General features: G+C 36.2%; 5 protein-coding genes and 2 pseudogenes across 5 annotated transcripts in view; 3 read left to right on the top strand and 4 right to left on the bottom strand.

Moving 5' to 3' along the window:
* Window positions 1-737, top strand: part of LOC132565394 (uncharacterized) — a 1,354-nt pseudogene extending 617 nt beyond the window's left edge.
* A 25,037-nt stretch (window positions 738-25,774) lies between these two features.
* On the top strand, window positions 25,775-35,513 carry LOC132565414 (uncharacterized; annotated as a pseudogene).
* Window positions 35,514-41,795: 6,282 nt separating this feature from the next.
* LOC132565391 (D-3-phosphoglycerate dehydrogenase-like) lies at window positions 41,796-51,065 on the bottom strand. The gene is made up of 11 exons (XM_060230031.1): window positions 50,870-51,065; window positions 49,164-49,315; window positions 48,566-48,631; window positions 48,032-48,188; window positions 47,457-47,589; window positions 47,119-47,267; window positions 46,399-46,551; window positions 46,107-46,236; window positions 45,842-45,990; window positions 43,851-44,067; window positions 41,796-43,539 (listed from the first exon to the last, which is right to left on the bottom strand). Exons 1-11 carry the CDS (start codon window positions 51,002-51,004, stop codon window positions 43,379-43,381), a joined length of 1,602 nt encoding a protein of 533 aa, XP_060086014.1. The 5' UTR covers window positions 51,005-51,065; the 3' UTR covers window positions 41,796-43,378.
* A 290-nt stretch (window positions 51,066-51,355) lies between these two features.
* Window positions 51,356-63,006, top strand: LOC132565392 (glyoxal reductase-like). Its single transcript, XM_060230032.1, has 9 exons — window positions 51,356-51,473; window positions 52,928-53,066; window positions 53,323-53,403; window positions 55,345-55,452; window positions 55,541-55,729; window positions 56,233-56,324; window positions 58,732-58,842; window positions 61,054-61,147; window positions 61,905-63,006. Exons 2-9 carry the CDS (start codon window positions 53,021-53,023, stop codon window positions 62,048-62,050), a joined length of 867 nt encoding a protein of 288 aa, XP_060086015.1. The 5' UTR covers window positions 51,356-51,473; window positions 52,928-53,020; the 3' UTR covers window positions 62,051-63,006.
* LOC132565419 (ovarian abundant message protein-like) lies at window positions 62,335-62,766 on the bottom strand. The gene has a single exon (XM_060230059.1). The coding sequence runs from the start codon at window positions 62,764-62,766 to the stop codon at window positions 62,335-62,337; it is 432 nt and encodes a 143-aa protein (XP_060086042.1).
* An 8,436-nt stretch (window positions 63,007-71,442) lies between the features above and the next one.
* Window positions 71,443-127,657, bottom strand: LOC132565409 (formin-like protein). The gene is made up of 29 exons (XM_060230050.1): window positions 127,493-127,657; window positions 112,810-112,893; window positions 110,856-110,942; window positions 109,467-109,478; window positions 96,547-96,626; window positions 95,872-95,955; window positions 91,102-91,297; window positions 90,700-90,776; window positions 90,038-90,131; window positions 89,485-89,562; window positions 87,873-87,983; window positions 86,680-86,829; window positions 85,820-85,868; window positions 85,166-85,360; window positions 84,708-84,890; window positions 84,384-84,508; window positions 83,668-83,815; window positions 83,244-83,301; window positions 82,882-82,951; window positions 80,163-80,240; window positions 79,610-79,696; window positions 79,084-79,152; window positions 78,834-78,914; window positions 77,564-77,693; window positions 76,571-76,746; window positions 75,711-75,812; window positions 73,917-74,018; window positions 72,372-72,477; window positions 71,443-72,159 (listed from the first exon to the last, which is right to left on the bottom strand). Exons 1-29 carry the CDS (start codon window positions 127,655-127,657, stop codon window positions 72,053-72,055), a joined length of 3,084 nt encoding a protein of 1,027 aa, XP_060086033.1. The 3' UTR covers window positions 71,443-72,052.
* Window positions 127,658-132,054: 4,397 nt separating this feature from the next.
* LOC132565401 (COMM domain-containing protein 3-like) overlaps window positions 132,055-144,179 on the bottom strand; it is a 14,402-nt gene continuing 2,277 nt past the window's right edge. Inside the window, exons 2-8 of the mRNA XM_060230039.1 lie at window positions 142,458-142,569; window positions 137,041-137,104; window positions 136,656-136,690; window positions 136,111-136,171; window positions 135,534-135,590; window positions 135,005-135,064; window positions 132,055-134,448 (exon numbers count right to left, since the gene is read on the bottom strand). Coding sequence (XP_060086022.1) covers window positions 134,386-134,448; window positions 135,005-135,064; window positions 135,534-135,590; window positions 136,111-136,171; window positions 136,656-136,690; window positions 137,041-137,104; window positions 142,458-142,569 — 452 coding nt within the window. The 3' untranslated portion in view covers window positions 132,055-134,385. The remainder of the gene's footprint in view (window positions 134,449-135,004; window positions 135,065-135,533; window positions 135,591-136,110; window positions 136,172-136,655; window positions 136,691-137,040; window positions 137,105-142,457; window positions 142,570-144,179) is intronic.

The raw sequence follows: 144,179 nt of genomic DNA, 5'->3' as shown, positions 1-144,179 counted from the left end.
ACGAAAAACTTGCTAGCCTGATCACCGATATGATAAGCAAGAGCATGTCGGAGGAAAAAGTGAAGGCAAAAATGGCCGATTACCCTCGCCCAGCGAATTTAAAGTTGCTTGTGGCACCGAGGTGCAATAACACCATTTATCGGAGCTTAAATCAACATGTGAGAAAACGTGACGTCACATTCCAACAGACTCAGAAACGCTTTGTGTCGGGGTTAACTCCCCTTGCGCGAGCCCTTGAATTATTGACTGAGATGAGGAAGAAAGACAGCAACACTCGTGCTGATATAGACGAGTTGTTAAAACTCACGCTGGATGGTTTCTTGCTTGTCGGGAATGCTTCCCAGTTATTTAGCCAACGGCGACGGGAACTGATTAAACCTGACCTGAACAAGCACTTCGCAAACTTGTGTTCTGTGAACAATCCCGTGACAACTGAATTGTTTGGCGACGAACTGTCTCAAGCAGTCCGGGATATTAGCGAGACTAATAAACTGTCCCATAGTGTGTCGAAGTATGCTTATGGAAACATCAAGGGTGCTTCCCGATTCTCCAACAAAGGGAAAGTTGACTGGTCGAGGCCGTATCACAACAAACCCTATGACAGACCGCACAATTCTTACGGCGGCCCAGGTGGTGGCAACTATCGCCAACAGAGCTATGGCCAGTATGGGGGACAACCCAACCACCCCAACATGGGAAAGCCAAAAAACTACAAGAAAGGGCAGGAGCGGAAGTAGTTATGGCCTCGACCACTCCTGTCCTTACCACGGTAAGTGATCATGATAGCCTTTGGCATTCATTTTTATCAGAAACGGTTCCAAAGTTGTCTCAACAGGTGAAGCAATTTGTAGCAGGTAACATTAAGAATAAGATCCGGTTTTGGGAAAGTCTGACATCTGATTTTGTCCTGCTTGACGCTATTAGGGGCGTGAAAATTGAATTTTTCGATGAACCATCCAACAGTGGGAGTTATGGGTATTTACAATATAAATTCAGTGATAATGAAAAGGTAATTATTTCAAAGGAAATTACAAAACTGTTACGACAGTATCTAACACAATGGATTCTATAAGCAGATCAAGTTCATCTCTGCGTCTTACCGGTAAATTGGTTCTGGAGTAGGCGATCAGTCCTCCTCCACGTGATGTCCTGTCTTTCCTGAAAGATTTGTAACCTGTCACATAGAGGCTGTTCTGGTTATACGTTTGCTTTCTGCAGTGAATATAATGTCAGCTAATTTATCACAAAGAAAAAGAGATTTCACAGAATTTAGATTTCATACTGAAGATTTCACAAACTGAAGTATTTCAAAATACAGCCAAACCACAATTTTCTAAGTCAAATTGTTCACATCAGTCGAAACAGCAGCACCTTTATATATCAATTGTCCAAACAGACACTCAGAAAATAGCAAATCAGCAGGTCTCACATAGTTACATAGCCAGTTTATGCTTTTTCATGTTTTGTTAATATCGCTGTACATATTTTCTGAAAAATTGTTTCCTCATTCTCCTTGCTTCCCCATTACATCCATAATCCTTTTTTTTTTTTTTTTTCTTTTTACACTCTCTCTCTCTCTCATCTCTTCTCTCTCTCTCTCTCTCTCTCTCTCTCTCTCTCTCTCTCTCTCTCTCTCTCTCTCTCTCTCTCTCTCTCTCTCTCTGTCACTCTTAGTTCTGTCTTTCCCTCTCTCCCCTCCTTCTTTCTCACTCCCTCTTAATCTTTCCTTTCCTGTCTCGCGTCTTTTCTCCTTTCTCTTTCCTCTATCCCTTTTCTCTCATCCCCCTCTCTCTTATTCACTCTCCCTCTCTCACTCTCACTTCTCTCTATCTCCCCCCTTCTCTATCTCTCCCTCCCTCTCTCTCTACTTCTCTCTCCTCTCTCTCCCCCCTCCCTGTCTTTCCTTTTCCCTCTCTCTCTATCTCTCAATCACCCTCTCTCAGTTTCTTTCTCTTAACTACACAAATCGAAGATCAAAGATAACACATTTGTTAACATAGTATGGACGTTATAAAAAAGAAATATATAAAAAAAGAAATGAATTATTTTGGTTCACTTTAAGATATATTTTAAATCACCAATTTATTGTTTTTGTGTAGAGAACGATGTCGCTGTCACCATGCTTGCTGAAATTCTTTTGGCTTCATTTTCATCACAGTGTGTTCCTTTTTTTTTTTTAATAGCATTGTAACTACGTGAACGATTATTCAAAGTGATTCGTCACGTTTGCTGTAATCATTTTTACAAACATAATTTCAAGTAAGTCATCTTTTGGTAATACTTTAAACATAATTTTCTGTTCAATTCATACTTAAATAGTTTTACTATGTCCACGTACTTTGTCCTTGAATCACTTTGGTGATACCATTTATATATAACAAACCCAACCAGTGATAACAAACTATTAATCCAGTCATACGCAGAATAGGTTATTTTATATCCAATAACTATATATTTCAAACATTTTATATTTATGGTGTAGCCTATTCTACGAAGAGATTCTTTTACGTGATCCCAGAGTGGAGTTATACAAATACACTCAATAAAATAGTGAATATAGTCATCTTTAACTTTACATACTTCGCAATTCTCGTGTGACTTAATATTCCATCTTTTTAATAAAACGCCATTGGGAATAATATTACTGAATAATTTCCAACGAAAAACTTTTTCGTCGTTCTCCCTTACAACCTTAAATACAAATTCAAAAAAGTTGGTAAACACGCCTCTACTGTTTTCCTTGATATTAAGTTTTTCTTTCCAAACTTGGAAGCTATGTGTAGTATGGGATTTTTTACCCCTTAGAATATCATACATTTCCTTGTTACACATATTTTGCAATGACTTTGTTTTGTATGTTGTTGTATTAAACACACAAACATCCTTCCATAATATCTGAACGACCGATTTAGATTTTTCACTATGTAATTCTTCTATCCAACATCGTGGTATTGCTTGTTTTACAGATAAAATTTCAACTAACCAGTTACTTTTACAATGCAGTTTATCATATATAAGATTATCATCTATTTTTCCATAAATTCCCACAATATCGTTTATGTAAATCAAACCAGAATCTATCCATGTTTTAAACCATAGAGCCTTTCCACCCAATGTTATATGTTTGTTGCCCCATATCACCTGTTGTTTTATTTCCCTGTAACTTTTTATATTACGATTTTCCTCCTGCAGTGTAAACCACGAACTAAGTAAGTCAAAATAAAATTTCGGTAATTCCTGATATTTTGGCAGGAGTATAGTTGAACATGTATTCATTTTAAAAATTAAATTATTTGCTCCAAATTTATCATAATAATAGCGTGGCAAAATTTTCCAATTGGCTTCAGTGTGGTTAAGTAATCGCTTAATCCAAGAAATACGTAAGACATTAATATGACATTGGATGTCTCTTATTTTTAGCCCGCCATTATCAAAATCACAGATCATAGTATTTCGTTTTACTCTATCAGGCTTCCCATCCCAAATAAAAGCGTAAATCATCTTTTCTAAAACCTTAATCGTGTCATTATCGATTCCAATTGCACTAACGAGAAAAGTAATCATTGGAATAACTAGACTTTGTATTATTATCGATTTTCCAAGCAAGGTTAACTTCCTTTTTTTCCAATTTTTCATTAATTGGTCTATAGATACAATTTTGTCTTTCCAACAAAGATTGGAGCATACTTTACTGTTCATACCAAAGTGAACACCCAGTGATTTTGCCGTTTTCACCCATTTGATACCTGCATGACAATTGTCTTTATTTTTATTTGATCCAACAAAAATACCCTCTGTCTTATCCTTATTCAATTTTAATCCTGACATTTTTCCGAATTCCTCAACTAATTTCAATGCCCTTTTAACCTCACTATACCTCATGAACAATGTAGTATCATCTGCTAACTGGGATATCTTTACATATTTATTATTTAACTTTACACCTTTAATATTTGTATCAGAACGTAGTTTGCATGCCAAAATTTCTGCCGCTATGACAAATAGTAAACAAGAAAGAGGACAACCTTGCCTTATTCCACGTGATATTTTGTAGCTTCCGGTTAACCAGTTATTGTTCTTTACACAGCCTTTGATATCAGTATACAAAGTCTTAACCCACTTAATAAATGAGTTCCCCAAACCGAATTTTTCTAAACAAGTAAACATAAAATCCCACTCAATTGTATCGAAAGCCTTTGAAAAATCTAGAAAAATTATACATGAATCAATGTTGAACTTTTCCGAATAATCAATAATATCTTGAATAAGCCTGATGTTATACCCAATAAATCTATTGCGTATATACCCGTTCTGATCAGTATTTATGATTTTTGACATTACTGGTTTTATCCGATTAGCCAGAGAATAAGCAGCAATTTTGTAATCAGTATTGAGTAAAGAAATAGGCCTCCAATTTCGTAGATTGAGAGCATCATTTTTCTTATAAATTAGAGAGACGATTCCTTTTTTTTGAGAAGTACTCAATTCCCCCCTCCTGTATGAATCATTTAAAGCTTCAACTACTGTTTTACCTATCTTATTCCAAAATGTTTTATAGAATTCAGCCGTCAGCCCATCACTCCCTGGACTTTTATTTAATTTCATGTTTTGAACCGCGTCTTCGCACTCTTTCAAAGTTAACTCTCCTTCGCAACGGTTTTTCTCCTGCTCATTAATTACATAATCTATCTTGCAGTTTTTAATATACTCTTTTATACCAGTCTTGTCAGGATTACATGATTTGTAAAGTTTTGAATAAAAATGTTCAATCTCTTTTAAAATTTTTTCATGATCCTTTTCTATTTCCCCATTCTCCATTCGAAGTTTCGTAATTGTATTTTTGACTTGTCTTTGTTTTTCGAGCCCTAAAAAATATTTGGTATTCTTTTCCCCATTTTCTACCCAGTTGACCCTTGCTCTTATTTGAGCTCCCTTTGCTTTCTTTTGATATAACTCATGTAACTGATTTTCTAGAACATTTATTATTTCCCGCGTTTCATTGCTAGGACATTCGTCGTATTTTGCGTTCTGTATAGTGACTGATTTTTCCAACAAAGTTATGCTACTTTCATTTATTTTATTTTTAAACTTACAGTATTCAATAGTTTTATGCTTAATCATTATTTTACAGTAATCCCACAATTCCGCTTTATTCAAAAAAGGGGAGTTACTCAAGACATCATCAATTACATTTTCTATTAGGGTTTTGTATTCATTATTTTCTAAAATACTATTATTCAATTTCCAAATTCCATTGCCTTTATTTATCGATCTATTGATTCCAATTTTTAATGACACTGCCATATGATCTGTAAATTTTATCAGTGCAGGTCTTATATCACAGCTTTTTATATCAGATATACTATTTTCAACTAAAAAATAGTCCAGTCTACTTGAATCCCCAGAAGTTTTCCTCCTCCATGTAAACTGTCTTTTGTGTAAATTACTTTCTCTCCATATATCTATCAAATGGTTATTATTTGCAAACTGTTTTAGTCCATAAGTGTTTTTAAAGAGTCTGTTTGGGTTTCTAGAAATTCTATCTGCATTTTCCATGACCTCATTAAAGTCACCTCCTTGCTTGAATTCGTTTAACTTACTATTAATAGCCTTAAAAAACACATTTCTTTTTTTCTCATCATTAGGTGCGTATAAATTTACTAAAGTATAACAGCTTTCCTCCACCTCAATATTGATCATGATGTATCTACCTTCTTTATCTGACTCTGTATCAATTACTGAAACAGGTATTTTTTGTTAATAAGGACACTCACACCCCTACTGTTTGTTTTACCAAAACTATTATAAGCATAAGCAAAATCATATATCTCTCTGTTAATTTTATCACTTAACTCGTCATTGAAATGTGTTTCTTGTAGAAACACTATTCCAAATGATTGAGTTTTAATCCTATATCTTTTTTCCTTGTCTCGTAATCCTTGTACATTAAGCGTTAATATGTGTAGGAAATCCATGTCTTACGTGTTACATGTTCTAAGTTTTTTCATCTTTTTTCCTTGCTTTTTTGTTGTTGTGTTCCTCCGCCGGCGTAGGTGGTGATCTCTGTTTTGATAAACTTCTGTCTCTTGTCGCCCTGTTTGGTGTTTGGTTCTTGTGTTGATTTACTGTCGTGAGGAAACGATCCATTGTTCCTTTTCCCGATTTCTTCTCTGGTGTACGACTACCTTTATCCTTGTTTTTAGCTTGTTTAGATTCTTTTTTCTTTAGTTCCGTTCTCTGTCCTTTGTCTTCCTCTCCATTGTTGTCCTTCTCATCTTCTTCTGTGTTGTCTGCCGAGTCGTCAGCTGCAATCCCATTCCGCTCGCACTCATTCTGTTTGTGTCCAACTTCATTACAGTAGTTACAGACCCAACCCTTTGTACACTCATACGCCGAATGACCCTCTTCCTTGCATTTTACACAGGTAATTGTTCTATCATTGCTCTGTACCGACACTTCCTTTGGTTGGCCGTAGTACCAAAGTCCAGCATTGTACTTTCCAACTCTAAGAAGTCTGGGGAGATGATTGGATAGTTTTTCAACTATGACTATACGATCCCCAGTATCGCAATTAGTTAACTTATTGCTCACCCTTAACTTTTCACGATACAGGTCAACGATTTTACAGTCTTTAAGTGTCAGAGCCCGACGTATTTGCCCGTCATCTGCGGACAAAGGTACGCTAGAAACCCATAATCCTTTCTATGCAATTTTAATTATTCTATTAATAGCGGGTGACATTCACCCTAACCCTATGCCTAGTTCCAATAGTAGTATCACTGCCCTTAGTATATTTAAGACTATTAAAGCTTGCGTCCCTCAAGGTTCTGTTCTTGGGCCTCTCTTCTTCTTAAGATATATATAAACGATATTTCACATAATCTCTCCGCTTTATCCAGACTGTTTGATCGAAAGAATGACTAATGTCTTTCAACCCCAAAAAACTGAAGCATTGATTATCTCTAATCGGCCACTTCCTTTCATCCAATCCCTTACCTTTGATAACACTCCAATCCAAATTACTGATCAACTTAAACACCTAGATGTTATTCTTTCCAATGATGGTAAATTGTATGTACATATTGAGTATATTTTAATTAAAGTAACCAAGTATATACCAACTCTCCGGAAACTCCAACTTATTTTATATAGGAGAAATCTGGAAAAGTTATGTCTTACTTATATTCGTCCCTTACTCGAGTATTCATGTGAGCTATGGGACAACTGTGGTGTAACAAATTCATTAATTCTAGTGGGAAATCCAACCTGAAGCTGCAAGGATAGTCACAGGACTGCCCATATACACAAAAATAGAATTCTTATATCAAGAAACTGGTTTGGTTCCACTTTCCAAAAGACGAGAAGCTCGAAAACTTGCTCTGTTTCACACTATAGTCAATAACACAGCACCGAATACTTATAAATACTAACCTCTGTAAAACCTTTGTAAGTTATGGTCCTAGGAAATATTCTCCTTTGTCGACTTAGAAATCGATCGAGCTATCTTAATTACGATCCTTTTAGTACCAATCTCCTAGATAACGCTGAGTGTCGATGTGGGCATCCCTGTGAAGATTCCTATCACTTTTTCCTTATCTGTCCTATTTATACAAATCTACGGCGAACTCTGATAACAAAACTAGCATGGTACGAAGAAATATTACTGTTGACATGTTATGTAAAGGTGATCCAAATATATCAGCAAATGACAATGTAAAAATTGTCTGCACAGCATTTCCTTAACAGGTCGGATAGGTTCTCTTATATCAATGTAATAAGTGGTTATGTAATCCGTTTTTTGTCTCTTAGTTTAATATGAGGTTTTTTCATGTAAATCCAATTTTCATGGGGTAATACTTACCATAACTTTAGTATACAAATACAGTACCTACACCCATCTTTGTATCCCAACATTAAACGATTCAAATAATCCCGCCCTCCCTACGATCCCTGAGCCATCACGACAGGAACATAGAGTGATCTCCCTTCCTCTTCCCTTTATGGCTGCCGACGAGTGCGGAGGTGTCTGAGCTGAGTGTTTTCTTTACTGCTTCTCTTCGTACTGCTATTGTTGTCTGAGTATATTGTTACTCCCTTAGTAGTCTGTAAACCCATCTCCCAACTTATTTTTGAAATGAAGTATTGGCATATGATTATTGTGACCGTTTTTCCGGCCGTGTTTTCCTCCACGTGTTCGAGTGCGTGACCACGTGTCTCGTTCTTCGGATTTTCGTGAAGTTGAAATTTGTTTTCTTGCTGCATCGTCGACCGTTTGTACGACCGTTTCATTTTGCAGTGCAGTCTTGGTGCGCGCGGTAGGCTTTGTACTCTCGTTCGTAGTTTTTTTTTTTTTTTATTGTTAAAAAACTCCGTTGCCTTGTTTTTCCATTGACAGATCACAAACGCCGAGTTGCAGTCCAGCAAACCTAGGAGCACGGGTAGAGGAAGAATTCTTCTCCATAACCCGAGACCGGGCAGTGGCCAGAGCTGAAGACACGATAGTGCCTTCTGGCAGAGACCGATCTGACCGACCGGATGCCCGAGGGGCCACCAGAGAACCTAAAAGGTTGGTCGACGAAGCCGAATGTGGTGGCGAACCTCCGCCCCAAGAATGCGGGCGACATCGGCCCGGAGGGCCCGCATCCCGGACAGAGCATGCTGAGCATCAGCTTCAGCAACCTCGGGAGAGTCAATATCCGAGCACCCAGGAAAAAGATGAATAACATCGTCTACCTGTGCCATGCCCGCGCCCCCAAAATACATCTCCTCGATAGGGACAGAAGTCTCTGTGGGAGGAACAGGGACCACCGGAGGAGCAAACTCCAGAGTGAGGCTTTTCCATACGGCGTTTAGACACAGAGCGTCTAAGACCCGAACCCGACCCCTGGGGCTTGGAGACCAACGGGTCCACGCGGGAGGCAAAAGTCCTTTAGGTGCAGCAAACCTTCTTAGGACCGGCCGACAAGGCCCCCGAAGTAGCAGAACGTTGGGGGGGGATTTCGAACTGCTTAACCGTCTCCTAGAGGGAGAGACCAACCCCCAGGGATTCCACGAGGGAAAACCCATATGGTTAAACCCAAACCCCTGAGCTGGAGTGACTCCAGAACTTGCCAACATGGCCCGCCTGAATCTGAGGCTGGTTGTAACATAGGACAAGCGTCAGATTAAGATGTTTCGGCAAGAAAGCAAGAACTCAAAATATTGTATAGAAAACAATCACAATTTATTACATACAAGTATATTATCACACTAAAGCACATCCACACTCACTCTCACTTCCTCTAACAAGCACACAAAGTTCCAAAAAGACGTCCAACACAGCACGGCACAACACGGTCACAGAATACATCTAAGTCCTTTACACAACAAGAAACAAGGTAGCAGCTGAACCGCAGCCCAGCTGAGGCTCCCGTGAACAAGAGTTCCACACGGGTGTCTATCAGGGGGACTTCCAAGCCTTCCCCACCACATACAACACCAGAGACGTAGTGTATGCTCTACCATCTAGATAGTGTGCTCCAAACTATCCCCGACAGTTGAGGACATGTCTCCCTACGACGGAGATTCTCTACGGCGATGAAAATGCCATCGGTGCCTTGACCCGACTGTACCGACCAACAATCTTCTTGTGGCTGACCTGGGTCTATGACCGGCTCCGTTGCCGAAGCTGTGGTTCCTCAGGTCCAGATAGGCGAATTTGTAGACTCTCACTCCGGCATGGAAAGCTTAAACAACAAACAATACACACAAACATTCACTCCGATAACCATCACAAAAATGACAACATATCGTCCATACAAAGTACACTACATACGTTAAATACCTAATTATTCATTTCATATGGGAATAAATACACAATATTTGCTTTAATTCTCAAGCAAAGTCGTGCGGTGGTCCATACTTACGCTATAATTTTGACAAACAAAGTAACGCATATGGCGACTAAAGGCTTCCATACTTTTTTAAAACCAGCTCAGTGGACTATCGTTCACCTGTACAGGGACATTAATACAAAAGTTATCATTTAAGCCCTACTATATACTACAAATGACATATGATAAACATAATATTATTAAGACTTCAGCGATCAAAACATGGAAATATTAATATATCAACAAAACATACACGCTTACAACTTTAATCAATTGCTACGCACGCTAAGATATATATATATTAGAAATACATTTTTCCCGGAAAATAAGACACTCTAATAGACAATTAGTAAAGAGAAAGAGATGTAACAATATTGGTTACTCACCACTGTCTGTATTCCGTGCCTGTATCCATGAGAATCGAAAAATGGACTACAGGTAAACACTACACAGCCATTAATATCGGCATATCTTACCTGTAGTGACGCTCGCCAAATTCCGCACGTGCACTTCCGTTTTAGCCGTACTTACACTCGTGCCATACGGACTTATGTATAAGAACAAACGAATCATAGACAAAATCTATACAAATAATTACATGCGAACGTGACACTGGTCACCCTGTCCGAAAGACACGGATGGACCGCCACTCCCATCAGGTGGACACCCAGACATGTACGGGGGCAAGACCCGTAATTGCTGGAACACTGCTGGTACCCAGAACCATCCGCAAGCTGGCCTGGGCGGCCCAGGGTTGAAAGTCCGCAGGCACCCGTATAACCAGATCCCGGTGAAAAGGTGACCGGAAACCGGACGCCTGGCCTTAAAACCCAACCCCTTGGGGGAAACCCCCTGGGTACCCCTGCACAGGGAACTCTGGACTAGACCGGTACTGACCAGAACCAGTAACCTGTGAGGGCGGGGAGACAGGCCCCGCAGTGAAGCAAGAATAAGTGAAATGCGCGTCACTAATCCCCGTAGCCACAGACAACCCTGACAAGAAATCTGTGGCCTCGGAACCTGCACTCAAAAGTACAGGTCCGGAGTTAAGGCGGCCCCACCAACAACAACACCTGGCGCACCGGGATCACTGAACGAATCAGTGACCGGCGGTCGGAAGTCTCTACCCGACAGTAACACCGTCGGCAAACGGAAGCTACTCTCGAGGGTGGAGCTCGACGGGACGAGAGCACCCCTGGCAGGAACGCCTACAACACCCACCGGTTCAGAACCGGAGGCGCAGGACTTGGAAAGCTTACTTCCCCTTCCAGAAGAAGAGGACGAATCCCTCTTCCGGCGGGAAATTCACACGGCGAAATCTGGCTGCAAGGTCGGCTAAGATGATAGGCATCATGGGGGTCCTGTTCTCTATAGAAATGGGAACACCCGTGTGCTGACCCCCGACGTAACCCGGCACTATCCATCATCGAAAAAATCGTAACAATGGAAAAACAAGGCAACGGAGTTTTTTAACAATAAAAAAACTACGAACGAATTACAAAGCCTTCCGCGCGCACCAAGACTGCACTGCAAAAAGAGACGGTCGTACAAAACAGTCGACGAAGCAGCAAGAAAACAAACTTCAACTTCACGAAAATCCGAAGAACGAGACACGTGGTCACGCACTCGACCACGTGGAGGAAAACACGGCCGGAGAGACGGTCACAATAAACATATGCCAATACTTCATTTCAAAAATAAGTTGGGAAATGGGTTTACAGACTACTAAGGGAGTAACAATATACTCAGCAGTACGAAGAGAAGGAGTAAAGAAAACACTCAGCTCAGACATCTCCGCACTCGTCGGCAGCCATAAAGGTAAGAGGAAGGGAGATCACTCTATGCTCCTGTCGTGATGCCTCGTAGGGAGGGCGGGATTATTTGAATCTTTTGATGTTGGGATACAAAGATGGGTGTAGGTACTGTATTTGCATACTAAAGTTATGGTAAGTATTACTGAAATGAAAACTATAGCTGCCAACATGTGACTATCGTTGTTATACTATATTGTATATATATATTGATGGGAGAAGACGATCATTAGTTGGTAAAACTTACAGACCAACCCCTTTGACATTTTATTTTGTCAATAAAATATGTTTAAACCAAACTTCATTGCAGGAGATGAAATATAAAAAATATAGGAAGCATCACAGCATGTATCTAACTGACGAGAAGTATGACTTTTATAACGCATGGACCTTCTTCTACAGTAAAATAAATGTTTTTTTTCTTCTCTCTTTTCCTTTTCTTTTTATTCACAATAGAACAAGCATACTTGATTTGCGATTGAAAAATCAGATTGAAAATATTTAACTTACAATTGAAAATATACTTACAATTAAGATTTACAATCTTTTTATTTCATTTCAGTTCAATAGTTACAATGGACAAGAAAAAAAGAATGTTTAATTTACAGTTGAAAATATACTTACAATATTCTTTTATTTCAGCTAAAAAAGTTGCAATGTGCAAAATAAATTGAATATACTTACAGTGAATATTTATAAAACATGATTTTTTTTAAAAAATCTAATAACCAACAGTAAATACATAGCTTTCCACTTCAGAAACTAAAACTTCTCTGTATTATCACTGTTTGTGCTTTGGTTAGAAGGTGATACTGTAACAATGACAGAAGTTGAAGATATACTTAATATCTTTGTTTACTGTTCTTTCCTGGTGCGTTTATATCCTTACTATGGATATAACGATTACTTTCTGGAAGTGAAGGGGTAAGTTTGACAAAAAACTAAAACACAAAATTTAAATCCTCACTCAACGTTTATAAACGGGAAAAGTTAAAAATGCATTCCATTTTAACTCATGATTTCGAGTAGTAGGTTTGGCTATGTATACAAACGACCGTTTTGATTTCAAACAAATCGACATCTGTTGATTGTAATAATGCGTCTAAATAGTAATTTTGTAACTCCTTGGAAAATTTGTACCCGTACTTTTTTGTGTAAAAGGTTTTGCATATATGTTTGACCTTTTCACACTTTTATATTGTTGGTGCACAATAACAGAGGTTTGTCCTTACCGTTAACTCGCCCTGAGATGTATAACCTGTAACGAGACGAAATTTTCAGAGTTGATGACCGTAGGAATACGTAAACATGGTGGCATTATCTATCACTCGTTTACAATTATGTACTGTTTCACTCTCGTTAAGTTAAAAACTGCATATTTTTCTCGTAGAATTTTATTGTCTATAGTTTCACTCCCATGGTCTGCGAGCACCATCTCTTTTACAACAAAGAAATATACCCTTCTGCTCGTTTGTACATTCATTGAAAACCCCTTAACTGTAAATAATGTGTTTCCTTTGTTTGTAATATACGCGTAGTTCTTAGGAACTCCCGAAACGAATTCAGTCATGTGTTCCCTCTCCGCGAGTTTGTCGGTTAATTAACCGAGGTAGTCTTCTAGTACGAGAGTGTCTTCTCCTGGCGCGTGTATGTAGATGACATTGTATGTAGATGACACTGTATGTAGATGACACTGTCTGTAGATGACATTGTATGTAGATGACATTGTATGTAGATGACACTGTATGTGGATGATACTGTTTGTAGATGACATTGTACGTATATGACATTGTACGTAGATGACATTGTACGTATATGACATTGTACGTAGATGACATTGTATGTAGATGACACTGTATGTAGATGACATGGTATGTAGATGATACTGTATGTAGATGACATGGTATGTAGATGACATTGTATGTAGATGACACTGTTTGTAGATGACATGGTATGTAGATGACACTGTTTGTAGATGACATGGTATGTAGATGACATGGTATGTAGATGATACTGTATGTAGATGACATGGTATGTAGATGACATTGTATGTAGATGACACTGTTTGTAGATGACATGGTATGTAGATGACACTGTTTGTAGATGACACTGTTTGTAGATGACACTGTAAGTAGATGACACTGTATGTAGATGACATTGTATGTAGATGACATTGTACGTAGATGACACTGTTTGTAGATGACATGGTATGTAGATGACACTGTATGTATATGACATTGTATGTAGATGACATTGTATGTAGATGACACTGTTTGTAGATGACATTGTACGTAGATGACACTGTATGTATATGACATTGTATGTAGATGACATTGTATGTAGATGACACTGTTTGTAGATAATACTGTTTGTAGATGACATTGTATGTAGATGACACTGTATGTAGATGACACTGTTTGTAGATGACATGGTATGTAGATGACACTGTATGTAGATGACACTGCTTGTAGATGACATGGTATGTATATGACACTGTTTGTAGATGACATGATATGTTGATGACATTGTACGTAGATGACACTGCTTGTAGATGACATGGTATGTATATGACACTGTTTGTAGATGCCACTGTATGTAGATGACATTGTACGTAGATGACACTGTTTGTAGATGACACTGTTTTTAGATGACACTCTTTATCGTGGTGGAGTACCCTCTTGTTCAATTTCTCCATTACCTCGTATTGTTTCAGTCGCGTGCAGCAGGTGGTAAACGCTGCTATGAATATGTTGTTGTTGTCACTAGATTTGCACTTTAAAATCTACAGCTTGTCGTTCACTATGTGAAAGTCTACGAGTATGGAAGCGAGGTCTGTAAAGTAAATAGAGATAGGACAGTTCATTCACCGTGAAATACAGTTACTCTCTTCTCTGTGCGAACTTTCCCCATAAATTGTTCAACTGTTGTTAGTAACTGAACCTATTCCTCCTATGTCATGCGTGATACGGTCGGGGTTTAGATGTCTGCCCTCGTTTCGATTATACTAATCTACGTACTGTACTTGGTTATTTCAGTGTCACACCAACACGGCGAATCGCTACTCAGGAGGCTCCTGTTTTTGCGGAAATTGTCGATGTGTTCCTTGAACAACTGGTATCTTGAGTGTGGTACACCTCGTGTACCTTGAATACAACAGCTTTCAACACTGTGATAACCATGTGCCCAAACCGCATCGTCTTTCGTCTGTGCAGGTATATGGTTCTTGATTTTCGCTGATTACACACGTGTAACACAACGAGAGTTTGAGTTTTACGTTACATTTAACAAGTAGTACAGATATGTACAGGTCGCGCGGCGGCAACACTTTCACTTTTACCAAACCGAAGTATTGGGTCAGTGGTTCGAAAACGGAGGTGTTTATCTGAGAATGACCGGTAAGGTATTCAAAATATTTGTCTACGCTAGGGTAGAGGCTAGTAAATTCGACGTAATGTATCTCTTCGTCACCCTGTACCATGTGATGTAACTTTAATACATTTGTCCTTCCACAGAACAAAGATTTCCTTGGATCGAATCTCTCTGTCACATCAGAGACGTGTTATATATGTCTCTGGTCACATCCAGTGTAGAAACGATATTGAATAGTTCCGGAGTCTCCCTCTTGTCCTGTTGAAATTGGCAGTTCCACTTTACTGGTGCATTCTGTGTTTGACTTTCATGTCGCGGTGACTCTTTGAGTTCGGAGACGGAATGATTCGACAGTTATTTTGTTCTGGTATTGGAGAGAACCTCTCGCAGCCGTGATATTCACACGAGTTATATTCAATTGTTGTAGCACACGATTCGCTGAATCACACTACGTAAAATCTTCCTATCTTCTCCTTCTCCGTTTAAAGCATGCTGCATGTATGTCTCCCTCAGTTCCCATTCTAACCAACACACAGATCCCTTGGAAAACTTGTGTTGTGTAACCGTCCGGAGGAACCTTTGCAAGTTCTGGAAAAAGATTTTTTATTTGAAAAATATATCTTCTTTCCTTATCAGTTTGTTTTTCTTTTTGGCAGATGACGTAGGTAGCATCTCACGCATCTACACTCTAGGTTACTGTCAGGACAGACTAGCATTGATGTGTCTTCAGTATACTTTTGTTCGATACAAACCGTGAAGTGATTTTTACAAGAATGTTCACCGTTTGAATAAGCTGGAGTTAAAAAATGCTTTTGTACTTCTAATACAATCGAAGTGTGTTCATAAGACGCAGGTAAATTGTATCTTTGGCCATCTTGTCTATTCCCTTTACTAATCTGCTTTGTTCTGTAACTGCAATTACTGCGTGCGCATGCGCGTGCTTGTCACGCTGAACATTTGTAACAAGTATTCCCCGTTACCTTTCGGCAACTTAGTACTTACTAAAACTATCGCAAACGGTCCACCTACGTCTAAATCTTGTTTACTTGTTAATGTTTTTTCTACATGTTGAAGTACACTATTTGTACTCAAAGTGTCGGAAGGGGTATACATATTGGTTTCTCAAGTTCTTTATGAAAATGGTACTTTTCATTTTGTAGAATGTGGTGCTTTCCTCAAGATTTTGTCGATAGCCGTTTGCACATGTAGCAGGTCAGCAACTTCTGAAATTTGTTTGTTTGTTCGGGGATTTTTTTTATTGAAAAAAAAATAATACTTAGTGTGCATTTCAGGTAATTAACAATACCTCGAAAACGGAACTATCTACGACGATCGCACTTTCTCAGTACACTTTAAAGTAAAACTTGATATAGGAATATATTTTCCACGTTCCACATAGTCATTCATAAGTTGTGGACAACACATTTCAAAAAAGCATTTGGTTCAATTATTTTTATCGCAGCTCGCCATCTGGTCGCAATGATCTGAGCAAGTGCCAATGAATTAGAAACACTTTATTTTGTGTAACATTTACAACACATACAACATTCACATCAATCACAGTTTTAAAAAAATTCGTTTGTGTCCTCAGTAATTATGGTACTTCGATTTTTATCGTTATAAACACGTTTCTTTTCAATCCTCAGTTTATCTACTCAAGACAAATCATATTAACCGAGAATATGTCGGGTCGATAAATCCAGTGATCGACATCAACTAAACACCGTAATTGTATTATACTTCAGTATATAGCGAATTTGTGATTGGTCAACGCTTTGTTTTCCACCTAGATAGCGGATTTGTGATTGGTTAACGGTTTGTTTTCCACGTAGATAGCGGATTTGTGATTGGTTAACGGTTTGTTTTCACGTAGATAGCGGATTTGTGATTGGTTAACGGTTTGTTTTCACGTAGATAGCGGATTTGTGATTGGTTAACGGTTTGTTTTCCACGTAGATAGCGGATTTGTGATTGGTTAACGGCTTGTTTTCCACGTAGATAGCGGATTTGTGATTGGTTAACGGTTTGTTTTCACGTAGATAGCGGATTTGTGATTGGTTAACGGTTTGTTTTCCACGTAGATAGCGGATTTGTGATTGGTTAACGGCTTGTTTTCCACGTAGATAGCGGATTTGTGATTGGTTAACGGTTTGTTTTCACGTAGATAGCGGATTTGTGATTGGTTAACAGTTTGTTTTCTTAACTTCGTGGCGTAATAATAATTATGATAAATCAAAGCATTGAAACTTCACCAATGAAAGACATGCGGAGATTAAGATTTAACATCGGTCAAATAAAGCCATATTTTCACGAATAAAAGTATCCAATTTATTTGGAATTCGTCTTAACATATCCTGGTCCACAGTACCAAACCTGCCTTACGGGAGTACAGTAATCGTTAGAAATAGTAATTCATTGATCTCAGTACACAGCTTTAACAGAATTTTTTTTAATGAGATTAATTAATATCTTTAAAGTAATACAATATGACCTTCCAGAAGTGTTCTGTGTTTTAGTATATCTGAGGTGATTGTGTTGGTTTGAAGACATTTGTTTGTTGCTCAGATGGGAAACTGAGATAGGCGTGGCGTCTTATTTAATCTTGCGGTGATTCGTTATCAGCCTACATGGTGTCATTCAAATGTGGGGGGAAAAGGCGGAGACACGTCTGGACTAAGTCACACAAACAAGTGACTTTTTACAAAGGAAAAAAACGAACATGAAATGTAAAAAAGTGAGCCTTAGCACCACATGAAAACACAAGAGCCGAATTACTTACTCAAATATATCAAACTATACAAGAAAAATATAGTTTTATTGTATAACTGGTCCTTTTCGTCATGTCATAGGACCTTTTCATCAATATCCCAAGACACATGTGTAATGATACTATCATTGTGACGTCATAAATAAGCATGTCTTGATGACGTTTCAGGGTTGGCTAGGTGAAAAAAACGAGTCCATCATATAGGAAAATTGATTTGAGAGTGTTCGCTTAATTTTCAGAAATGCGGGTTAGAATAGGAATCAGGTAGTGGCTGAAAAGAGAAAAACTGACATGCCACAAAGACATTCTCGGTGAAAGTATCAAGAAAATAAAACACCAATGAATTTTGATTAACTGCGCTAGCTGATTAGTGCTTCAAGAAATTAAGAAAATTTGGTGTGCTACAACGAATGACTGCGCAATATTCGACGTTTTGCGTGCTGGTATATATACTCAAGGGATAAAGAAACGCAACGTGACATTATTTGCAATATTTTGCGAATGCGTTAATCAAAAACAATGAAATTCTGTCAAGCAAATCTCTAGGTTACATTGCACGTGGTTCTGTATCGAATGTTGCTTTATTGTATTGTGTGACAATATCTTCCTGGAAAAGCACGAAACGGGAGAATCTCGTGCTCAACAGTGTTTTGACATTGAGTTACACTGCTCGTCATACCATTAGGTAGTCTTCATAGAGACACATCATTTTCCGATATTTTGATAAGTTTTTGATCGCATTAAACAATGGCACGCCTGACGGAAGTTTAGAGGGGTCAGGTCATTGCGACGATTATACAAGGCCAGACGCAAATACAGGTTATCAGACATTTCGATGTCCATATTTGCACTGCAGAACGTCTTGTTAGATGTCTAAAGGAAATTGGGCGGGTTGCTGGATGGCGGCACATGCCACCAGAATATTCCAATTGAGGCAGTGGAGGCGAGTCTTGTTTACTGATGATTCCAGGTTCACCCTGTTTTGAGCAGACGGTCGACGTCGTGTATACCGACGCCGTGGAGAACGTTTCGCCGACTGTTGCGTAGGAAAGACGGATAATTTTGGGGATGGATTGGTTATGGTGTGGGGAGGAATTTCACATGGAGTTAAATCACCACTGGTTGTAGTAGTGGATAATTAACTGCCATTCGTCGTAGAGATGAGATTCTCCGACCCCGTGTTGCCCCATTATTGCAGCAAACAACCTCACATCCCAGCAGGATAATGCTCGGCCCATGTAGCGAGAATCTGTTGCGACTTTCTCTCTAACAACAATATACATCCACTGGACTGTCTGATATATAGCCCCGACCTATCCCCTATTGGGCACTTGTGGGACCAGCTGGATAGATAGGTTTGACGATGCCAGCTAGGGTAAACTAAGTTAATTCGTGTCATTTGCATTTTTGTTAAATTATTTCCCTTTTTTAAAATCTAAATATAGTATTTTTCATTAACCATAGTTACGGGTTTATTGAAGAGGAACTATGTTCCGTGCCTTTCAACTCTGGAAGATTTTTTCCTCGCTTGGATCAGTCAATGCTGACGACATGTTTCACAAATGTCACTGTATACATTCACTGTCCCTTTCGGCTGTCAGGCGTATCGCTTTACCCTCTGTGCTGGGTACCTCACCGACGGTTGCTTAGGAAGTTAGACTTCTATGGTATCAGAGGACCGACACATTCCTGGATAAGGAGCTTCTTGGAAGGACGAACCCATCAGGTCATGGTAGAGGGCAAGTTGTCGGAGGGAGCCCCAGTTGTCAGCGGTGTCCCTCAGGGGACTTGTCTCGGACCTCTACTCTTCCTACTGTTCATCAATGACCTCCCCAACAACATAGTGTCCCAGGTCAGACTTTTCGCAGATGACTGCATAGTCTACAGAACAGTGAGAGGAGAAGATGTTGACATACTGAAAACAGATCTTTCAGAGCTGGCAAAGTGGGAAAAACTGTGGGGTATGGAGTTCCACCCAGACAAGTGTAGTGTTCTGAGGGTCACTAAGAACAGGAAGACCATCCAAGCCCGGTTCCATCTTAAAGGACACCTACTTGAGGAGACTATTTCCAGCAAGTATCTCGGGGTGGATCTCTCAGCAGACTTAACTTGGAACCATCACATAGATAGAGTATGCAAGAAAGCAAACAGCACTCTTGGCTTCCTCAGAAGAAACCTGAAGATCTCCAATGAGGATATAAAGGCACGTGCATACTATACACTTGTTCGCCCAACCTTAGAGTACTGCTCATCAGTGTGGAGCCCACACACCAGGAAACAAATTATCCAACTTGAGATGATCCAAAGGAGAGTGGCGCGGTACACCACCAACAGATTTCGCAATACTAGCAGCGTATCTGACATGATGCAGACTCTACAATGGGAGACACTGAAATCAAGACCAGCTCACCATCATGTACAAGATTGCCCACAAGTTAGAGGATATCACAATAGAAACCTACTTAACACCATCCACAACTTGCACTCGTAGGAACCACTGACTAAAGTTCTCTCATCTCCCCTCATCCAAAAACACTTTCAGGTACAGTTTCTTTCCATCTACTATCCCACTTATGAACTCTCTCCCAGCCACTGTAGCTGAGGCCCCTGACTTGGTATCCTTCAAGCAGGGGCTATCAACTCTTTCTTTTTAATACACTCTCCTGACTATCTCCTCTGAAACTGGTAGTGAGAGCTGTGCCCGTTGCTGTTTATCTCCTGAGGCCGCTACGGTAGCCGGATTGGTCAAACTAGCAGTGGGATGAGGAATTAGTTACAGGACACACACTACATAATACACACATTCAGTACAAATATATATCTCTTCTTAGATATTATCTTATCATACTTGTTTTTATAATTTATCAGATGAAACGCCGCGCACACTGTATAATGGTCAGCCAAATGACAGAACAGTGGATGATGTAGATGTAGATGGAAGTGAAATGAAGGGCGGTAACTCTGTGAGATATGTATGTCGGTATTCCATATCACAATGACACTCGTGTAAGATCCGTATTGCATATTGTGATGAAATGTATCACACGGGATTCATAAAAACGCCTCGTACAAATCACAGCAAAGCGACCCTCTTTTTATCTGTATCAGTTTTGTTCGACAAACATAGCACAGCTTTTAGCAAAAGACAGCACAACTACACATATATGTACACAGTTTTATAGTGGGCACTGATCAGGTGACGATTTTCATATTACAGTCAAGAAAACATCCTAGGAACGAATACCTGCAACTGCGTTTCGCGTGGGGAAAAATCGCGAATAGCATGTTAATACAAATTTAGAATGAGATACAACAGAGCCAGATTATGAATTGAACAACATCATGCAGCTGTTTTGTACTTCTAGGAGTTATAAGTGATGCTAATTAGAGCCTAAATTTTTGAAACCGTGTAGGGAAGCTGAAGAAAACCAAAAGTGATCGAGAGAAATGTCAAGATGTCTAATGGTACAAGGGAGGTAATTCAAATAATTGAGCTCCATGTGAAGCAGGGAAATGATTGACTTCCCAAATGAGGTAATCCTGATTTTGAGAAAACCTCTTGAAGCCATGTACGGTGGGTTTTATTAAGGTGTTAACGGGGACAAGCACCAGACTAATAGATAAACTTACAACATGTAACATTGTAGAATTAGGAAGTAAAGGTGATGCAGATAGTGTTATGTTATATCTCGGGTCATTTTGAAGCCTTGCAGCGGAAGTGTAGAACGCCCATCCAAAACTTCACAATATTGTTGTTTTATAAACAAAATTTATACATTTTGACAAGAGTTTTTTCTTCTCAACATGCATTTGAGTTTACGGAGGGTACTCATGTAAGAGAGATAATTATTTAATTTCCAATGCTGCCGCTAGGATTCGATCCCGGGACCTTTGGTAAGTTATAATTTAATGTCTCAGCAATAGGGCCTCGGGGTTGGGATGTCTGAGACTCCTCACAGTGCAAACAAGAATAAAAGAGACATTCAAAGAATTAAAAAAAAATCACAGTTCCGTTAGGCATTTGTATATATGTCTTGACAGATGAAAAAACATATTTATTAACTATTATATCTCAACTTTTACATTTACATCTTCTACAAAAATATGTTTATTATCAATTGCAAAGTATCTTTAAATAGTTTAATGTTATTTTGATTTGACTAATAAGTAAAAGCATACCGTATGAAGTGTAAATTTGAAAAAAGTGATATCGGAACGTTCCCTAGTCACAAAGTGTCATCATGTGCTGCCGTTTGAAGACACAAAATCTTGCCACATTCTGAATGAAAGTTACAAAAAAATGCATTTACATATTTCTTTTCTCACTTTAACCCAAGACAACAAGACTCATAATTAAGTGAAACTAGCCTGACGCTCAACCGATCGAGCTAAAGAGCATTTTTTCCTAGACAAACGGTGTGTATACTTCTCCAGGAAAGAACTAATTCACGAGTTTACTGGGGGTGCTGTTTGCCTATTGTTGGAAGGCTGTGTTTATTCCCATTTTTGAATTATGATGTAAGTAGAACTTATTTCCACTGTGACGGGAAGAATTAAAAACTATGAATATGACATAGATTCTGTGGTATTTTTTTTGACATAATGTGACTAATTGTATCAGTGCCTTCCGCTTTATTAGCATGTAATAATGATCAATAATGTGGTCAGATTGAAATCGTATGTCTGTTAAAGAAGCGTTCGTCCTTACTCGTGCTCACGAACGCAAAAGCTTAGCAATATTGGAAACCACACAGATGAAAAGAAAATTATTTCTTAAGCTGTCTGTAGTGAATACATTGCCAAAGTTCCAATAAAAATTCATTCAAATTATTCATTGTTTTCTTATATTCCTTCAATTAACTTTAAAACAAACCTAGTATTAGACACACTGTCAGATGTCCCTGATAGTGAATGTCCGTCACGATGTCACATCCTTGTATTAGACACACTGTCAGATGTCCCTGATAGTGAATGTCCGTCACGATGTCACATCCTTGTATTAGACACACTGTCAGATGTCCCTGATAGTGAATGTCCGTCACGATGTCACATCCTTGTATTAGACACACTGTCAGATGTCCCTGATAGTGAATGTCCGTCACGATGTCACATCCTAGTATTAGACACACTGTAATGTGTTCCTGATAGTGAATGTCCATCACGATGTCACATCCTAGTATTAGACACACTGTAATGTGTTCCTGGTGGTGAATGTCAGTCACGATGTCACATCTTAGTATTAGACACACTGTCAGATGTCCCTGAGAGTGAATGTCCGTCACGATGTCACATCCTTGTATTAGACACACTGTCAGATGTCCCTGAGAGTGAATGTCCGTCACGATGTCACATCCTAGTATTAGACACACTGTCAGATGTCCCTGATAGTGAATGTGAGTTCACGATGTCACATCCTAGTATTAGACATGCTGTAATGTGTTCCTGGTGGTGAATGTCCTTCAAAACGTCACATCCTTGTATTAAACACACTTTAATGTGTTCCTGCTAGTGAAAGTCCGTCACGATGTCACATCCTTGTATTAGACACACTGTCAGATGTCCCTGAGAGTGAATGTCCGTCACGATGTCACATCCTAGTATTAGACACACTGTCAGATGTCCCTGATAGTGAATGTCCGTCACGATGTCACATCCTAGAATTAGACATGCTGTAATGTGTTCCTGGTGGTGAATGTCCTTCAAAACGTCACATCCTTGTATTAAACACACTTTAATGTGTTCCTGCTAGTGAAAGTCCGTCACGATGTCACATCCTTGTATTAGACACACTGTCAGATGTCCCTGAGAGTGAATGTCCGTCACGATGTCACATCCTAGTATTAGACACACTGTCAGATGTCCCTGATAGTGAATGTCCGTCACGATGTCACATCCTAGTATTAGACATGCTGTAATGTGTTCCTGGTGGTGAATGTCCTTCAAAACGTCACATCCTTGTATTAAACACACTTTAATGTGTTCCTGCTAGTGAAAGTCCGTCACGATGTCACATCCTTGTATTAGACACACTGTCAGATGTCCCTGAGAGTGAATGTCCGTCACGATGTCACATCCTAGTATTAGACACGCTCTAATGTGTCCCTGATAGTGAATGTCCGTCACGATGTCACATCCTAGTATTAGACAAGCTGTAATGTGTTCCTGGTGGTGAATGTCCTTCAAAACGTCACATCCTTGTATTAAACACACTTTAATGTGTTCCTGCTAGTGAAAGTCCGTCACGATGTCACATCCTTGTATTAGGCACACTGTCAGATGTCCCTGAGAGTGAATGTCCGTCACGATGTCACATCCTTGTATTAGACACACTGTCAGATGTCCCTGATAGTGAATGTCCGTCACGATGTCACATCCTAGTATAAGACACACTGTCAGATGTCCCTGATAGTGAATGTCCATCACAATGTCACATCCTTGTATAAGACACACTGTCAGATGTCCCTGATAGTGAAAGTCCGTCACGATGTCACATCCTAGTATTAGACACACTGTCAGATGTCCCTGATAGTGAATGTCCGTCACGATGTCACATCCTAGTATTAGACACACTCTAATGTGTCCCTGATGGTGAAAGTCAGTCACAATGTCACATCCTAGTATTATATTCACCGTAAGATGTCCCCTATGGAGATCTGCTTGTCACAATGTTCCCCCTGAGTAATCCAGTTTCCTTGAGCACCTTGGTTCGGGCCAAGTATTATACTTAAAAGTGCTGAAAATAATATGACAATTATATTACATAATGATGTTTGTGTTTATTTTGGATGTCAGTGGTGGCTATGTTGCCGATTATCATCATATGGATTGGGAAAACATTAGATAAAATGAAACGATAGGGAATATTTTAAAAAATATTACATACTGTAATTTTTTCACATTATCACATTTTTTAAAAAAAGAGGTCGTGATGGTTTGCTCAAGAATATGAGAAACAATTATCCCAAATCAATTGTTTATCATTAATGACATGAAACTGAGTAAAATAATCCTTCACCAGTGACCATGGGTTGAACCAGCCACCAACCAGACCAACCGGTCAAATAAATTTTCTACCTGGTAACACTACCATTAACTTGGTTCCGGGACTTTGTAGCTACAAGTTAGTCCTATAACCGGAGTTGCTGGGTTACACGTGCACATGAACATATAGGTTCTGTTCGGTAGGTATATCCACCACACCCTCGTTCCGGTTTCTGGGTGGTGGTCTGACTTCCCCAATGGTGGTCACTGGTTACTTCAACTGTCAGTGAATACCATGGTGTGCGCCTGTGTCATTAGAGATGGTAAAAAAACAAGTGTTGTGCCTTTGCAGTCCTCTTTCAGTCTGCCCTCTCAGGTATGATGATGATGGTTTCTTGTCTTCGTGACTCTGCCCTCTCAGGTAGCATGCCAGCTGGTTTATACACCACTGGAGAGTGTCAAACGTCAGGCCTACTCATGCACTATAAACACACATTGACATGTGCTCTATGCACCGGGGTACGGATACACAGGCAATACTAGGTGCTCAGTATTTCTACCACTTAAGACAGGCAAGGTGATATATTTCCAAATAAGATGTATCAATTTACAATCATAGATATACAAGTACAAATGATTAATTCCAATTATGTCATTAATCAACGTTCATCACAACATCGATGGTTATGTTTATTTTGGGTGCCAATGTTTATGTTGATGATAATCATTTTCATCATATTGATTGGCAAAATCATATAAACACTAGACGTACTGAAACGATAGCGAACATTTTCGAAAATAAAAGAGAAATGAGAGAGGGGGAATATATATATATATATATACACACACATACATATATTCTCGCTGTGCGTCGAACTGCTCTATCTGGTTCACACCGGAACCGGATATCACCTGATATGGCAAGATGTTACGTCAGGTTATTTAGGTTATTTTCAGGTCAAAGGTTTACCAATATGGCGACGAAAACACTTTTGTTTGCAATAAGCAACGTAATATTTTTCGTGAAAACAGTAAGTATCTGTTGATTTTATCTTTACATATTAGCTACTGACTGGCCAAGTTCTGTCGGAAATGCCTGTTAAAAAGTGTATTCGTCTGTAACAAATTTAACCTGGCTCAATGATCAACTCAATTATTTGCCTTTGTGTTTACATTTTATCAAACGTGTCGATAAGAGCTTTTGTTTCATTTCAATGTTTAATCGTTTCGTTGAATATGTTAAGGTTGAAATTATAGTAAGCTTTGGCATTAAGTTTTAATGTTGTAACTGAGGGACCTTTTTTGAGAACAGTTTCGTCTAATGGATCAGGGACAACGACACTAATTCGATAAACATAAGTGTTCGCGTCTAAACTACATGAAGCCGTTTGTTGTGGTATTCATGTACATGCATGACATAATTCACAATTGATTTTCACTGAACCTGAGACAACTAGGCAACATTTAAGATGTAGTATTGTATTAGTAATTGCTACTGTACTTCAAACTCTACTAATTATGTAATCAACAAAATTTAGAGATATCTTCTTATTAAGATGAGACCTTTCATTATTTTTTCAGGAAAATATAGATTTGACATCTTTTTTTTATACATGCTTTGTAATGGTAACACTCCTAATTTAGCTTCGATTCAAAAATACTGTTGATATACCTGCAGCAATATATATATAGTTTTTCAAGTTGTTGGATGAAAATATTCTGATATAGACTTTTCATAATCAGTCTGGAGTCAAGTAAATCCAGACAGATATAAAAAAGTTGATAGAATATCAATATAATACAGACTTCTCAGCATTATAATCTGATAGTTAATATGTAAATATCATCCATTTGAAAATTATTCTTGTTTGCATATGTATATGAAGTATCATGGATGGTTTACTAGTCTTACGTTAAAGAGAAGATCTCTCCAGCCAAGCGTAGTATCGCAGGAAGTATTAGCCATGGTTACATGACAAACATATATAAGTGTGATTATTGATTGTTTTTTTCGTTTTCAGGTATCTGCTTATTACTGTAACAATGACAGGTAAGAATATTAATGACTGATTTTTGGACATAGAAGAAATTTTTCACTGGACAGTGGTCAGTCTTGTAATGATCAACACAATCTCTCTGAGGCATTTAGCTCATATACCGGTATTACATGTTGTTAATACATTATGAGTCTTGCTGACCTACCATTCTGAATTTCTGCTTGTCTGATCTCTATATTTATTTGCTATCACTGCTCTACAATAAAAGAAGAAACTCGCACTAAAAGTAGGACTTTTAAACAAACTTATTTTGGTAAAATCAAATTTAAGCCAATATTTACTTTCAACAAATAGGTGCAATGATGAATTTGTGAATGTGCAAGAATTGTTATATGAACAACATACAGAAACTGAAATTAGTACAATCATATTTTAGAGCAATATTTTGAGTGTGAAAAGTGCTGGAATCAAATTACTGCTAAAATGTGTACAGTACAGCAACATAACAAATATTAATCAGAAACAATGATTTATATAAAGTAAAAGATACTGATGACATGGAACTGTTAAGGGTCTTGATCAAGGCACTTGATTTAAGAGTATGCACTAGTCCATATATGGTAATGGTAAACCAAGTGGAATCTGTGTGACCATGATAATTCTATGTTCTCTTACAGGTGTAAAGAGACTGAATACTGCTGTGGTAACAACATCTGTTGTGTGTCCTACACTGTATGGCAGCTCTGGTACTTTTGGTAGGTATTACTGTGTTATATCCATTATACATTCAGGGTTTTCCATAAAAGCCAGTCGCCGGCCAATTTGACCGTCTGCTTTGATCATTTGGCCACCTACACCAATCCAGTTCCGTAATAATGTTCCGTACACGACTACACATACACAGCAGGCCAGCCTCCTACTTTCACTACACAGCCTACTACTAACAAAATTATGGAAAACCCTGTACATTAAATCACATTTTATATTAATTATGCTGGTAGACAGTTGATTATGAAGACATGAAATCTCGCACCACAGTCAATGTGTGATTTCTGTCTGTCTTGTATATTTACACAACCTTTATTGGGAGCCATGATAGTTCAGTCACTGAAGTGTTGGCCTATATAACCTGTGGTGAAGATCTCAGGTGTTTGGCTCTGTGCTTCCTAAAAGAAGTGCTTTGTGGAAGCTGTGAAATTAATCAGTCTGCTGCCGTGGTTGTTCTTGGGCAGGTAATTTTATTCCAATTACCAATGGCTGTCATGTGATGGGCCTCCTGCATGTTTTACATAGAGGTAGCCACCAGCTGCTACAAGATGGCCCCCTACTGTTCAAAGGGTGATAAACAAAGTAAACAGAAGAAACATAATTATAATGAGCACATATCCAGTTGAAATATAAATTGTTACATTGGTTTGGATTTTCAGGTTTGGTATTGTGCTGTTCCTGGTGATGCTGTTCATGTGTATCTGCCTGTGGAAATACAGATATAGGGACCGTCTTCTTATCAATGCTTACAGACACATGTCCAACCTCAAAACAGACAAGGTAGGTATCTCAAATAATTCTATACAGAGATGTCTGACACAGAGACAGTCAAGGTAGATTACTAGATATAAACATGTCCTACATATAGACAGACAAAGATGGTTACTAGATACAGACATGTCCTACATACAGACATGGTAGGTTACTAGATACAGACATGTCCTACATACAGACAGACAAGGTAGGTTACTAGATACAGACATGTCCTACATATAGACAGACAAGGTAGGTTACTAGATACAGACATGTCCTACATACAGACAGACAAGGTAGGTTACTAGATACAGACATGTCCTACATACAGACAGACAAGGTAGGTTACTAGATACAGACATGTCCTACATACAGACAAACAAGGTAGATTACTAGATATAAACATGTCCTACATATAGACAGACAAAGTAGGTTACTAGATACAGACTTGTCCTACATACAGACAGACAAGGTAGGTTACTAGATACAGACATGTCCTACATACAGACAGACAAGGTAGGTTACTAGATACAGACATGTCCTACATACAGACAGACAAGGTAGGTTACTAGATACAGACATGTCCTACATACAGACAGACAAGGTAGATTACTAGATACAGACATGTCCTGCATACAGACATAGTTACTAGATACAGACATGTCCTACATACATACAGACAAAGTAGGTTACTAGATACAGACATGTCCTACATACAGACAGACAAGGTAGGTTACTAGATACAGACATGTCCTACATACAGACAGACAAGGTAGGTTACTAGATACAGACATGTCCTACATACAGACAGACAAGGTAGGTTACTAGATACAGACATGTCCTACATATAGACAGACAAAGTAGGTTACTAGATACAGACATGTCCTACATACAGACAGACAAGGTAGATTACTAGATACAGACATGTCCTGCATACAGACAGACAACGTAGGTTACTAGATACAGACATGTCCTACATACATACAGACAAAGTAGGTTACTAGATACAGACATGTCCTACATACAGACAGACAAAGTAGGTTACTAGATACAGACATGTCCTACATATAGACAGACAAAGTAGGTTACTAGATACAGACATGTCCTACATACAGACAGACAAGGTAGGTTACTAGATACAGACATGTCCTACATACAGACAGACAAGGTAGGTTACTAGATACAGACATGTTTTACATACAGACAAGGTAGGTTACTAGATACAGACATGTCCTACATACAGACAGACAAGGTAGGTTACTAGATACAGACATGTCCTACATACAGACAAGGTAGATTACTAGATAGACAGACAAAGATGGTTACTAGATACAGACATGTCCTACATACAGACAGACAAGGTAGGTTACTAGATACAGACATGTCCTACATACAGACAAAGTAGGTTACTAGATACAGACATGTCCTACATACAGACAGACAAGGTAGGTTACTAGATACAGACATGTCCTACATACAGACAGACAAGGTAGGTTACTAGATACAGACATGTCCTACATACAGACAGACAAGGTAGGTTACTAGATACAGACATGTCCTACATACAGACAGACAAGGTAGGTTACTAGATATACAGACATGTCCTACATACAGACAGACAAAGTAGGTTACTAGATACAGACATGTCCTACATACAGACAGACAAGGTAGGTTACTAGATACAGACATGTCCTACATACAGACAGACAAGGTAGGTTACTAGATACAGACATGTCCTACATACAGACAGACAAGGTAGGTTACTAGATACAGACATGTCCTACATAGGTTACAGATACAGACATGTCCTACATACAGACAGACAAGGTAGATTACTAGATATAAACATGTCCTACATACAGACAGACAAAGTAGGTTACTAGATACATACATGTCCTGCATACAGACAGACAAAGTAGGTTACTAGATACAGACATGTCCTACATACATACAGACAAAGTAGGTTACTAGATACAGACATGTCCTACATACAGACAGACAAGGTAGGTTACTAGAGACATGTCCTACATACAGACAGATACAGACATGTCCTACATACAGACAAGGTAGGTTACTAGATACAGACATGTCCTACATACAGACAGACAAGGTAGGTTACTAGATACAGACATGTCCTACATACATACAGACAAAGTAGGTTACTAGATACAGACATGTCCTGCATACAGACAGACAAAGTAGGTTACTAGATACAGACATGTCCTACATACATACAGACAAAGTAGGTTACTAGATACAGACATGTCCTACATACAGACAGACAAGGTAGGTTACTAGATACAGACATGTCCTACATACAGACAAGGTTACTAGATACAGACATGTCCTACATACAGACAGACAAGGTAGGTTACTAGATACAGACATGTCCTACATATAGACAGACAAAGTAGGTTACTAGATACAGACATGTCCTACATACAGACAGACAAGGTAGGTTACTAGATACAGACATGTCCTACATACAGACAGACAAGGTAGGTTACTAGATACAGACATGTCCTACATACAGACAGACAAGGTAGGTTACTAGATACAGACATGTCCTACATACAGACAGACAAGGTAGGTTACTAGATACAGACATGTCCTACATATAGACAGACAAGGTAGGTTACTAGATACAGACATGTCCTACATACAGACAAGGTAGGTTACTAGATACAGACATGTCCTACATACATACAGACAAGGTAGGTTACTAGATACAGACATGTCCTACATACAGACAGACAAGGTAGGTTACTAGATACAGACATGTCCTACATATAGACAGACAAGGTAGGTTACTAGATACAGACATGTCCTACATACAGACAGACAAGGTAGGTTACTAGATACAGACATGTCCTACATACAGACAGACAAGGTAGGTTACTAGATACAGACATGTCCTACATACAGACAGACAAGGTAGGTTACTAGATACAGACATGTCCTACATACATACAGACAATGTAGGTTACTAGATACAGACATGTCCTACATACAGACAGACAAGGTAGGTTACTAGATACAGACATGTCCTACATACAGACAGACAAAGTAGGTTACTAGATACAGACATGTCCTACATACAGACAGACAAAGTAGGTTACTACAGACAGGTCCTACATACAGACAGACAAGGTAGGTTACTAGATACAGACATGTCCTACATACAGACAGACAAAGTAGGTTACTAGATACAGACATGTCCTACATACAGACAGACAAAGTAGGTTACTAGATACAGACATGTCCTACATACAGTAGGTTACTAGATACAGACATGTCCTACATACAGACAGACAAGGTAGGTTACTAGATACAGACATGTCCTACATACAGACAGACAAGGTAGGTTACTAGATACAGACATGTCCTACATACAGACAAGAGGTAGGTTACTAGATACAGACATGTCCTACATACAGACAGACAAGGTAGGTTACTACATTAATTCATTTACTTCATATAGACTTACAAGGTTTGTTACTAGATACAGACATGTCCTACATACAGACAGACAAAGTAGGTTACTAGATACAGACATGTCCTACATACAGACAGACAAAGTAGGTTACTACATGATACAGACATGTCCTACATACAGACAGACAAGGTAGGTTACTAGATACAGACATGTCCTACATACAGACAGACAAGGTAGGTTACTAGATACAGACATGTCCTACATACAGACAGACAAGGTAGGTTACTAGATACAGACATGTCCTACATACAGACAGACAAGGTAGATAACTAAATATAAACATGACCTACATACAGACAGACAAAGTAGGTTACTAGATACAGACATGTCCTACATACAGACAGACAAGGTAGGTTACTAGATACAGACATGTCCTACATACAGACAGACAAGGTAGGTTACTAGATACAGACATGTCCTACATACAGACAGACAAGGTAGGTTACTAGATACAGACATGTCCTACATACAGACAGACAAGGTAGGTTACTAGATACAGACATGTCCTACATACAGACAGACAAGGTAGATTACTAGATATAAACATGTCCTACATACATACAGACAAGGTAGGTTACTAGATACAGACATGTCCTACATATAGACAGACAAAGTAGGTTACTAGATACAGACATGTCCTACATATAGACAGACAAAGTAGGTTACTAGATACAGACATGTCCTACATACAGACAGACAAGGTAGGTTACTAGATACAGACATGTCCTACATACAGACAGACAAAGTAGGTTACTAGATACAGACATGTCCTACATACAGACAGACAAGGTAGGTTACTAGATACAGACATGTCCTACATACAGACAGACAAGGTAGGTTACTAGATACAGACATGTCCTACATACAGACAGACAAGGTAGGTTACTAGATACAGACATGTCCTACATATAGACAGACAAGGTAGGTTACTAGATACAGACATGTCCTACATACAGACAGACAAGGTAGATTACTAGATACAGACATGTCCTGCATACAGACAGACAACGTAGGTTACTAGATACAGACATGTCCTACATACATACAGACAAAGTAGGTTACTAGATACAGACATGTCCTACATACAGACAGACAAATTAGGTTACTAGATACAGACATGTCCTACATACAGACAGACAAAGTAGGTTACTAGATACAGACATGTCCTACATACAGACAGACAAGGTAGGTTACTAGATACAGACATGTCCTACATACAGACAGACAAGGTAGGTTACTAGATACAGACATGTCCTACATACAGACAGACAAGGTAGGTTACTAGATACAGACATGTCCTACATACAGACAAGGTAGGTTACTAGATACAGACATGTCCTACATACAGACAGACAAGGTAGGTTACTAGATACAGACATGTCCTACATACAGACAAGGTAGATTACTAGATATAAACATGTCCTACATACAGACAGACAAAGTAGGTTACTAGATACAGACATGTCCTACATACATACAGACAAAGTAGGTTACTAGATACAGACATGTCCTACATACAGACAGACAAGGTAGGTTACTAGATACAGACATATCCTACATACAGACAGACAAGGTAGGTTACTAGATACAGACATGTCCTACATACATACAGACAAAGTAGGTTACTAGATACAGACATGTCCTACATACAGACAGACAAATTAGGTTACTAGATACAGACATGTCCTACATATAGACAGACAAAGTAGGTTACTAGATACAGACATGTCCTACATACAGACAGACAAGGTAGATTACTAGATATAAACATGTCCTACATACAGACAGACAAGGTAGGTTACTAGATACAGACATGTCCTACATACAGACAGATAAGGTAGAAAACTGTAACATACAGACATGTCCTACATACAGACAGACAAGGTAGAAAACTGTAACATACAGACATGTCCTACATACAGACAGATAAGGTAGAAAACTGTAACATACAGACATGTCCTACATACAGACAGATAAGGTAGAAAACTGTAACATACAGACATGTCCTACATACAGACAGATAAGGTAGAAAACTGTAACATACAGACATGTCCTACATACAGACAGATAAGGTAGAAAACTGTAACATACAGACATGTCTGATAGTGAAATACATTATTTGATATTCAGAATTTGACCCAGAATCAGAAGGTTGATTCATTTTGAGATGTTTAGAGGGAAGTTGTTTTTGAAGCAATGTTTGAAGAAAAAGACATTTGAATTATTTCTTAATTGTTTGATCTAATGTTGCAAACGATAGATAAGATATGTTAACTGCATAAGAAAATAATATTTTTGTTTTGTTTCAGTCGGACCCCTTTAACTTTGTCAAGTCAGATACCACAATCCCTACCCAGTCACAAGGGAAGTACCACCCAATTCAGCAGAATGTACCAGCCACTTACAATGAGACCACAGAGCAAAACTACACAAAGTCCTATGGTGGTCAGCACTAGCAACACCTTAAAGTGCATCTCTCATACACACATTTGTTCAATTGCAATTATCATCATGTAAAACTCATTTGTTGACAGTCATATCAATTTTAGTTGGTATGTAATATTAGCTCACCTGGCACAAAGTGCCTGTGATCTAATGCGATGGTGCAACATCCATTTGTCGTCAACATTTTCTTTCCTTTCTAGAATTTGAAACATGTTACAAGCTTCTAGTAAATGTAATGAATATGGTGGATATTTCATCATGAAACATATACGTTCCATTACAATTACATAACAGGTGAGCAATACAGGCGTATTGTGCATTTTGTTATAAATCTTGTCAAGACAGTGATCCCCAGTGAGACTTTATTGACTCTGATGGAGCTCGTCACGCGGTTGGTAACTCTACAAGCTTGCTGGTGCTCAGCTAACGACTCTGTACTATTCACACATCTATAATTCAAACCTAATGATACCTTTGAATAATTTGTAAATTTGGTTGTCTTAAAAAGGCAAACCAGTGGTGACAATTTTTGTTACATTTTGGACAAAGAATACAGTGAGAAAAAATGTTGATCAAGACTAGTAATATTGACAGAAATATGTGTTGAATCTGACAAGCTTTATATACTTTGGTGTGGATTACAGATATTGATATCTTCTGCAGTGTTGTTGGATGGTTAGGGACCACATGAATTATGACTGACAATTAGTAGGATCACTTTTCAGCTGTTACAGATTACATTTGTCCTTACAAATTGTACTTTTCACATGGAACATAATCTACTTACCTGTAGAGAACTTACCTGTGTGTTTATACATGGTTCTTCTTGTTTTCATAGAGAACGTACCTGTGTGTTTATACATGGTTCTTAATGGTTTCATAGAGTACTTACCTGTTTTCACGAAGTACTTACCTGTGTATTCACAAAGTACTCACCTGTGTTTTCACCAAGTAATTACCTGTGTTTGTACAAAGTACTTACCTGTGTTTTCACAAAGTGTGTACCTGTGTTTTCACAAAGTACTTACTTTTGTATTCACAACGTACTTACCTGTGTTTTAACAAAGTACTTACCTGTGTATTCACAAAGTAATTACCTGTGTTTTCACAAAGTACTTACTTGTGTATTCACAAAGTACTTACCTGTGTATTCACAATGTACTTACCTGTGTTTTCACCAAGTAATTACCTGTGTTTTTACAAAGTACTTACCTGTGTTTTCACAAAGTGTGTACCTGTGTATTCACAAAGTACTTACCTGTGTTTTTACAAAGTACTTACTTGTGTTTTCACAAAGTGTGTACCTGTGTTTTCACAAAGTACTTACTTTTGTATTCACAACGTACTTACCTGTGCTTTTACAAAGTACTTACTTGTGTTTTCACAAAGTGTGTACCTGTGTTTTCACAAAGTACTTACCTGTGTATTCACAAAGTACTTACCTGTGTATTCACAAAGTACTTACCTGTGTTTTTACAAAGTACTTACTTGTGTTTTCACAAAGTGTGTACCTGTGTTTTTACAAAGTACTTACCTGTGTATTCACAAAGTACTTACCTGTGTTTTTACAAAGTACTTACCTGTGTTTTTACAAAGTACTTACCTGTGTATTCACAAAGTACTTACCTGTGTATTCACCAAGTGTGTACCTGTGTATTCACAAAGTACTTACCTGTGTATTCACAAAGTACTTACCTGTGTATTCACAAAGTACTTACCTGTGTATTTTCTCAGATTTCTATGATTGTTTTCACTTCACAAGACTTCTAAGTTGCAAGAATTTTTGAAGTTAACATGTTTTCTCATTTTTGCCCCAATATAGCCTTTATAGATCAAGTTGTGGGCTTTACCAGGCAAATTATTTGGCTTATTTGCAGTGATCTGGAGACTCTGCGAACTGCTTTGTTCACAGCCATTGAAAATCAATTAGTCTGCAAAGGCCAAACGTCAAAGATCCCATGTTAGCCTTGCCTTTCTCAGTTAGCTTTTCAGTGAAAATCAAAATGATATGAGACTTTCAGAAAACATCTTTGTGCAATTGTTGAATCTCATCATTGTTAATCATATGCATATATATTTAGTGTATACAGAGAAGACATTATTTTTAGAATTGATCATCTTAATTTAATACATTATTGTCAATATATGATTTAATTAAAGTTAGATTAAAAATATTGATCTGAAATAAGAAGGGCAGAGGTTTGAGGGAGGGTAGGTGGGGGAGGGGGGGGGGGGGGGGGGGGGGGCACAAAATCTCAATCAGTGTATCCAAAAGGGATATTATAAAATCATATTGTACTTTTCTAAAATTCTGAGGTTTGAGGAAAAAAGTTACTTTGTGGGGTCTTAATAACAATGATCAAGAGTTATCAAAAAATCTTCTAATACTTTATTAATCAATTGACTTAAGATAGCCTATGAAACCATTGAAAATAAATTCTAGTCCCATGAGAATTAATACTGGTAGTACATACCCACAAAAGCAAGGAAGGAAAAAGGTGCAGCTTATAATCCAGAAAATACAGTAGGTTTGCAGGATATGGATATAATACTGAAAGGTAGAGTATCCAGTATCCAGCAAACAGACTTATGGTCAACTATTTTGCTTTTATCTTTTACAGGAATATTTGGCAAAAACAATGTTGATTAAGCAACTGCAATGCTGAATATAGTACAACTCCTATGTGACGTACACTAAGCTGAAGCAATATTCTAAAAGATTAGGGAAATAACGGGTTTTACATGGGATAAGTGTATCCGACATTGGCAGAGGTGGGGAAATATATACTAGTACCCTGTAGTTCTCCATGTGGTGATGTATTGGGAATGCTAGTATATATATAGTTACCATAGACTTAGACTATTGAAATAAAAGGTATATAACAGAGGTAAATCTTTAAAAGAGTTGCATATCAAAGAGGTTTAGAGGTGAAAGTGATTTTTAATTGTTGAAGGGAGAAAACTTATCATTTAGAATGACAATTTTATTATTGCATGTATAAGTAGAGAGAAAAAAAAAGATATAGCTATTTTTTTCTGGTCATGGTATAATGTAAACTTTATTTATTAATTATTCAGGGAAAACCCACATGATTTTATAGGTGACCCTGTTCCTTCTTGCAGTCACTGTGGGAATCGAGCCCTGGTAGTATTGATGAAAGGCAAGTGTGTTACCAATGGCAACTTGACCACCTAAAATTGTAAAATTCATTATTTTGTTGAAAATATCTTGAAGTTTTGAATATGATTATTCGAATTACGATCAATATGATGAACTTTCTGTTTGTGAATTTTGGGAGCAAGTCTTACATAAAAACTTGGTTTAGTAAGTTTTCTCAAGCTGTACTCATTCATATACATTACAGGGCTGTTGATGTTAAAATAGCATTAATACCATATATCAATATGCTGAACCCTATTTTTTCATGTTTATGGGGCACAAAAGGGATATATGTATGGGAATTTTGGGAGCAAGTCTTGTAATAATATGTTTTAGCAATTTTTTTTAAAAAATAGTACTGGATAGCAATATGCAGAGCCATATTTTTCCTATTTATTGGGCTGAAAAATGTAAATTCGTATTTACATAAAATATGTCATCAATAGGGAACTATGCTGTTCTCTTGTTTTACTATTGTATTTCCATTAGACAAGGATCAGATGGGAATTAGTTGTATATAACCTTGAATGTTGTTGTTTTTTTAATGTTTGATCATGTAGTTATTTAACAGTATCTGCAGTTTGATGACGGCTGTTGGTCATGACCCATTACGCTAAAGAAGCAATATTTGTACAGTATCTGTGTGATATTAGATTAATTGTATTTATGTATATGTACAGAGTGTTATTGATTTTGTGAGAAATTTTGAGAAAACACAAGGACGTTTTACTCTTATACATTCTTTCATTTATGTATGTAAAGATTTTTTCTGTTGATATTGCTTAAATATTTTTTTTTTGGTTTCATCTGTTCAGATAGATTCTGCAGAGGAAAGTATGTGGAGGGTAGTTGATATATGCTTTGTTACCAGTGATGCAAATTTGAACACAATATTTATTTTTCAAATTCAGATAAAATTTCATTTCCATATTTATAAAGGTGTAGTGCACAGTCATTTTTCAGAGTTTTAAATCTTTCACATTCTTTTTTTTTTCTCTTTGTTTTAACTACGGGATGGTATATTTTGCTAGTTGTAGTTTGCAGGTTGTACAATAACTGTTTTAAAACTGTACAATGTATATAAGCCTCAGAGAGTCTGTGATAGGAAAATCCAAGTACTTATCAACTTACCCTGTTGTTTTTCTACTATTCTTCCTTTTATTATTCTCTGTTTATATCTATAAAAAAAAAGATTCTGAGAGATATATTTTCACTCATCAAAACATTTAACAGTTCAGCTTTAATGGTTAAGTAAATTTCCTGGGTATTGTTGAAAATGTAAGAAAGCATGTAATTAGACTCTCACATGAAAAAATCAGTTCTCAGTAAATTATAAAAAAAAACAAATAAAACAAAATTTTTAAAAATTTTCAAAAGCATTTTTCCACTTCCTTAGTTTGTCTGATATTTGAGATGATCAGGTGAATACAGATGCTGGTTTTTTCTCACACTGCTCTAATGATGACGGTGACAAATCAGTCTGGTCTGATTCACATACCTCTCATTGACAGTTACATTGTTAGTGAGAGGAGACATGGCTTCTGAACTTTCCTATAAAACTTTGAATGAAGGTACATCTGTGTATTTTGAATGATTATGGTGTGTGTTTGTGGTGGTAACAACCTGTCCTTGCTTCAATTAATACACTTTCATCTGTGTATATATTTCTGCCTCAAAAGTTGACCACCAAACACTTTATTTCATTTATATCTCATCCATATTTCTCAGGAGGACATTTGAGGGTGTTTTTTTTTTTTATTTATTTTTTGTTTTGAGTGAAATATCAGCTCTTAATATGCAGACACTAACTTCTGAAACGTTTGGACCTAGATTTGGTCATTATTTTCATTCAATCTGTATTTTATTTCTTATAGTAAGCGTGGACTGCACAAGTTATTATCAAGATCTTGGTAAGACCTGGCAAATCAGCTTTGTTTTTCCCATGTAGCTAGTGGAACATATTATAGTGTTAAATGAAGTCTGGTAGATCATGGATTGTTTGCTGACTGTCCACATTCAGTTACCAGGTATTAAAGGCTTGTTAAAATGACAAATTTTAAGACTCTTTTCATAAATCTCATATGGAAATGAAGGAATGTAAGATTCTGTTTATTACAATACTTAGATACTTTTGCAAACTTTTATGAAAAAAGTTTTTTTCAGAAGACAGATACAAAAAGTAAATAAGTGATGTCGTCACTCTATATATTTCTTTGGTGATGTCACAATGTATGTAATGACACCACAATGAAAACAAAGGAAACCTAAGTAAGTATAAGGAAAAATAGTAATGATAGGTAGTGGGTGTAATTACAATGATAAAAGGATAATTATGTGATAACAATAAATGTACCTATTTTGAAGAATGAGTGGATGGATGTCTTGTAGACATGACGCAATTGCCTATAATGGCATGATGGGTAACTTACATTGATTTTTTTAACTGAAAATGTTTTGATGTGGCAATAGAGTTTATCATGTTACTTTTCTCTAGGCTGTAATGTTTATTCAAGATAGTGATTAATTTTGGAGTGAATAGTTAATTGTATTTTAGAGATATGTCTTTTACCTACTACACAGATCGGATGTAATTTGGACATTGTACATATATTGCTTGATCCTTTTTTGCAGTCAATCTGGACTTTTTCCAGATTTTGTAATTTCATCTTAACTCTTCTTACAAGTCATCACTGGGGATTCTTTATTGGTTGAATATTGCTGAGGGGAACTTATCATGAGAAGGATCAATTTAGGCACAGATCTGTAGTATGGGTGATTGTACTGAAAAACACTATTAATGTATAGCTTGTCCGAACACAATGTCACCAGGGTAGAAATATGTCAAGTTTATACCAAGACAATATTCAAGATCAAATGTACATATAGCCATCAAACTATAATTTTTTCTATTTAAACTTTTAAAACTCTTTTAGACAAAAATGATAAATGTTCAGATCAAAATAAAAACATAATTTGTTAACAAAAATATTCTACCTTTTTTTCCCTCAGAAATACTTTTGAAGTATATGTTGAATGAATCTTAACAACTGAAAGTGTGATATGATATGGTTGTATTCTTCACCCATAGGAGAACGATAATCATAGGCAACTTAAAAGTTTACTTACTGTGAAGGTCATTTGTCAAGAGAAAATTCAGAATTAACAGGTTGATTTAAGGAAAATTTACATGTTAAGAGTAGAAGACTATAAAAGTGTCTCGAGTGCTGCTATTTTCTGTGTGTGCCATCTTCAAATGACCTTAGCTGTCACAGAGGTATTATAACAAAATTTAACGACAAATGATTTTAAAGTAAAACAGGATTTCAGAAAACATTTGTTTGAACTACATTGTAGAATAAGAAGGGAAATGTTTTGGGACCAAAGATCCAAGCTGGATGAGGCAGTTTTTGTAGATAATGTTTTTCAAAAATTACAAGGTAGACTGATTTTGCTAAATGTATCATTCTTGTAAAACAGTTGCAAGGTTAATATAATGATATTGCACAAGGTATGAAAAAAGTCTCTCAGTAATACTAGGGTTTGAAGGAATTAAAAAAAAAAAGAAATATATTGTGAATCTGAACCCTGAACATTAAAACATCTTGTATAGTGTGGTCTCTGTAAAACATCTTGTATGATCTGATCCCAGTGTTATAAAATTTTGCAAAATGGACTCCCTTTTTACATGGTAACTTTGGTATCCTGATCCCTGGTCCATTATGTTATACTTTTTGTAAAAAGAAACAGGGTTATGACATACATTAACTGTTTGTATTGATTGAAAATTTGTGTTCTACAGGGTCAAATTAGCCAGGTTTCAGACATGTTTTCCTACTGTATATCATGTGCGCTAAATGGAAATCTATTTTTATATAAATGAAGAAAGGTTGGTCTCGTTTAAATAACCATTACTGTTTGACAGTAAGGGAGGGGGTTTATGGTTTTGTAGAGGAAGTTTCAACATGCTGTGATTACACCTTGTAAATAACATATTTCTTATGTAACATACATGCATTTAATTATATGGTCATGTTGAAGAATATATTGTGTTTTGTTATATTTCGAAGGCCTGTGGTGATGGACACTATTTAAGACACCCGAGATGGTGTGCTGTTTACTTTTGTTAAGGTAGCATTAATCAAATATAAAGACAAAGAATAACAATAATAATTATTGGAGGAGTATATATTTAGATCAGCAAATATTGTTTAGGTAAAACATTCATTTTGAGCCCTGGCTCAAATATTGGCCTAAAGAGTAAAGTCTCTGACTAATGATACACAGGACAAAACGGTTCTTATTCTATATAATGTATTTGAAGGAATTTTAAATTAAAATGAAATAAGACATAATGAGTATTTTCACAAACAAATATGCAATTTACAATTAATGCTTTATTGATCATCTTCGAGTGTCAACAAAAAAGTTACTTTGGTTCAATTGTTTCCACTAAAATAAAGCAAATAAGATAGAGTTAAGATAACAAATAACATGTTAAATCCGACCTAAACAGCACAATGTGTGTATAGCTGAAATGTCACTAGCCAAGCCATGAAAAATACTGCAAAATCTAACATTACCAAGTAAAGTAAGCCAAAGAACTTGGTTGCTGTAAGCATCTTCACGTATTCCCCGAAAGAGTTTAGTCAGATCTACTTCACACAGAAAAAAGGAAAGAAAAGCTCATCAGAAAAATCATTTATTTTCATGGGGAGTGATTTTCATTGAAATTGACGGTACTTTAAAATCCACCAATTTCTATGCCCTTGAAATATATATACAGATAAATGTTGACAAGGATTTACAATTTATATGTATATTTTGGAAAACCACAAAATTGAAGTCCCACAAAAATATATGATTTTACGTAATGATTAATAAAACACTAGCAATATTGTATACCAGAAAATTATACTTAAGAGTATTTATGAGGTGGAGATTTAAACAACATGTTATGGCTTCATCAAAAATCTTCCAGGGTTCCGAGTAAACAGAAAATGAGAGATTCTGATTGGCTGAAATCTGCCATTATTATCACATAACCAAGTGACTATTGTGTTATCAACTTCAAATCTAATATGAACACAGAAATTAGAACATGACCTGAAGCTTAAGTAAGGATTCACTAGTGTTGTTAAAGGCAGTGATGACATTGTCTTAACATTTCTAAGTAGAGATTCAAGCTTGTTCTAAAATATTTGAATTTGTTTTACATGGATAAGGACGGATATCATCAATATACTAGGGTGAAATAAACGTTCCTTTGATTAAAGCAAAAATGGTCTGAAATGGTATGTCACATTGTAACGCCAGCAGCCATGAACGTACTGCACACAAGTAAGCTATAACACTCTAAACAGAAACTAACAAATTAAATAGTGAATAAATATAAACTTTGAATCAAAATTATTCACCAACCATGGTAGAGTTTGTATTTGAATTTTAAGTATTATACCTCAACCCATCCTTTTCAAGTGCCATAGCTATTCAGCAATAAATCTGGAGATGAACACAGGATATGGCATGTAAAAGATAATGAAATAGCAATAAAGGAGCTTACATTGAGGGCTTTATGTATTTGTTTCTTATTATAGCCTATTGCACCTACAATGAATGCCCTTTCATATTATAGCCTATTGCACTAACAATGAATGCCCAAGATAACAGATTTCGTAACTGAAAACCATAAAGATCCAAGTCCAATTAAACATTTGACACCTAAATGTTATTGTGGTCACTCCTTCAATACTCTTTCTCACACACAGGCAAATTGACAGCTGATTAAAATCTGGCTAGAACACTCACTCACTTGATCAGTCAAGAGTTGAAAGCATCAATCCCCAGTGGATGATCTATAAACGTTTGTGAAACAGTCAAATTTATGGTTTCGCACATGTCAATCAATCAATATGTGCCCCGTAAGAACACACTAAATTTTTTGCTGGGTAAAAATGTGCATTTAGAAGGCAATGAGTCGTGCTGCAGAGACCAGAGACTTGAGTGCCTCAAGACATCCCTCTGAGGGGGGCACTGCAAAGGTGGCCACTCCCCATTTCTGTCCATCTGTCTCTGATGATGTATTCACGCTTGTGATTGTGACACCTGCTCCAGCCAATGCACCTGTCAACATCAAATTGTTTTTAAATTCTTTCATTGAACCTTGGAAGTACATTTTAACATTATAAACAAACCTAGGGAAACATATGTAATTGGTAACAATACAGGTCAAATTGATATTCAGGCCAAGTTTATAGAAGTATTGTACTGAACAATTGATTGGTGAAGGTTACAGCTATTCATAAATATAAGTATCGACTAGTTCATCAAAATATAACTCTAACAGAAAAGAGACAGAAATGTAAACAGATGAATGTGTAATTTGTAGTAGAAGACATCGTATTGAAGGCACGTTTTTGTGTTGTGTTGCTTACCTGCGACTGAAGGGATGAACTGCGAATTGGAGGTCCCTCGGAAAAGAAGAACAGGAGAACAAAGACAGGCTGGTGAAGAGAAGGTCTGATTCTGAATTTCCACCAATAAAGCTTGGCCCCCTGATGTGGTCCCGGACACACGGAATCCATTACTGAACACAACACTCACAAGATCAGTGTAAGGAGCAGGTGCTTTTTCCTCATATGTACTGGTAGACTGTAACAAAACATGGGAGGAACTGTAAACCTGCATATGTTAGCTGTTATCTTATTAAGTGTGTTCCACACTGACAGTATTACACCAACATATCACAAATTTTTTATTTAACAATTACCATGGAAACACAAAGTCTGCCTTTATTTTTTCAAAGAGAGATAACACACTATAATTAATTGCATCAAATTAAGTATGTTAACAATAACCATACTGGGCAGTGCACATACAGCAGTCATAAAAGATGAAATCATTCCAAGACATCAGACTTATAGAGTACTTTTGTTTTATGAATGACCGGCATATAAAAAATAGTTCAGGATCATGAAATAATATATGAACTCTGAAAAACAGATTTCTGCCTGGTCTCTAAATATTCTGATTATCTCCGATAGTTACTTTTTAAAAAGTGCACTTATTTCCCAATGTAAAAAATGATGTACTGAAAATAAAAACACCAAAATGTTTTTCAAAGCAAGATACTTCTGGTGATACCATGTATTATTTAGCAAGAGCTGGAACACTGATAAAGTACTTACATCGATACTGTACTGTTCAGTGAGAGCTTGAACACTGATAAAGTACTTATATCTATACTGTACTGTTTAGTGAGAGCTGGAACACTGATAAAGTACTTACATCTGTACTGTACTGTTTAGTGAGAGCTGGAGCACTGATAAAGTACTTACATCTGTACTGTACTGTTTAGTGAGAGCTGGAGCACTGATAAAGTATCTACATCTGTACTGTACTGTTTAGTGAGAGCTGGAACACTGATAAAGTACTTACATCTGTACTGTTTAGTGAGAGCTGGAGCACTGATAAAGGACCTACATCTGTACTGTACTGTTTAGTGAGAGCTGGAGCACTGATAAAGGACCTACATCTGTACTGTACTGTTTAGTGAGAGCTGGAGCACTGATAAAGGACCTACATCTGTACTGTACTGTTTAGTGAGAGCTGGAGCACTGATAAAGGACCTACATCTGTACTGTACTGTTTAGTGAGAGCTGGAACACTGATAAAGTACTTACATCTGTACTGTACTGTTTAGTGAGAGCTGGAGCACTGATAAAGGACCTACATCTGTACTGTACTGTTTAGTGAGAGCTGGAACACTGATAAAGTACTTACATCGATACTGTACTGTTTAGTGAGAGCTGGAACATTGATAAAGTACTTACATCTGTACTGTACTGTTTAGTGAGAGCTGGAGCACTGATAAAGTACTTACATCTGTACTGTACTGTTTAGTGAGAGCTGGAACATTGATAAAGTACTTACATCTGTACTGTACTGTTTAGTGAGAGCTGGAACACTGATAAAGTACTTACATCTGTACTGTACTGTTTAGTGAGAGCTGGAGCACTGATAAAGGACCTACATCTGTACTGTACTGTTTAGTGAGAGCTGGAACACTGATAAAGTACTTACATCGATACTGTACTGTTTAGTGAGAGCTGGAACATTGATAAAGTACTTACATTGATACTGTACTGTTTAGTGAGAGCTGGAACATTGATAAAGTACTTACATCTGTACTGTACTGTTTAGTGAGAGCTGGAGCACTGATAAAGTACTTACATCTGTACTGTACTGTTTAGTGAGAGCTGGAACATTGATAAAGTACTTACATCTGTACTGTACTGTTTAGTGAGAGCTGGAACACTGATAAAGTACTTACATCTGTACTGTACTGTTCAGTGAGAGCTGGAACATTGATAAAGTACTTACATCTGTACTGTACTGTTTAGCGAGAACTGAACAAAATACTTACATTGATACCATACTGTTTAGCGAGAGCTGGAGCACTAACAAGGTTCAATTTACTGCTGTCACCTGCTCCTAGGAATGATGAATTCTGTATAAGACCGGACAACACAGCTGCAGTCATAAAGGAACCTGCTGACTTCCCGAGGTTAGAACCTGATTAAAATCAAGAAATGGAAAAGGCCTTTAAAACTGTCCTCGGCATGATAAAACGGAGCTTGTAACATGGATAGTTTTACATCAGATTAGGGTAGAAGACATTTGAAACATACCACACAAGACAACACTGAACTCCTGGTTTTGGTCATTCACAGCTGCTGCCACTACACCAAGTTTCTTGCCCAGTTCTATCCAGGGCAAAGTTTTAACATCCATGGCATTTGTCAGGGCTGGAGCATTCACCTGGTAGAGAAAAACAACTGGTGTAAATCAACTATCACAAGCAAAATGTCAAGATCTTCACCAAGATAAACAGCCATAATTATTGGTTTAGTTGTATCACCAGATTTTTATATATATTGGGAGTTCTTCTGAAGAATTAAGCACCAGTGTTATAACACTTACAGCCCCAAAGAGTTTCTTCCCCTGGACTAGATCCACAAACTGTTCTGCTATCTCTACTGCGACTCTCTGTTGTGCCTCCACTGTGCTGGCACCAAGATGAGGCGTTGCCACAACATTCTTGTGTTTGGCCAAGCTAAAGTCCTTTGGAGGCTCCTGTTTCAAACAAACAATGCAACCTGTATATTTTGATACTTTAGAAAACGTTTTTGTACATGAGGAGAGCTATTCCAGTAAAACATCCATGTGATCCCTGGACTCAAAAATAAATCACCTCTATCCCCGGTTTGATTTCATGACATCATTAAATGATAAATCTTATAGAGGGTGCATCTCAACAAAACCTGTCCAGTGCTGGGGTGTTGGCTAGATGTTTTACTTGAATAGCCCTGAGCTGATAACAAATGATCAATTTTACTGCTTCAATCATCAGGGAGAACATAATGTCAAACAGAACCACTGGATACCACTCTGGCCTTTTACGAAAGTGATAAAGGTTTGATTTCCAGATCAGATATGAAAAGGTAAAGTGTCCCAGCTCCACCAGAGGGCTTTTATTCGGTTCTTCCTTCTCTATCAAAGACAACTATCAAAGCCTGTGCCTTTCCACAGTGAATAACATTATAAACCATTATGTAAAAATAATGGCTTTATTTCAGCTGGGACAGAACAGACTACAGTTGATGTGTGTATATGTGGTATGCTGTTGAGAAAGGTACTTACTGAGCTGTACACATCTATACCAGCACCACCACATTGACCAGACTCAAGAGCACGGAGCAGTGCCTCTTCCTCTATAATACCACCTCTAGCCACATTGATGACACGTACGCCACGCTTACACAAGGAGAAAACCTTGTCATTGATGAGATCTGAAATATCAATATCATAAAAACCTGTTCAGTAAACTGCAACTGGTAATACAACATAAACATTTTACACCCGATTTTCAATATCCTCTGTATTAATTCAGAAATGAAACCAAGTCCAATGACTTTAAATCAAAATCACAACATGACTTTGACTTTGTTATAACACTCTCATACAGCAACAGTACTTACTTCTCGTTTGAGGAATTAGAGGGGTGTGGACAGTAATGTAGTCTGCTTTTGGCCAGATATCCTCCAGCTGCATCCATTCAACATTAAACTCTGCACTAACTGACCCTGGGATGATTGGATCAAAGCCAATTGTCTGATAGAGAGACAATATCAGATCATAATGGATCATCAGCTAGTTTCTTAATATTGATATATACATAGGGGATATGCATGACAAGACATCTATATTTTTACAACTGTGTAACCAAGGAAAACCTGTCCTCAAAAAGTTTCTGGTTAAAGCACAATGTATCAAGTGGAAAAGTCATGTGAATTAATACCAATTGCTGTAGTAATAAACACAATGAACTGACAAATCAATACATTTTAATGGGGCCCAATTTTCATGGCTTTTCAAAATATTACTGTTTGGCTGATAAATATAGCTAAATAAATCTGTCTATGCTAATTTGAAAGTTCATGGATGAGTGATTTTGGGAATTGAGTGTGCCCTCAAAATCAACGAAAATAAATTCCTCTCAAAAATAAACGACATCACAGTAATAATAAACCTACTAGAACTATCAAACACTTACCGTCATACCAAAGGACTGCATTCTAAGAGCAACTTCCTTTCCAATCCGTCCGAGTCCAATAATGGCTAGAGTTTTACCATACAACTCAGAACCCATTAGCTTCTTACGCTCTCCCCAATTCTCTCCCTTCATAGCACGGTCCCCTTGGTGTACATGTCTGAGGACAGAGGTCATACAAGGTCATGTAATCATTTTGATGATTATGATATAAAGAAAAGTTGTTTTGAAGGTAAAAGTCATCTGAGTTTCACAACGTCTTTACGTCATTGGAGTTTTGGGGAGAAAGAATGCTGATCAAAATAGTAATAGTTATATAAACAATTGATCCTTCTGCCTTCAGGGCGATCTTTGCGAAATTTTGTCAAAATTCTTTTAGCCACTTTAGATGACTAGATTTTTCCAGCCAACGTTAATAACAAGTGTTACATTACTGCATAAACTGAGAAGAGCAGTAATTTTATGAATTTGTGTACTTTAGATAATAGTATGCTAAAACAAGATCAGAGTATGGTATTCTGGATACCCAATACTAACCGGGACGATGCACATATCAGGGCACATGTGTGTTCTGCTGCACTGAGTGTGTTCCCTCCTGGGGTACTGAAAACAACAAACAACAATCAGCCAGGATCACACCATATTGATTGAATTTAATCTTTAAGCTGTGGGAATAAACATTTAGCACAAAAATCCTTAATACTCATGAGAACAGTTGTCATAATTATGGCAATTAATTTGTTGTCATTTCAATTTTCTCATCAATATCAATAATGAGTGATATGTGAAAATTAAACAAAATGTTCTGTTGAAAGAAAGTCTTGTTTTGTCAACAAATTTTTATTCAATATTTCTGTAATAACTCCACAAAAGTTTACTTGAATTCTGTTTATAGATAAAGAAATATAAGTTCTCAAAATATTGACTAAGGTAGCCACTCCAGACGCTTAATAATAGAGCCCTTATTTAAATGTGTCATAATCAGATGTATTTTATCTGTAATCTTATTTTTTTCTCTCTTTTCTTTCTTTAAAATAAACAACACACATATAGGAATATCTATCTTCACTTGCAAAAAGAAAGCAACCTTAAAATGACGATAACAGAAAATAATTATATGATAAAGATGTCGTACTTCATGACAATGATTCCCTTGCGGGATGCAGCATCACAGTCGATATTGTCTACACCTGTTCCGGCTCGACCTATAATCTTCAGGTTGGTCGCTGCCTCGATCACATCAACTGTCACCTTGGTGGCAGAACGAACCACAAGGCCATCGTACTTCTGTAATCACAAGATTGATGGTACTTCTGTAAAGGTTGTAGTGTCAAGGTCATTTCAAAATACCATTTTTGCAAAATACAAGACATAATATAAAGATTTCTATTTTCCTAGAATTTACTTTGGATTTGCAAAGAAAAAGTGAAGTGACTTCTTTTGTATTCTTATTTGTGCAAAGGCAGTATCTACTTTTTACAAAGTCATTTAAAACTAATAGACACTGAATGTAAAAAAAATTGCCTGAAAGAAAAAGTCATCCTTGTCATCACCCAGTTTCTAGTTGCCCCATCAGCAGTATTTTTTTGACATGTTGACAGATGAATATTGTGTTGGCCTAAATCAGAATACATTTAAAGTCTGGTGTTGAGGTCAGTGGAACTTTTTGCAACATTTACATATAAAGGTCAGGGTTTCTGTTAAAACAGAGGAAATAAGTAGAAAATAACTTTAGGATCTATATATAGTAAACATCAATGGCACCATATTAAACTTACAGGATTACCTTGCACGATTTCTCGATTAAGGTCATTCTAATCTTGTAAGGGTATGACTTTTATGGCAGACAAGGAATGCACATGTATTTAAAGTGATTCAGGTTAAAATCATTACTATTCTTTTGTAGAAGTGAGACAAAACTATGAATGTAAATAAAATGATATTTTTAGTGTTCTGATAAGCTCTTTTATATCAAAGGTGATATATATATATATATATCAATATGTAATGAACTTTACTGAATAATGACCTTGAGATTCTGACAGGATATTGTAGACAATATTGATTTACTAATGCTATGCTTGAGGCCAACAATCAGTCACAGTATTTACCCATATATATATTCCCTGTTTATAGGATAAAACGACTAGTCACAGTATTTACCCATATATATATTCCCTGTTTATAGGATAAAATGACTAGTCACAGTATTTACCCATATATATATTCCCTGTTTATAGGATAAAACTTGCAGATAGATACACAGGGAGTAATTGTGTATATATTCAGTTATACTAGGAAAATAACTTGTGACAAGAGAACCATGCGCATGGTCCAAAGCTAACAGAATAATGCATCCTGTACCATTCAAATGTCATAGAATTTAAGGTCACCAAATTCCATGAAAGTCACCATACTTCTGAAATGGTCGAAATTTAGAAGAAAAAAACCAGTTTAGTACACTGGCATCAGGCATATTCCAGGCCCATGGAATTAGAAAGTAATTTGTTCACTAGAGACAATTTTAACTCGAAATAAAAGATAAAATACATTTATGTTAAGAAGTTTATGTGTGCCTGGTATGCCTACAATAAAGTAGTACACTTACATAAGTATTATTGACCTAGGAGAAAACCTAGGGTTGTTTATGTAAAAAAACAACATGAAAATATATACAAATGTCTCCTTTGCTACCTTACAAGCAAAATAAAAAGTTGTTGACAATTACTGCAGTAGCTTACCGAATTTTGGAGCAAATGTATCACAAATTGAAATTATTTTCACTCACCAACGATGTCCAGTCGCTGGAAACATTACAGGGAAGCAGACACGGACACTTACCGCAATTTCCACAAGAAGTTCGTCTTTTGACAGTTTTGTATTTTTGACCACATTAATGCCATTGTTCTGAAGAATCTCGACACATTTCTGGTCAATTTCGTCAGTTATCAAAACGGAATTTAAAGTGAACGACATTGTGGTTTCGTTGCTCGAAGACAGCTGGCGGAGTGCACGTTGCGACAGCTTTGCCGGGCGGTGTTGCTGGAATTAGATATGCAAATATAAACCCGGTTTCAGAAAGAAAACATGCCGTATTTCTTGAATCAGGTGTACATTTCCCATAACGTGACTTTAATTTTTAAAAAACGTAAAGACAAAAGGAATAAAAACATATTGCTTTATTTGACCTGAATGGTAATTAAAAGTTTAAAAAGCACGTACTGGAACTTATAATTTGGGGAAATATACCATCGACACCGCCAATGTCAAACCTGCCAAACCGTTCTCGGGTTCTTCCCCATCCAGCCGGAACAACTTGGGATTATTCCAGTAAAGATAGAAATTCTAAATATAGCCATTTGACCTAATTTCGCCCAAAAACGAAATCATGAAGGTGTGATGGAAAATTTTCTGGCTGATGCACGAGTTATTTCTGTGTCGTCTGGTTTGTATTTATAACGGACCAAAAAATTAATGTTATACAGTCGTAAGTGTGACTTACTGTACAGCTACAAACTGTATAGCAGTTAGGCATAATACACCGAATACCAAGGTACATGATGTCTTTCATTGTATAATCAAGCATTCAAACATGTGCGGAACTTTCTTTTATTTGTTTGATCCACGATAAAAATTGTAATCCATTGACGCCACGGAATTCGGCAGTTTAACCCTCCCAAGAACACAAATTCTGGACTGTCAAAATGAAAAGGGTGTCTCTGGAATGATATCATTCCCTGAAATTTGAAACGATTGGGAACTTAATCTCAACTCTGGCCAAAGACATCTTCGAAATCCAAGGGTTCGATTTATGTACATATCCTAGTGCACATTTTAAAATTTGTAATGGTTCAAAGGCTCAAGATTTGGGAAGGATAAGTTATGGTGTTGATTCGTCAAGTTATTAAGCCACTGAACCCAACATTGAAATTTTCAGTAAATACAAAGAAATAGCTAAATTTTATTTGACAAAAGCAAGTAGTGCTTACTATAGGATATCTATACAATAAGTAAATTTCATGTTATACATGTCTGTGATATTCACAGAAATTACATTGGGCAGCAAATATAGGCCATATAACACCAAAACTAATTGGCTCTGATCTAGGTATATTGCTTCAAAAGCTACTCAAATCAGCCCAGCGATTGGTCAGTTTTTAATGCATTGAACCAATAAAATGCCTTGTTGTGAGCCTTTTGATTTCACCATGGCATTCATTAAGGACGCAGAGAGAAAAAAATTTGCAATCATTTTTGCCCAGCAATTAGCCCATGCTTGGTAATAAGCCCACTGTTACTGTATCTGACACAATTCAGTAGCTTTACCAACACAGACAATTTAATTGTCTGGTAATTAGCCAAACACCTGACTTCATGTCAATGGCAATGTATTTGACCTCTAGGCTTATTGCAAAATAGATAAAGTATATTATGTGACACCCTTGGATTACCATATATAGCAACAAACATTTGTATAAGAATTCATCAATATGAATTTGAAGGACAATAGTAATAAAAGTTTGAAAATTGTGTCATTATGAATCGGAACTTTATCGGAACTGCTTAGAAAATCTGGGCTTGATAGGTGATTTACAGATTTTATTGTATTTTTAGCTTAGTTTGTCGATCATTTTTGTCGGTCCTGGAACTCATCCTTAATGAATTATCAGCCCCTGCAAAAAGTTTGGAAAACTAATTACCAATAATTTTGGTTTTGTTTAGTGTAGCCTGTGTGTACAATAATTAATTGGGAGAGATATTAGCTGGTTTCTTTTTGGTTTGGATTGGGGCTGGATGATATATACACCGGTACATATTTTTGCCAGGGAGAAAAATAGTAGTTACCAGATAATTAACAAACTTGTTTATTATGTCTGTTACCATTTTCTTCCCTTTTAGGTTCTATTGATTCTAAGTGAAACTCTGATTCCACAACACACAGATATGAGCATACAAGTCTAATATAGACCGACTACAATCAATGAGTTCACAATGGCGGTCACACTGAATTCTGGTGTGGTTATGCCTCTTATTGGATGTAAGTACCAACAAAAGAAATATTTGTCTTGTCCTGAATTTAAAACTCCGAGGCTGAAGCAAAGAAAAATCAACATGTTATATCAATTATGAAGAATTACCTAATTGGTGATCGCAATCATTATAACAGTTACTTTATCAAAGACAACCTTGTTACAATTATTGATTTGATTTTTCAGATATAAATGGAACTCCTTTTTTGTTTTAAACTTTGACTGTAACAGGAATTGTGTAGTTGTATTATTTTTTGTTTAAAGTTGGAACATTCAAAATCAGAGGAAAAGAACTAGTGTACAGTGTCCTGGATTCTGCCCTCGCAGCAGGTTACCGTTCTATAGGTGAGAAATTTGTAACACTTCATATCCTGTTGACCTCTTTGAAGGTTTGGTCAAACTTTTGTTTGTTTGTATATGATACAAGTAGCATGAAGCAATATTACTGATGGTATACTGATTAGTATAGATACAGGCCCTGTAGACCTGTTAGTGTTGGTATAGATACAGGCCCTGTTGACCTGTTAGTGTTGGTATAGATACAGGCCCTGTTGACCTGTTAGTGTTGGTATAGATACAGGCCCTGTTGACCTGTTAGTGTTGGTATAGATACAGGCTGTTTTGACCTGTTCGTGTTGGTATAGATACAGGCCCTGTTGACCTGTTAGTGTTGGTAAAGATACAGGCCCTGTTGATCTGTTAGTGTTGGTAAAGATACACGCTCTGTTGACCTGTTAGTGTTGGTATAGATACAGGCCCTGTTGACCTGTTATTGTTGGTATAGATACAGGCCCTGTTGACCTGTTAGTGTTGGTATAGATACAGGCCCTTTTGACCTGTTAGTGTTGGTATAGATACAGGCCCTGTTGACCTGTTAGTGTTGGTATAGATACAGGCCCTGTTGACCTGTTAGTGTTGGTATAGATACAGGCCCTGTTGACCTGTTAGTGTTGGTATAAATACAGGCCCTGTTGACCTGTTAGTGTTGGTATAAATACAGGCCCTGTTGACCTGTTAGTGTTGGTATAGATACAGGCCCTGTTGACCTGTTAGTGTTGGTATAGATACAGGCCCTGTTGACCTGTTAGTGTTGGTATAGATACAGGCCCTGTTGACCTGTTAGTGTTGGTATAGATACAGGCCCTGTTGACCTGTTAGTGTTGGTATAGATACAGGCCCTGTTGACCTGTTAGTGTTGGTATAGATACAGGCCCTGTTGACCTGTTAGTGTTGGTATAGATACAGGCCCTGTTGACCTGTTAGTGTTGGTATAGATACAGGCCCTGTTGACCTGTTAGTGTTGGTATAGATACAGGCTGTTTTGACCTGTTCGTGTTGGTATAGATACAGGCCCTGTTGACCTGTTAGTGTTGGTAAAGATACAGGCCCTGTTGATCTGTTAGTGTCGGTAAAGATACACGCTCTGTTGACCTGTTAGTGTTGGTATAGATACAGGCCCTGTTGACCTGTTATTGTTGGTATAGATACAGGCCCTGTTGACCTGTTAGTGTCGGTTGTATCTGTTGACCTGTTAGTGTCGGTATAGATACAGGCCCTTTTGACCTGTTAGTGTTGGTATAAATACAGGCCCTGTTGACCTGTTAGTGTTGGTATAAATACAGGCCCTGTTGACCTGTTAGTGTTGGTATAGATACAGGCCCTGTTGACCTGTTAGTGTTGGTATAGATACAGGCCGTTTTGACCTGTAAGTGTTGGTATAGATACAGGCCCTGTTGACCTGTTAGTGTTGGTATAGATACAGGCCGTTTTGACCTGTTAGTGTTGGTATAGATACAGGCCCTGTTGACCTGTTAGTGTCGGTAAAGATACAGGCCCTGTTGACCTGTTGGTGTATGTTTAGATACAGGCCCTGTTGACCTGTTAGTGTTGGTATAGATTCAGGCCCTGTTGACCTGTTGGTGTATGTATAGATACAGGCCCTGTTGACCTGTTAGTGTTGGTATAGATACAGGCCCTTTTGACCTGTTAGTGTTAGTATAAATACAGGCCCTGTTGACCTGTTAGTGTTGGTATAGATACAGGCCCTGTTGACCTGTAAGTGTTGGTATAGATACAGGCCCTGTTGACCTGTTGGTGTCGGTAAAGATACACGCTCTGTTGACCTGTTAGTGTTGGTATAGATACAGGCCCTGTTGACCTGTTAGTGTTGGTATAGATACAGGCCCTGTTGACCTGTTGGTGTATGTTTAGATACAGGCCCTGTTGACCTGTTAGTGTTGGTATAGATATTTGTGCTGTTGTTAAGAATCTTGTTTGATGTTGTAGATACAGCTTCTGTGTACAGAAATGAAGGAGACATTGGAGAGAGCCTAAAGGAACTCCTACCCAAATATGGGTTAAAGAGACAGGACGTTTTCATCACCAGTAAACTAGGTAAAGAGTTTATTTTAGGCAAATTGTCTTATGTGTGACTTTCCTCTACTATAACTAGTACCTGTATACACACTTGTACCTCTGACAGGTCCTAAGAACCAGGGGTGTGGTCGGTGTAGAGAAAGTTGTCTCCAGTCCCTCCACAGCCTCCAGTGTGACTACCTTGACCTTTACCTTATACACTGGCCAGGGACACAGGGTATGCAGCCTTGTGATGCCCGCCACCGCGACCTTCGCTTACAGAGCTGGGGTGAAATGGTCGCACTGCAGAAGGAAGGTGAGATATCACAGAAGATATCAGTTATTCTCAGAAAATATTTTTGTTTAAGAAAATTAGGCAGGACGACATGTTTTTACAGGATCTGTTGTTTAAATAATTTTCAACAACAATACTGTTGAGCATATGGGATGATGGTATTGTAGTGGAATCATTTTGATGGACAGTTCTCTTCAAAGTTTCCTATTATTGATTGAGTTTTACTTGTCACAGTGACATAGATATCATTAAGATACAACATTAATTATATTACTGGCAGAACTTGTCCTGACTAACTTTGAGTTTTACTTGTCACAGTGACATAGATATCATTAAGATACAACATTAATTATATTACTGGCAGAACTTGTCCTGACTAACTTTGAGTTTTACTTGTCACAGTGACATAGATATCATTAAGATACAACATTAATTATATTACTGGCAGAACTTGTCCTGACTAACTTATTAAAAAGATGGAACTCTTTCAATGAATAACTGTAATGGGTTTATTTTCTTTTCAGGGAAACTTAAATCGATAGGTGTATCAAATTTTCTACAACATCACATTGAGGATGTCATAGACACAACAAAGCACACACCAGCTGTACTTCAGGTAACTACACAGCACACTCAGACTGTCCTATAGGTAACTACACAACACACTCAGGCTGTCCTACAGGTAAATATACACAACACACTCGGGCTGTCCTACAGGTAACTTCACAGCACTCTCAGGCTGTCCTACAGGTAACTATACAACACACTCAGGCTGTCCTACAGGTAACTACACACCACACTCAGACTGTCCTACAGGTAACTACACATCACACTCAGACTGTCCTACAGGTAACTACACATCACAATCAGACTGTCCTACAGGTAACTACACATCACACTCAGACTGTCCTACAGGTAACTACACATCACACTCAGGCTTTCCCACAGTTAACTACACATCACACTCAGACTGTCCTACAGGTAACTACACAACACACTCAGACTGTCCTACAGGTAACTACACAACACACTCAGACTGTCCTACAGGTAACTACACAACACACTCAGACTGTCCTACAGTTAACTACACCACAAACTCAGACTGTCCTACAGTTAACTACACAACACACTCAGGCTGTCCTATAGGTATCTACACAGCACACTCAGACTGTCCTACAGGTAACTACACAGCACACTCAGACTGTCCTACAGGTAACTACACATCACACTCAGACTGTCCTACAGGTAACTTCACAGCACACTCAGGCTGTCCTACAGGTAACTACACAGCACTCTCAGGCTGTCCTACAGGTAACTACACAACACACTCAGACTGTCCTATAGGTAACTACACATCACACTCAGACTGTCCTACAGGTAACTACACAGCACACTCAGACTGTCCTACAGGTAGCTACACAGCACACTCAGACTGTCCTACAGGTAACTACACATCACACTCAGACTGTCCTACAGGTAACTTCACAGCACACTCAGACTGGCCTACAGGTAACTACACAGCACTCTCAGGCTGTCCTACAGGTAACTACACAACACACTCAGACTGTCCTACAGGTAACTACACATCACACTCAGACTGTCCTACAGGTAACTACACATCACAATCAGACTGTCCTACAGGTAACTACACATCACACTCAGACTGTCCTACAGGTAACTACACATCACACTCAGGCTTTCCCACAGTTAACTACACATCACACTCAGACTGTTCTACATTTAACTACACAACACACTCAGACTGTCCTACAGGTAACTACACAACACACTCAGACTGTCCTACAGTTAACTACACCACAAACTCAGACTGTCCTACAGTTAACTACACAACACACTCAGGCTGTCCTATAGGTATCTACACAGCACACTCAGACTGTCCTACAGGTAACTACACAGCACACTCAGACTGTCCTACAGGTAACTACACATCACACTCAGACTGTCCTACAGGTAACTTCACAGCACACTCAGGCTGTCCTACAGGTAACTACACAGCACTCTCAGGCTGTCCTACAGGTAACTACACAACACACTCAGACTGTCCTATAGGTAACTACACATCACACTCAGACTGTCCTACAGGTAACTACACAGCACACTCAGACTGTCCTACAGGTAGCTACACAGCACACTCAGACTGTCCTACAGGTAACTACACATCACACTCAGACTGTCCTACAGGTAACTTCACAGCACACTCAGACTGGCCTACAGGTAACTACACAGCACTCTCAGGCTGTCCTACAGGTAACTACACAACACACTCAGACTGTCCTATGGGTAACTTCACAGCAAACTCAGGCTGTCCTACAGGTAACTACACAGCACTCTCTGGCTGTCCTACAGGTAACTACACAGCACACTCTGGCTGTCCTACAGGTAACTACACAGCACACTCAGGCTGTCCTACAGGTAAATACACAACACACTCAGGCTGTCCTATAGGTAACTAAACAACACACTCAGGCTTTCCCACAGTTAACTACACATCACACTCAGACTGTTCTACATTTAACTACACAACACACTCAGACTGTCCTACAGGTAACTACACAACACACTCAGACTGTCCTACAGTTAACTACACCACACACTCAGACTGTCCTACAGTTAACTACACAACACACTCAGGCTGTCCTATAGGTAACTACACAGCACACTCAGACTGTCCTACAGGTAACTACACAGCACACTCAGACTGTCCTACAGGTAACTACACAGCACTCTCAGGCTGTCCTACAGGTAACTACACAACACACTCAGACTGTCCTATGGGTAACTTCACAGCAAACTCAGGCTGTCCTACAGGTACTTCACAGCACACTCTACCTGTCCTAAAGGTACCCAAAAAGCACATTCAAGTTGTCCTACAGGCAACCACAAAGCTCGTTCCAGTCGTCCCATAGTTTACTGCACAGCACACTCCAGCTGTGGTAGTATACCACACTGTTACTTCTAGGAATATATTGGTTTTTCTCTAAGCTGTGTTATTATTATGACAGATTGAGTATCATCCGCACCTAGTACAAAGAAGATTGGTGGACTTCTGTAGAAGTAAAGGAATTCACTTCCAGGCATATTCTTCCCTAGGTACCACAACTGACAGCAATACGGTAAGTATATCTGCTGTGAAAGTTGTTAACAGTCTTCCACAGAACATTCTAGATCAAGAAGGTAATTTGGATTCCTTAATTATTCCCCACCAAACACATTTGCTTGTGATATTAATTTAGGCTCTGTGCATGCCGAGGGTTTTTCAGGCTATAACTTCAAAACTGTTCAACTCAACTTCACAAAACTTGTTGTATATATTAAGTTAATGCCTTAGTTGTACGTTTTGTGATTGGCGACATTTAACTTTCCTTTCCGGGCTGCAACTTCAGAACTATTCCACTCAACTTCACAAAACTTTCTGTATATATTAGGTTTGTGTCCTAGTTGTGATTCTTGCTATTGATGACATTTCTTTTTCTTAATATTTTTTCTGTTACCATGTTACCAAAAAACTCAAAATTAGTTATATATTAGGTTAGCAACCTATTTGTGCCTTTTCTTATTGAGGATGTTTTATTATTGATACTTGTCCTTCACCATCAATTTTTTTTTATTTCTTTTGACAGCTTGTATTGCTCCAGAGCTTATAGAGTCTTGCATAAATTTGTTTATGGACAATACCAAGCTCTATCCAAATATCATGAGTCAAACACACAGGATCTACATCAAGATATAAACTCTTACTATAAGGTTGATATATAAGATATATGTATATATATAATGTTGAAGTTGAGGAGATGCAAGGAAATTTAATTGATAATAGACAAAAGAAGATGTTACATTTTGCACTAACTAGTGCTTTCACTGTATTAGATCTTCAGGTGATAGTAGTGGTGTGATGTCACAAATTGTTATACCAATATATATATAAATCATATTTGGGTTTTACATGAACAGCTGGGTACGGGGGATAATGCTACCCTTTGAAGCTCCTTGTTAATTAGAAATATGTGCCTGTAATCAAATCTTCAATAGATTCCATCTGAGGTAAGGAATATGAAGATATGAAATTAAGCTTGTAGAGTTGTTTCCCTTTAATTTATTGATCATTCAATACAAGTCTTTAATTGTTGATAAGCAAATCAAATCAATGAAAACAAATGCAGGAACAAAAATTACAATTAAGAATTATTAACACTTTCATTAGCATTACAAGCCCTATCGACTGTCAAGATTAACACTTTCATTAGCATTACAAGCCCTATCGACTGTCAAGATTAACACTTTCATTAGCATTACAAGCCCTATCGACTGTCAAGATTAACACTTTCATTAGCATTACAAGCCCTACTTTTAACACTTTCATTAGCATTACAAGCCCTATCGACTGTCAAGCTTAACACTTTCATTAGCATTACAAGCCCTATCGACTGTCAAGATTAACACTTTCATTAGCATTACAAGCCCTATCGACTGTCAAGATTAACACTTTCATTAGCATTACAAGCCCTATCGACTGTCAAGATTAACACTTTCATTAGCATTACAAGCCCTATCGACTGTCAAGATTAACACTTTCATTAGCATTACAAGCCCTATCGACTGTCAAGCTTAACACTTTCATTAGCATTACAAGCCCTATCGACTGTCAAGATTAACACTTTCATTAGCATTACAAGCCCTATCGACTGTCAAGATTAACACTTTCATTAGCATTACAAGCCCTATCGACTGTCAAGATTAACACTTTCATTAGCATTACAAGCCCTATCGACTGTCAAGATTAACACTTTCATTAGCATTACAAGCCCTATCGACTGTCAAGATTAACACTTTCACTTTCATTAGCATTACAAGCCCTATCGACTGTCAAGATTAACACTTTCATTAGCATTACAAGCCCTATCGACTGTCAAGATTAACACTTTCATTAGCATTACAAGCCCTATCGACTGTCAAGATTAACACTTTCATTAGCATTGCAAGCCCTATCGACTGTCAAGATTAACACTTTCATTAGCATTACAAGCCCTATCGACTGTCAAGATTAACACTTTCATTAGCATTACAAGCCCTATCGACTGTCAAGCTCATCACAGGATGATAACAAAGTTACTCTGGGAGATCAGAATGGCATTACAACTGAACGTCCAAACTATATACATACCTTCACAGTATGGGCACATTTAGAGGGACCAGTCACGCTCCAGTGCCTTTAAGGGATAATAGGGTAGTGAGTGAATATTTACATGTATGATTGTTACTATTGGTATGGCTTGTAATTGTGGACTTTTTGATCTGTTTCACATATAAAAGTGTCACTGTTACAGCTGCTGACAGACTCTGTAGTGTGTAAGATCGCGAAACAACGAGGAGTGTCACCTGCTCGTGTTCTTCTCCGCTGGGCTGTGCAACAAGGTATAGGTAGGTATTGCACTTGGAGGCAGTCTTATTTCAGTTTAGATATGTACACGAAACATATATTCAAAATCAAGTTTAGAAATATAGAGTTCAAATCAAACATAAAGAATTCTTGTGTTGATTTTCCATTTAGTGAGCATCAGAAAACTATGTGTTTTACAGGGGCCTGTTTGTTTATCTGGACAAACTGTTTTGTCAGTTTAAATTTAGCATTTCAGGCATAAATCAAGATCAACCTGCAGATATTAATAACAGGCCTCAAAAAGGCTTAGTCCAGGCTGGTGACCAAGTCTATCCTTATTATACCCACGTCCAACTGGTCTAACATATAAACATGGGTAAACCTCAGTCGGCCCCTGGAAAATAGAGTCTATCATTTACCATGATAAGATTGATGATGTAAGTTGTGTGGTTATCAAACAGAGATGAATATCCAGCATGCCTACTAGCATGAGATGTCAAACATGCTAAGAAATCATTTCTGGTCTACAAAATCCAGAAAGTCTACTAGCATTAAACGTCTAAAATATAAGTTTAAATATTCAATATATGTTCAATATAACCTACCTATTAAATGCCTGAATTAAGGTTCTGTCGAATTTCTTTCTTCCAAGTTCCTAAAAACTTGTGTATGTACAGGTACAAGAATTCTTTCATCCTGTACCGTGATGTTCTCCTTAGTCTAACATGAATGGGCAGTGATCTGCATTACTGCCCTAGTCTTTTCCTTGTGTATTGACAAAGTGCTTTTATTTTACAGGTGTAATTCCAAAGTCTACTAATTCAGACCATATTAGAGACAACATGGACATCTTCTCCTTCTCTCTAAGTGACCAAGAAATGGTCAGTCTTAACCAACTGGACACTCAATCCCATCTTTGCTGGAACCCAAGTCAGGTGTTATGACACAGACTTTTGAATTTATCTTTTTAAAAAGCCGATGTCAGAGGACCACATCTGGGGTATTACTGTTGATATTTATGTAAACATTAAAATGCTAACAAAAATGTTTGTGCTGTATTTGAACCGTCTCACTTGTAAATTGGAAAGAATCGTAAAAATCAGGAAGTTCTAAGACGATATTACTGGTTCCTCTGTCACGAGGTAGGAAGACAATATTACTGGTTCCTCTGTCACGAGATAGGAAGAAGATATTACTGGTTCCTCTGTCACGAGGTAAGAAGACGATATTACTGGTTACGACGTAGGAAGACGATATTACTGGTTCCTCTGCCACGAGGTAGGAAGATATTACTGGTTACGACGTAGGAAGACGATATTACTGGTTCCTCTGTCACGAGGTAGGAAGACGATACTACTGGTTCCTCTGTCACGAGAGAGGAAGACGATACTACTGGTTCCTCTGTCACGAGGTAGGAAGACGATATTACTGGTTCCTCTGTCACGAGGTAGGAAGACGATATTACTGGTTCCTCTGCCACGAGGTAGGAAGACGATATTACTGGTTCCTCTGCCACGAGGTAGGAAGACGATATTACTGGTTCCTCTGCCACGAGGTAGGAAGACGATATTACTGGTTCCTCTGTCACGAGGTAGGAAGACGATACTACTGGTTCCTCTGTCACGAGGTAGGAAGACGATATTACTGGTTCCTCTGTCATGAGGTAGGAAGATCATAACATGTTACCATAACACCAATGTTCATCAGTGAAACAATGATAAGCAAATAGTCGGAGAGGGAAAATCTGTAACCAACCAACATTACCTTGATAAAAGCTTACTATTTGTGGAAACTATGATATCTGTGGGTGGGCTTATTACCAGGCATGGGCTTATTGAAGAATAGATATAAATGAGATATTTAAGACTTTTTCTAATGAAATTAAATACGTTTTACACAACTGGAGTTGATATTTTTATGTTTCTCTCTCCACAGAAAATATCCAATAATCTCTGGTAAACTAGATCACCACAAGATACAACACAACACAACACATAATAGGATATTTTATTTTACAAATTGCATTGTAAAATGTATGAATACTTTAAATACATCAGACGTTGCTTTGTCTTGCAATCTGTACAAAAACATCACGGATTGTAATACAAGCCAGACCTTGTCACTGAGTCAGCTGCCCCCAAAGAGAAGTGGTGCAGTGTTTGGACCACTTACCCCAAGCGTGGCTTCAGATTGGTCCAATATATATATATGTTATAGCACTATTATTTAGTACTGGTAAAGTGATGCCTTCATTTAACTTGATAAAGTTGAAAAAAATCTGCTAATACTTTGTACTATGAAAAGGAATGTTAAAATAGGGACATAATGTGCTACTGATAAGTACTCAATGTCAATGTTCATATATATATATTACTTTTTTGGCATTTTAAACCTTTAAATATAAACACATAGAATATTTGTTGAATAATAAAGTAAACTTTTTCAGCAGAATTTTGAACAAGTACAGAGTGCGCATTAAATCCTAAGTGTAGATTCGGTATTTGGTAAAGTAAAGGGAGTCCAGATTTAGACTATAATAGCACAAGCTTTAGACAATTTTGTTTGAAATTTGTCATTCCTAAATAGTTATACAAATCAAATTTGTGTTAATACTTGTCCCTGATACCAACCACTGCTAAATGTTCATATTATTCACTTGTCGCAGATAATTTTTACTTTTTCAGCTGAGCTAACGCACGATTTAATATATCCAAAATGAAGAAAAATTCAATGTAATCTTCAAGCTGACAACTTTGAATAAAAAAACATGTATTCTGTATACCCAATTCAGAATGAAATATTCTGGCGGTAAAAAGATTCTGAATAGCAAAGTTTTTCATGCATCAGAAATCAACACAAAATTTACGTCAATAAAATCTATTTTCTCTTCCATCTATAACGGGTGTACCCCCATGTAACAGATTTACAACTAAATTGTTTACTGTTGGGAGATGAGGCATTCACAAAACCTTAACATTTGTTACTTAATAATCTTCTATATCAAAGCATTCAGTGTTTATTAACTTTTCCAAATCTTTCATCAAAACAGTCTTTTGCATATGTAACAAATTTGAAAATAAAATTGCATCAGTCTTGAATTAGATAAACACACAGTAAAAATACTGTCTCCTGGATAATATCTAAATATGCATCTTTTAAAAGCACTATGAGTTCACTAGATAATTTTCCTATTCTTATCAGACAATAACAACTGGTATCATATTGTGTAGTTTTCTACACAACATCATCATACCACAACTCTGATCAAAAATTCTTTCATCAACCAAACCACTTAAAAAATCTACAAAAATCAACAAATTTTATTAACAGTTCACACTTTTTATGAATCTATGATTTTGGTGATTTGTCTGTTTCTTTTCCGATTACAGTTGAACATAATCACAAGGTATCATTTTAAAGACCAGAAACTTACAATAACATGACACAATTTTTGTGTTTTCAACAATGATCCCTCCTCCCCTAATGATGTCACAGACACCATGGTCTCAGAATTCTGTGTATTCAAAATGTTTTAAATTTCAATTCAGAATATTTAAAAAATTTCAATACTGCACCAATATCATAACTTTTTACAGCCAGTAGCTTCATCATTACTTTCTATCTCAATATTAGAACATACCCAAGTAATTTGTAAAATAATATTCCGTGTTTATGAGTATATTTTACAGTAATAAAACTTGTACAGATGAAATGATGTTGACAATGAGAGAGTATGGTCATTCATCTTGATGAAACACATGTCGGACATTATAAAATAACTGATTTCACAGGGACTTAATCCATGAGCCCATAGCTTCATATTTCACATGAATTTTAGCACTATTTTGCAAAAGCTATTTAGCCACATAAATCCATGTCTTTTTTTATTTTATATTTTAATTATGAAATTTGAGCCCCACAAAAAATATATCAATTTACAGTATGTGACCTACTAGGTTTGATGAAGAATGATATGACATGAACCAACATTATTTTAGTTATGGAAGACATTGAAATGCTGATTAATTTTGACAAACTCGTGTGAACAGTTTTTAAGAAGGGAAGACAACCCTTGTTTCCCCATCCCTTAGTAAAGAACCAATACAAAACTATTACACTCAAAATTTGAGCCAACTATAGTTGATACTCGAGTTTTAAAATTTAAAATCAAACTAAATTTTTTGTGGAGTGTCTTGATTATTGTTCATTTAAACCTGGTATTCCTTGTAAAATAGGTAAACATTCATACTGTTGTGTATTCTCTAGGAAAGGTGTGAATTTACAAAATCATCAAATTTCAATCTACAATGATTTTGTATATAAATACATAGAATGACACAGAATATTATTATGTAAATGAAAAACTATCTTATAGAATGTTTTCAAAATTCATTAAGCAATAAACATGCATCGTGGCGTACTTGGTATTCATCTGGTGAAAAAGGGCAATACACAATAAGTAACATATCCAATCCTTCATCCAGACCTGCCTTTGAATTTTACAAAATTTAATTATTTTTGAACATGAAGTTGGTCGATATTACACCTATTAAGAAACAAAGTTCCTTTACTACCGATGAAGGGAAGGTGTGAACGTTTCAAGTACTGTAGTACTGAACAAAGTATTGATAGTATTGTACTGAAGTACTTCACCAATCGAATTCCTTAAATTTATGCAACAAGCTCTCTGATTGGCAGAGCCAAGTCTAGATCGATTGTGGGTGGAGCCAGGTGAAAAAATACTGTGCAGACATCGGCATTTTACAAACACTCGACTGTCGCGAGAGGTTAATTGGAAGAGTCCAAGTCACAGGTGGCTTCAGATCAGACCTAATTGGGTTGTCCCATTTGTTTCGTTCTACACCCAATGATACCTTGCTTTTCCATCGATGGTACAACGAGAAAATGAAAGTTACTCAGTACTAAACTAATTTACGTACAAAATATATATCAACAGGTTAGATCACTGGGACCGGAGAATTCATAACATCTTAACAGTGAATATAGTCATATAGTCATTCTGTACTAGTTTTATTTATTTATTTTTTGAAAGGGGGGGGAGGGTTGGCTCAAAATATTTCGGTTTAAGCCCAAGCTCTATTATATGTAACAAAGAATTACGAATTACCTGGGACCTCCTGATATATGCCGATAATTCATACTGCATTAAAAAATAAAGGAATTCTGTGGTCCCATATATTTTTTATTTTATTTTTTATCTTTCCATCGAAAATTATACATATCCGCAACATGTGAAAAAACTTTGAAGTTGGTTGGGCGGAATATCTAGAGCATTTACTACTGCAAGTTCCAGAAATTCTGACACAAGTCGGGTATTTGCCCGAAGCCTCCGTCTCATGACATTGAATACATATTCAGTTACGTTGTATTCCGGGGAATGAGGCGGCTGAAAAACCAGGGACACGCCATATTCTTTCAGCATATTTCTTAAAATGCGCTCTCCCTGTCTATGGTGATGGAATCCACAATTATCCATCACAACCACATCGCCTTGTACAAAAACAGGATTCCCCATATCGTTCGTATCGGACATAATTTCGTCGAAGAAAATTTTGCGTACTGTTGCCGTCGTCGGACATTTTTCCAGCGATTACTAAGTAATTGTTATGTAACTGGTAGTGTACATTAACTCCGCCTACCGGAACAAATTGGGTGTCAGATCAACTTTTCAGGTTGTCTAAACTCCGCCCCCGACCAATCACAGAGGTCGTTGTATACTTGACTCGATTATTTGAATACTTCAATACAATAGTATCAATACTTTGTTCAATACTATAGTAAGTGTGTCGTTCACACCTTCCCTTCATCGGTAGTAATATCTTATCAAAGACATCACAATCAGCCAAGAAACTACAACTTGCATATGCAATATTCAATTTTGTTATGACACATCCCAAGGGTGATTAGAAGACAGGTACAGTGCAAGAGTGACACTTGTGGATGGGTATGATTGGAGAGTGAAGTATCTACAGGAAATGAACCGACATGTCTTATTCTAAACATCACTTTTCTCTGATAACGCCATACATGTCTATTTTCTGTTGAAATGTTTCTATTGGTGAACTTAATAATGGCAGATCTGATGAGGAAAAACAAAAACAAACTGAGCGGTAGGTGATCAAGTGATGATAAATGACCTGCAATCTGCAGGTAATAATTCTTTATAAATTATCCAAGGAATGGGTAGGATGAGATTTTTCAGACCACCGCAGACATTGTATAGCATTATATTGTCACTCCACACGAATGCCTCTAATCTACAAAGGTATGCCATCTCACTGCCCTTCATGCTGCTATTGGGAAGTGTTGTGGCCACAACACATTAAGTTTGACCAACAACACCTATTTGAACACAATATAATATGACACATTCAGTGACAATTGAAAACAATGAATTACATCTTCAAAACTTGAAGTCTCAAAATTAAAGAACAAATACCACTATGATACATTATCTTTGGCAAGCAGTTACAAGAGATTGCGCAGAGTTGAAATACTATTTTTTTCTTTCAATGGCATCAACAAACCGGTCATCTCTCCCTTTCCCCTTCACAGCAGTACAACAAATTAAAACTTTACTTGAAATGTATGTTTTCACACAGTGGAGATCATATCTCTAAACCACTAACAGACAATTTGTGGAGATGTTTGGTTTCATATACAAACTTCACAGCAAATGAGGTAAGATTTATCTGAATGAAAAATGGATTTTGAGTGGAACCTCTTGACAATTTAAATAACAGGAAATAGAAGATTGAATTTCTTTAAACAAAAAACATCAGTGTAGTTTCTTTAGTCTCTGCCTAGTAAAGCAGACGGCTATGCCATGAAATGAAACTTGTAAAATCCTTCAACAATTTCAGTGCAAAAAATCTTGAATCAAAGTTTCTAAACAAGGGAGATCATTTGAAATGTTTTTCATCTGGTAGTTGCTACAGAAACAAAGAGGTTGATGAACACCTCTGACAGGTGGAGATGATGACAGAGTATTTATAGATGTGAACACATTAGACAAACCATGATAATGGCCAAAAACAATACCTCACCACCTCACAGGTCAAAGGTCAAACAACCATGGCATTTTTGCATTATGCAAATGGTCAATTCAGCAGAAAGTTTGATGTATAATCAGAGATACTGAAAAAATCCCAACTTTTTCCTATCAATCTTTTCTAGAACAGGAAGGAAAATTTTCTAATAGAAATCAATCTTGAAATATATCATATTTAGTCATCAATAATGTATATATCACAGTATCTCTCCTACATAACAGCTTTCTCCCATCCATCATGTGTAAATATTTTTTGTACATTGAAAAAGTCAAATTTAATTTTGCATGCTGAGCCAGTGAAAATCTGATATTTGAATTTTAAGTGAGTTGTTAAAATGCGTTGTTATAAAGTTTGTAATGGTAAACTTTTGAAAATAGTGTATAAAATGCATTCAATATACATACATGTATGTAAATCTATATATAAAATGACTTTTCGACAACTGGCCATTTGTTTTCCAAAGCATGACATTGATAAATTACATAGAGTAATGACTGTTATTTGTTTTGTAAATGAAAAGCAATAACTATTAAATAAACAGATGACTAAACAGCACATGTTTACATGGAAAACATCAATTAGCAGAATAATGCTAATTAACTTGTAGGAAGCTGCAGCACAAACAACCTAGTCTACAAGCAAGAGAATGCACCAAATTTCAAAACCTACATTTATACATTGTACTCATTTAAAAGCAAATATTTCAATTTTCCCATTTTTTTTTTATTGCATTGAATTTTTTTTACATCTATTTATCAAACTAGAAAAAAAATATGAAAAAAATCTTTCATCTCTATTTGTTTTTCTTTAATTCAAAGAAAAAACCGACAGTATTTTTAATAAGTCGTTATTAAGAGAAAAATTAAAAAGAAATAAAAGTTTTCTTTACGTATGTGGTACTGTGTAGTAGAAAATAAAGGGCGACTGCTATCCATTTACTCCTCTGATGAAATATTTACAAACATTATTGAAATATGCGGAATTTAAACCTTGCTTTAGCTGAATAGTCAGTGGTCAAGATGTCACTTGTGATAATACAACACATTGTAATTTCCACAAATCAATTAAAGTATAAATCTTGTGAAGGACTTTTTTCAAATATTTTTTTGAAACATTGCTTTCAGTTTGCAAGAATTTGGAATTTGACCATAGCTTTTTTTTTAGAAGACATGTTTGAAACTAAAAATTATTGCACACTACACTTAAACATCACTGTATCAGCATACAAGTTTGACAAATAAACAAAAAACAGATTCAGACTAAGTTGCTTACACAACCTTGATAGAGTCAACCTTGCAAACATATCAAATTCTGAAAAAATAAAACCTGATTTTTTGTTTTTAAATTCATTTAAAAATATAGTACATGATGTTTCTCCACAATTTAAAATTTGACAACACATATATTCTACAACAGTTACACAACAGAAAATAAGCAATTTGATCAAAGAATCCTGGCGACTAGAAATATCTATATAATAATTATGAAGTATCATGTCCTTTGAAGAAGAAGGAAAACAACTGATCAGAAATCAGTCCCTGTAAGTATTTGGATCAGCAGCAACCAATCGGAGGGTAGCTTCTTTCATAACATTGGTAACAACCAATCATACACCAGCTTCTTTGAACGAATCAGTAGCAGCCATTCAGAAGTTACTTGGTAGTTACTCTGATCACACAACAGCATCCAGTCACCAGAAGCTAGTTTCATTTATCTCATTTCATAAAACCAATCAAATAAGTCAGTCACAATAGTGTTATGGGCTTGTGAATGTACTCAGCTACATGAGTTGTGTGTTTGTACTGAGCTACATGAGGTGTGTGTTTGTACTCAGCTACATGAGTTGTGTGTTTGTACTGAGCTACATGAGGTGTGTGTTTGTACTCAGCTACATGAGGTGTGTGTTTGTACTCAGCTACATGAGGTGTGTGTTTGTACTCAGCTACATGAGGTGTGTGTTTGTACTCAGCTACATGAGTTGTGTGTTTGTACTCAGCTACCTGAGGTGTGTGTTTGTACTCAGCTACATGAGTTGTGTGTTTGTACTCAGCTACATGAGGTGTGTGTTTGTACTCAGCTACATGAGTTGTGTGTTTGTACTCAGCTACATGAGGTGTGTGTTTGTACTCAGCTACATGAGGTGTGTGTTTGTACTCAGCTACATGAGGTGTGTGTTTGTACTCAGCTACATGAGTTGTGTGTTTGTACTCAGCTACATGAGGTGTGTGTTTGTACTGAGCTACATGAGGTGTGTGTTTGTACTCAGCTACATGAGTTGTGTGTTTGTACTCAGCTACATGAGGTGTGTGTTTGTACTGAGCTACATGAGTTGTGTGTTTGTACTGAGCTACATGAGTTGTGTGTTTGTACTGAGCTACATGAGTTGTGTGTTTGTACTGAGCTACATGAGTTGTGTGTTTGTACTGAGCTACATGAGTTGTGTGTTTGTACTCATCTACATGAGTTGTGTGTTTGTACTCAGCTACATGAGTTGTGTGTTTGTACTCAGCTACATGAGGTGTGTGTTTGTACTCAGCTACATGAGTTGTGTGTTATGTACATGTGTGTGTTTGTACATGAGTTGTGTGTTTGTACTCGGCTACATGAGTTGTGTGTTTGTACTCATATACATGAGTAGTGTATATTATGTGTGTTTGTATACTACTGAGGTGTGTGTTTGTATACCATGAGTTGTGTGTTTTATGTACTGAGTGTGTTTGTACTAGCTACATGAGTTGTGTGTTTTACTCAGTACTGAGGTGTGTGTTTGAAGTGTATATTTGTGTGTTTGTACTCAGCTACATGAGGTGTGTGTTTGTACTCAAGTGTATATTATGTTTGTGTATACCTGAAGTGTGTATTATGTCTGTGTATACCTGAGGTGTGTGTTTGTACTCAGCTACATGAGTTGTATATTATGTATGTGTATACCTGAAGTATGTGTTTGTACTCGGCTACATGAGTTATATATTATGTCTGTGTATACCTGAAGTGTATATTATGTCTGTGTATACCTGAAGTGTATACCTGAAGTGTATATTATGTCTGTGTATACCTGAAGTGTATATTATGTCTGTGTATACCTGAAGTGTATATTATGTCTGTGTATACCTGAAGTGTATATTATGTCTGTGTATACCTGAAGTGTATACCTGAAGTGTATATTATGTCTGTGTATACCTGAAGTGTATATTATGTCTGTGTATACCTGAAGTGTATATTATGTCTGTGTATACTGAAGTGTATATTATATTATGTCTGTGTATACCTGAAGTGTATATTATGTCTGTGTATACCTGAAGTGTATATTATGTCTGTGTATACCTGAAGTGTATATTATGTCTGTGTATACCTGAAGTGTATACCTGAAGTGTATATTATGTCTGTGTATACCTGAAGTGTATATTATGTCTGTGTATACCTGAAGTGTATATTATGTCTGTGTATACCTGAAGTGTATATTATGTCTGTGTATACCTGAAGTGTATATTATGTCTGTGTATACCTGAAGTGTATATTATGTCTGTGTATACCTGAAGTGTATACCTGAAGTGTATATTATGTCTGTGTATACCTGAAGTGTATATGCTGAGTGTACATACTTGCTTTGAGGTGTGTATGTAGGTATTAAAACACTAATGAATGCCTAGAAAAGAATTTTTATGAATGAAATTAAAGCAGAGCAATTGCTTAGTGTTATTAATAACCTTTTGAAAAGTTAGCTTATAAGATTGGGTTAGAATACGAGTACATTTGTAAGTCTTTAACAGGCCTTTTCAGCCTTCTTATTAAGCCTTTGACTTTCATTAACCTCTCTGAGTGCGAAATCTTTACATAATGATGATGGAAATCTAGTGTGTACCCGAAAGTAAGTTAGAAATGTTCGTTGTGACTGTACGCAGGTGCTAATCCCTCCTCAACACGACGTCTTTGACTCCGCCTTACACCATCGGCACGGCGATACGGTTCGTTCTTCAGGTCTACAAGGATTAAATTACATAATTTATACTACAGTTCAAACAAAACATACCTACTTTTCCAAATTATCACTGTAGAAAAAAATTAAATACCAGAATAACTAAGTGATACCACTCTTGTAAATACCACAATGTTTGAGAACTTTTCTACTATATTAACAATATAGGAGGTCAATAGATCTTAGCTACAGCAGCTGAAGATACTGTCTACCCACCAAGAAGGATGTCTTCAAGTGCCCCGTGATAAACTTCATCCTTTCCCAACAATTTCTTTTCCTTGATTTGTCGATTTCTTGTTTTTAGCTCAGTAACCACAGCCTCCTGAAATAAACACATACAGTCATCATCTCAGGCCTTAGCAAGTCTTGATATAAAGAATGAATCATTAAATGTGGATCGGAAGGATGCACACAGCATAACATAAAATGGTGGTGGGTATATATCTTTGGTGGTTAATTTACAGAGAAGAGTATGATAGAAGTAGAAGATTGACCAACAGAATTACAGGTACACATACCTTTGTGTTATTGGTTACAAAATCAAAATTTCAAAGTGAAGAAAGAAAATTCCTTTTCATCACAGAAACATTCCCCTGTCATTTAGAGTTATCTACCATGATTTCAAACTGTAAAGATGTCACTTGTTGGAGTTACTATCCTGAGACATATCACAACAAACTGAAATACATTAAGATGACCTCAGAAAATATGTAAATAAGAAGCTTTCTATAAGAGATAAGAAGGGCATTATTGAGGAAGGGAAAAAGGCTACAAAAGTCAAATGTGATAAAAATGAGCCGCATAAATCTGTGAATGAATGGCAGTCATATCTGATACATGATTGGGTGAGATTCTTGAATGTCCAGCTGACAAGGTTGGGATTTTCTGGTAATCTCCAAGACTAGGAATGAATGAATCTCTCTGTTTGGGAAATAACGGCTTGAGAGAGAGAGAGGGTAGAGGATGGAATGTGTCAGACAGGAAGAAATGGATCTGGTTCCAATAGGAATCTCTCAAAAAAATTTTTTTATGGAGGTCTGGGTTTTTTTCTGAGCAAAAATCAATCTGGGCAAGTCTGGAGTCAACAGGAGTAAGAAATGTAGGGATAGACACCACTTACAACCCTGTTATTTGGGGAACTGCCTGGAAAAGGCCAGAAACACTGAATCCTGGAAAGGCAATGGACACAACTAGTATAGACCAAAAAAGGATTTCTAAATATTGTAAATTTTAAACCATAAATTATTGAGGTTTGTTCTTATTTTGCATTTATTTTCCTTCAATGAAAGCAAATGAGAAACAAAATGAACAAGTATCCATGATTATTTCTGGCCAAACATAAGATGGAGAAATTTTGTTCTGATGGCAATGGGAAAATCTGGCAGAGCAAAGACATGTTGGTTTAAAAGAAGAAATAACCTCTCGTTGTTGACATATATCAAATTCCACAGTAACGCTTGTACAACCAGGTTTACCTGTAGAAGATCTTTACCTTGTGTGTTGTGTAACCTAGTTGTGTAAGGGAGACCTATCACTACATTCTGTGACATTTCTGAACCTTGACCTTGGAAAGGTTACATAGACCTACACCATGTTTAGTAAATCAACATTTTGCGGAGGTTTGTAGGTGTCTGACATTGTTCTGTCACAAAGATCTACAACTACATTTGTGTGATTCTCATTTTCACCAGAGATCTCTGTTATTATCGATTTTTTTCCATCAGTGACCCTTAATTTAAGTGTCTCTCCGTATATACTGACCGCTGTTGTTTTCTTGTTCTTCCGCCCATGAGAACTAGGTAATATTTCTTCCATGGCAGCAGACTCCAGCCTTCTTTTCTTCTCGAGGTCAGCCACTGCTTGCTAAAAACAGATCATTGAAATATCAAGTTCACAATTCTAAACTCACTGAGTGCCAGAGATATTTACTAAGATTCTGACAAGTCCAGCAGAAGGTACATGACAAGAATAATACTTTGGGGAAATTTAGGAATGAATCGTGCTTGTGTTGAGAAAGAGAGAAGAATTGAGACAAGTTTAAAGTGACATCAATAAATAAGACAAAATGCAACCTGCAAACAACTTCACAGACGTTTCTGACCTAATTCCAGTGCAGAAATTAACTTCAGACGTTTCTGACCGAATTCCAGTGTAGAAATTAACTTCACAGATGTTTCTGACCTAATTCCAGTGTAGAAATTAACTTCACAGACGTTTCTGACTGAATTCCAGTGTAGAAATTAACTTCAGACGTTTCTGACTGAATTCCAGTGTAGAAATTAACTTCACAGATGTTTCTGACTGAATTCCAGTGTAGAAATTAACTTCACAGACGTTTCTGACCTAATTCCAGTGTAGAAATTAACTTCACAGACGTTTCTGACCTAATTCCAGTGTAGAAATTAACTTCACAGACGTTTCTGACCTAATTCCAGTGTAGAAATTAACTTCACAGATGTTTCTGACTGAATTCCAGTGTAGAAATTAACTTCACAGACGTTTCTGACCTAATTCCAGTGTAGAAATTAACTTCAGACGTTTCTGACCTAATTCCAGTGTAGAAATTAACTTCACAGACGTTTCTGACCTAATTCCAGTGTAGAAATTAACTTCAGACGTTTCTGACCTAATTCCAGTGTAGAAATTAACTTCACAGACGTTTCTGACCTAATTCCAGTGTAGAAATTAACTTCAGACGTTTCTGACCTAATTCCAGTGTAGAAATTAACTTCACAGACGTTTCTGACCTAATTCCAGTGTAGAAATTAACTTCAGACGTTTCTGACCTAATTCCAGTGTAGAAATTAACTTCACAGATGTTTCTGACCTAATTCCAGTGTAGAAGTTGAACAGAAAATATCAAACAACTTCATAGATATTTGAAGACTTATTACATTGTACAGGCTTAATCTAGGGCTAAAATTACGAAATTTTGTGGCAAATTTAGGGCTAAAATTACACAATTTTGTGGCAAATTTAGGGCTAAAATTAGGAATTTTGTAACTAGAATAGAGAGTATGAAAGCATTAAACTGACTTACCTTTGCAAATTTGACAAAATAGAAACTAACATACAATGCCTTAATTGAAGGAAAGGTGTCTTCCAGGGTTTCAGTGTCCCAGCTGCTGTTGGCTGTGACCTTATGAGTCACACTTCTGTCACTCAGTCACAACCAATAACAATCTGGGTACATAGATCCACTGGTCAACTGCCTTTCATTGTCTACCCTGAATTAGAACTACAGACTACACTAAAATACATTTTAAGTATGAATTTAATGAAAACATTTTCAGTAAATTGTAAGAAATATAAAAAAGAAGGAACTGAAGTGAAAAATTAGGGCTTTTTTAGGAATTTCTTTTGAATTTTTCATTTTTTTAGGAATTTTAGCAAAACTGAAAAAAATTAGGATTTTTTTAGGAATTTTAGGGACGCTGGACAGCCTGCATTGTATAAACTGAACATAAATACCATAAATCATTAACATCAACACCATACACTCAATAAAATCTGTAACAAAGTCCTTGAGACATCTCCGTTCTTTAAAAGCCATACCTTGAAAGCACCAACAAATCGTACAAACTGGGAGAAAAACGTCTGTGGAGACACTGTCCGAGGATTCTCTCCAAAAAATTCCACTACTCGTTTGTAGGAATCCTGAAATATTGAGATATACAACATATACCTACTTGTTACAGCTTCAACAATTATCAATTCATTGGTTCTAAATACTGCATGATGAATCCATCTTTTATCTTCTACAGTTTTCTGATGAATCTGGAGCATGGTATTTGAATCTGCCATCCCGTTAGGTGAAAAATTTAATAATCAAGGATAAAAGAAGTAGATGTGATAATCCAGAGAGGATTTGATGCACAAACCGACACATTCAATCAGAGCACGTACTTAACTTCAACAATTTGAAAGGAAAAATTTGACAGTCAACAGAACAGATACCGTGAATGTCACACAGTGGTTCACTTTCACGAGAATGGATTTTAATTTTTGCTTGAGATATTTGAAGGTATAAAAGTGTGGCCAACCTCTTGTCAAATAATATCTGTTTATGGCATTCAATATCAAGGGTGACAGAGTGCTCCAAGGGGTCATCAGGAAAAAATATAATTGATTCTATTGTTATCACAACTACTGGAATTTAAGTATTATTACAACCATATTAGATCCAAAAAATTAATCTTGAAATTTGAAAATTGATCAAGATAAAATAAATATCAAATGATTCTAGCATTTTTCACAGTTTAAGCAAGTCATGATATGGCCAATATCAGGTTGACTTCATGAGACCCTGTAAGTTGGCAACACTGACAGAGTCGTCTCTCTTAACAGTGTATAAATATATTTCTTCTTCCTTTCCAAGTACATAATGTATATATACCAAAGTCTAATGTATATACCTGTGCAGTTTTAACATCACTTTGCAGTTTTTTAAGTTTTTCTTCCGAGTTTTGTAAGAAATCTCTCAGAATAGGTGGCTGGTCTCTAGCATGTTTCCGTGCATCAAATTCACGCTTGGTCGAGTCCATTCCTTTTTCTAACTCATGAACATCCGTGAGAATATTTTCCAGTGATACTACAAAGTTAAACAAGTGAATGATGTCAAGTATGTTTTAATATAAGGCTTTCACAAAGTCTGAGTCTGTTTGTGACCTAGTCATATCATACAACACTACAACAGCTATGTTCCTAAACAGACAGAAGCTGGTTTTGGGTGGTTCAAATTTTCATACTTTTATAAAATTTCTGAAAAAAGCAAAAAGAAAGTATTTTCTCAGAAATTATTAAACAGATTTAGGTTTTCTCCATTACTTTTAATTTCAAGGTATCTGTTTTGCATAATCATATCTAATCGTCAAAAGTAGTGAACACTGAAATTGAAAATAACCTTTGCACTACATATAACATAAATTATTGATACATGCTTATAAATGATCAATTACCATTGGATAAAAGCCTTACATAAATATTGAATGATGATTTACGTCTAATACTCTCAATTACAGCTATTTTCAAATTCATTTCATCCAATTTGAAAATGTTTTTCTTTAAAGGTTGTTCTTCGCTTTCAAATTCAAATAGTTTTTCCTCTGTTTTTGCTACTAATAATAAGAAATTTGAAAATTCCTCTAAGAAACAACACCAATAATCCTTAAATGTCAAATCCAACCTGTCAGCCATTTTGTTCATCTGATCGATCCCAAAAGGGCTCGACTAGGGACCAAGGCAATCTATATCATGAAATCTGAAAAAGATCCATACAGTACTTTTTGAGAAAAGATGAAAACAAGACTTTTTAAAGGATGAATGGACTGATGATGGGTGATTTGATCAGTCCAGCCTCTGATGATTGTGGATTAGATAACACACCAAACCCTTCCCAAGATACATACCAACTGCTGCTTTTTCTAAGAAACGCAGCTCTGATTCGAAGTTCAGCAGGTCCACAAACTTTTCGTTGACTATCTGTGCCAGGTAGTGGACAAGTGTGGTCTTCTTGTCTGCTGATTTAGTATCCATTAACTGTGAAGTTATCATAAATAAACAAGTCAGTGACAGTTCTATCGGCATAAATAAACAAGTCAGTGACAGTTCTATCGGCATAAATAAACAAGTCAGTGACAGTTCTATCGGCATAAATAAACAAGTCAGTGACAGTTCTATCGGCATAAATAAACAAGTCAGTGACAGTTCTATCGGCATAAATAAACAAGTCAGTGACAGTTCTATCGGCATAAATAAACAAGTCAGTGACAGTTCTATCGGCATAAATAAACAAGTCAGTGACAGTTCTATCGGCATAAATAAACAAGTCAGTGACAGTTCTATCGGCATAAATAAACAAGTCAGTGACAGTTCTATCGGCATAAATAAACAAGTCAGTGACAGTTCTATCGGGCACAATTTTGTCAGGCACTGAATACCTAAAACCTGTGATTAAAGTTAACGAAGCTACTGATGTGATATATCTATTGTTCCTCGTAGTCCATTGTTTCAGTATCTTTGTTAAACAGGTGACAATTTGAATTCTAGATATAGCTAGATCCACACCTAAAATGTGCCAATATGGACAATCTCACTTCTACAAAACTATACAACAAGCAAGAATTGTGAAGTGTCCAGGACTGGTTTGTTCTTCAGTTTGACCACTGAAACTAAGGTTGTTTGCTTATGGAACAAATATGAGCCTAATCATCTGTAAAGGTGTTCAAGGTCTGTATCCATATATCTGCTGGTCTGTCTTAATTTCAGCTGAAAATGTTACATTTAAAAAGCTGACCAACTGGTTCATCTGTATTAATGGCAGTGACAGTGGAAACATTATATGAAAAAGCATTTTGTTCATGATTTTAATATGAAAGTAGGTTTTATCATGTATCAGATTTGGTTTTGCACACATGTGGGTAGATATCAAAGTATCAATTTCTTCACCAGTGTTATTAACACCTTTCCCAGCTAAGGAGAATTTGATCATGGATACATCTGTTTAATAAAACATAAGATATCTATCTTGTTTATGTGATGATTGAGGTGCTGCCAAGTAAATCCCACAGAACTCTGGAAAGTCTTATTTCAGATTCTACCAGACACTATACATATGCTATCCTGTATGATTGAGAAAAGAAGGTTGAAATGTAGTCATCAAAACTGATATATTCTCACCATATCCAGACTCTGTAGTTTAAAACCATACACAGCTCCCCTCTTAGAACTATTCATGTAGTTCCCAACCGCCAGAATAACCTGTAAGAGAAATATATGTACATGACAGTTATCTGAAATAACACAAAAGGAGAGGAACATGCTTCAAGATAAACAGATATTAACCTTATTAATAGACTTGATAAAAAAGTGAATTTACTGATAAACTATTCATAGATCCCGCTGTTTACATAAATCCACATCAACCTACCTCCAGCATTTTTTTCACTTTCTGAGAATTCCTCAATGACATAGAAGCCGCTATCACAGCATTGACTTGCTGTAAAACAAGATAGCACTGGTCAATGATATGTGTTCATGTGTAATTAGGGTTAAAATTCAGTCATGATCATGTCAAAATTATCAAACACACAGATGTATATCAGATCAAAACTTATTTCCTGTAAAATCATAAAACACAAGCAGCACAGAGACAAGAGTTACTGTTTCAACCATAAATAAGCCCAGGAGGTCAACATACAAAAATATCAGTGATGGATGTATTTCTGGGTTGATGAAAAAGCATGTGCTTTCAATTCTACTGAATGGCAACAGATTTGGGTGGGCTTATTACAGAACAATAAAATAGAATGTGTTTTTAATTCTTCTGAACAGCGATAGACATAGGTGGGCTTATCATCAGGCATGGACTTAATACTATAGGAATATAACACTATATCTTGAAGTGGTAAACCAGATGAAGATCTAGAGATTTTCTTCTTTGGTTATATACTTACTGGCGTCAGGTGGTGTATACTATCTTGGAAGTTCCCGATAAAACTCATGATGTTCAACTTTTGTGATAATCTCTCTACTTTACAACACTGGAATCACAAAAAAAACTTCGTCCAATCAAGTCCAAGCACATTTTGATGATTGTAGAGCTCACCACAGATTGACTTATAACAGATACAATTCTAATCCCAGTAAAACAATCAGAAGTGACAGCATGTGTACATCACAAGGATACTAGCAGATCAATCATTGTGAAGGAAATGTAATGCTGTCACTTTCAGCATCCACAAGAAAATACAAACGGAAGTAATTTATTTGATCCTTGAGGAATGATATAGAAAACTAACAGACAAGTTATACAAAAAATGACATCATATGAAGGTAGAAGATTTATGGAGACTGAGCTTTTGAAAAAAAAAAAACCCAGCCATTTTTGAGGCAAAAAAAGTTCAGTGTAAAACATGGTAGTCCAATATGTTTAAAAATTGTTGTTGGTTATCATCATGAGTGATTTTACTGGATCATAAAAAGATATAACATAGGTCGTTAACCTACCATCCACATGAATCTATCCTCGTCTGTTAGGCGTTCCTTGGGTTTACGATCCCTCTCATACTGTTTGAATGCCTTCACCTACAACAAAACATCATATATAAAACAATATCTTTTACATCATTTCATTAATTAGTTGTACTAAATTGGTCAAATGATAATGGTATCAAAACAATAATCCAGGTCACATAAAGATAGTATCCACAAAAGTCAAAGTCACATGACAACGGTATCCATACAAAAGTCAAAGTCACATGACAACGGTATCCATACAAAAGTCAAAGTCACATGACAACGGTATCCATACAACAGTAAAAGTCACTAGACAACGGTATACATACAACAGTAAAAGTCACATGACAACAGTATCCATACAACAGTAAAAGTCACTAGACAATGGTATCCATACAACAGTAAAAGTCACATGACAACGGTATCCATACAACAGTAAAAGTCACATGACAACAGTATCCATACAACAGTAAAAGTCACATGACAACAGTATCCATACAACAGTAAAAGTCACTAGACAATGGTATCCATACAACAGTAAAAGTCACATGACAACGGTATCCATACAACAGTAAAAGTCACATGACAACGGTATCCATACAACAGTAAGTCACATGACAACGGTATCCATACAACAGTAAAAGTCACTAGACAACGGTATCCATACAACAGTAAAAGTCACACAACAACTGTATACATACAACAGTAAAAGTCACATGACAACGGTATCCATACAACAGTAAAAGTCACAAGACAACGGTATACATACAACAGTAAAAGTCACATGACAACGGTATCCATACAACAGTAAAAGTCACTAGACAACAGTATCCACACAAACATCAAGGTCACATGATGACATTTAGACAACAGAATCCACACGAACACTGAGGTCATAAGATGACAATTTTACAAGAAAATCCTCACTCACATCAAGGTCATATAATGACAATTTTACAACAAAGTCCACACAAACACCAAGGTCACATGATGGCAATTTTACAAGAAAATCCTCACTCACATCAAGGTCATATAATGACAATTTTACAACAAAATCCACACAAACACCAAGGTCACATGATGACAATTTTACAACAAAATCCACACAAACACCAAGGTCACATGACAATTTTACAACAAAATCCACACAAACACCAAGGTCACATGATGACAATTTTACAACAAAATCCACACAAACACCAAGGTCACATGATGACAATTTTACAACAAAATCCACACAAACACCAAGGTCACATGATGACAATTTTACAACAAAATCCACACAAACACCAAGGTCACATTTTACAACAAAATCCACACAAACACCAAGGTCATATGACAATTTTACAACAAAATCCACAAAAACACCAAGGTCACATGATGACAATTTTACAACAAAATCCACACAAACACCAAGGTCACATGATGACAATTTTACAACAAAATCCACACAAACACCAAGGTCACATGATGACAATTTTACAACAAAATCCACACAAACACCGAGGTCACATGATGACAATTTTACAACAAAATCCACACAAACACCAAGGTCACATGATGACAATTTTACAACAAAATCCACACAAACACCAAGGTCACATGATGACAATTTTACAACAAAATCCACACAAACACCAAGGTCACATGATGACAATTTTACAACAAAATCCACACAAACACCAAGGTCACATGATGACAATTTTACAACAAAATCCACACAAACACCAAGGTCACATGACAATTTTACAACAAAATCCACACAAACACCAAGGTCATATGACGACAATTTTATAACAAAATCCACACAAACACCAAGGTCACATGATGACAATTTTACAACAAAATCCACACAAACACCAAGGTCACATGATGACAATTTTACAACAAAATCCACACAAACACCAAGGTCACATGATGACAATTTTACAACAAAATCCACACAAACACCAAGGTCACATGATGACAATTTTACAACAAAATCCACACAAACACCGAGGTCATATGACGACAATTTTACAACAAAATCCACACAAACACCGAGGTCATATGATGACAATTTTACAACAAAATCCACACAAACACCAAGGTCACATGATGACAATTTTACAACAAAATCCACACAAACACCAAGGTCACATGATGACAATTTTACAACAAAATCCACACAAACACCAAGGTCACATGATGACAATTTTACAACAAAATCCACACAAACACCAAGGTCACATGATGACAATTTTACAACAAAATCCACACAAACACCAAGGTCACATGATGACAATTTTACAACAAAATCCACACAAACACCAAGGTCACATGATGACAATTTTACAACAAAATCCACACAAACACCAAGGTCACATGATGACAATTTTACAACAAAATCCACACAAACACCAAGGTCATATGATGACAATTTTACAACAAAATCCACACAAACACCAAGGTCACATGATGACAATTTTACAACAAAATCCACACAAACACCAAGGTCATATGATGACAATTTTACAACAAAATCCACACAAACACCAAGGTCACATGATGACAATATGGAAAAAGGATCTTTTACATAAAACGACTGGAATATATAGACCAAAACCAGTTAATCAAATACATGTTTACAGCTTCACTGTTAACAGAAATTATCAACAATGTTAACAGGAATGTCTGTGAACTAGGTCAACCTCCATTAAATGTTACTTACCTCTTGTTCATTGGGCATAATGGTGAGAAGGATGTCCACCATGTCCAGAGACAGTCGTTTCAGGTCAATACTACAAAGACATAAGAAAATCTTGTGGCTGGTTTCACTGAACACAGATGGTCTAAACAAGCAGCAGTGACAATCTGAATCTTACTGTAATCAATCACATGGGTTAATTTCACAAAAGACAGATTGGTGACAATAAGCAGTAGCATGTATAATTGGAGTAAAAACACACTTCACTGTCAATTGATCTAAACACTTTGTGAATTCCACTATTGAGTAAGAAAAATCAGGATTATTAATTGCTGATAGAATTAGGGTAAAGATAAATCAGTATTAAGTTTAATACTCTATTTTACCTGTTAATAGCTTTCATCACTTCATCATTGGTCATTTCTATCTTACGCCTGGTTATAGCTGGGGAAGACAAAATAGGTATAACATCTCATTCAAGTGTTTCTTGCAGAACAAATCACATTTTCAGGTTAAATTGGTAAGAATACAAGTGAACAGAATTTTATTATGTAACTTTATTGACATTGTATATCTTATCAAAATGGTATAAAATGTTATAGACATTGTATCAAATGTTATAGACATTGTATCAAATGTTATAGACATTGTATCATAGCTCTTCAACATTGTATCAAATGTTATAGACATTGTATCATAGCTCTTCAACATTGTATCAAATGTTATTGTCATTGTATCATAACTCTTCAACATTGTATGAAATGTTATAGACATTGTATCCTAACTCTCCAACTTTGTACCATTACGTACCAACATTGCGTAGTCTGTTTGGTTCCAAGAGACTGATGCTCTCAGGTTTGCGTAACTTCTTGAGTAACTTAGGTGTGCCATCATCGTCACCTCTCAGTGGACCTGTACTCAGGCGGAACATCTCCTCAAACTCATTAAAGTCTATTACCTGTTAAACAAAATCTAACAGCTATAAAACATGACAGTAAAACATAAACTCTGAACCAGAGATTGTACTGAATTTCCAGGTAGAGCCATTGTACCTATGAGAGTTGAGCAGATTTGTTAAAATACTTATCATGTGAGATGAGACACAAGATCAGATTTTCCTATAATGTATCTGCAATAATGCTGTTTTGGCTGATAACAAGAGAGATAACATAACAATGCAATGGAGATTTCACATTAAAACAGATTTAAATACACCTTTTTTTCTCCAACTGGAAGCATTATATATTTATTGTATCCCCTTAGAATACATTGAATGAGAAACATGTCGAAACATTGTAGTTGTAAGAGTGATATAACTATATTATAGATCAAATCCACTCAATACAGCCTCAAGTCTGGTCTGTACTCACAGTGAATTTCAAACAGGTCTGAAAACTACAACATTGTCAGCAGCAAATGTTTCACAATGTATAAAATGCTCAGACCAGAAGTAAGATTGGATAAATAAAATGGATACCTACATAACACCACTTGTTATTACTTATTTAATGAGTAAAAAATCTTACATGGTACAATTTTTCATCATCCAGATCAGCAAACACGGTTCCTTTGACTTGCTGAGGTTTAAGAGGTGTCCAGTTGAGGATGGGCAGACGGTACTTGGTTTGAATTTTCTTTTTGATTGTCATTGCTACCAAGAAGAAATACATTGCTTTCAAACTTCACGCTGCCATTATCACATTGGAAAACATGCAAGATATTCTTCTTTTCTTGTCAGCCTTGTCAAAGCACATATATAAATACTTAAAAATCTATAACATATGACCATATAGAATGTCCAGACTTATTGATACAAATCTCTGATAGTCTTTCCTTAATGCAGAACTTACCTGACATAGAGGATCCAGATCCAGGTGAAGGTCCTGGTGGGGGTGGGGGTGCTGGTGGTCCTCGCCCTGGGGCTGGAGGTGCTGGAGGTGGAGGTGGTGGAGGGGGTGGGGGCATGGGTGCAGCAGGGGCGGGGGGTGGGGGGAAATTGGCCATTGGAGCACTAGCAGCAGCAGCTCCAACACCTGTAATCATATAATGTATTAATTAAAGGCTGGTTCCCTGCTTTCAAATAGTTATCATTACATTAATCTTTATCATTGTACAGGAAACAATTCAGTTTACTTGAAAAGTTTGATGGACATAAGTACTTTATACAAACTGAATATTACATACAATAAATGAATTTAAACACCAATTTGATGTCAGGTTAAGGTGTCAAGGTAGTTGGGGCCATATTTATAAGAAACTCTCTGATAAATTTAAAGTAAAGACAATTGAGGTTTTCCAGTCAACTCACCTGAAGGAAGAGTCTGTTTAATTTGTTCGATCTCCTGGAGTTTAGCTTCAAGTATGCTCTGTCTCTTCCTTGACTCCTCGTCTTTTTCATTCACAACTTGTCGTAAAGAGTTCATTTCTAGATCTTGCTTTGATAAATAATCTCGCAGCTCCTCAATGTCTTGATTTGCATCTGATAACTGCTTCTCTAGTTCCACTACAAAATAAAAGAAATTACTTAGATCAAGTTACAAGCAAGTTGGAAAATCTGTATGTATCTATTTAAGATCTGTTGACCCAGACCTATCATGACAACCATTGTTCATTTTTAAAATCACATGGTTCATATCACATAAAATATACATCTCTCTATCAATATCATCTCTCTTGTCCATCATGACATCCAACTTACTGATCTTTATTACTTAGTGTCAGTTTTTTTTCTATTCATTTTCTCTTCATATAAAGTTTTAACATAGCAAACAATATTTAAAAAAAAAGAGGAAGTATTCAAACAGACTTTTTTTTAGTATTAACTTATATATTTAATAGTTAGGAAGACTGTTTATCTAGATCTATTAAGCATTGTAGACCAGTCACATCATTTGGATCATCTGCTTAATATGTTTTCATTATGAAAGAAGGAAGTGCCTCCTCACAAGGCTTGATGACATACCTGTTTTGGACATTGCTTCCTCCTCTACCTCTTGAAGTCTTTCATGTGCCTGAAGTACAGGATAATAGACAATTTTAAAGAAAACACACATTAACTGATCCAAACATGTAACATTGGGAAAATGTACACATGTTTATAGATGTGGTTTAATATGTATCAACTATGATGTCCTGATAGTAAATGGTATGTAAATGGTAAAGATAAATAATATGACACTTAAGCAGTGCAAGATCCACACTCATATCCATCTTCTATTCACCTTTCTATTATTCAAAAAGAACACATGAATTAAAAGTGTAACTTCCCTCACAAAAAAAAAAAACAAAAACAAAAAAAGATTAAAGGGAAGATCATTCTGTGTCTAAATCTCGGAAGATAACAAGCAATATTCCCAAAGTCACTGCAAAAGTCCAAAGACAAAGTAGGATTAGATAACCATAAAGTAAGTATTAGATAACTATAAAGTAAGTATTAGATAACTATAAAGTAAGTATTAGATAACTATAAAGTAAGTATTAGATAACTAAGGTGCCCAAATTGAAGGGAGATACATACTAAAAAGTTTGTTGTTTTCAAGGGCTTCTATTTTTCACTATTTTCCAAGCTGGAATAAAACCTCAAAAAACATACCTTGAAAATGATGAGATTCATAAAGAAAGCAACACATGGGAACATTTCTTTTCACGACTTTGACAAAATATGCATCCCTTCTGCACCAAGAGCTACGTAGAACTGTGACCATTTGAACAAGAGATACAACCTTTACAATACATGAAGCAGAGTCTACTTCAAATAAGGTCTAGAATGTTTTTTTCTGGGGCAAGACAGACAACAATCAATAAGTATTGTGTGAAACTAACATGTGACAGCTCATCCTCTAGGTCCTCGGCACGCTCCAATGCTTCTGTCTTGGTCTCTGAATCCTCCAAAAGTTGTTGTACATCTATCATATTGTCCAGGTATGCATGTACCTGAACTGACAGCCGGTCACTCTCAGTGTGTCGAAGTTTCTGAATAATGATAGTAATATATTAATAAAGGGCCTTATTTCTTCTGTGAATTTAAAACAGCTTCCTCAAATACCGTTTTGATATTTGAATTCATGAATGGATGAGTATAGTGAAATAGACCCGAAATCATAAAGCAACACATATTAGTAGGATAAGTTATTGTCACATGCCTGATCTGTTGAGAACAATTCACAATTTGAATCTTTCACAGATGTATGTGTGAAATATTGAAATTGCATATTTGTACACATCAAAGAAGAACTCTTCAGTCTTAAAGATAGCTTTTCTAAACCAGATCACTTGTATAAACCAGATCACTTGTATAAACCAGATCACTTGTATAAACCAGATCACTTGTATAAACCAGATCACTTGTATAAACCAGATCACTTGTATAAACCAGATCACTTGTATAAACCAGATCACTGTATAAACCAGATCACTTGTATAAACCAGATCACTTGTATAAACCAGATCACTGTATAAACCAGATCACTTGTATAAACCAGATCACTTGTATAAACCAGATCACTTGTATAAACCAGATCACTTGTATAAACCAGATCACTTGTATAAACCAGATCACTTGTATAAACCAGATCACTTGTATAAACCAGATCACTTGTATAAACCAGATCACTGTATAAACCAGATCACTTGTATAAACCAGATCACTTGTATAAACCAGATCACTTGTATAAACCAGATCACTTGTATAAACCAGATAACTGTATAAACCAGATCACTTGTATAAACCAGATCACTTGTATAAACCAGATCACTTGTATAAACCAGATCACTTGTATAAACCAGATCACTTGTATAAACCAGATCACTTGTATAAACCAGATCACTTGTATAAACCAGATCACTTGTATAAACCAGATCACTGTATAAACCAGATCACTTGTATAAACCAGATCACTTGTATAAACCAGATCACTTGTATAAACCAGATCACTTGTATAAACCAGATCACTTGTATAAACCAGATCACTTGTATAAAAGCTTCCTATACCATGTAATTGATCAGATCTTTTTACCATTAGATAGTCGTCCAGGCCAATCTGTGTAAACTCATACTGTAGATGTACACGAAAGTTCATGTTCTCCACTGAATGTACCACAATATTCACAAACTGCATACAAGCCACCTGTAAAAGAAACATTCCATTATAATACAAACCAATCTAAATTCGCTGTAAAAGCATAAACCTATATTTTGAAGATTTAATATGCTACTTTTGTTGTAGTTTTGTTTTGGCCTTGTGAAGATTTCCAAGTAGCAGAATAATCTATCAAGCTCTGAGTAACGGTTTCCAGTTACCAACCCTACACTTGTGACTAATCCCATAAGGACAAACTTTATATGTTTTTTTGTTACCAACCCTACATCTGTGACCAATCCCATAAGGACAAACTTTATATGTTTTTTTGAATGTACCAACCAAACTACAAGCCACCTGTGACTAATCCCATAAATTCGGTAAAAGCATAAACTTATATTTTGTTTTTTTTTTGTTGTAACCCTGTTTTGGCCTTGTGAAGATTTCCATAAGGACAAACTTTATATGTTTTTTTGTTACCAACCCTACACTTGTGACTAATCCCATAAGGACAAACTTTATATGTTTTTTTGTTACCAACCCTACATCTGTGACCAATCCCATAAGGACAAACTTTATATGTTTTTTTGTTACCAACCCTACATCTGTGACCAATCCCATAAGGACGCAAAATTTATATGGTTTCCAGTTACCAACCCTACATCTGTGACCAATCCCGTAAGGACAAACTTTATATGGTTTCCAGTTACCAACCCTACACCTGTGACCAATCCCATAAGGATGCAAACTTTATAAAGACTTCTTTGAATTATTTTCAATGAAGTGATTTTGCTGCAAGCTGTGACCCGAGGCCTGTACTACGAGGGTGCCTGTGTTAAGACAACTAATCAAGTTTCTATTTATAGTGATATCACTGTGACCCGAGGCCTGTATTACGAGGGTGCCTGTGTTAAGACAACTAATCAAGTTTCTGTTTATAGTGATATCACTGTGACCCGAGGCCTGTATTACGAGGGTGCCTGTGTTAAGACAACTAATCAAGTTTCTATTTATAGTGATATCACGGTGACCCGAGGCCTGTATTACGAGGGTGCCTGTGTTAAGACAACTAATCAAGTTTCTATTTATAGTGATATCACTGTGACCCGAGGCCTGTATTACGAGGGTGCCTGTGTTAAGACAACTAATCAAGTTTCTATTTATAGTGATATCACTGTGACCCGAGGCCTGTATTACGAGGGTGCCTGTGTTAAGACAACTAATCAAGTTTCTATTTATAGTGATATCACTGTGACCCGAGGCCTGTATTACGAGGGTGCCTGTGTTAAGACAACTAATCAAGTTTCTATTTATAGTGACATCACTGTGACCCGAGGCCTGTATTACGAGGGTGCCTGTGTTAAGACAACTAATCAAGTTTCTATTTATAGTGATATCACGGTGACCTGAGGCCTGTATTAAGAGAATGACCTAATATAAATTTGGTTATACATATGTTTTTTCATATGTTAGCAAATCAATCTTAATGAGGGAATTGATATACAAGATGCAGATCAGGATGAATATGACAGTATTGGTGTAATCTTACCATAAAATCAATATGGAACTCTTCAAAATTCCTGAAATAATCCATCAATGTCTCAAACCTGTGTCTTTCTCCACACACCTGAAACAGTAAGATTGAAATCTATTTGTGATGGTTGCTATCACTATTTCACTTTGTCAACATCCAATGACCTGTGAATTATTGATCAAAAATCTTTGTCAACATTTACTATGGCACTAAAAGTTGGACCCAGGGACAAGAATCTTGAGTTGAATTAAGATTGCCTTCAAGCATTACCTTCAGACTACTTTCCTCAAACAAATGGACTGAAGATGAGCTGGTGGTAGGTCTTAAGAGTAAAATATTTCCTTATCTAAGGTGCTTATGTTTTCCCCCATGGATTTTCCACCAACATACAAAACAACATCAATTTTGTTCTCTTAGCTGTGTCATTGTAAAAGCTCTTTAAAGCTTATGTTCTTCGTCAAACTTGTAAAGAATGCTAAATAAATATTTTCATTTTTCCCAAACATAGATCTGTCAATTTAAGCAAGAGATACTATCATGAAATATGGGTATATCATGGCAGACTTACCTCTTTAAAATTATCAAAGGCAGACAAGATGATCTCATGTCCCCCACTCACTAGACAAACTGCAGCTAGCAGCTCTAGAACCAGTGCCTTTGTCCTGCAATGGAGCTAAAACTAAAAAGGATTTCCTCAGACAAAAAGTCAGGGATTGAAATTGTAAACGTGTAATGTGTTTTATCTTGTTAATCATAAATCATGATGTCAGCTTTGACTCTGTTGCTACACTCACACTCAACAGGCTATATTTAGTGCTCAAATAATGACTTATTCATACCAACTTAAGAATAGTAAGACTTAGTGTTTACAATTAATGACGAAGACAAACAAAACTGAGACTACGATGGTTCAGACTTAGTTCTATTTACAGTCATACAAACCTGAGACTACGGCGGTTCAGACTTAGTTCTATTTACAGTCATACAAACCTGCGACTACGGCGGTTCAGACTTAGTTCTATTTACAGTCATACAAACCTGAGACTACGATGGTTCAGACTTAGTTCTATATACTGTCATACAAACCTGAGACTACGATGGTTCAGACTTAGTTCTATATACTGTCATACAAACCTGAGACTACGGTGGTTCAGACTTAGTTCTATATACTGTCATACAAACCTGAGACTACGGTGGTTCAGACTTAGTTCTATATACTGTCATACAAACCTGAGACTACGGTGGTTCAGACTTAGTGCTATACAGTTGATAGCATGTTTATGGGCTATCACCAGGTTGAAGCCATACTGCAATGGTAAAAAAATTTGCATAAGAGCATTAAATTTCTTTTGAAAATAAGTGAACAAACATTTGGTACTTTCTGCATCAAAAATCAACTGGACACCATTTTCCTTCAGCATACTAACATAAGGAAGTTTCTTTTGAGAAAAGCCATCTATTTCACCTAAAAAGCATGCTAATTCAAAATGTCAAAGAGTAGAAACAGAGAAATCAAACACATTGTTTATGAAGGTTATATCAAATACAGAAAAATAAAAGTATATATAAGTTTTATGTTGGTACATCATATATACAAATTGTAATTAACATAGGTTGTAATTATGAAAGTACCTGATGGTTCATGATAGCTCGTAGACACATGATACACACGTGGACATCATCGCGTGCCTCACCCATGTTCAGTTTGGAAGACTTTAACATTCCCCGCGGAGAACCGATAGTGTTGGATCGCTTCAGTCGGCGAACAGGACTCTTTGCAAGGCCATCCAGACTGGCACTCTTTTCCTTGGTTAACAGCTGTTCTCTCCTGAAAGAAACCAAATTATGATGCTCAGTGATCCAAGTATGTCTAGACATGAGAAATACTTCCCATATACATGACATACACATATCTGAAAATCTACATCATCTACATATTTCAAAATACCGACCGGATCGCCATAATTACAAGATAAATATGAGTAGTAATGAGTTGTCTTTTGTTTTTTAAAATTATTTTTAGGCTATCTATAGCAAATGGAGGATAAATGATTTGTATGGTGTATAAATATTATGATCAGAAATCTGTGAACAAGTAGTTTAGTTTTTAATGATCTACACAAATTTCATGATATCTATATCATAAAATAGAGATGATGGGGCCTATAACGATCTAAATAAACATTGAAATCTGAACATGGTGATTTAGCATTGTATATTGTGAGTCACAAAAAGAGGGAGACCAACACTTACTGTCCCTTATGGTTGGCTAAAATTGATATTACAGGAAAAATGATGACTTCTCCAACTGATAACAACTAGAGGGATAGAAGAAGGCCTACTCCAGTTATTTGATAAAGATATATTTTCTCTGTGGTCTTGGTAGACCTTGCAGGGAAATTACAATCCTAAAGACTCCTACAATAAACAGGGATATTACTTATCTCTTCATCAACAGACATTCTGTGTGTAGTTTAACAGACCTTGTGGGGAGAATTACAACCCTAAAGACTCCTACAATAAACAGGGATATTACTTATCTCTTCATCAACAGATATTCTGTGTGTAGTTTAACAGACCTTGTGGGGAGAATTACAACCCTAAAGACTCCTACAATAAACAGGGATATTACTTATCTCTTCATCAACAGACATTCTGTGTGTAGTTTAACAGACCTTGTGGGGAGAATTACAACCCTAAAGACTCCTACAATAAACAGGGATATTACTTATCTCTTCATCAACAGACATTCTGTGTGTAGTTTAACAGACCTTGTGGGGAGAATTACAACCCTAAAGACTCCTACAATAAACAGGGATATTACTTATCTCTTCATCAACAGACATTCTGTGTGTAGTTTAACAGACCTTGTGGGGAGAATTACAACCCTAAAGACTCCTACAATAAACAGGGATATTACTTATCTCTTCATCAACAGACATTCTGTGTGTAGTAGTTTAACAGACCTTGTGGGGAGAATTACAACCCTAAAGACTCCTACAATAAACAGGGATATTACTTATCTCTTCATCAACAGACATTCTGTGTGTAGTTTAACAGACCTTGTGGGGAGAATTACAACCCTAAAGACTCCTACAATAAACAGGGATATTACTTATCTCTTCATCAACAGACCTTCTGTGTGTAGTTTAACAGACCTTGTGGGGAGAATTACAACCCTAAAGACTCCTACAATAAACAGGGATATTACTTATCTCTTCATCAACAGACATTCTGTGTGTAGTTTAACAGACCTTGTGGGGAGAATTACAACCCTAAAGACTCCTACAATAAACAGGGATATTACTTATCTCTTCATCAACAGACATTCTGTGTGTAGTTTAACAGACCTTGTGGGGAGAATTACAACCCTAAAGACTCCTACAATAAACAGGGATATTACTTATCTCTTCATCAACAGACATTCTGTGTGTAGTTTAACAGACCTTGTGGGGAGAATTACAACCCTAAAGACTCCTACAATAAACAGGGATATTACTTATCTCTTCATCAACAGACATTCTGTGTGTAGTTTAACAGACCTTGTGGGGAGAATTACAACCCTAAAGACTCCTACAATAAACAGGGATATTACTTATCTCTTCATCAACAGACATTCTGTGTGTAGTTTAACAGACCTTGTGGGGAGAATTACAACCCTAAAGACTCCTACAATAAACAGGGATATTACTTATCTCTTCATCAACAGACCTTCTGTGTGTAGTTTAACAGACCTTGTGGGGAGAATTACAACCCTAAAGACTCCTACAATAAACAGGGATATTACTTATCTCTTCATCAACAGACATTCTGTGTGTAGTTTAACAGACCTTGTGGGGAGAATTACAACCCTAAAGACTCCTACAATAAACAGGGATATTACTTATCTCTTCATCAACAGACCTTCTGTGTGTAGTTTAACAGACCTTGTGGGGAGAATTACAACCCTAAAGACTCCTACAATAAACAGGGATATTACTTATCTCTTCATCAACAGACATTCTGTGTGTAGTTTAACAGACCTTGTGGGGAGAATTACAACCCTAAAGACTCCTACAATAAACAGGGATATTACTTATCTCTTCATCAACAGACATTCTGTGTGTAGTTTAACAGACCTTGTGGGGAGAATTACAACCCTAAAGACTCCTACAATAAACAGGGATATTACTTATCTCTTCATCAACAGACATTCTGTGTGTAGTTTAACAGACCTTGTGGGGAGAATTACAACCCTAAAGACTCCTACAATAAACAGGGATATTACTTATCTCTTCATCAACAGACATTCTGTGTGTAGTTTAACAGACCTTGTGGGGAGAATTACAACCCTAAAGACTCCTACAATAAACAGGGATATTACTTATCTCTTCATCAACAGACATTCTGTGTGTAGTTTAACAGACCTTGTGGGGAGAATTACAACCCTAAAGACTCCTACAATAAACAGGGATATTACTTATCTCTTCATCAACAGACCTTCTGTGTGTAGTTTAACAGACCTTGTGGGGAGAATTACAACCCTAAAGACTCCTACAATAAACAGGGATATTACTTATCTCTTCATCAACAGACATTCTGTGTGTAGTTTAACAGACCTTGTGGGGAGAATTACAACCCTAAAGACTCCTACAATAAACAGGGATATTACTTATCTCTTCATCAACAGACCTTCTGTGTGTAGTTTAACAGACCTTGTGGGGAGAATTACAACCCTAAAGACTCCTACAATAAACAGGGATATTACTTATCTCTTCATCAACAGACATTCTGTGTGTAGTTTAACAGACCTTGTGGGGAGAATTACAACCCTAAAGACTCCTACAATAAACAGGGATATTACTTATCTCTTCATCAACAGACCTTCTGTGTGTAGTTTAACAGACCTTGTGGGGAGAATTACAACCCTAAAGACTCCTACAATAAACAGGGATATTACTTATCTCTTCATCAACAGACATTCTGTGTGTAGTTTAACAGACCTTGTGGGGAGAATTACAACCCTAAAGACTCCTACAATAAACAGGGATATTACTTATCTCTTCATCAACAGACATTCTGTGTGTAGTTTAACAGACCTTGTGGGGAGAATTACAACCCTAAAGACTCCTACAATAAACAGGGATATTACTTATCTCTTCATCAACAGACATTCTGTGTGTAGTTTAACAGACCTTGTGGGGAGAATTACAACCCTAAAGACTCCTACAATAAACAGGGATATTACTTATCTCTTCATCAACAGACCTTCTGTGTGTAGTTTAACAGACCTTGTGGGGAGGATTACAACCCTAAAGACTCCTACAATAAACAGGGATATTACTTATCTCTTCATCAACAGACCTTCTGTGTGTAGTTTAACAGACCTTGTGTGTGTAGAGAATTACAACCCTAAAGACTCCTACAATAAACAGGGATATTACTTATCTCTTCATCAACAGACATTCTGTGTGTAGTTTAACAGACCTTGTGGGGAGAATTACAACCCTAAAGACTCCTACAATAAACAGGGATATTACTTATCTCTTCATCAACAGACATTCTGTGTGTAGTTTAACAGACCTTGTGGGGAGAATTACAACCCTAAAGACTCCTACAATAAACAGGGATATTACTTATCTCTTCATCAACAGACATTCTGTGTGTAGTTTAACAGACCTTGTGGGGAGAATTACAATCCTAAAGACTCCTACAATAAACAGGGATATTACTTATCTCTTCATCAACAGACATTCTGTGTGTAGTTTAACAGACCTTGTGGGGAGGATTACAATCTGAAAGACTCCTACAATAAACAGGGATATTACTTATCTCTTCATCAACAGACCTTCTGTGTGTAGTTTAACAGACCTTGTGGGGAGAATTACAACCCTAAAGACTCCTACAATAAACAGGGATATTACTTATCTCTTCATCAACAGACATTCTGTGTGTAGTTTAACAGACCTTGTGGGGAGAATTACAACCCTAAAGACTCCTACAATAAACAGGGATATTACTTATCTCTTCATCAACAGACATTCTGTGTGTAGTTTAACAGACCTTGTGGGGAGGATTACAATCTGAAAGGCTTACAATATACACAGATATTATCTCATCTCTAAAGTGATTCTCTGTGATTGAAGACCTTGTGGGGATCATCATTAACCTGAAAATTGTAACAAAATACATGGCAAGCCTAGACATAAACCTCATCATGATTTTTCATTGAGACAGATCTTGTGTGGTTTCATCAGACATTGTGGGGAAAATGAATGTTCCTTACAAGACTGTCACAATATGATCATGCTACTGAGAAGGAGATTTCTCAAGGTAAACTCTCTGTTAACCTCTCTAATATATCAGACCTTGTGGGAAAAATGATTATTTCTAAGATGACTACAATGTGACCGTGCTACTCACCTCATCATGACTTGTGTAAAGGACAAATAATCTACCAGTACATCTAACCCTTGGTTGTCTTCATTGAGAAACTCTCGTACCCATCTGTGTAACACAAGGACATATATGCACAGGTTGTAAATATGTATGAAAAAATATCAAATTCAATCCACAGACCTTCAAACTGCCATTAACATTCCATTTTATTGGATAAAAGTTTGTGTTGTATATATAATCAAGTTTATTTTCTATATCGAAATACTGCTTCGTTTTGTTTTTATCATGCTTATACCATGAAATAATCAAACTACATATATGTAAAACCTAAGTACATATCTCTAAAGCACCAAAGGAAGTCAAATGATGGAAGTTTAAGTGCTGCTCAACTTCAAACTATGATTGTTTTAGCATTTGGGTAACTAATATAACATAATATTCTTGATTAAAGCAAAAGTTTCTAGAGAAAACAAATAGTTTTCACAAATTAAGGACTTTCCACGGGCAAGGAGAAGATTTTAACTCATATAAACCTCTGGTGATAAGCCCACTCCTGGTAATAAGCCTATCAACATGGATAACAGTTTTAGATGAAATTGCAAGAAATTCTGTATCTTTTTCATGTAATATGCCCATCCCTGAAAGTCTTTGAATCAGAGCTATTTCTCAGCATGGTGGCATGGTAGATTTCTAACTCACTCAATGTGGTTTGTACGAAGAGAGATCTCCAGGTCCCTTAGTACCTGTGTTGAGGTATTGTCTCCCATCATCTTCCTCTTCTGTAAACAATAACAAAATGTGAGTTAGGGATCTGAATCACAACACTACATCACTGTTGTCTGTTGCTTAGGTCAATAATATCAGGAAACATTTGACAATTTTGTTTTAATGTGATCAGAATCAGGATGATGGAAATTAGGACTTTTTTTTAGCATTCTTCATTAACATTAATTATATTGATCAGGATTAAACTGTACCAGGAACAAGATTTATCAAATAGCTTTATGTATCCCACAATTATGAGCAAGACTGGAAAACATTTTACAAGTGACCAAGACAACAATTAAAAGCCCAATTGGCCTGTATAACTCACCAAGTAGTCATGATCAATGCTTTTTTCATAAAATATGTACAAATACCTTTGACCTTAAAAAATGGGCCAAATTCAAATTTCCTTAAGTAACTTTGAAAACAAGCATGCTTTAAATCAACACTAGACATATAAATATTGCTCATCTTCTCCGATAGACTTCTATTAATATAATTTGTCATGCTTTCATTTTTCATCTGTTGCCTTGAATATAAAGGTCAAGGTCATTCATTTCTGTACACTTTATTGGGTGCCATCCCTGAAACAACCCAAAATATGTTTCAAAATCTTTTGGTTCATCAGATGAAAATTGTTTGACTGCTTGGGCAAATTTGACCCCAGTGACCTTTAAAAAAGGACAATGTCATTTTATTTTTGCATTATTTATTTGTCTACATCCTAGAGTAAGAGGTTCTTTAGAAGTCTTTCAAAGAAGAGTTGACAGTAGCAGGCGGGGAGGTGCTACATGGCCTATGATCATGAATGGACAGACGACTGGTGCTGTGGCACCACAGATGCTCACTTAGCCCTTTGATTTGGGCAAAGTGAGCTCAAAATGTGATGCAAGCATATAAAATCAATATTTTTATTTTAATCATCTTGTACAAAGTAGAACTCCTTTGAAGTAACACAAAACAAATCTAAATTTCTCATAAAATGTTGAAAAATTCAGCTTTATAAATAAACCAAAAGGACATGAACAACACAAAAATGACATTAAAGTTTAAAGGAAAAAGACATTACAAGTAGGACTTCTATCTGAACACCAGGAAAACAACAGACAACACACACAATCAAGTAATGATTATAACAACACAATTACACTCGGATCATTTGTATTTACCAATAAAAGCTAAATAGCAAAAGCTTATCATCAGTCATGCATTTCAGCTACACGTATATGGCATATAGGAAATTAAGATAAATGAATGTTCCTGGGCTACTTAAATATATGTATGTGAAGGAATTAGGAAAAAACTGGGTAAGTATATGCATATAAGAACAACTTTTATGTTGATGATATATATCTTCAGTTATTTTAAATAATATATGTTTTGATATTCTAATGTATAAGATTGATAAACACACACTTTATCCTGTAGTGACAGCTGTATTTTAGCATGTGTGTGGTAATTGACAGAATTACTCTCTGAATTTACTTACATTCTTACATTTAGAAATACGAATACATGTTGAAATAAGCCATTTTTCATGCTGTAATTAACTTGTTGATCTATGAAAATTCATAAAATCGCTGTTATATCAGATGAAGTTTGGAACTATACTTCCCTGCGGAGCAATTACTTTGGCGTCCATCATCAGGCAAAATTCAGCGTAACGTCAACATAAGGTAAACACAGATTGAACAACAAATCTGTTTAAGTTTCAATAGTCTGATTTTCAATCAATGTTGCAGGATAAATAGAATACATGGTCAATGTCTTAAAATATAAGTTGTATTTTGGGGAGCCACTTTTGTCCTTCTGTCCCAAGCCAAAATATGGCTTAAATTTTAAGACAATGACCATGTATTCTCTCTATTTGTATTGGTAACTTGAGAGAAGCTAAATAGGTTAGTGTCAAATATTCCACTTACTGTAATACCCATCAGTCATAGATATTGAATGACATACATGTATTGTATTGTAATAAACAGTGATATGACTGACTTATCAGTGAAAAATTGTCCTGTCAGGATCTAATTTTGCAAATATGAGTTCTCTTTTTGTTATATGATAAATAGAATCTTATACTTGTGTTCAATGGTAACAAAATTTAACCCATCCAATAATATGACTCTCTCCAAAAAGCTGGTTATCTATCATATTATTAGAGAAGTCTGATAAAATCAAATTACATGGATACTAATATTTTCTATAGACAGAATATGTCTATCCTCTTCCTCTCACCTTCTCCTACTCTTCAATCCCATCCCAAATATTCATAGCCATGAAGTGTACTGTAACCATTATCCTAAGCTCCAAAATATCCATTAATCAGGGGCATATTCTAAAGATGTTAAAGCTCAGTTACTGTGTTATTAATATAAACATCTATTAAGATTTAAGTGAAATATATTGTACACAGGTTTTTTTTACATTGGATCTACAGCTGTCTGTACATATGTAATACACAGGTATATGGACAAGGAGCATTACAATGCAAGTATTGTTTAACCAAATACATTGATTATGGAACAGATTTGATAGGTGTACAGGGGTGACAGTCTGTTATATAACATATACCTAACACTATGTCTAATCTCAGAAGTTCCGGAGATGGAAGGGTCTGTTTGTAGGACGTATATACCCCTGCAGTAGTGTCTCCATCCTATAAGACACTTCTCTGTGGTAGTGTCTCATTCCTATAAGACACATCTCTAGTAGCGTCTCATGAGACACCTCTCTGTAGTAGTGTCTCATTCCTATAAGACACATCTCTGTAGTAGTGTCTCATTCCTATAAGACACATCTCTAGTAGTGTCTCATGAGACACATCTCTGTAGTAGTGTCTCATTCCTTGAGACAAGTTCATACTATTTGTTTAAGTAGAACAAAAGTTTGTCTCTATGCTGCACAGCTTGTCTCAGTCATATTATAAGGTGTTACTGTGTAGCTAGCAAGACTTGTCAGGTCCCTATGGTTTGTGTCAGTCATACAGGGCGTGTCCCTGTGGTCCAATCTGTCAAGAATAACATGCTGCAAACATAGTTTAGGTTTTTGTAGTACAATCTTCTCAGTAGAAAAGAGGTTATAGACACACCAGGAAAACACTGCTCCTGTTTCCTGAGGATCACACGTTTCCATATCTTATAGTCCTAACCTTTGTCCAGTGTACAAGTGTTCTGGCAAGGATTTGGATTAAAGATGGTGTACATCTGTTTGAATCACTACTACAGAAAAGTTGGCACGATTTTAAAGTCTGTTGAATGTTTGAGATTTTATAATACTTATACATACAACAAAACATGCACAATGCACAGTTATCTCTAGAGAGAAAATCATGCATCCTAACATATCCTCTCGGTAAAGATATACAACTCCCTGCCATACATATAAGCTTGTCTACACAGTAGCACTATTGTGGTCAACACTTACAGTACACAGGGTTGTATATATATGTGATAGGGGTGTTGAAATACACAGATATAAGTATACAGACCCCCATCTACAAGGTTTATTTCAGAAAAATGTGAAAAACACATGGTTTTTTCCCACCAATGGCAACCTTTAAGAGGTTTACTTGAACTCAGAGAGGAATCCCTCAGTAGTACACCATAAAATGGGCCTTCCAACGACTAGCTCCATTAAGTGAGGAGAAGGTGAAACCCAACACCTGTATATTGTCAGGTTTGGTGTAGAGACAACCCATGTTATATAGCAACCGTAGCAACAAGGAACATTCCAGTCTCCCGTTTTCCCATCATGCAAATTAAAAAATATTTCCTACAAAAAAATATAAATTTCTATGATAACAAAAATGAGCATTAGAGACTATTTTAAATGTGTACAGTGATATTACTAAAAATTTATGAAGTTGTACAATCAATATTAGAAGTTCACACACTGGTGTTGCAGCTCATCTATCGCTAACACAATACAAAGATCAATTACAAAATCTGTGTAAAACACATAAGGATCAATTGTAAAATGATTTCATTCTAACTAGAGTTAACATTAACTTAGGCCATTTTTTATGTCATAGTGAAAACAATATGGATCCATGAGAAATTTTAGTGCTGATATAACTCCAGACTGGCTACAGCTACAAACTTATTTTTATAAAGAAATATCCAGCTGTATTTATAAAGTAGCTGACATCCCTTGCATAGTTGAAAACCCAAGAACAGATATACATACATGTGCATTGTATCCAAGAACACTTATAAAACAAGATTTTATTGGTTATTTATATATTGTATGGACAGAGCTTTAATATCTTGTATACAGACTTAGGGTTACTATCTTTATTGGAATCTGTAGCTGTTTCTCACACTCCATACAGTAACATTTGTAGGACTTTTTAAAATCAAGTCCAGAACATAAATTCCAAAATTTTCATGAGCCCAAATACTAAGAGATATGGACAAAGAGTCACACAGAAAGAAAAAAACAAGGATTTCAATTTTTGAGACTCAAAATTCACTGCCATATACATAGCTTATAATCAGGACTAGTATTAAACCTATGGGCTTCATATTTATTGTATTGTGAATTTCAATTCTAGAAGATTATGTATGCATGACAGCTTAATTTGAATTTATATTTTCTTGTCTAAAACCTTGATTTGCTTGTTATTTTGTCTTGCATGGCTAACACACACACACACATATATATATATGCTAAGCCATAATGTGAACTTTGTGACCTTTCATTTCTACATGTCTTCTTAACCTCCATGAGGTGCACATGGGGCATGTATCACATGATTATGATTACAGAAGTACTACATCACCAATCAGAAAGTGTTGAAGCCTTTGTGGGCGATATCAAAGTTTAGAAAACCTTAAAAATAAGAGAGTTTGATAAAAAAAACTCCTTATCAATTCCAAAGATCTGTATCTATAAATTTATTAAACATGTAATTCCGAAATCGACTTACTGTAAAAACAGGGTGTGGTTAAATACTAATTCTGCTCTTAACATATTGAATTTATCCTCAAAATCAATCTGATTGAAAAACAGATCATGATTATTTACAGTAAATTCAGATCTGTATTTTAATCAGATTGTCATCAAAATGTACTATTGACTCAAAGCATTATATTTAAGTTCCATCAAATAATTTCAAACAGGTTTAAAGAGTTCAAAAGATGAACATTAATATTTCTAAAAATGTATAATCTGATACAGCATCAATTATATGCTTACAATTCTAAATATACGGTATGTATGCTTAATATTTTTGAACAGTTATAGTTAAACCATCGTTAACTACAAAGGTAGAAAAAGCCCAGACAGTAATTATGAATATGATTTGACCTTTGACATCACCTTGAAACCTGATTAGGATTAACAACCTACATGGCATGAGTATGTCCATGAAGTTTTATTTTGCTGTGGTTCAGCAGAATAAGGATGTTATTACCTCGACATGCATGACAGTTAAATAAATTCATCTTTAAACTCCTGACCTTCACCTTGGTTTTGCACCGAAATGTCCTGACATATAATTACACACATATAATGCATGTTACAAACAAATTATTATTCTTGTTAATGGTACTGGGTCAAACATAAGATAAAATCTAACAGAACCCACAAAGTACTTACTATACACCTTACTTAATTTATTGGGCTATATTATTAAGCAGAAAATCAGAGAAGCAGTCTTGCTTGTGCCAAGCTTGATAACCAAGAAGGCGTTAAATCACCAGCAAAAAGAATGTGTATGCTATCACTGTAACTCTATTGTATAACAGGTTTGGATGGGACTACCAGTAGGTGCTGGAGTGCAAATGAAATCTAACAGCTAAACTCAAAGGGCGGGTCCAGCATCTGTACTTTTTTAAGTTAATCTATGTACTGTTTGTACACACACACACACACACACACACACATATATATATGGCAAAGCGACAGGAACACAACAGAGACAGCACAGATGTAGTTTTGGGCTTCACCAGACAACAGGGTAATTTCAACATCTGTAATATGTGAAGTGATACAACATAACAGATGCACAGACAATATGCTCAAGTACACAGACCAAACTTATTTTGTTTTCTGTTTCCAATCACTGACCACAGTCCTCACAGATAATAAAATTTACTTTCTGTCTATAACAAATGACCAGAGTACTAGTCCTGTATGCCTAGAACCACCACACATCCTTATAAAGATTATAAGGCCGGTACACATAAAACCTAAGGAACTATTAATCCAAGATCCTTAGAATTATACACAACAGATTTTATTTATACACTCAAATTCCTACAATTATATACCACAACTTCTTAGAATAGATCTACAGAATAATACAGCAGAGATCCCTACAACCATACACCATAGAACCTTACAACCATATACCATAGAACCTTACAACCATACACCATAGAACCTTACAACCATACACCATAGATCCTTACAATCATACACCATAGAACCTTACAACCATACACCACAGAACCTTACAACCATACACCATAGAACCTTACAACCATACACCATAGAACCTTACAACCATACACCATAGATCCTTACAACCATACACCATAGAACCTTACAACCATACACCATAGAACCTTACAATCATACACCATAGAACCTTACAACCATACACCATAGAACCTTACAATCATACACCATAGAACCTTACAACCATACACCATAGAACCTTACAACCATACACCATAGAACCTTACAACCATACACCATAGAACCTTACAATCATACATCATAGATCCTTACAATCATACATCACAGATCCTTACAACCATACACCACAGAACCTTACAATCATACACCATAGATCCTTAGAGTTATATACCATAGATCCTTATAGTTATATACCATAGATCCTTAGAGTTATATACAACATAGATCCTTAGTTATATACCATAGATCTTTAGAGTTATATATACCATAGATCTTTAGAGTTATATACACCATAGATACTTACAGTTATATACCACAGATCCTTAGATCCTTATAGTTATATACACCATAGATCCTTAGAGTTATATACCATAGATCCTTAGAGTTATATACCATAGATCCTTAGAGTTATATACCATAGCTCCTTAGAGTTATATACCATAGATCCTTAGAGTTATATACAACATAGATCCTTAGTTATATACCATAGATCCTTAGAGTTATATATACCATAGATCTTTAGAGTTATATACACCATAGATACTTAGAGTTATATACCATAGATCCTTAGAGTTATATATACCATAGATCCTTAGAGTTATATACCATAGATCCTTAGAGTTATATACCATAGATCCTTAGAGTTATGTATAACATAAATCCTTAAAGTTATATACCATAGATCCTTAGAGTTATATACCATAGATCCTTAGAGTTATATACCATAGATCCTTAGAGTTATACACCATAGATCCTTAGAGTTATGTACAACATAGTTCCTTAGAGTTATATACCATAGATCCTTAGAGTTATGTACAACATAGATCCTTAGAGTTATAAACCATAGATCCTTAGAGTTATATACCATAGATCCTTAGAGTTATGTACAACATAGTTCCTTAGAGTTATATACCATAGATCCTTAGAGTTATATACCATAGATCCTTAGAGTTATACACCATAGATCCTTAGAGTTATATACCATAGATCCTTAGAGTTATATACCATAGATCCTTAGAGTTATACACCATAGATCCTTAGAGTTATATACCATAGATCCTTAGAGTTATATACCATAGATCCTTAGAGTTATACACCATAGATCCTTAGAGTTATATACCATAGATCCTTAGAGTTATATATACCATAGATCCTTAGAGTTATATACCATAGATCCATAGTGTTATACACAATAGTTCCTTAGAGTTATATACCATAGATCCTTAGAGTTATATACCATAGATCCTTAGAGTTATACACCATAGATCCTTAGAGTTATGTACAACATAGATCCTTAGAGTTATATACCATAGATCCTTAGAGTTATATACCATAGATCCTTAGAGTTATATACCATAGATCCTTAGATATACCATAGTTATTATACACCATAGATCCTTAGAGTTATGTACATACATAGATTATATACTTCCTTAGAGTTATGTTATATACCATTATATACCATAGATCCTTAGAGTTATACCATAGATCCTTAGAGTTATACACCATAGATCCTTATTATATACCATAGATCCTTAGAGTTATATACCATAGATCCTTAGAGTTATGTACAACATAGATCCTTAGAGTTATATACCATAGATCCTTAGAGTTATATACCATAGATCCTTAGAGTTATATACCATAGATCCTTAGAGTTATACACAATAGATCCTTAGAGTTATATACCATAGATCCTTAGAGTTATATACCATAGATCCTTAGAGTTATATACCATAGATCCTTAGAGTTATATACCATAGATCCTTAGAGTTATATACCATAGATCCTTAGAGTTATATACCATAGATCCTTAGAAATAAACACCATACATCTGTAGAATTTTACACCACAGTTCCTAATCCTCATTCCTCATCATACATTGCAGATTGTAACAAGAGGCCCAGAGTATTTGTATCGCTCACCTGGATCTTAATGACCAACAGTACTATATCTGTGCATATATTCCACATTTAACACATTTGACTACTGTGACCTTGACTATGGGTCAATGTCATTTCTTTTTGCAAACTTTGTTGGGCTTCATCAAAGGAACCTTCCAGCCATATATAATGATTCAAGGCCTTCCGGTATTTTGGAAGAAGTCGTTTAAAGGTTTCAACACATTTGACCTCTGTAACCTTGAATATGGTTGATCCAACATTGTAAATGACATATACATTTTCTTCATATTGATTTGTGATTCCACAGTGTTATATTTCTTTTGCAATAAATCATGGGCCAATATTTAACTAATTTCTAAATGCCAGGGGTGTTTTACAGGACAATTCCACAGTGTTATATTTCTTTTGCAATAAATCATGGGCCAATATTTAACTAATTTCTAAATGCCAGGGGTGTTTTACAGGACAATTACGTATTTTTTTCAATTCTACAGAACACAAATATGTGGGTCTTTTATACATATTTTCATATATGTTATATATCTATATATAATACTTTATATATGTATCTTTGTGGGTCCTTCACCTTGGCTACTTATCAGACATTGGCTTATAAACATAGTAAATCTATGCAAGGTAATTTGCCAAATACAGCCCCAAAACTTTACAAAAATATACAATACAAACAATGGAGTTAATTGTAAATACCTGTACTAATAAAATCACCAAGTTGGACATCATACGCTGTCCCTACACGTTCATTAAACATGCATACAGGGGGTGGGGCTTTATAACTAAATGTAATCATTACATGGCAATATATGTACAACATCAAAAACGGGGAAATGCAGAAAATAAAATCGGGTCGGAAAATGAAATCTAAAACAGCAAAATCTAGCATTATTAAATATTTTGCAACTGAAACGAAAACAACGACCAAGCTAGTGGCATAACAACAAATTGTATGGAAACAGTCTGCACATGATGATCATGTGACAAGCGTGGTTCCTTACACCTACACTATCTATTATACCACACTGTAGAGGAAGGACAACCACAGGTAAGAAAACACAGGCCGCTCCGTGCTGAAATGGCAAACAGTCACATGATCAATGTCATCCAGCCATTGTCATGTCTAATACATTCAACAAGGAAAAATTAATTTGTCTGTATGGATAACATTAATTAGTTCAACTGGATTTTGATTTACATGTATATAATAAAAAAAAAATGTTAATGTATAGAAATGTATATATACTGCATTGGTAGCATATTCATGCCCAGGCGTCATATTTATACAAACATATACTATATATTGTTTCAACTAAAAGATGGCCATTAGCTCCAACCAGTTTCAAAAATATCTTGGCACCTTTTTTAAGGCTTTATTGGTTGCTCTATGTAAAAGAAAAAGAAAAAAAAAATCAAATGAAACATAGTTCCACTCAGCACTCTAATGAAATTTTATTACACAACTCTTTTTCTCATGGCTGGTTGGTCAATGGTTTTCCATTATTTAGTCTTTAATACTTAGAGATAAGGGGTTTCTAGGTTTTACCTTTGCCTCAAAGATTAGTCAAAATGAATAGCTGTGAGTAACTTTACACTTAACTGATGATTTTTGTATGAACAATGGCTTTACCATATCTTTTTTTCCTTTATCATAAATTTTAATCATGTGCCAAGGTTATGTTCAGCCTTTCTTGAAATCAAACTCTGTCAATTTTCCTCTGAATTTCTCTTGCTGGTGTACATGGAAAATTTAGAGCTCTCAAGTGATAACAGCATAATTACTTTCATGCGTTAAAATTTTAACAGCAAAGTGTTGCCTAAGATCAGCAGGAACCCATTTTTAATAAACTTGATATCAAATTTAAAGTACATGTCAAAAGATGGCCAATCCAGAACTGAAAACTACCCAAACACTGTTCTCCTTGTTAGCATAAAAACATATGCTTAATGAGTGGGCTATTTTTGGCTGAGGTATGAACCTGGTTCTAAAATAACTTAAATAAAGCTGGTAACCTTACAAGAGAAATGTTTTAAAAAAACACAGGGAAATGTAATGGAACAAAGAAAGATAAAAACAAGGGGGAAAACAAGACTTTACATTTATATCCACTTAGAGAATGAGTACAAAACCAGCGTTTATCAGGTGACTTCAGTGTAGCTGTTAGCTGGTCATGAGCTGTTACTAGCTTCAATATCATAGGTACTAACTTCATTATGTAATTGTATATTAGCACAGAGATCAAGTCTCTTACAAACCTTGAATTTCAAATTTTTTCAACATGGAAAAAATCCAGACTTACAGAATATATCTTGTGCCATGACAATCATCAGAGACTGAAATTATTTTAAATATTCACATGGATTTATTGTAATTTTTACCTTTTCACAAAAATATATGATACTGAATCAATGAGGTCTATCAATGTCTAAAGCATTTATTGAGCAGTTAACAATCATGTGTAGGTCTGCAAATCTGAAGGGCCTTTTTTTCAAATTTCCATTTTCAGAACAACATAAATTCAGCAACAGGTACAGCCTCAAAACAAAGTTACTGTACATATAACAATTTGATTGACTTAAAATTTTAAGTAAATGTATAAAAATGAATGTTCTCACCTGCCTTTACACACATTGTGTTTTAGTAATGTGTAGATTTTCTTATGTATAGGTGATGTATGTGTGTGTTAAGCCTTCCACATGTGTTGCCTTAGTAACATGTATTGTTTTAGAAACATGTGTTGCCTTAGAAACATGTGTAGTCTTTATCATACAGAGTGACCTGTGTATGTGTGTTAACCTTCCACACATGCTTACATACACACATACACCAAGTGACAATACTGAACAAACACACACACATACACACACACCAAACATGCCATCCAACATCTACATCAGAATTCTCACTTCATTACCTCTACACAACAACCAAGGAGCTAATTGTATATAGGGATTAACTTTTACTTTCCAGTCTACTTGTTCAAGTCCTTTTAGGAAATACACATTCCAGATTACTATCAAAACTTAACTTATAAAACTTTATAAATTAGTGAAATAGTAGCAGAAACAAATTGTCCAGTTTTTATCTGCAAATAAGACATAAAATGGACCATGGAAATTCAAACGTGCAAAATATTTCCTGTGAAACAAGAGAAAAAGGAAAGCAGATGATGTAGACCATAATCTGTTTCATATTGAAGCTCCATGTTGTGAACTTTGTAACTTCAGCATCAATTATCATCAATGGTGACCTTGTTCGTTCATTAAATCTTGATGAACTTTTTTAAGGACTTACTGCATTGTTAATAGCAGAAATATAAAGACAGTTGAGGCTCAGTGATATAGAGTAATACAGCGGGAGACCTTAGAATATAGAGCAATATTACAGAAGAGAAAACATCCCTCATGAAATATGGCAAGATTAAAACAGATGAAGCAGCTGTGGAAATGCAAGCATATACAGTAATATTACAGTAGATGGGAAACAAGTACACAGCAATATCACAGCAGACCCAAGTATACACAGCAATATTACAGCTGACCCAAGTATACACAGCAATATTACAGCAGACCCAAGTATACACAGCAATATTACAGCTGAAGAGGATATACAACGGTATTACAGCAGAGAAGACCCAAGTATACACAGTAATATTACAGCTGAAGAGGATATACAACGGTATTACAGCAGAGAAGACCCAAGTATACACAGTAATATTACAGCTGAAGAGGATATACAACAGTATTACAGCAGAGAAGACCCAAGTATACACAGTAATATTACAGCTGAAGAGGATATACAACGGTATTACAGCAGAGAAGACCCAAGTATACACAGTAATATTACAGCTGAAGAGGATATACAACAGTATTACAGCAGAGAAGACCCAAGTATACACAGTAATATTACAGCTGAAGAGGATATACAACGGTATTACAGCAGAGGATCTCCAAGAATATTACAGCAGACACAAAGAATGAAAGGTTGAACCTTTTTATATGTAGAACAAGAACAAGCTGTATCCAATAATTCAAATAAGAGCCATTTATAATACAGATGTCAGAATCAATATATCATAGTTACAGCAGACAGTGATTACAGCAAGCTTTTATTTATATTTTATATAGAACCATAACCATTATAATAAATAGCAGCATTTAGTACTGTATATTACATAGCAGATATATACCGGTACACTAGATATGTATTCCTTAAGCCATATATATGTTTATCAAAAATAATATGGTGTTGGGTAACAACTAAACCGTCACCCAGTACAGAAAAAAAATATTAACCTTGAGTGTTTTCTGTAATAAGAACAAGTAACAAAACATTTTAATAGTTATATATGTAGATGAATGTGAAATATTTGACAAAAAAACAACTTATTTAAGTGGTAACTGTACACTGCACTTATGTGGTAAGTGAACACATCCTTCATATTATGACGATTAGGACTTCCATAAATAATCACAATTGATAATGTCATTAAAAATATGTTAACTTAATAAATGAAAAATATTTAATAATTCAGAATTACTTCAATTATTTTCATTCATTAACTTTAATCCTTTAACATTAAACTTGATTCCATTTAAAACTTATCATATGATGATTAATTACTGCAAGGCCTATATTAAAAAAACTTTAGTGCCACACCCCTTTAAAGAGCCTAACTCAATTTACTTCACAAGTGTATATAAATAACACATGGGCAAACCCCATTAATTACTTTTAGACATGAACAACCAAAAACTGTGTGTACATAAAGATTACACAAGTCCTAATAATATTGCCCTGTCAAAACAATACATCATCTTACATAAAACATATGACCATATTGAGAACCAATTATTTTCAGGACAGTAACTTTGAATTGTTTTCCCTGAAAACTGTCATTAAACTAAGTCTAGGATCCGGTAGTAATTTTCATGGATAATCCTAAGCTGGAAAGTCCATGTACTGTATGGGTAGAAAATGATTTTCAGGACTACTGTATACCCACATATTTTTGTCATCTCATATTAATTTCACCCTCTGAGGATTGTTTAAAGGGGTTACATCAAGCCTCACAATAACAGCTAAATCAAACGGGGTTGAAAGTTTACCTATATACAGTAGTCAATTTAGAAAGGAATCATATTTTGGAAACCCTTGAAAATTTACTTTTCTAAATCTAAGAGTATCCCACTTAAGAGAAAATATAAGTTTGAAGGAATTTTCCCTTTTTTGTGATATAAATATTGAATGAAGAAAATGACTTATCAGGTATATTTATAGTATACTGCTTTAAAGGTTTGATTAAGACCAGTTGTGTATCTAAGATAGCATGAAGTTTTCTAATCAAAATCATATCTATCATTTATCTTGTAAAAACTTTTTACTTTGGACTTACATTACCAACAAATAAGATAATTACATGAAAATTGTAAAATTATTTAAAATATTAATGTGTTATAGCAGTCGTTAGGTGTAAATCAAATCTGCAGAGCAAAATTAATAAAAAACAAAATATTGAAATTAAAGATTTGAGGGAAAATGGCAAAACATTTGAAACCAATGTCTTAAGAAACATGAAATAACAAGGATTAGCACATAAGTCAAGGGTGAGTACAGGAAAATAAAATGAGAACTGGACAACGGTCAAGACTGACCACTGATCATGATAAGGTATTTATACGTACCCGTGAGCTACGACTGGCACGTGGGTCCAGATAGGTCCGCAGACGGTCCAGGTATACGTGAGGCGGATCTTTTGCATGAACTCGTTCCTGTGACACATGTTATTAACTTATTGAAGTCTTTGACCTGATTATGACCTAGGACCAGTATGCTATTGTTGTAAATAAGATTTATATATATATATATATATATGTCATCACTGCACAGCGTACAAAACATCAATCAGCACAATTACATTAACACCAAATTTTCTCATAAGTAATTGTATTACATTGGAACTTCTCCAAACTGATCATTGATGGGACATGAATGTTTGGCTGGTTTAGGGAGGTTTCGGTTTATAAAAGTAAAGCAAGTTGACCAATGGAAAAAATGTTTAGGTAAAGTAAGACTTGTATGCTATATGCGACGTCGAAGTTGGTCAAAAAGAAATCTGCACATTGCCCAGTGATCCGAGAAGAAACATTTAACATGGCTCATCATAGTCCCGGTCGGATGGTCGGCTTGTCTACCGTTATCTACCGTATATATGATAAAAAGGTGTTGGTTGATTAGTATAAAAAACTACCTTTTAAAACAATTTATATTTCGTACATGTTGAAATAACATTACTTACTTGAACTGATGGTCTCTTTCAATATCGTTTCAATTAAATAACATCATTGGAGATAACTATCGTCTTTCAGATTATAAGCCTTTTCCTCGTAAGTCAGACTTATATAGCAGTACAGCTTATACGTGGACAAAAAAAATCTGCAGAATTTTTAGCTATTATGTGAATGAAAAAAAATTTAAAAAACCTGGCAGAATGAAAAAAAAATTGTAGCATACCCGTACGCAACAGTACTGCTTTTTTAATGAGTACCTTCCCACCACGTGCAAGATTGCAATAGAAATAATGTTTCATGGATTTAGTTAATCAAACCTTCAATACAAATCACGATAATATCTTCTCGACTATTGTGGCTACTTCACAGAAACTACAGAAGGCATAGGGAGAAGTTTACAACAATCTACTGCACCCTAGAATCAATGGGCTATTGGGTGGTAGGTCAAATTCTAGGATGACCGCCATGCTTGCTTAAGACATGAATGGCTTTGTGTAAACTACAAGAAATAATGTTGGACTATAAGAATCAATCAACTCTGGTCAACATAACGGTTACTACATTGAAAGAAAGGGTGCAGCTAATACCTGGATCAAGTAGAAAAAAAAGGATAAAAATTGGCTCTGCAGCTTATGTAACAGTGTTCTAACCCATAAAATCTGGTATATATTATGTTTATTATAGTCATCCTGATGTGGGAAGGTATTGTATACAAAGCCTACCCATGGCAGGTGTACATTCTGTGGGGCAAAGCTTATAACTGTTACCAAACGTGTTAATTTCAGTCTGCTGGTCAGAACTCAGGTCTTGATTGTTCAGGCCAGTTTTCAGAAGTGATGTTCAGTATATATTAATCATTTTGGACACATAATTGGTTTGGTTTTTCGGAATGAAGAGAGATCGGTATTGGTAATGTTTTTATAACAACAATATAGAGGACATCATAAGGTACATCACCATTTCCTTTCATTTTATTGGTGATTGGTCTGGGAATGGATCAGTTTGGGGCAGTTCCACCGTATTGAGTTTTTCCTCCCATATCTTAAGTTTTGCACTTTTGCCACAAGATTGTTTATGATTAATGACTATAAAACTGGAAAATTTTAAATGAGAAATTTCAAAAGAGTTTCTTTCTTCATTTCCAGTCCTTCAAAGGCAAAAATGTGATCTAGAGTTCTCTTTTTATGCAAAATTACTTGGTCCCAATGTAAGGGTGTTCATTTAAGAGAGCATCTATATAGGCTAATGTGTTATGACTTTTCTTGTCTAGTACATCGTGTTAGGGATTTATATATATACAATGAAAATACCTCAACAATAAACACACCATACAATTCACTATAAATACCTGGTCACAAATCAGGTCCCATTTCTTTTCATCATCGTAGTTCTTGAGTACTTTAGCTTTGTCCGGTGGCAGGTCCATAGAAGCCTGTATATATAAGAAAAAGTATTATTACTATACTGTCCTAGAATATAGATCTTGGACACGTTGTACAAGTTTCTATTTTTACAATGTTTGACTGATTGCTCTAGCAAGTGTAAGTTTTTTTTCTACTTGACACCTACTTTTCTACATTTTCGGGGTGTCATCTTTTGACAAAGATATTGGCGTCACGATAATTGTTCAATGTAGTCACTAATTACATTAGTGTTAAACAGCATAGGAAGCACGCTGTAAATGACCATTGTAAACACTTGGTAACGACAAATTACGCATCACTTAATTAGCATTTCTTTCACGTCTTGCCATAACATTGTGCTCATACCTTGAGGTCCCAACTCTGTATACATATTACAAGAGATCAGTATAAACAGACCACAGGATTTGGCTTGTGAATTGTCGAAGAGAAACATTGTTTTACTTAACAATTCGTTAAGATAATTGCATCAAGACTATCTCAATAATTATAACAGCTAGAGACATTTTAACAAATATTGATCCATATTAAGTCTCAATCCATACACCACAAAAAGAAATGTCATTATTAATGTCCGCCATTGCACAAGTATTTAACACAGTTTGTGTGTCATGATAGTTAAGGTGACGAAGAACAAAAAAAAAAAATCCTTAACAGTCAAGTTGCCCAACATGTATTGCAGTACACTAAGTGTTGAAAAAAATAATCATACCATAATTGACATATTTGTTTTTCAGGAAATGCCATTACTGCAAATTAAAGATGCTTTTGAATGAACTCTTTGTTGTAATTTCGAGCATTATAAGCTATAAGCTATAGTTCCAACTCAAACTTATTTTCACAAGCATCATTTCACATTATTCGAACAGGTTCAACAATATTTATTTAATTTTGTACTGATTAACTGCAGGTTTACTGTACTTCTCCAGTGTTACATCATCCGAAGAGTAATAATACATCACAGAGATGGCAATAGGAGTAACTCTGTTCTGTCGTAATAACAAGGCAAATCTTTCTTAAGAGCTTCATACAGATTACTGTAGCACTGTAGAGTCATATACTTACATTCTAGAAAACATTAATTCCCAAGCATCTAAAACATGTTGAATGATGTGATGACTAAAAGGCATCTAAATGGCTAGATAGAGGCACATCCAGATTACTTATGGCTAGATAGTGGCACATCCAGATTACTGATGAGTAGATAGTGGCACATCCAGATTAATGATGGCTAGATAGTGGCACATCCAGATTACTGATGACTAGATAGTGGCACATTGAGATTAATGATGGCTAGATAGTGGCACATCCAGATTAATGATGGCTAGATAGTGGCACATCCAATTTTCTGATGGTTAATAGAGGCACATCCAGATTAATGATGGCTAGATAGTGGCACATCCAAATTACTGATGGCTAGATAGTGGCACATCCAGATTAATGATGGCTAGATAGTGGCACATCCAGATTAATGATGGCTAGATAGTGGCACATCCAGATTATTGATGGCTAGATAGTGGCACATCCAGATTAATGATAGCTAGATAGTGGCACATCCAGATTAATGATGGCTAGATGGTGGCACATCCAGATTACTGATGGCTAGATAGTGGCACATCCAAATTACTAATAGCTCGAAAGTAACACAACCAGATTTTTTGGTGGATCAAAAGACAGTAACAAAACCATATGTACAGTGGATACAGTAGATTATTGACGACTAGATATCTGGACAACCAGTTTACTGTTAACTAGATATCTGGACAACCAGTTTACTGTTAACTAGATATCTGGACAACTAGTTTACTGATAACTAGATATCTGGAAAGCCAGTTTACTGTTAACTAGATATCTGGACAACTAGTTTACTGATAACTAGATATCTGGAAAGCCAGTTTACTGATAACTAGATATCGCGACAACCAGTTTACTGATAACTAGATATCTGGACAACCAGTTTACTGTTAACTAGATATCTGGACAACTAGTTTACTGATTACTAAATGTCTGGAAAGCCAGATAACTGAGGACTAGATATCTGGACAATCAGTTTACTGTTAAGTAGATATCTGGACAACTAGTTCACTGATAACTGGATATCGCGACAACCAGTTTACTGTTAACTAGATATCTGGACAACCAGTTTACTGTTAACTAGATATCTGGACAACTAGTTTACTGATTACTAAATATCTGGAAAGCCAGATAACTGAGGACTAGATATCTGGACAACCAGTTTACTGTTAAGTAGATACCTGGACAACTAGTTCACTGATAACTGGATATCGCGACAACCAGTTTACTGTTAACTAGATATCTGGACAACCAGTTTACTGTTAACTAGATATCTGGAAAGTCAGATTACTGGTAGCTAGACAGTCACATCCAGATTATTAATGACTATATAGTGGCATCTAGATAGCTGATAGTCTGATAGTGAGAAAACCAAGCTATAAACATATATATGCAAAACATGACATTTCTCCAAAGTTCAAGCTTATTTATATCACAGATGTTACTCACAAATAGCTTATAAAGCATGTTTTAAAAACCACTCAAATTATAAAGAGGTTTCGATTTTGAGTCAAAAGCAATTGTAAAAACACTTAGATAAAATAAGTGCAAACAAACAAATATGTATTTCTAACATACATTTTGTAACAAAAAAATCCACTCACTAATAAAGAACATGCCATGACCAGTTGTTACTAATAACTGCAATACACATGTGTGGCCAATTTCAAAGAATTATTAAAATCTTCTTTCATGTATTTTCAGCTGTCAGACAGATATAGCTGATGTTGGTACATATAGAGTAATTGTACAGCAACACATGTACTGCAACATATTGCTGTATATACACTTACAAATTAAAAGTTCAGAGAATATTTTTTCCTAGCAGATTATATTTTGCTAAATATTATACATTATATTATATCTAATAAACCTAAACTCATTTGTCCAAGTCAAAGTCATCATATTGAAGATGACTTTCCTTCTATTGTGCATAGTTGTATCATGACATCATAACGTTGACAGCATCTAGGTATATATACTGTATTTATCCTAAATAATGCCCCCTCTCTAATAAACGCGCCCCCCTCCTTTTCTGTAGAAATAGTACTTAACAGTTACCGGTACTTGAGAAGTGAGTTATCATGATCGTGTGTGACCAAATGTACAAAAGTATTAAATCCAATACACTATTTAATCCAGTTATTTTCACAGGAAACATTATATAGAAAAGTGTTTAGCACATCAATAAAGACAATTATATGTACACATCAAAACGATGGTGAGCAAGTCAGTTAATGTCCGGGGTTGTCGTAATCACTTTCAGTTTCACTTTCACATGAACTGTCACTCTAGCTAGAAAGTTTGAAGTCTTCCACATGAGTGTTAATAAGGTTTTCAAAAATCATCTCACTTTCTCTGGCGCTGTCGGGATCAAACCCCTCGAACTCCTCAGATTCATTGTCAGATGAAGAGGTCATCATCGCTGCCATCAATTGCATTGGTTATGCCACACTTTTTGAAAGACTTGCGAACAATGTCAGGGGTGATCGTATCCCATACTTGTTTTATCCATCATAGCATTTGGATTTTCCATTGAGCTTTTCTGTTCCTGGCTTTAGGAAGTTCAACATTACCACTGAACAACCATTCATCGTATAATTCACAGAGTTTGAGTTTAAAAGGTCTGTTCCATGAAACGTCCGCGTTCCATGAAACGTCCGTATACAAGTGCAACCACCAAGTATTACGCATAGATCACTGTTGTATTTGTTGCGCTCTAGATCTTTTACGACCAGGGTTAATTGTCCGCGGAATGAGTCCCATACCAGCATCCTTCTGTGTTGATTATTTACTTCCCAAATTTTCTGCAACCAAAATTTTATACTGTCTTTGTTTGCCCATGATTTATTGCCAGTTCCACACATATAAACGACTATCCCGCTCCGAACTTCATGTTTTGGAGGCGGGCTTACAACGGGCAAATGTACCAGTGGTGCAATGCAGATTTCCTTATTGCCAGTAGGTGCCAGGGTTGACTTTCCTGGCATTTCAAACCATACTGTAGTTTTGTCCATATTGACAATTGATTTCCATTTATTTTGTGTAAACGTAATGCCTCGTTCCTTAAAGACTTTCCTGTTACTCGAACACCTGTATTTCGTCTATTGTGTAGCCATGTCATCAGATTGTTTTCGATTTCTGGATATCGAACATTTCGTCCCCCACCTGCACATTGTTTTGATGATTTTTTTAAGTTCCAGCAGTTTTTCCTTATTCTGACACCATTCGCTCACTCTTTTTCTGTCAACTTTGAAATATTTCGCAGCCGCATGTTTTTCATTAATTTCAGCGTAAGTGATAACTTTGAGTTTGAATGAAACATTTATTATTTATCTGGAGGTCAGAATCACATGTAACCATGTGCAAATTGATGAATGAATCACAAATGTATTGAGTGATGGGGCGTGTCAAAACTACATACAATGTTTCACTCTGTGTTCCTTGAACCTGAGCACTCTAAAAGTCGGTCACCATGTTTGAATGTGTATTCTTATAGTGTGCTCTAGTAGACGCCCCCTCCCCCTTGGGGTCTGCAGCGCCCCTGGGGCGTTTATTAGGATAAATATGGTATACCTAAACACTTACTTTCTAAATTTATTGCACTTTTCATTTAGTTTCTGTGTCTACTTTCCTTCCTGTTTAGAATTGGCGCCAATTATTAACTTTAGTCAGAAAGCAGAAATTCTAACTTTATAGGGTGAGTTTTCTGTTTCTGTTTTCTGAGTTGACTAATCTGGGACCAATTTGACCATACATTCAAAATAATATTTTTCATATATTTTTTTTTGGTACATTTAACCAGTGACTTTTATCAAAATACTTTTTATTTTAACTAAACAATCATTCATTAATTTTTTTACAATAAATTTTCTTATTTTTAATCAAACAATGACTTATTTAGAGTGTGGCCGAGACGTACCAGTAGATTAGCTTCATTGTGATCACATATACCCTCAGTGTCTACACTGCAAAACACACCGAGACTTACATAAAACATTTTTGATATTTGTTATCACCATCTTCCATACAACAATTAAGGATTTCTTTGTCCCTTATAAAGGGCCTGCGGCATTCATCAGTTGAAAAGATCATGGAGACACCTAAATTTACACTACCACTCTCAATTTTACTTTACAACTTTGTATTTGTTTTATGTTCAATGTATGTGTTAAACATATATGTTCAAGCATGAAACCTATGTACTGTTCATGTAATAAAATAGTTTTACAATACTTTTACGACAAGTCCAGAACACCAAAATTTTATGAATCTCAAAACTAATTGTGATAGTGGGGTCTCAAAATTTTAGTAACCGGGGATAGTTTGACAGCAAAGCTGGAGTCCTGGACTCAGTTCCAAAAGTCACTTGACATTAATAACCTTTTAAGATGGATTTAAGAATGTGCACCATAGTTACTTATAAGTCCTACTATGAAAACATTGCTAACTATCCAGAACTCTATTGTTTTCTCAAAAACCGTTGCATTTGTGAAACAATTTGTAGACAATTATGCCTCAGTTTTATCAACACCTGGAAAAATGCAAGATGCCAAAGCTTTCTTTATAATTAAAGTGACCACAAATTGTATTGGTCTATCCATCACTGCTGGTACAGGTTTACAGACATACAACCAACAAGTGTCAGAAGGCAGCTGTTTTGGCAGAGCATTACTGTACACTACAATTGGCTTTCAAACATGGCATTACACAATAGAATTGTATTTATTTATAAATACTTGAAAGGCAGGTAATTGTATTATTTATTATCTTATACAGATTAACAGGAAATAAAATTCAATAAAAACACTATAAGCCTGTATCTTAGTTACATATGTATTGTGACACCATAGTGATCTATGTGAGATTTCATATTATCCTATTATGAAATACTAAAAAAGTTACATTTAAGAAGAGAATTACATACATGTATATGTATATATATTTTGTAAATCTACATACTACAGGAAAACAATTATAAATGTGTTTTTGTCAATAAAATTATAACATATGACGTGACACACAACGTCAGCTAGCTATATGTGTGGGTGATGTGAAGCAAGGAAACTACATATATTTTAATACAAAAATCATAACTGGCATGAGGAACTATTTTGAACAAAAAATATATTGTATTACACCTAATTATGTGTCAACGAAATATTTGAATGTTCACTCTGTTTGGTGAAATTTGAACAGGAAAATATTTCAAAATATTAACATTTAGAAATCACTAAAAATTACCTTAGTCCTTCCTGACAACTAGTAATTTTGAAAATATTTTAATTCTAAACATCAGTTGATAAACATTTACCACAGTATAATTTTGCATAACATGCACAGGCTACATACTACTTATCTGTCAAAGTCTTTTGGTATTGACTGTATACTACCATCTGGTTACAACTGCATATATATATCACATGGTCAGGAAAATCCTTGTCACTTGACAATTGTTCAAGGATTTGTTTCCTGAGTTCTGAACACCATTCCCAAAATCCCACTAATTCACATCAACTATTGTAGTTGGATTTTTTAATATTTCATAACCATTAGGAGCTTTTATTTAACCATACTGACATCAAATTAGTTCATATACTAAACAAAAAAAGAAAGGTAACACTACTTTATTCTGTGATTAATTAATTAGCCCCTTCATAAATCCTTACCAATCATGTACGAATAAAGTAATTGATCAATTCTGATAAAACTGCAGTCATGGTTCATTATAAAACTTTGCGTTCAGTTGATTTTATTCGACTGTAAAGGACGTTGGGGTCAATTTCAAAGGTAACACCATTAGTAACGGGTATGGCCACCGTTTGCGAAGTAAACAGCATTGCAGCATCGTCGCATGGAACTCGTAAACCAGCGGATAATTCGAGGAGAGATTCTGTTCCATTCAGTGATCAAGGCTTGGGCCAGCTCCTGCAAGTTTTACGGCTGATTTTGACGTTCTCTTATGCGTCGCCCAAGAACGTCCCAGACATGCTCAATCGGTGACAAATCAGGTGATTTAGATGGCCAATCTAACACCTGTACGTTATTCTGCTGCAAGAAAGTTCTGCTGATGCGACTGGTGTGCGCTGGTGTGTTATCCTGTTGAAAAATGGCACCAACACCATGGCATCTTAAGAATGGCAGAACCACTGGTCTTAAAATTTTGTTCCACTGTCGTAAGGCCCAACGACGGTGAACACAACGCAGTCCAGTTACCTCCACACTGTGCGCCTTCCGTCAGATTATTTGTTCCACTGTCGTAAGGCCCAACGACGTGAACACAGTTGCAACAAATTGGGTCCAGTGTAGGGACGCCGCGCTTTCAATTGGTAGGCCCTCAACCTGTTGCGGACTGTTTGGGAAGACACACGATGCCCAAACAATGTCCTTGTAGTCTCTACTGCGGTTATGAATCGATTGCGCAAGTGTATCAATTGTATACGACGGTCATCCCTGGTAGTTGTTTTATGGGGTCAGCCGCTTCGGGGACCATCGGGTGTTGGCCCAGTTTGGTTTAAACGACTTACCAAATGGCAAATTGTCTTAACACTGCAACCAAAATGCCGTGCAACTCGACGGCGAGACTCCCCAGCCTGGATCATGCCTACAGCCCTTTCTCTCTGTACTTGTGACAGCCAGGGCATAATGATAAAGTTGATAGATAACAAGATTTGGTGATTTCTAAGTCCTAAGGATCTAAAGAACAATTGTCGGTTTGAATGTTTATGAAATTCAAGCGAAGATACAAGTTAGTCGCAGAAAACCTCGTGCAGCTCTTTCGCTAATACAGACTTTCACGCTTGAATGATTTTGGTAACCCCCTTGGATTTTGTAATGTAAGATATTACCATTTTCTAATATTGCATAAACGTCATTTTGTTTTCACTCATTTACAGGTATTCGCCAAGGAAACATGTTAACCTTTCTATTTTTGTTGAGTATATGTCAGATACATTAATAAATTAGAAATATTTCCCTATTTTGCCACATATGTAGGCATTATATATAGACTATGTTGGAGTTTACAAACACCACTACATCACAACACTGTTCTTTCTCTCTCTCTCTCTCTCTATATATATATATATATCTGTCAAATTTTGATGTTTCGATGTTCAAGGGACTACCAAACAAACTTTGATACAAGACTCTGAATAATTTGTGGTTGGTTATAAAGATGTTTTCATGTTCAAGGCTATAGTTGATGACACATTTCTACCTAAACAAACACAACAAACACCAAAACATGTGTTTAAATAAAAGATGTATTTCTATCTTAAAACAAAACATTTTCATTCATTAGAAAATAAAATTGTAACTTCAAATAGTAATTAACGAGAAACAGACAAAGCATGCTGATGTTTACATTCTTGCCTTCATGTCGCACAGTATATGTATTTTACAGATCCATTTGAAATGAAATGACATTAGCATGAAAGTGGTCATCATGTGTGAAGTCTATAGGCACTGATGTAAACAAATTAAAACCCTAATGTATTCTTTCCAGAAATGACAGCACTTTCACCTCGTATCCTCATCCGTAGAAATTTTAACAGTGTTTCATGTTATTCTGACTAGTTTGAATCAATAGAAGAATGTATAATTGACAGATAAATCACAGTGTTTCTCATGCTTTTATGCTTAAAACTGAAAAGTTAGGCTTTGAGAATGAGTTAAATCATTATATAAATGATAAAATTTCCTCTGTTTTCAAAATTTCATGTATTAAACCTAACTGTAAGCCATTACCACAATGGCAGCAGAGAATGTCACACAACTTCCAGCGATCTTTGATTAAATATTATGGCTTGTAAATAAGCAATTAAACTTTAATCTGTGTCCAGTCATTAATTAATCTTGTAACACAGAACTGGTAAAAGCATGCTATCACAATCCCATTGCCAAGGTAACAATGTGCGAAATTTGCCATAGGGCAAAAACAGCTGTACAGTACTGTCCAGGTAAATGTTTTGTTCCAATCATGAAGTGTTAATGACTGTTATCATAGCTAATGGTCTGTGAAAAAACTTTGATACATTGAAAAGTTTGATTTATTAAAACTTTTATTCATAAAGGGCTAAGTTAGTAATAACATAAAGGAATACAATTTGGGACCAAAAAGAACCTTCCATACATCAAGAAAGTTGAATCATCAAAGTTTTACTGTATATATATCCTGCATGTTCAAAGTTACAGTTGACAGTGCAATGGACACTAATCAAGACTGGAGGAGGTAAATGAGCAGAAGCAACCAACTAACTACCCATTCAGCTGTTGGTGGATGCCAGCAAAAATGATGACAAGACTTTAAAAACAAATGGTGTCTACAAGCATATGATAATGGCTGTGAGGGATTTCATCATCAGTAATTTTGACAAACCTTATGCAAACTAGGAGTTTAGGGGTAGAATGGTAAAAATTGGTTTGGGCAGCAATTTAAAAGTAGGCAGCTGGCAAAGGTCTGTCATCTACATAAATGGAGAAAAGATGGAGAGGTAACCAACAAAGAGCTAGAAATGCACTTATAATTCTGTTCAATTTCCTGTTACAGTTACATACAGAGTTCCGGGTACCGGTGAGTTGTTACCACAACACCTGGTAGTACCATTTAAAATTAATTCCCTTGTAAGACTTTCTTGTTAAAAGTTAGATTGACCTGACAAGAACTCGCATGAGAACAGTGCTCGAACACTTATATTAATTGTTATATTTTCGGTTCTCATTCCATAAAAACGACAAAGTCCATACATGATAATATTGACACACTTCTACCTCTGATCAGAAAAACCCTCTAACTACCTTGGTAATTTAAATCCAACAGACGACAGTGAGGATGATATTGCTGCATGCAATAACTATCAAATAAATGTTGATTCCTGAAAAGTTTGCATACTTCCTCTGAATTAAAAATAGCAAAATATCTAATTTAAAAGAAAAGAATTGCGTAAAAATAGGATCAACATATTTTATAAAATGTAGTACTAGTAAAATATTGGTCCTACATAGGAAAGTATGATCTGCGATTTCAAGCACTGATTAATGCAAAAAATTACATAATTTTTCAGAAGTATTTTAACAATATCTGTCTGCATTTATGTTAAAGAGGTTTGAATATTATTACACAGAATCCAATGACATCACAATAACATTGTAAATATTGGTTATTTTAATGGGGTGTTCCAGTATAGGTTACGACTTCCATCGCTATCTACCATCACGTCAGTGTTGCTTGACAAATTTCCAATTTATTAGGAATTTATTAGGATATATGATGGACGCAGGCTGGGAATAAGCCTCTGTGTCCATATCTGTAAATGAATTTACAATAAATAATATTCTTAATGACAAATACTTCTGGTGTTATTTCATGACTTTAAAATAAAATATCGATTTTCTTTCCAGTGTTCATCAAATAAAATTTCGAACTGTTTAACTGTATTAGCATCAACGACATGTTGAGGTAAACTGTTCCATACATTTATAGTTCTTTAACTAAAGAAATGTTTTCTGACGTCTAATCGAGAATGTTTCTTATACAATTTCTTGGAGTGTCCCCTTGTTGTAGTGGAGGATGCCATCTGGAATAGGTTTTCCGTAACTCTTGTATCATATTTATTGTTTATGACTTTGAAGGTGTTAATCATGTCTCCCCTCATCCTGCGATGTTTTAAGATAGGTAGGTCCAGTCACGCTAAGCGCTCTTCATACGATAAATGTTTAAAACCTGGTATTAATTTCGTGGCTCTCCTTTGAACGTTTTCAATAATATCTATATCCTTGACCAGGTGCGGGTTCCAAACACTAGAGGCATACTCGGGGTGCGGTCTTACCAGAGCTTTGAATAGCAATTTGAACACGGTCTCGTCTAGATATACAAACGTTCTTCTGATAAGTCCTGCTATGCTATTCGCCTTGTTGACAATTAATTGAATGTGGCTTCGGAAGTTTAATTGATCATCAATAGTTACATCAAGATCTTGTTTCCTTCGCTATGTTTTCTAATTGCAGGCTTTCTCCTTCGGGTCCAGACATAGAATAATTTCTTCTTTCACATGGTTTGATTGATAATATTTTACGTTTATTTGGATGGAATTTCAACAGCCATTTTTTAGACCAATTTTGAAGCTTATCCAGATCCCTCTGCAAAATATCAATATCTTCCGTGCTATCTATTTGCCTGTATAATTTGGTATCATCCGTAAAAAGATACGTTGGTGATTCAGTAACTTCTGGTAGATCGTTTATATATATGACAAAGAGGATTGGGCCAAGAACGCTACCCTGAGGGATTCCACTCAATACGGGGTAAGATCTTGATGATTTACCATAACTTTCTGTGATCTATTATTAAGAAAGTCATTTACCCAGTTTACAACCTGGCGACTAATCCCGTACCCTGAAAGTTTCTTTAAAAGGCGCTGGTGAGGCACTTTGTCAAAGGCCTTCATAAAATCCCTGTATACGACATCCAGTTGCCCTCCATTATCCATTATATTTGTCCAATCCTGAAGTATCGTTAGTAGCTGTAACTGTGTGGATCGGCCAGACATAAAACCAAACTGTTTATCGCTCAACAAATTGTTCTTATCCATATGGTTAACAATACTATCCCTTACTATTTTTTCAAGTGTTTTACCGACTATGCTTGTACGACTTACTGGTCTATAATTCCCTGGTTCTGACTTTGATCCTTTTTTTAAAATATTGCCGTAATGTTTGCATCTTTCCATATTTGAGGTAGTTTTCCATCCGATATTGACTTCTTAAAAATGCATTCTAAAGGTTTACCGATAATTTTGAGCAACTCTTTTAAAACTTTCGGGTGCATATTAACTGGCCAAGGAGATTTGTTCTCATGCAAGTTTAATAGTAGTTTTTCAATTATTTCTGCAGTACAATTAATTTCTTGAAAAGGGTATGTGATGAATCTTTCCTCAATTTCAGGCAGGTCTCCTGGAGGTTCCTGTGTAAATACACTACTGAAAAAGAGGCCAAAACTTCAGCTTTATCCGAATCGTTTACTGCCATCTGCTGGTTGTCACCATTTAATCCTTATAGTTCAGAAATTCCTGTTTTCGTTTTTCGTTTGGAATTTGCGTATTTCCAAAAGCGTTTTGGGTTCAATTTTATATCTTTGGCGATGCTCTTTTCCATTACATGTCTGGATTTTCTTACCTCCCTCTTCACCTGGTTTCTTATTTTAGCATACTCTTTATACTTCTCTTCACTTTTTGTTTCCATGTATCTTTGCCATGCACAGTGTTTTTTGTGTATTTTCATTCGGACAGATTCCTCCAATGTAATTTTATATTCTTTCTGTTGTTGGCGGTTTTGAGCTTTGCTTTTAGGGACATGTTTATTAACATTAGACTTTATTATCTGTGTGAATGATTTGTACATTTCTTCCACGGTTCCTTGTAGCAAACCAGACCAATCCTTAGGGACATCTTCTATCATCTTATCGTAATCTCCTTTATTATATATTAAACGTGGTACTGACTTTCCTTTAGGTAGTTTCTGACAACAAAATTCAAAATATAACAGAAGGTGATCACTATTGCCAATTGGGCTGTTGTATGTTTGGTCCTTTATCATCTCCTCTTCGTTAGTAAGTGCAAGATCTAAGGTACTGGGCTCATTTCCTCTCCTTACTCTTGTAGGACATGTTGTATGTTGATACAGGTAATTATCTCTTAGACACTCTATGAACTTTTCACTCTCTTTATCGCCTTTCGAGGACCAAGTATTTCAGTCAATCTTTCGAAAGTTGAAATCCCCAAAAATCAACAAGTGACTGTAAGTAGCTGAAGATGCCATATTATCAATTAACTTTTGAAGTTCTTGAGTGTTTTCTTCAGATGAGTTAGGGCTTTTGTAGATACATCCAATCAGCAGACAATTTCCTTTGGACAAATTGATTTTAACCTATATACTCTCTTTAAACTGGCTGCCCATGATGACTTCAACTCCATTTAGTTCCTCCTTTACATACACTCCTATGGCTCTATGATTCGCTTTAATCTCATCCATCACGAACAGATTATAACCAGGTATACAAAGTTCAGATTAGCTAGGTAGGTACCTACAATTTTTAGGCAGCATTTCAGTTATTCCAACGATGTCAATGTTTTTTTCTGTTAATGTAATTATAGTTTTAAGTTCATCCAATTTATTCATAAGACTATCTGCATGTGTGTAGTAACAATTTAAAGTTTCTGTTCCTTTTATTGATCTGGTGTCTGAGCTTTCTATATTTACTTTGACCCGTCTTTTGGTACCCGAACTATTTTCCTGCTCCAGGGTGGTCCGCGCACACGGTAGGCCCACTCCCCCGAATTTGACTTTCTTTTAGCTTCTTCTAAGAGTACCTTTTCTGTTTCTCTCTCAGTTTTTGTTAAGTCGTTGCTAATTTGCACCGACTTAAGCTTTTCCACGGACCTCAGCTCCTTGATGTTTTTGAAAAACATTTTCTTGTCATCTACCGAAGCAAAAGAGACCAAAATTGGCCTTGACTTATTCGTATTTCCGTTCGGTTTGTTAAATTTCCCAAGTCTTATTGCTTTCATAATTCCATCGAAGACAGTTGATGGAACTTTGCAGGCATCCATGATTTCTTTTATCTTCTTTTCATCCTCTTTCTTTCACTTGCTTCCTTCCTCGCTTGATTGTTCATCAATTCCAAAAACCAATATATTCTTTCCTCTTCTTTTCCTGTCTTCCAGTTCTGTTAAGACTTCTTGGGTATTTGAAGTTTTAGTATGTTTACTCACCCCTGACTCACCCTCGGGTGAATGTGAGAAATGAGACAATTCGTTTTAATTATCTCTTTGACATCATTCTAATCACATTTCTTCTGTAATTCTTGTTCCAGCTGTTGAATCCTAGTTTCAAACTTTTCCATTATTTCAGCGCATTTTTGCTCAAACTTGAGTTCAGTATGCAAAGTTTTCTCCTCTGCTACCCGACAAGGGACGCAAAACCACAACACCGCGTTAGAGCTGGAGAGGATATTGTATTCATTTTCATCCTTACCGAGACATGACGTGCAATAACGCTCCCGACATCGTTCACATTCCAATAATGTTGTGTTTGGATCCCGAAATTCAATGCAACATAGTTTCCAATAACTTAACAACTTTATGTAATTTTAATAAGGCTGAAAGTGTTCACAACAGGTCTCTTCCAAGTTAACTCAATAAGAATTGAAACCGTTTACAAGAATTTAAATGAAAACATGAAATTATGTACATAGGCCTATATATTGTATATATATATATGTTTTAGGCTCGAGCCCTAGTCTGAGGAGTCTAAAGCATGCAGTAGGCCTATATAAATTCAAACCTTATGTTTACTTCACTGTACTGTATACGTACAGTACTGTACAAATGATATCTAGCCAGATGGAATTTTAAATGCTGTAATTATATATGAAGTTCATGTAGATAGAAGATGATGACCAAGGTAATACAATAATTTAAGTACTCATCAACTATTAATCAGTTAAAGCCTTGTCATTCATTTTTGTCACGGACTTACCAGGACTTTGGTGAATCTGCGCTCGAGCTCATGGGAATCGGGCATCGGGAGACGAATCGACATGGCTGGGGTTCTGAAATCTGGTCCTCTGTAGTTAGGTGTGCTCTCTCCATTCCCCATTGTTTGAACAAGTGCACACTCTAACGTTAGCGTCCGGTTCGACATTGGTATAGTATGGCTTCACAATACATTGTCAAATTCGTCGCTTCATGAGCTAGTGTTTACAACATCAAAAAGGTGCATGGTGTCGGCAGAGATGCTTTTACCATGAGCAATTAAACGCAAATCCCTACGATACAAATACATTACAGTCGCAGTCTGTGATAGATAACATCAAATCATTTTGACACAAAATCGAGTGGTAGCCGGCCATTTTTCATTCAGACAGGAAGGGAACAGTTTCTGATTCATTTAAATCCCGCATCATCTCGCGAGATGTTGCTGTGCTGTGTTCATGGTCAGTGGAACGCTTCGTTAGGGAAATCTATGTACACCGTAAACCAGCCACGTTAAAGTCGAAAAAGAGAGTTTTTGATGGTTTATATTGAGATAAAATTAACTTAAATTTAAGAGTGATTTGTGGAAATATATGAAAAAGGATTATTGGCTAAATTATTTTCATGAGATGAATTTTGGGGCAACCTAAATACATGAGTGCCTTAATAATTCAAATTATGGAAGATGCTAGTTTAAAGCAAAAACATCAGATTTTATTAATAGATTCACCTACCTTTAAGCAGACATAAAGTTGAAATACCTGTTCTATCTCAATACACGATTTTTGATGATTTAACCTCCATGGTATAGTATGGAGTACACTAAGTTTATAAAGATAAAATTTGCAATAGTGTTACATTGCGTTGATATTACTGTGAAGTCTTAATAAAATGAAAGTGATATTTGACACGCGGATATAATTACATATTTCTGAGACTGATTGTGTATTTAGTTATGTTAACTGATATATGTTATTACAACTAATTGTCATTAGTGTCATAAACGTGATTTGTAACTAAGTCATTTGTAAAGTGATTGGAACTCATATTTGGTATGAACTCTTTAGTTAACATAACGTCTGGTGTGTAAGAAGGTTGACTTAGTACACTTGCGGAAAAAAATATCGTAAATTCACTATTGCATTAATTCTAATATTTATATTCAGTTCATAAAGAATAAAAAATACCAAACAATATGTGAAATGATATGTAAATACTTAAAATATCTCACATAAAATGTAATAAAAAGACAGTATCATTGTGAGACTATTTTCTGCTTACTCCCTGTATTTGACAATGTAACGGAGGTAATTTTTCATCTCAATGCCTCCGCTAGGAATCGAACCCAGGACCCCTGGCTTACTAGTCTTGACGCTCAACCAATCAAGCTAAAGAGAAGTTCTCTCAAGCCGAGTAGTAAATTGCGGCAAGTATTTTACCAGGGTTGCATACTCCCCCTCCAGTAAATAACTCGTCCTTGAGTTTCCAGGGGTCACAGCGATGCTGGTGGGGCATGACTACATACTATTCCCAGGTCCCTACATGGGTGCCAATGTAACGGGTCATTTTTCATTTCAATGCCTCCGCTAGGAATCAAACCTGGGACCCCTGACTTACTAGTCTGACGATCAACCAATCGAGCTAAAGAGAAGTTCTCTCAAGCCGTGTAGTATATTGCGGCTAGTATTTTACCAGGGTTACAACAATGTTTCCCATCAGATTAGAATCAGCTGTTTTGCTATTTCATCAGTTGTCTAGCTGTTCCATTAGTACTTAAAACATCCAATAAATGATGGTTATTTATCTTTTTCAAGTATGTCAATAAAAAGGAGTCGCCAAAATGTAAACAAGAGATAGGTTTTCTATTTTGTTGTTAACTGGTGTAAAAACTACATTTCTTGTTGGTGTTTAATCATGGCATACTAACATGCCGCATTTAAAGCATCTGAAAAAAACTACAGCACATAAATCAGTAAACATATAAAATATATATATATATATTTCTTAAATAGGTTTGGTTGACAGTTATTTATGCTTAGTGCATGTATGTCAAAGAGGTGTGTACACATATGTTTCATGTTTAAATTGTTACTTATACCTTGTCAGTGCCTTCAGCTAAACACCTTTGTGCAATGTTGTCAGGGACATGCATGTTACTGAGTCTCTAACAAATGGGGAAAATATGATAGATATTGACTACAAAGCCAGTATAGGTATCAGCAATCATTTGTCGTTATCTCTAGACTTAAAATTACTTCAAATGTATGCTATTACTTTTTATACTAAAGAACCTGGCTGTAGGATTTACCATGACTGTGATTTTGTGAGTCTGATACTTGGAATACACTGTAACAATCCAATGCTGGCCATCTTCAAGTGGATCTTCCTTCATTAGATGTTGACATCCTGCAAAGGTGTGCCAGCTGGGTTGATCAGACTCAACAAAGGACTTATCACTGCTACTCATTGTTGTCACACCCAGTGTTGGGTTGAATATTGAAGCAGCTTCCTCACTGGTCCAACTGCATCACTTCGACAGTAACACATTTGTCTCCAAACACCTTGTGCTTCGCACTGTGTTGGTGACCGCTGCACTGTTCTTCCATCTTCCTTCGTATCCAGCTAGAAGAAACCTCTGCCTATCTACTTGCTGTTCTACCAGTTTTTTTTCCATTCTGCTCCTTGCAGTCGTAAAATTCCCCAAAATGACTGGCAAGGGAATCCCCTTCAGTCAACCTCTAATGTAGACACCGTTTCCTTTATTCATGCTGTTTACATTGGTCCATCAGCTGCAGGTATATTGTATTCTGTCTATCTCATTTGTTAGACTTCATGATCCTGTCAACTATGAGAACCTGGTTGAAGCTGAGGAACAACAATAACATGTCTAGGCATGGATGTCTTCCCTCAACTCCTTGTCAGAGTGATGATGAAGCCATCTCTACAGGGTAACATATCCCCTGATGGATGTCTTCTCTCAACTCCTAGTCCGAGAGATGATGAAGCCATCTCTACAGGGTAACATATCCCCTGATGGATGTCTTCCCTCAACTCCTAGTCCGAGAGATGATGAAGCCATCTCTACAGGGTAACATATCCCCTGATGGATGTCTTCCCTCAACTCCTAGTCCGAGAGATGATGAAGCCATCTCTACAGGGTAACATATCCCCTGATGGATGTCTTCCCTCAACTCCTAGTCCGAGAGATGATGAAGCCATGTCTACAGGGTAACGTATCCTCTGATGGATGTCTTCCCTCAACTCCTTGTCAGAGTGATGATGAAGCCATCTCTACAGGGTAACATATCCCCTGATGGATGTCTTCCCTCAACACCTTGTCAGAGTGACAAGTAAGCCATCTCTACAGGGTAACATATCCCCTGATGGATGTCTTCCCTCAACTCCTAGTCCGAGAGATGATGAAGCCATCTCTACAGGGTAACATATCCCCTGATGGATGTCTTCCCTCAACTCCTAGTCCGAGAGATGATGAAGCCATGTCTACAGGGTAACATATCCTCTGATGGATGTCTTCCCTCAACTCCTTGTCAGAGTGATGATGAAGCCATCTCTACAGGGTAACATATCCCCTGATGGATGTCTTCCCTCAACTCCTTGTCAGAGTGATGATGAAGCCATCTCTACAGGGTAACATATCCCCTGATGGATGTCTTCCCTCAACACCTTGTCAGAGTGACAAGTAAGCCATCTCTACAGGGTAACATATCCCCTGATGGATGTCTTCCCTCAACTCCTAGTCCGAGAGATGATGAAGCCATCTCTACAGGGTAACATATCCCCTGATGGATGTCTTCCCTCAACATCTTGTCAGAGTGACAAGTAAGCCATCTCTACAGGGTAACATATCCCCTGATGGATGTCTTCCCTCAACTCCTAGTCCGAGAGATGATGAAGCCATCTCTACAGGGTAACATATCCCCTGATGGATGTCTTCCCTCAACATCTTGTCAGAGTGACAAGTAAGCCATCTCTACAGGGTAACATATCCCCTGATGGATGTCTTCCCTCAACTCCTAGTCCGAGAGATGATGAAGCCATCTCTACAGGGTAACATATCCCCTGATGGATGTCTTCCCTCAACTCCTAGTCCGAGAGATGATGAAGCCATCTCTACAGGGTAACATATCCCCTGATGGATGTCTTCCCTCAACTCCTAGTCCGAGAGATGATGAAGCCATCTCTACAGGGTAACATATCCCCTGATGGATGTCTTCCCTCAACTCCTAGTCCGAGAGATGATGAAGCCATCTCTACAGGGTAACATATCCCCTGATGGATGTCTTCCCTCAACATCTAGTCAGAGTGATGATGAAGCCATCTCTACAGGGCAAGATATCCTCACTGGTATCTTTTCTAACATAGAAGTCCATTTTCATTGTTCCATTTAACAAAGAACTGCATTCAGTGACAGTGATAAAACATTGCATTTGTAGTGTTCTGTGACATTATGTAATTTCACTTGATCAGATTTGTCGCACACAGATTTTATCAAGATGCAGTATTGATGACGTATTGAATAGCATGGAATAATCAATCACAACAGTATTCGGGTAGGCTCTTTAAATTTATTCGTAACTGTGAACCAGTTTAGCCCTCTCCGGGCTTCATCAGGACAACAACCTCAAAATTTTACATCCTTAAAGGTGCTATATTTTATAAATAATGGATGTAGTATAGTGACCTACTGTCACATTGTATCCACTGTATTCTGATATTGTTCTCAGTGTCTCGCTGTTGTACTATATTATTTCTGTCATTACCCAATATGTATCTTTCACTGTTATTCATAACACCATAGTATAATGGACAGCTTCATTTTTTTAAATGACAATTTCCAGGTTTTTCTTATTTCCCAATGTTTACTGAAATTCTAATTCTAAATTACAAGAGGTTGACATACAAGAAAATCTTACAAGGATATGATCGACGACATTAGATGTAGACACATCATTAGACACATCAAACAATACATGTAGGCATATAGTTAGACACATCATAAATATATGTAGATGCATCATAAATATATGTAGACATATCATAAATATATGTAGATGCATCATATGATACATGTAGATATATCATATGTAGATACATCATATATATAATGCATGTAGACGCATCATACATGTAGACACATCATACAATACATATAGACACATATATGTGGACACATCATACAACAAATGCACACATCATATAATACATGTAGACACATCATATATATAGATACATCATATAATGCATGTAGACACATCATACATATAGACACATCATAAAATACATATAGACACATACATGTAGACTCATCATACAATAAATGCAGACACATCATACAATACATGTAGACGCATCAGCATTAACAGTTTTATGATAATAATATTTTCTACAATTAGAATGTAACAAAAATCCCATGATCAAAATTATTTGAAATGATAAACACTAAAATAGTAACTGGATCTTATACAAGTAATTTTCACTCAAACACTCAAATTCAATACAAGAGGCCCAGAGGGCCTGTATCGCTCACCTGGATCTTTATGACCAACTGTACAATATCTGTGCATATGTTCCACAATAGATACTTAAAGCAATATGACAAATTACTCCATATGGGTTCTGTCCCTTAGTAGTCCAAAATAAGTCATTTGTATATAAGCCTTTAATGGCCAAATATGATGGGTTTTTGGTTAATCAGAAGAAGTTGATTAACTATTTTACCAAATCTAACCCCAATGACCTTAAATATCATTATGGGTCAAGCTATTTTTTCACACACTATGTGGGCACCATTAAGGGAACCTTTTGGACAAATATTATGATCCTAAGCCTTTAGCTTAATCAGAAGTTGTTCAAAGGTTTAACACGTTTGACTATTGTGACCTTGAACATGGGTCAAGGTCATTTCTGTTCTCAAATATATTACCGGGCATTATTGAGAACCTATTTTGGAATAATATCACTATCCTAGATGTTTTGGATCATCAGAAAATGTAATTCAAAGGTTTAACACATTTGACCCCTTTGACCTTGAATATGCGGAAAGGTCATTTCTTTTTGCAAACTTTCCTGGACATCAAAACAGGACCAGGTGAGCTAACAACGTATTTATTTCAAATCTTATGACATTTTTATTGGAATACCAGAAGATTTTTCTTATAAAACTTTCAAGTTGATGGTTTTAGCAGTTAAAATTGAAATGGGAAAAAAATAATTAAAAGTAGAATGTTCAACATGAAAACAACAAAATCAGATACACCAATACACTGTACAAAATCAGAAACACCAATACACTGTACAAAATCAGAAACACCAATACACTGTACAAAATCAGACACACCAATACACTGTACAAAATCAGAAACACCAATACACTGTACAAAATCAGAAACACCAATACACTGTACAATATTTGCTGTTCTCCTGATTTTTGTTTAATACTAAAAAGATGGTTACCTGGATTTGAAATATCATTACACAAAACATTTTAAAGGTATTATTACAAAAAAAAATTAATTTTTTTCCTATGGCTCAAATTTCAAAACATAAATGTAAAACGTAAAGGAGAAATGAAGGTTATGATACAAAATATGATTTTTATCTCTTAATTTTGTTCTCAAAGTATCTAGAATTCAGGATTCCATTCTCAGAGATAATGAAAAATTAAACCTCTTTAAGATAACAACTTTGCAAAATAAAACACATACATACATGTTATATTTAATATACAGAGCTTTACCTGCCACACAACTTTCTCACTAGACAGTTCCTATACCTGTTGTACCTATAGTTATCTTTCATACTTCCATATCACATCCACACATCACTTGTTCCCATACAAGATAAGTAAGCCTTCCACAGCATCCTTAAAGTCTGCTTCTACTGTGCCGCACTGATTTTCTCGAGACATTTTGTAGCGTCTTTTAATTTTCCAACAAAATCCTACAAATATGAAAACAAAATAATAATAATATAACTGAAATATGAATATACCAACAGAGTGTACAATCAAGAAAGGCCTCTAACTTCTGTGTAACACAACCATCACGTGGTCTTCATACAACCTCTTGTCCTAGCTGTTATAACCCAGTGATTTAAAGGGTCATCAAGGAGAAAGGCATAATCAATTCTGTTGTATAGCTAGAAACTATGTATGTATTTAGAATAATTTCTATGCTATATTTGAAAGTAACTTACAATTAATTAGAGACTGTTGTAAATTGATTTTTAATTTCTTAAATACTGATCAAAATTAAAGAAGTATCAGGTGATTCTATCAGTATTTCAGATTAAAGCATGGTATTGCCAATATCAGGTTAACCTGCCAAGACCAGGTGAGCTAGCCTCACTCTGAATAAACACTAACATGTTGTTACTATACAGAATTCCATCTTTACAACCACATATATTTATAAACATCAATCACGTATCATTTGCCAATTACTTTGTAAACATTTATTTACATCCAAACTATTGTAAATTTTAGTGTTTTTCTCACCTGTAATTGTTCTTGTGTACATGAAAACTGTATCTCCTGAATACCTGGCTTCCCTGGTACCTGTAATGAATGGATAGGTAAAATAAAACATGTATGACCCTTGAGTCCACAGAGGATATCACACACTGTAAAATTATTCAATTTTGGGGGCGGTATTTTGGTTAAATTCATGGGTACTCACAAATCCATGAATTTATATGGCCACAAAAAATGATGAACAAATAAAAGTTGTCATGGATTACAAGTTACTTTTGTGATCAAGATTTATCCCTGAAATCAAGTGTCAATGAAAAGTATATTTTTGGAAAATGGTGACATTTGAGCGCTATGTAAATGTACGATTTTACAGCACTTTAATTCTATAAAACAGTAATGTAAGGTGCCCTGTATTTCAGTATTCAGACTACATATGTAATCGGTCTACAGTCTATTCAGATTGATAAAGTGTAAAGTTAGGCTACAGAAAAATAATGCAATGTAATACGACACTAGATTTTATTTACTGTTTGCATATTTGATCAATACTAACCTCTGTCTTTAATGATATCAAATAGACAGCTTGGTTAACTTTCTCCAAGTGGTTGTTCTGAAATAAAATTCAAACTAAATGACTAAAACAGCATTTTTTCCCCCTAAAACATTACGAAAAAATTGCATTAATACTCTGGGATGTTTAATAACAATATCAGAAGTTCCTGCCCAACAACATCAATGAATAATGAATATTACTACGATTGTAGTTTCTGATATTAATAAAACCTTTTTTTTTTTTCAGAAGTAAATGAAGTATGAAAACAAGAACCTGGTAGTATTTATTTCATTACTGTAACTCCGCTTAAAGTGATTTAAGATCAGGTGACTTACTGATTGTGATTAAAATAATCGGATGTACATTTGATATTTGTCTAAGGGACACGGAAACAAATATATTCATACAGTTGACCATGTATGATCTGTACAAATATTACTTCCACTTCAGCAATGAGAGACTTGATCAAGCTATTTACATTGTACCTACATGTATACTTATATGTGCATTGTATTGTAAGACACACAAATAAAAATATTGTAGCTATATCAGTGAATTGTTGACTAGAAAATCTTACCTTGATATAGTAATCTAATCTCCAATCAACATCAACAATATGAGGGGGAGATACTCCAATACTGAAATAAAAAATCACAATAAGAGCGAGAGTGTGTGTGTGCGTGTGCGCGTGCGTGAGTGAGTGAGTGATCAAGTGAGGGGGGGGTGGGGGGGTGTCTCTGAGGTCTGAGGATGAAAAAGTTTAAGTAATTACAGGGAGGGATAACTTTTTGGTAAATTACAGAAAAAGGGAAAGGAGAAACGTGCATGAGTTAACTTTGATACTCACTCTACAAATTTACTGAGTGTTTAATGTTAAGGGACAAAACTCTGATATTTAAATATTGAAATTTCTGCAAGTAATTAGTGTTAGAGGGAAAGATGTGTGTGTGTAGGGGGTGATAGTGAATGATCCTTTTACCCCAAGCACAATCTTTATCATTTTATATACACCTTGCCATATCATCAGCTTTTTTACATTCTGTAGTGTAGTTGAACTAACAAATAACAAATTCTTGAATAAAAAATAATAATCCAATGAGTATCTTGTGCCTGCTTACTTACTTTCCAAGCAGAATCTGCAAGATTTGTTTTCTTTCCTAATAAATAAAACAAGCAAAAATAATTAATCAACATGTGGCCTGATTTTAATGTTTTACCTGTGTTACTTATAAAATGCATATATATTTTATATAATATTTATATTCAGAAAATTGAAATAAAATATAAATTCATTGAAGTGTCTTTTTTACAGTTTTCTCATAAGAATTATAGCATATGTTTGAAAAAACAAATAAAGGATTTAAAAAATCTTCATCTTTTTTGTTAAAATTGGGAGCTATATATCAAATTGAAAAGAAAATATCTATCAGATTAGGAAAGGAATTGAATTACTCTACAATTTTAGACATGAAAAACACAGTATTATACAATTTAATGGTTTGTTTACCTGGTAACTTGATACAAAAGCTTTGATTCTGTCAGCTGTAAATTTACAGTCCTCCAGCACAGACCTGAGATATTAGGAAAAAAATAATCATTGTATTTTAATAAGATTTTCTACAAAAAGTTTCCAGCAAAAATCAAATTCCGTGTTGGATACAATATATGAAAGGCTTCCTTATTAGAAGTTCAGGTAACCTTACTGGACTCAGTTTGCAGGAAGTTTGCTTCAGTCAAGGTGTACAGTTAGTGTTTTGGAAAGAGAAGAGTACAGACAAAGCAGGTTTTTCAGTACTCCAAAATACATTATAATTTCTCTCCGTCATATACATTTACACCTTTGTTTCAATGAATAACAGATAAGCACCATAGAGATCTTGCTGTTAAATGCATTGTAAACAATTAAATGGAATCTTCAATTCTATAATTTTAAAAATTCACTCAAATATGACATTTTTGCCCCCAAAATATCCATCTTCCAAACGATGAAGAGAAAATCTTGTTGCAACAAGGCTAAGAACTATATCAGACATGACTAGGCAATAAGATCAGACATGAATAGGCAATAAAGACTTTGTAGTCAGTTTTTCAAAACTTTCATCCCAAAAACATGTCAAAAACAGAATTTTCATGTAACCTTCAGATGTCCATATAACAATGTAACTATATGTTTGATTGGAATAGCACTAAATATACTCTATGAGATACAATGCTTAACATAAAACTTTCAGGCCAAACTTCTTCGTTTAGTACTTAGTAGTTAGTACCTAGTTTTCAGAGTGTACCCAGTTCTCTGTATACCCAGTACCCAGTTCTCTGTATACCCAGTACCTAGTTCTCTGTATACCCAGTACCTAGTTCTCTGCATACCCAGTACCCAGTTCTCTGCATACCCAGTACCCAGTTCTCTGCATACCCAGTACCCAGTTCTCTGTATACCCAGTACCCAGTTCTCTGTATACCCAGTACCTAGTTCTCTGTATACCCAGTACCTAGTTCTCTGTATACCCAGTACCTAGTACCCAGTTCTCTGTATACCCAGTACCTAGTTCTCTGCATACCCATTACCTAGTTCTCTGTATACCCAGTACCTAGTTCTCTGTATACCCAGTACCTAGTTCTCTGTATACCCTGTACCTAGTACCTAGTTCTCTGTATACCTAGTGCCTAGTTCTCTGTATACCCAGTACCTAGTTCTCTGTATACCCAGTACCTAGTACCTAGTTCTCTGTATATCCAGTACCTAGTTCTCTGTATACCCAGTGCCTAGTTCTCTGTATACCCAGTACCTAGTACCTAGTTCTCTGTATACCCTGTACCTAGTTCTCTGTATACCCAGTACCTTGTTCTCTGTGCCTAGTTCTCTGTATACCCAGTACCTAGTTCCCTGTATACCCAGTACCTAGTTTTCTGTATACCCAGTACCTAGTTCTCTGTATACCCAGTACCTAGTTCTCTGTACCTAATTCTCTGTATACCCAGTACCCAGTACCTAATTCTCTGTATACCCTGTACCTAGTACCTAGTTCTCTGTATACCCAGTACCTAGTTCTCTGTATACCCTGTACCTAGTACCTAGTTCTCTGTATACCTAGTGCCTAGTTCTCTGTATACCCAGTACCTAGTTCTCTGTATACCCAGTACCTAGTACCTAGTTCTCTGTATATCCAGTACCTAGTTCTCTGTATACCCAGTGCCTAGTTCTCTGTATACCCAGTACCTAGTACCTAGTTCTCTGTATACCCTGTACCTAGTTCTCTGTATACCCAGTACCTTGTTCTCTGTGCCTAGTTCTCTGTATACCCAGTACCTAGTTCCCTGTATACCCAGTACCTAGTTTTCTGTATACCCAGTACCTAGTTCTCTGTATACCCAGTACCTAGTTCTCTGTACCTAATTCTCTGTATACCCAGTACCCAGTACCTAATTCTCTGTATACCCTGTACCTAGTACCTAGTTCTCTGTATACCATGTACCTAGTTCTCTGTATACCCAGTACCTAATACCTAGTTTTCTGTATACCCAGTACCTAATTCTCTGTATACCCAGTACCTAATTCTCTGTATACCCAGTACCTAATTCTCTGTATACCCAGTACCTAATTCTCTGTATACCCAGTACCTAATTTTCTGTATACCCAGTACCTAGTACCTAGTTCTCTGTATACCCAGAACCTAATTCTCTGTATATCCAGTACCTAGTTCTCTGTATACCCAGTACCTAGTTCCCTGTATACCCAGTACCTAGTTTTTTGTATACCCAGTACCTAGTTCTCTGTACCTAATTCTCTGTATACCCAGTACCTAGTACCTAGTTCTCTGTATACCCAGAACCTAATTCTCTGTATATCCAGTACCTAGTTCTCTGTATACCCAGTACCTAGTTCCCTGTATACCCAGTACCTAGTTTTTTGTATACCCACCTAGTTTTTTGTATACCCAGTACCTAGTTCTCTGTACCTAATTCTCTGTATACCCTGTACCTAGTACCTAGTTCTCTGTATACCAAGTACCTAGTTCTCTGTATACCCTGTACCTAATACCTAGTTCTCTGTATACCTAGTACCTAGTTCTCTGTATACCCAGTACCTAATACCTAGTTCTCTGTATACCCAGTACCTAATTCTCTGTATACCCAGTACCTAGTACCTAGTTCTCTGTATATCCAGTACCTAGTTCTCTGTACACCCAGTACCTAGTACCTAGTGCTCTGTATATCCAGTACCTAGTTCTCTGTATACCCAGTACCTAGTTCTCTGTTTACCCAGTACCTAGTTCTCAGTGTTGTTCTCTGTATACCCAGTACCTAATTCTCTGTATACCCAGTACCTAGTTCTCTGTATACCCAGTACCTAGTTCTCTGTATACCCAGTACCTAGTACCTAGTTCTCTGTATATCTAGTGCCTAGTTCTCTGTATACCCAGTACCTAGTTCTCTGTATACCCAGTACCTAGTACCTAGTTCTCTGTATATCCAGGACCTAGTTCTCTGTATACCCAGTGCCTAGTTCTCTGTATACCCAGTACCTAGTACCTAGTTCTCTGTATACCCTGTACCTAGTTCTCTGTATACCCAGTATCTAGTTCTCTGTGCCTAATTCTCTGTATACCCAGTGCCTAGTTCTCTGTATACCCAGTACATAGTACCTAGTTCTCTGTATACCCTGTACCTAGTTCTCTGTATACCCAGTACCTAGTTCTCTGTATACCCTGTACCTAGTTCTCTGTATACCCAGTACCTAGTTCTCTGTATACCCTGTACCTAGTTCTCTGTATACCCAGTATCTAGTTCTCTGTGCCTAATTCTCTGTATACCCAGTACCTAGTTCCCTGTATACCCAGTACCTTGTTTTCTGTATACCCAGTACCCAGTTCTCTGTATACCCAGTACCTAGTTCTCTGTACCTAATTCTCTGTATACCCAGTACCCAGTACCTAGTTCTCTGTATACCCAGTACCTAATTCTCTGTATACCTAGTACCTAGTACCTAGTTTTCTGTATATCCAGTACCTAGTTCTCTGTATACCCAGTACCTAATTCTCTGTATACCCAGTACCTAGTACCTAGTTCTCTGTATACCCAGTACCTAATTCTCTATATACCCAGTACCTAGTTCTCTGTATATCCAGTACCTAGTTCTCTGTATACCCAGTACCTAGTACCTAGTTCTCTGTATATCCAGTACCTAGTTCTCTGTATACCCAGTACCTAGTTCTCTGTATACCCAGTACCTAGTACCTAGTTCTCTGTATATCCAGTACCTAGATCTCTGTATTCCCAGTACCTAGTTCTCTGTATACCCAGTGCCTAATACCTAGTTCTCTGTATACCCAGTACCGAGTTCCCTGTATACGCAGTACCTAGTTCTCTGTATACCCAGTACCTAGTTCTTTGTATACGCAGTACCCTGTACCTAGTTCTCTGTATACCTAGTACCTAGTTCTCTGTATACGCAGTACCTAGTTCTCTGTATACCCAGTACCTAGTTCTCTGTATACGCAGTACCCAGTACCTAGTTCTCTGTATACCTAGTTCCTAGTTCTCTGTATACCCAGTACCTAGTTCTCTGTATACCCAGTACCTAGTACCTAGTTCTCTGTATACCTAGTACCTAGTTCTCTGTATACCCAGTACCTAGTTCTCTGTATATCCAGTAACTAGTACCTAGTTCTCTGTATACCTAGTACCTAGTTCTCTGTATATCCAGTACCCAGTACCTAGTTCTCTGTATATCCAGTACCTAGTTCTCTGTATACCCAGTACCTAGTACCTAGTTCTCTGTATACCTAGTACCTAGTTCTCTGTATATCCAGTACCCAGTACCTAGTTCTCTGTATATCCAGTACCTAGTTCTCTGTATACCCAGTACCTAGTACCTAGTTCTCTGTATATCCAGTACCTAGTACCTAGTTCTCTGTATATCCAGTAACTAGTACCTAGTTCTCTGTATACCCAGTACCTAGTACCTAGTTCTCTGTATATCCAGTAACTAGTACCTAGTTCTCTGTATACCCAGTACCTAGTTCTCTGCATACCCAGTACCGAGTACCTAGTTCTCTGTATATCCAGTACCTAGTTCTCTGTATACCTAGTACCTAGTTCTCTGTATATCCAGTACCCAGTACCTAGTTCTCTGTATATCCAGTACCTAGTTCTCTGTATACCCAGTACCTAGTACCTAGTTCTCTGTATATCCAGTAACTAGTACCTAGTTCTCTGTATACCCAGTACCTAGTACCTAGTTCTCTGTATATCCAGTAACTAGTACCTAGTTCTCTGTATACCCAGTACCTAGTTCTCTGTATACCCAGTACCTAGTACCTAGTTCTCTGTATATCCAGTACCTAGTTCTCTGTATACCTAGTACCTAGTTCTCTGTATATCCAGTACCCAGTACCTAGTTCTCTGTATATCCAGTACCTAGTTCTCTGTATACCCAGTACCTAGTACCTAGTTCTCTGTATATCCAGTAACTAGTACCTAGTTCTCTGTATATCCAGTACCTAGTTCTCTGTATACCCAGTACCTAGTACCTAGTTCTCTGTATATCCAGTAACTAGTACCTAGTTCTCTGTATACCCAGTACCTAGTTCTCTGTATACCCAGTGCCTAGTACCTAGTTATCTGTATGCCCAGTGCCTAGTTCTCTGTATAATCTGTATACCCAGTACCTAGTTCTCTGTATACCCAGCACCTAGTTTTTAACTTAAAACTTTTTAGCTACAGATCTAAACCTAAAACCTTATATAAATGCATCATCAAAATTCCAGGGGAACCAATCACTAACAATCTCTGTACTGAGTGGAAGTGTTTGTGACCCCTGGAATATCTAGGATGAGAGAATTGTTGCTAAAACCAGATGAGTAACTGCACAGTCTAGCTTTAACAAATCCTTGTTGTAAGTGAAACTCTGAGGAAGCTTACTCCAGTGAGGCTGTCTCTGTGTCATGCTTGGTGGCTTCAATGATACAGGACACCAGCCCAGCATAAGCCTCTTTCAGTACTGCCTTGTCAACACCGCTGAATGCATTGTCTCCTGCAGTAAAATATATGTAATTATTACAAATGACTTTATGCAATAAATCTCCATAGATTTCATATAATGTTATGTATAATACTGACACCATCACTAACTGGTTTTAACACAAAGATATACATGAAATCACTCTTTAAACTTAAATTTATGATTGCTTTACATCCTTTTAGCAGCCTGTGTCATTTAACAGCATGCCACATTTTGTTGGTGATGGAAGAAAGCTTGAGTCCTTGGAGAAAAACTACCAACATGCAGCAAGTACTTGGTTTCACAATTTTCTATAAATGAGTAAGGATGTCACATTGAACTAAGTTTACTAAAACAATATATACTGTTCATCACTTAGAGCTCATGTTTACCTTATCTCGCAAACTTGCCTCTTCAGAGATATTTGCAAATACATGATTTCGTGACTACTGATCTAGAAATGACTGAGGAGAGCTGGACTTTGAAGGATGTCAATGTTACAATCTTGAAAATAGATCAAGATCATTGATATGAGAAAACTTCATAGCACTCCACTCCATTCTAGGTACTTGCCCAATTCAAAAAGAAGATAATCAAAGTTTTAACCAATTTGACCTCTGTGGCCTTAAATCAAGTCGAGATAACTTTTAGGAGAAAAACCTGCAACACTCCTTCTTCTGGAATCTCAAATGTTTCTTTGCATATTCAACCACTCCTCCCCTTCCGACATTGACAATAGACCAAGGTCATAAGAGGACATTTTTGTAACTCACCATCTCCAGTACCTACTTCTGGAACTAGAGAACACATTTTTTTTTGTTTAAATATTTGGCCCCTTTGACCTTGAAAGTGTTCTGTATGCCAACCAAGGTACCTTCTAGCCAAATATCAGTTGCCAGTTAGTTAAAGTTTCCTCAAATATGATAAAAGTTAATGGATAGATGCACAACAGATCCTTCACCATACCATTAGCTTAATGATACTTTGTGCCATGTGAGCTAAATATATGGTAAGGCGATGAGGCATGACAAGAGAATGGAACATTTCTAAAATACGAATTTCACGGCTATACATATATTGATGTCACTTGGAACTAAATCAGTGGAGAGAGAGTATTTCTTATCTTCAGGATGACAGTTCTTCTTAAAAAAAGAAAAACATTTTGATGTGGAATTTTCAAAATAACATAATGTCATACCCAGTGTTTGTGTTATGCTCTGGACAAAATTTAAGTATGAAAATTATAACTCCTAAATTATGCAAAAAAGTGAGGTTTTTTTGTGTGTACTACACTTTTGCTTGTAGAGATGTATCTACAAATCCATGGTGTTTCATGTTGACACCTAGTACAGTTTTTGTGTTATGCTCCAGACAAAATTATGATGGACAGAAAGACAAATGGATGAACAAAGTGGCAAATGTATGCTCTTCCTTCAGGGAGCATAAAAACGGATTCATGGATTTGTACTTCTAAATTTATTCAAAAGTATATCAGCTGGTAAAATTTGGACCTTTACTGGCACACGAGACAAACCTCAGACTTATGTTAGGTTAGCATAACATATGTGTAACTATTTTATTAAATATTTATACAGTTTTATAAATCAGAGAAAAGAAAAAGACAGGATAGAATGAAAAGACAA

Source organism: Ylistrum balloti, unplaced genomic scaffold, assembly GCF_031769215.1.
Source record: "Ylistrum balloti isolate Yb309-2 unplaced genomic scaffold, AGI_CSIRO_Ybal_v1 Utg369722, whole genome shotgun sequence".
NCBI lineage: Eukaryota > Metazoa > Mollusca > Bivalvia > Pectinida > Pectinidae > Ylistrum > Ylistrum balloti.
The sequence above is the reverse complement of the archived record's forward strand: the minus strand, read 5'-3'. Positions and strand labels throughout refer to the sequence as shown.

Excerpts from the sequence above, each read along its gene's own strand:
- LOC132565391 (XM_060230031.1), bottom strand. The coding sequence starts at position 51,004 with ATGTCGTTCACTTTAAATTCCGTTTTGATAACTGACGAAATTGACCAG. Across the intron at positions 47,590-48,031 it reads TGCAGTCCTTTGGTATGACG|ACAATTGGCTTTGATCCAAT; the intron begins GTAAGTGTTTGA and ends TCTCTCTATCAG. Across the intron at positions 45,991-46,106 it reads GTTCAGTGTTGTCTTGTGTG|GTTCTAACCTCGGGAAGTCA; the intron begins GTATGTTTCAAA and ends GATTTTAATCAG.
- LOC132565392 (XM_060230032.1), top strand. The coding sequence starts at position 53,021 with ATGGCGGTCACACTGAATTCTGGTGTGGTTATGCCTCTTATTGGAT. Across the intron at positions 53,067-53,322 it reads GGTTATGCCTCTTATTGGAT|TTGGAACATTCAAAATCAGA; the intron begins GTAAGTACCAAC and ends TTTTGTTTAAAG. Across the intron at positions 61,148-61,904 it reads GGCTGTGCAACAAGGTATAG|GTGTAATTCCAAAGTCTACT; the intron begins GTAGGTATTGCA and ends TTTATTTTACAG.
- LOC132565419 (XM_060230059.1), bottom strand. The coding sequence starts at position 62,766 with ATGACAGAGGAACCAGTAATATCGTCTTCCTACCTCGTGACAGAGGAA.
- LOC132565409 (XM_060230050.1), bottom strand. The coding sequence starts at position 127,657 with ATGTCGAACCGGACGCTAACGTTAGAGTGTGCACTTGTTCAAACAATG. Across the intron at positions 85,361-85,819 it reads GGAAGCAATGTCCAAAACAG|TGGAACTAGAGAAGCAGTTA; the intron begins GTATGTCATCAA and ends TTTATTTTGTAG. Across the intron at positions 75,813-76,570 it reads GTGATGTTAAAACTGCACAG|GATTCCTACAAACGAGTAGT; the intron begins GTATATACATTA and ends TCAATATTTCAG.